Source organism: Pelodiscus sinensis, chromosome 4 (assembly GCF_049634645.1).
Source record: "Pelodiscus sinensis isolate JC-2024 chromosome 4, ASM4963464v1, whole genome shotgun sequence".
Classification (NCBI taxonomy): Eukaryota; Metazoa; Chordata; order Testudines; family Trionychidae; genus Pelodiscus; species Pelodiscus sinensis.
Window position 1 is genome coordinate 91,533,164 of NC_134714.1, and position 132,195 is coordinate 91,665,358.

General features: G+C 42.3%; 1 protein-coding gene across 6 annotated transcripts; it reads left to right on the plus strand.

The window, feature by feature from the left end:
* The first annotated feature begins 5,296 nt into the window (after positions 1-5,296).
* On the plus strand, positions 5,297-119,327 carry ANO5 (anoctamin 5). Of its 6 annotated transcripts, XM_075927744.1 has the most exons (23): positions 5,297-5,591; positions 33,469-33,510; positions 37,026-37,096; positions 44,561-44,608; positions 52,893-52,934; positions 54,330-54,443; positions 74,681-74,749; positions 76,032-76,316; positions 76,754-76,867; positions 82,854-82,969; positions 84,183-84,317; positions 86,067-86,172; positions 86,268-86,328; positions 89,077-89,228; positions 96,251-96,325; positions 97,094-97,316; positions 101,399-101,568; positions 107,260-107,357; positions 107,685-107,815; positions 109,889-110,094; positions 110,684-110,865; positions 113,126-113,231; positions 114,851-119,327. In XM_075927744.1, the coding sequence occupies exons 1-23, from the start codon at positions 5,531-5,533 to the stop codon at positions 115,073-115,075; spliced, it is 2,832 nt and encodes a 943-aa protein (XP_075783859.1). In that variant the 5' UTR covers positions 5,297-5,530; the 3' UTR covers positions 115,076-119,327. The 6 variants fall into 6 exon arrangements, with proteins under 6 accessions (XP_075783859.1, XP_075783861.1, XP_075783860.1 ...); XM_075927746.1 differs by lacking the exon at positions 52,893-52,934 and having other exon boundaries at positions 5,298-5,591; XM_075927745.1 differs by lacking the exon at positions 33,469-33,510 and having other exon boundaries at positions 5,298-5,591.
* Positions 119,328-132,195: the final 12,868 nt, after the last annotated feature.

Consider the following 132,195-nt stretch of genomic DNA (forward strand, 5'->3'; position numbering starts at 1 on the left):
GTCCAAAACAAAAGCCTGGTCTGCTGGGGGAGGGGGGGGAGCACACTAGCTGCGCCCCCCCCCCCCCCAGCAGACCAGGGACACGGGGAGCAGAGCCGCAGCGGCAGCGGGGTGCCGCGCCTCTGAGGCTTTGCTCTGGCAAAGCCTCAGAGGCGAGGGACCCCGCCGCGCTGCGGCTTCAGTCTGGGTGCCTGTGGTCTGCTGGGGACGGTCCCCAGCAGACCACAGGCTCCCGGACTGAAGCCGCAGCCGCAGGGGGGTCCCGCGCCTCTGAGGCTTTGCCAGAGCAAACCCGCCCGGTGCCCCTGGTCTGCTGGAGACGGTCTCCAGCAGACCAGGGGCACCGGAGCAGCTTACGAACGGGGCTTTCTCGCCCCGACCTCCGGGGCGAGAAAGCCCCGTTCGTAAGTGTGGATCCGACATAAGTCGGATCCGCGTAAGTCGAGGACTGCCTGTAGTTGTCAAAAGCGCCTAAGTTCCATTTTCATAAATGATTTAGCCTACATCTACATGACCACTTATATCAGTATAACTTAAGTTGCTCAGGGGTATGAATAAGCCATATGGGAGCATTGTAAATTACCCTGACCTAAATGTTAGGATAGACTGTACTACATAGCTACCACCACTCTTTGGGGAGTGATTAAGTCTACTGGAGAGCTCTCTCCCGATGGCTTACAGAAGTTTGTACTAAAGACCTTATCTTGATGCAGCTGTGCTGCTGTAAGCTCTCTAGTGTAGCCGTAGCCTTAGGCATTTAGGGCCAATTTTGAAAGGTATTTCGGTGCCTAAAGATGCAGATAGGAAAGTATCAGGTGTCACAGAGCGTGGACGAGTCACCAGGCCCTGCATCCCCATCCGCAGCCAGATGTGACTCTCAGCCAGCAAGAAGTGTTGCAATGCCCAGGAAAACTGAGGCATGCACACACACATATACAGAGTTACTACAGAACAGCACAGGGCAGTAGAATCACAGACAACACAACAAAGCAAACAGAGTGAACACAGGGACTATAAGAGTCAATATAGTCCCACTATGTCATACCAGGATTTCCAAAGCATCTAAGCTGATTAGGCACCTAACTCCCATTGACATCAATATAGGTCAAATTTTTGAAGGACTTAAAGAACAAGCAAGAAATTTTGAGCTCAACCCTGAAATGAACTGGGTGGTAGTGGATTCTGAGGATGGGGGTGGAAAAGGGAAATGGGATTTTACTTATTTATTTCTTCTTATTATTATATGTTATCCCCTAACTTAATACAGGAACTATCACAACTGACTCTAAAAAAGGATTAGTGCTGCAATCAAATAGAATGCATTCAATATTCTAACACATCCCACAATTCCCCTCCCCCCATTTACATTAATTATTCTTTGTGATGTTATTCAAACTGGTGTTAGAGCAGAGGTGAGGAAAATTTGCCCTTTGGCCTGGATCCAGTCCTCCAAACATTTGAATCTGGCCTCCCATAACCCTCTGGGTTGATAAATTCCTGCCACAGCCCCACTCACTGCTCAAAGCTGCCAGCTGATGGGTCATGTCTCTGCATGAGTGCCCCTTGGGAGGATGGAGCAGCAGGTCTCTGTGTGCTTCCCCCCATCCCCAGCATCATCCTCACAGCTCTCATTTGCTGGAAACTGTGGGGTGGATGCTTGTGGGTGCAGACAGTGAACAGAGACCTACTGCTCCCTCCCCCAAAGGGGGCACAAATATGCTTGGCCCAGCAGTCTGCAGCTTTGAGCAACATATGGGGCCATTGCAGGTAGCTAGCCTGCCTAGGTGACCCACTGGGTCATGGTTTGGAGCCACCTACAGTAAGAACCGTCACCTTGCACCCTCTCCCATGCCCCAACCCTCTCCTGCACACAAATTCCCTCCCAGATCCTGCATCTCCTCCTGCACCCCAATGTCCTGCTCAGAGCTCCCTCCTGCACCCCCATTAATAAAGTGGACAAGTATGCCATTACCACTTTCCAAATTCTTACAATACCCCTGCCCCTCCCCTTGCTTTAGAATGTTTAAATGAGTGGTCAAGTAAATGTGCATAAGAAGGACTGAATTGCTAGGGTAAAAAAACAACTTTGTGGTTACTTCAAATGCAGTAATATGGACAGTTTCATGTAATTTACTGAAGCACTAAAAATGGAATAATGGAACCATATTTTAGTCAAAATGTAAGCAAAACATTTTCACATTGTTTTCTTTCTTGAAGCAAAATAGAGCTGATGTTCATTAAGTCTTTTTTCTAAATAGACCTAATGTCTGTGTCTAGACTGGCCAGTTTTTCTGGAAAATCAGTAGCTTTTCCAGAAAAACTTGCCAGCTGTCTACACTGGCCGCTTGAATTTCCACAAAAACACTGACTTCCTACTGTAGGAAATCAGTGCTTTTTGCGGAAATACTATGCTGCTCCCGTTCGGGCAAAAGTCTTTTTCCGAAAGTCTTTTGCGCAAAAGGGCCAGTGTAGACAGCAGAGATTTCTTTTCCGCAAAAAAGCCCCAATCGCGAAAATGGTGATCGGGGCTTTTTTGTGGAAAGCACGTCTAGATTGGCCACGTAAGCTTTTCCGCAAAAAGTGCTTTTGCGGAAAAGCGTCCTGCCAATCTAGATGCTCTTTTCTGAAAATGCTTTTAACGGAAAACTTTTCCGTTAAAAGCATTTCTGGAAAATCATGCCAGTGTAGACGTAGCCAATCTGCTGTAGGCTTTGTTTGGAACTAGTACAGGTTGAACCTCTCTAATGCAGCACCCTCGGATCCTGACCAATGCCAAACCAGAGAATTTGCTGAATGGAAGGTCAATATTGTCTAGCAGAATTACCAACACTACCACTGCTCACTGATTCTTAGAAGACAGGGATAAATTAGAGCTAAAAACCAGCACAGAATACTGAGAGACGAGACTGGTGGAGTAAAACTTTATGGGACCGTGGGAAACTTGGCCACACCCATGATAAGTGGACATCTGGTTAAGGAAAATCATACGAGACCACAGATGTTGCTGGACCAGAGAGTTCCAGATTAGAAAGGTTCAACCTGTTTAATATTTTGACATTTATCTATGTACCAAATTGTTTTCTATGAGTCACCTAATAATTACATAGGTAAAACTTGGTGTGTATCTTATTAAATACCTCCCAGCTGCAACCACCGTTCACAGTTATGAGTTATAGATAAGCTTCTTGGTATCCCTGAGATGTCTACCCCCTTCAAAGAATTTTAATGGACCTCTCCATTCCAAACAGGTATCTCAGTTTATTTAATTAGTCCTTTTGTAACAGTCACAAGTAATTTCAGACTTTTCCTTCCAGACATCTTTCCATTCACATTTTCATAGCATTTGAGGCCAGAAGGGGCCATTAGGGGAACTAGTCTGACTTCGTGTATATCATAAGTAATTAAATTTTACCCGGTTACTCTTATATACCGAGCCCAATAATTTGGGTCAGACCAAAGTATTTCAGTCCTCAGGATTCTAAACTCAGCACAGGCAGAGAAGAGGAGAGACTAAGGAAACAGCCATGTCCAAGGCCCCTGCAACGGTAGGAAACTGATGAGGAAATATATGCTCTGATAATCCTACGAGAGGGCAAATACCAGCATGCAGGCTGGATCCTAGTTGGTCCTCATCACAATCCATGACCAATAGGGAGCTGCAATCGCTAGTAACTGTGGTGGCACAGGTAAATATAACAGTGGCCCACCTGGGGCTAACCCTGGTGAACCACCAGTATTTTATTGCCTGCTCCATCCAAGTATGTAGCAGGCCATTCACATTTCATGCAGAGGAAGGCAAAACCCCATCAAGGTCCTTGACAATCTGGCCATTGCTTTCCAACCCCAAATCTGTTTACCATTTAGATTCTGCATGTGAGCAATGCATGCCAGCCAACAATCCGCAAAGAGGATTCTTTGTTCTACCTCGGAGCACTAGTTCACCCTGTTCAGTGTTCCTGTCTCCAAGTGGGCCATCTCTGATGCCTCAAAAGATAAACCATCCTCTTCCCAGAATATATCTAGCTAATTGTGTATCAGAAAAAAAAATCTTTCCTAACATTGCACATGACTTACTGAAGCCCTAAAGCATGAGATTTATTGTAGGCATTGTCTTACTGCAGAGCTGAACGTTTTATGCACAGTTTTATGCAAGCCTGTTCTCTTCATGGTCCAAAGTAATATATGATGAGCTTTCATGGGCAAAACCCACTTCTTCAGATGAGATGATTTCCCTATGGTCCATGAAAGATGGGGATCATAGAGGCTCACTTATTCAGACTGTCAAGCCAGAAGACTCCAAGACCCCAATCATCCAGCCTGACCTTTTGTACACCCAAGATACAGAATTGGATAAGGATGAGGGCAGACACTTGCATGAAACAGGGCTTAGTTCATTAGCTGCCAGTCAAACTCCATGTTAATCCATTTGGAAGATCTCTTGGTACAGGAAAGATCATCTGGCATAAAACAAACAGCCCAAATATTATAAATAAATTACTCAGTGGCATGACAGGGTTGGGGGTTCTCTTTCTGGCTGGCTGCTCTTTCTTAATAGGTGCAGCCAATAACAATACCTGATTGACTCTAAACATATGCCACATGTGTAACCTACAATACTGTTCATTCTCCCTAAGGGGGAATTCAAGCAATGGTTTAAACTAAACTGTAACAGCTGGCATGATAGAAAAAATAGAGAAAAATCTGTATTTATATGCTCTGTTCTCTTATTGCATGGCCCGCAGGATCCCCTGCTCAGTCAAGGATGCAACCTTGCATATTTATTTTGTCTACTTCTCCTATACCTATTTCTGAATTTTCTTCCAGTGTGGGCTTTAGTTCAACCCAAACTGAAAAGGCTTTCCTTGGCTAAATCCATCTTCAAAAGTGGTGCCCCTGAGCAAGAAGGTCAGGCTGCATGTGACTCATGGGACCTGAGGATAGTTCCCTTCCTCTTTCATAGGAGAATCACCTGGCTACTTGTTTGTTTGTTTTTTTTCTGTTCACCCGCTGGATCTGGTGTCATGTTTAGCAGTGATTGGTTGTGAACACAGAGCGATTTCTGTAGCATCCCTCTAGGTGCTAACATTTCAGAGCCCGTTTTCTCTATTAAAATGAAGCCCGACCCAGAGATTAAGGCACAAGAAAAAAACAGCTAGCAGTTCCCCTGCTCTGCCGGCTTCTTGGCTGGGGCCTTGGGCGGAAACGGCATATATGATGCAGGGCTCGGGTGTGGGCGAGTAGGGGCATCCCAGCTGCATCACCCGCAGCGGCAGGGCTGGCACAGCCAGGCAAAGGGGCGGGGAGCGAAGACAGCCCGGGCGGGCCGCCACCTCCCGCCTTGTAACCCAAGCCCAGCCCGGCCTCGGCGCAGACCCGAGCTCAGCCTGTCCCCTCCCAGCTGGCCGGAGTAACCTGAGACCCGGGCGGGCGCGGAGCCGCGGGCGGGGGCGTGGAAGCGGGAGGGGGTGCTGCCGCCTGGCTCCAGCCCCGGGGGCTCAGTCGGGCGCGGGGCCCGAGGAGCGCAGCAGCCATGAACCGGCTGGGGAGGAAGGCGGACGCGACCCTCATAGAGATGTCGCTGGCCACGGAGGGTAGGTGCCCGCAGCCGCGGGGATGGGCGCGGCCGGGGGCTTTTCCGTGCGCCGGGCGCTGGCAGGGAGGAGCCCTCGGGCGGGGGAAGCCCTGCGCTCGCCCTCGCCGGGCTGCGGCCTGGCAGCCTCCCTCGGCTGGCGGAGCAACTGGCCCGGCACATAACGGTGCCGCCGGGCAGCGCGGGGCCGGGCGTGCGAGGAGGCGGCGTTGGGGCTCCCCGGGCTGCCCCGCCCTGCCGGCTCGGGCCTGACGCGCCCCCGCGCTGGGGACCCCCGGGCGGGGCGGCTCAGGCGTGGGGCGGCGGCAGGCTCGCTCGGCCTCGTCGTGCCGCGCGCTTCGGCGCCACAGATCCTGCGGGGGGGGGGGGCTCTGACACCTCTGACAGGGGCTGTGGTGTCGCCTCCCTCCCGCCCCCTTCAGGGCAGGGGCGGTGACAGGACAGTGCCTGTAAGAAATGTGAGTGTGGGGCTGGGGCAGTGGGTGGTGATGTGGGGGCAACAGGAGGCATGGCCAAGGGGACGGGAGGAGTGCGGTGGGTAGGGGGCTTGGGCCTGGGGTGGTTCCGGTTGGGTCCCTGCCTTTCTGATCGGCTGCTGTTCCCTGGCAAATGGGAGCTGTGGAGACACCTCCCATAGGTGCTGGAACCAGGGTTGCCCAGAGTACTGCAGCAATCCCAGGCTACCAGCCCAGCACCCCAGCTTTCCGGATGTGGGCCCTGTGCACCCTGAGTCGTGGCCCCAGCTTCAGTTCTGGAGAGGGATGGGAGAGAGGAGTGGACAGGGCAATAGGGCTGACTCAGAGCGCCATCCCAGCTGGTCACTTTCTTAAGGGGGCTCCGCACCAGGGCACGCCTGTTTACTTTTGGCCATTTCAGAGCTCTGCCTGGGGCAGCTGCTCCCCTCTCTCTCTGTGCTGTGCTCCACTTTCTGTGTTACAACTTGTCATGCCAATGAGTAGACTCCTCGAGATGGCATCAAGCATTTTTGGGACAGGTTAGCTTAGAACAGTGATTTTCAACCTCTTTTCATTTGCAGATCCCTAAAACATTTCAGATGGGGATGCAGACCCCTTGGGAGAGCTTAGCCATAGCTTGCAGACGTCCAGGGTCTATGGACCATAGATTGAAACCTACTGTCCTATGGCAACAACCACCTTTTGTGGTCCCTCTTAGATATAATCTACTGGTTGAAAACCACTCATCTCTAATGGCTTGTGATCACAAAGCTGATACTCTCAGGTGCCTGACGCACTTCTGTGTATTCTTCCCCTTTTTTTATTAAAACAAATTTCTGGAGGAATATCATCCAAACAAAACTCCTTTAATTTTTTTTGTAATACCCTCTGAAAAGCTTGAAAAAGGAGACTTTTGCCATATTACTTTGATCACAAATATTTTCTCTTTTTGAATGAAGTTGAAATTAACATGGATGCCATCATCTAACAGTAAAATGTTCTTACTGCTTAGAAAAGTAGTCTGCTTCTTCTCTCACTGAAAATAATACAAAATATCCACTGACTTCCCTAGCTGCAGGATGAGATCATTGTGCAGCAGTAGTCCAGAGTAATATGAGAGAAATGTTGAAACTAGAGTTTGTTAATTTCATTTTGCTTCATAGTGCATGAGCATTACCCAAAACAGTACCTGTCAGGATTAAAAAGAAGCAAACCAACAACACCAAAACACCTATTTACAATCCAGTGGACTTTTCCCCACCAGTTTCAAAGTTCTGAAATAAAATTAAATGTTGGCCCTCAAAGCAAGCATTTGACAGTGAGGTTTTTATGGAGTTTGATATCATATTGAAAAATTTACTGCCAGGAGCTATTTGCAGCAACAGCTTTTGTAGGTACACCGTTCAGATATCACTAGGTACATAGTGAGTTTGTGTGTTCTGAAGCAAACACCCACTGAATATTTGCCCACATTCACATTTGAGTACTGAAAGGGTTTGGGTATTTCAGGTGGAATATTTCAGCCTGCTAATCAGCTGTTTATTGTGAGAGCCATGTGAGGAATTCTGCCTGACTTGTCTTTCCCCCACTGAAACCTAAGCACTGAAATTCTTAAGATGTGTTTAAAACTGACCTACTGAAGAACTTCATAACCTGTTCCAATTTTCTATAGTAGTCTGAGATGTTTTCCTCACGATTGAAAGGAAAGATTCATATTTACAAAGTACTGGACACAGTAACTGTTTTAGTAATAATTCCATTGCATTTATTTACCTGTATTTCTCCCGTGTGGTTTTTTTATTAGTCATAAACAAGGAATGTAAGGAGAAGCATACTCATTTCCTGCTAGTTTTAAGTTTCCTTGATCATATAAAGAAAGACTGGATCCTTCCACATAGTAAATGTTATAAACTAGAAACTTTTATGTACATATTTTAGAAACTTGTTTGTTAAAATGAATATTAATTATGGTGAGGCCTTTCATGGCTTTAGTTTTTCCACATTTGCAAATAAATTTGTAGCCATTAGATTCCTAGACAGTTTTCTAGGGTTAAGCTTTAGAGTTTCTTTAAGTGTTAACATATAGATAATCCAAATTGTTTCTTACTTTTTTTTAAGTAAACATATGCTTAATCATCTAGCATTAGGTTATCAGAGCTGGTAATATTTAAGGCCATTTCATCCCCAAAAGGATTTTCTTTTCTAGGGAAAAGTACCGTTCTTACCTTAAGTATTAGCCTTGATACATTTTCTGTTGAGTTGAGGACATTTAATATGTACTTGTACAGTACTAAATATCAAGTTATTAATCAATAGCTACAGCTGCTCAGCAGTCAGGAAATTACATAGGGAGTTTGTGCTTTTATCATGGTTGTTAAGTGAGCGAATGCTGTGACATTAGAAATGCTGAAATATATATAGATGGGTTGCAGAACTTAAATCGCAAATGAAAGCCTGGAAGTTTTACCCATCCCCATTTGTCTGTAGATTAGAAACGTAGGTCTTGGATTCCCTGAGACTCTGAATAACTGGAAAGCTAGTAAGATTAACTGGAAAGCGAGTAACAGCATAAAGTAGGAAACTGAAAACTGAGGTCATGTCAATATTCAAAAGTTGCACCAATTCAACCTCAAAATGGGTTTTAAAACTGGTTGAGTTAAACAAGTGCAAAACATGATGGCTGTGTCTACACTGCACCCATTTTCCGGAAAAGGGATGCAGATTAGACACTTTGGAATAGGCAAATCCGCGGGGGATTTAAATATCCCCCGCGGTATTTGCATTAACATGGCTGCCGCTTTTTTCCAGCTTGGGGATAAGCTGGAGAAAAGCGCCAGTCTAGACGTGATTCTCCGGAAAATAAACCCTTTTCCGGAGGATCTTTTATTCCTACTATAGGATTAGTAATCCTATAGGATTTTATACTATAGGAATAAAAGATCCTCCGGAAAAGGGTTTATTTTCCGGAGAATCACGTCTAGACTGGCGCTTTTCTCCAGTTTATCCCCAAGCCAGAAAAAAGCGGCAGCCATGTTAAGGCAAATACCGCGGGGGATATTTAAATCCCCTGCGGATTTGCCTATTCCAAAGTGTCTAATCTGCATCCCTTTTCCGGAAAAGGGGTGCAGTGTAGACACAGCCGATTTGGCCACGCTTAATTCAATTAATACCTAGTTTGTATTACTTTATAAGTAATTGAGTTAAACCAAATTGCTATAAACTAGGTTTAAATTGAATCAAGAGGGTCCACATAGGGTTATGTACCAGTTCAACTACATTAAACCCTAATTGAACCACTGCATTTTTGAATATAGGCAAGGCCTGAGAGAGAAAAAGATTTTTTAGCCTCTTTCAGACTTTTTTTTTTTTTTTGGTTAATTTGTCTGAGAAACAGAAAAAGGCCTTCGTTAAAAAAATTAGTATACTCACCTCTCTGTTAAAAATTTACTAGAGGGCTGTCCCCCCTGCTCGCTCTGCTCGTCATCCCCCCTCACTGGCTGCTTTTGGCAGCCAGAGAGCCTGTTAATCTTGCACTGAGCCCAGCTGTGCTCTCCATGGCCCTAAGTCACTCACACCCTTCTCTGCTTCTGCCCCACCACACCCCTGGACCCTCTATCCAAATGCTCTTGGCCCATCCTTCCCACCCCTTCACTCGCCAACCATTCCACCGCCTTCCTCCGCACCCTTCCCCACCCACCAATAAAATAGTTAATTCACATGCAGAATTCAGAGCTTCTCTTGTGGTCTAGCACCAGTTTACGGAGAAGTGACCTGTCAGGAAGGGCTATTCTCTGCAGACTTGTGGGCCTTACATGTAAACGAAAACCAAACGCAATCGGTAAAACAGGATCCAACTCCAAATGAATCCCCTTCATTCTGGGTGCTCCTGGGCACCAAGCTTGGTAGCAAAGGGCAGGGGTTGGGTTATGTGTGAGTGGCCAGGTAGGGAGAGAATTCCCCGCTCTCCGCACCTGGTTACTGTCCATCTTTGCAGGGTGGCAGCGCTCCAGCTATACCCTTCCAGCTGGAAAACGAGCTCCTGCTGTGAGGCCAGGACATGCTTTGTGCAGACAGGGCACAATGGTGAGACATGGAACCACAGGGGAGCCACCAGCTTTATGCACCTGCGCCCTACTGAGAACTAGATTTGGGTCATGTGGGAAGAGAGCCTGGTGGGGCAATATGGGCCGCTAATCCATATCCAAGAGCTCCCTGGTCCACAGCCCACCCCTACCTCTACCTCCATCCTACACCCCCATCTCTCTGCCTCCTTTTCTATACCTACCATCCTCCCTAACCCCTCCCCCTCTCCACCCACACTGCCTATCCCTACCTCCTTCCTCCATTGCTACACCTCCATCCTTCCCTAACTCCTTCCCCTCCACACCCCCACACTACTCATCCCCCTGTCTCCATTCCTATATCCCTCTTACCCCCACCATCCCCCCTTACCACACCACCCATCTTCACATACACCCTGTCCCCCTTCTTCCTTCTCTACACACACCCTTCCCCTCCTGCGTGCCCCTCTCCACCAGGAGCACCACCAGGCTGGGCAGCACAGCCCCAGCCACTGCAGCAGGAACCAGAGCCCACCCCCAGCCCAGCCTTTCTGAACAGGCTGTTGGAGCAGCTTAGCTCCATAGCAAGTCCAATGAGCTCTGTGCGCAGCGAGGCCACTCCAGAGAGCTGGGGAAGTGGCCGGGGTGCAGTGTAACTGTGCTGTCCCCAAAGGGCCGGGTGTGTGGTAGGGCCAAGTCCTGCCCAACTGAGTCAGACACATGCTAGAGCCACTCGCCTGGGGGGGAAACCTGCAGCACAGCCCCCCAAGCGCTGTGGCCAGGCCTGGGCTGCACAGAGCAAAGCCGCACGGCTGGCATGTGTGCCAGGCAGACTGGGGGCGGGGCCCAGAGGCAGGCAGACGTTCCTCCAGGGAGCACATGGGGATGAAGCCGCTGCGCCCCCCTGCCCCCTGCCATTTCACAAAGTGGTCACTTGGTCAGGGCTGGGTCCACTGAGGAGGGGGGAAGCTAGATACAGAGTGACATGATGATGTCACTCTGTTGACCTGCAGGAATTTTTTTCATATAGAGAGAGATAAATGTTGACGAATTTAAGAGCTCCAGTGACTGTTCTTGGAAATTTAACCACACACTTAGTACTTAGGGAAAAGCTAATTAAAATCACTTGCCAGGCTCTAAAACAAATGAACAAACAAATTAGCAAACAAAAATAAACAGACAAACAGCCAACGAGCAAAATACACAGAGACCTTTTCAGGCAGTCTTCATAAAAAAGTCAATGGGGGATAAGGCCAGGGATTTTTGTTTCTCCCAGCAGAGCATGTAAATGTCCTTCCCCTTCAGAATATTGAACGATTAATGTTTTCCCTAGGTGTGCTGCAAAACAGATCTTGACTTATATGCACTAAGTCAGTATTAGAAGTGTGGGGGAACAGAAGCCATCCAATTTGAATTAGAGGCAATGGAAAGTGGGTATGGATTGATTGGGGCAATATATCTGCAAATTAATAGAAACTTTATATGTGTATATATCTGTACAATGCCTAGCACAAAGGGACCTTGATTGGATTCTGTAGGTGCTTTCCTAATGCTATTACTACTACTACTACTACATGGAGATATACCTATCTCATAGAGCTGGAAGGGACTTTGAGAGGTCATCAAGTCCAGTCCCTTGTCCTCACAGCAGGGCCAAGTACCATTCCTGACAGATTTGCCCCAGATCCCTAAATGGCCCCCCTCAAGGATTGAACTCTCAACCCTGGATTTACCAGGCCAATGTTCAAACCATTGAGCATGTAGTTTTTCCATGCTATGTGTATCCAAATACTACAGTTGTGAGTGGCAATATAAAACCCTTGAATTATACACCCTATATCAAAGGTCTAGAGCACGGTGGGTCAGCAGGGGCAAGACAAGATCAGCAACTGTAGTAGATTTTCTTCTGAATTTGATTCAGATTTGCATAGGAGTTAATGGGTCTTTGCACTTGCTATACAACTGTAATCCTTTCGGGAACTTTAGTCACAGTAGAACAATGATACAAGGGAGGAAAGTCACAGATCCAACTGCAGCTGCAGCTTTTTATCTCTGGATTCGGAAGTCCCCTCAAAGGAGAGAGTTTGGCATGTAGCTCTTTAAGGAAACTGAGTTTCCTAGATTTTCTTGCCTCCGGTGGTTTTACCACAAGAGTAGGGTAATGGTCCCCTGTCTTTATGTCTGGGACATGAAAATTTATACTGAAGAATAAATTTAATGGAACAGTAAAAATTAAAGCAGATCAGACATCAAACTTGGGAAATCTGAAACTAATAATAAAAGGCAGGAGACTGTGACTTTGGCTTGGAGTTTTTCTTTGGTATTGGCTGGCTTTCTGGATTGTTTTTTACATGAACAGTTAACGATAATGCATTGTTTTGGAGTATAGCCCAGTGCGCTGGATTATCAGATAGCTGGTATATACTTCAGTGCCATGTTGCAGAATCTATTGCTTTCTATCAGTAATTTGTATTTTGAAAAAAAGTTGCTTAATCCATAGATACAGTTTGAGCTAAGAACAATTAATGCAATACAACATTAAGGATGTCTTTACAGTATTTTCCTAAATTCCAGGACATTTATTTATATTTCTTATAATTATTTGCTATTTCTTATCAGAGAAAGAAAAGTAAGAAAATGCCATTAGGCTCTAATATTTTCTGAGTACATTTGTACTGTGTTATTGTAGTCTAACAACCAGTCATCATTCTGAACCATATTCTGATCTCATTTAATTCAGGATAAACTCTATTTATTTCAATTTAATTACCCGGGATTCCACTGGAATAATTGAGATTAGAATATTCTGTATTCTGTACTATAATTTCAATTACTGAAGTGACAGGTGTAGTAATTTCTTGTCCATGTATAGAACTAAACAGGATATCCTGTTCCAGTGGGATTTGAATTAGAATTGGAAGATTTATTAACCTGAACAATGTTTGAAAAGTTATCCTTACGTGTTGAAAAACAAGCCTGGAACAGTTTAGAGACCGTTCAGAAAATGTTTATGAGAGACAACATAGAAAAAACTCCTTAAAATCAGAAAACATGTAATTTGTAGATGGAATTTAGCTAATAGAAAAGCTGAAATGTAGCTGCATATGTTAAATGCATATGTTAAATGGACAACTGTATTTTAATAGAAAACTTCAGTTAAGTTTGAAAATACAGTAAACTTCTGATAATCCGGCACCTTTAGGACCTAGGGGGTGCAGGATTATCAGATATGCCGGAGTACCGGAAAGGGGGTTATGAGGAGTCTGGGATGGGGGGTGGGGTCGGCGGGGAACTGTGCAGCGTGAGAGAGGGTGGCGCTGCGGGACCAACCCGGCAGCACCCCAGCTGCTCTGCTCCCGGCTTCCCCAAGTCAGCCGCTGGTCAGTTTCAGCAGCAGCGGATTTGGGGAAGCCGGGGGCAGAGCAGCTGGGGTGCTCTGCCCCAGGGCTTCCCCAAGTCCACCGCTGCTGAAACTGACCAGCGGTGGACTTGGGGAAGCCGGGGGCAGAGCAGCTCCAGTTGTCCAGCTGGCCGGAGTACTTCCGGGTTCCAGTTGGTGCTGGACTATCAGGAGTGCCGGACCACTGGTTGCCGGACAATTAGAGTTTTACTGTATTACATTGCTTCCATCTAAATCCATGGCACACCCACATCGTGAATACACTGTACTGTGTGCAGATGTGGTCATCTAAAAAAGATATATTGGAAATAGAAAAGGTTCAGAATAGGGATGTAATAGTATAGTCGATTAACTGATTAACCAATAAGCAAAAGCTTATCGGTTAATGCTATAGACTACACTCGATCCCTTCCCCTCCCCTCTGTCTGTATCAGAGGCAGCAGCGCAGGGCGATAGTCAGCCAGTCTGCGAGGGAGCTGGATTTTAAACTTGCTCTCCTCACGGACCAACTCCTGCCTGGCACCGCACGCTGCTGCCTCTGATACAGAAGCAGCAGCGTAGAGTGGCAGGGGGCTCCTTGGGAGTGGGGCCGGAGTACACTGGCTGCTGGCTCCACCCCCTTGGACTATAGAATAGTCAAGTATCCAATAAGAATTCATGAGGTTAACTGATATTTAACATCCCTACTTCAGAAAAGGGCAACACAAATGATTAGGGGTATGGAATGGCTGCCAAATGAGGGGATATTAATAAGACTGGGATTTTCCAGCTTGGAAAAGAGACTGGGAGGATACGATAGAGGTCTATAAATCATGACTAATGTTGAAAAGTAAATAAAGGAGTGTTATTTGTTCCCTTGCAGAACATAAGAACTAGGGGATCACCAAATGAAATCAATAGGCAGCAGATTTAAAACAAACAAAGGGAAGTATTTTTTCACACAATACAGAGTCAGCCTGTGGAAATTCTTGCTGGAGAATGTTGTGAAGACTAAGACTATAACAAGTTTTAAAAAAGAACTAGAGAAGTTCATGGAGGATAGGTCCATCAATGGCTATTAGCCAGGATAGGCAGGGATGTCATTAGCCTCCATTTGCCAGAAGCTGGGAATAGATAAAGTGATAGATATTTTTATGATAACCTATTTTGTCCATTCCCTATGGGGCAGCTGACATTGGCCACTGTTGAAAGACAGGCTACTGGGTGACATTGACCTTTGATGTGACCCGATATGGGTATTCTTATAAGATGTGTTCATTTGGAAGGCAGCTGTTCTGCAATATTTTATTTTATGTTTCTATCTATTTGCTTGAGCTTAGATCAGCTCAGCTCTAGAGAATCCAATCTGACTGAAAAAGCAGCGAGGAGTCCTGTGGCACCTTATAGACCAGTGTTTCCCAAACTATGGTCCGTGGCTCGGTACCGGGCTGTGGAAAAAAAATGCCAGGCCTCAGCGTCGAATCGGGCCCCACGCTCCTGCACCCGGAAGTGCCGGCGAGTTAAGAGCCGCGGCCCTGCTCCACCGCTTTTGTAGTTAGCTAGCCATTCATTCACAGTCTTTGTTTAATCCTGAGTTGATTGTGTCAAACTTGAAGATGAACTGTAGCTCAGCAGTTTCTCATTGAAGTCTTGTCCTGAAGTTTTTTTGCTGCAGGATGGCTACTTTTAGATTTGCAATTGTGTGTCCAGGGAGATTGAAGTGTTCCCCTACAGGTTTTTGTATATTGCAATTCCTAATATCTGATTTGTGTCCATTTATTCTTTTACGTAGGGACTATCCAGTTTGGCTGATGTATATGGCAGAGGGGCAATGTTATCACAAGATGGCATATATTATATTAGTAGATGTGCAGGAGAATGAACCAGTGATGGTATGGCTGGGGCGGTCCTGTGATGGTGTTTCTGGTGTATATATGCGGGCAGAGTTGGCACTGAGGTTTGTTGCATGGATTGGTTCCTGAGTTAGAGTTATTATGGTGTGGTGTATAGTTGCTGGTGAGAATATGCTTCAGGTTGGCGGGTTGTCTTTGGGTGAGGACTGGCCTGCCTCCTAAGGCCTGTGAAAGTGAGGGATCATTGTCCAGGATGGGTTGTAGATCACTAATGATGTGTTGGAGAGATTTTAGCAGGCATTCTTAAAACTTAAATGCCCACCCAGGAAAAAACAGATTGACAGAGCCAGACGAGTATCCTTCAATAGAGGTCCAACAAACTAAATAACAGATCACCACTAGTCATCACCTATAGCCCCCAATTAAACCTCTCCAGCGCATCGTTAACAATTTACAACATATCCTGGAAAACGATGCCTCACTCTCATAGGCCTTGGGATACAGGCCAATCCTCACCTACAGACAACCCTCTAACCTGAAACAAATTCTTTCCAGCAGGCACACATCACACCTCAAACACACTCACCCAGGAACCCATCTCTGCAATCAACTCCAATCATAGAATCATAGAACTGGAAGAGACCTCAGAAGGTCATCAAGTCCAGTCCCCTGCTCTAGGCAGGACCAATGCCAACTCTGTCCACACATCTATACAAGTGCCTTCATACAGGACCTAACCACATAAGCCACCACATCAGAGGCTCATACAACTGCACATCCACTAATGTGATATATATCCAGTGCCAGCAATGCCCCATTGCCATGTATATTGGCCAAACTGGACAATCTCTATGACAAAGGATTAATGGACACAAATCAAATATTTGAAATGGTAACATGCAGAAACCTGTTGGGGGACATTTTAACTTGCCCAGAAACTCATTAATGCATTTAAAAGTGGCTATTCTCTTACAAAGTAATTTCAGGAATCGACTAGAGAGAGAATCTGCAGAACTGGCCTTCATATGCAAATTTAACATTATCTCTCATAGCTTGAACCAAAGACATGAACTGGATGGGCCATTACATTCAACAGCCAAATGACATCAAAAGCTAAGTGTCGGGCACTTGCAACCCACTCTATTAGCCTCATTTAGCATGGACACTTTAATTGACAGGGTGTTGCCCCCCCTTTTTTTGCTTTATAATTGAACCTCTGTGCCTTTTGCTCCATATTTGTCATCTGAAGAAGTGGTTGTGCCCACGAAAGCTCATGTTGCTATTTATACATTTTTGGTTAGTGTCCAAGGTGCTACAAGACCATTGTTTGAGGGTTTTTTTTTTTTAGTTACAGACTAACATAGCTACCCCTCTGAGACTCATATACATATAGTACATCCACTGTGCCTGTTGGTCAGGAGTGTTAAAAGCTACTCTTTAGTAGTGGATTTTTTTTAAAAAGAAGAAACTTAAGCCATTGCAAAAATGTAGGGCTGGATCTTACTTGGTGTAAATTGGCATAGTTACTCTAAAGTAAATCAGCGTAGTTGCATTGACTTCAATGGAACTATACCAGTCTACACCATTTGGAAATCTTTTCTTTAAGATTTGTAATGCAAGATATTATCAATTGCAGTTATCTTTTGCAATCTAGCTAAACATGTAGAGAACTGTAATAGAAATGGAGCAGTTAACTCACAATGCACTTTGAAGTTAGTAGAAACTAAAACTGTTGAAGCGATTTGTTTGCCTATATCATATAATATGGATATGGTTACAGCTATGTGGCATACAATGATTTATATATCTCACATGTAATGATTCTATTCTATAAATCCAAAGGAGCTAACAAGCATCTTTTGTACCCAACACTTTTGGGGTATGTCTACACTGTACGGGTATTTCGGGATACTGGAGGTCTCCCCTACCCCCCCCCCCCCCGGCTGCACAAGCCACCTGTTGTTTCAAAATATTTTTTGAAATAACGGATGTGCTGTTTTGGCATCCCAGTAACCTTCGTTCAATGAGGGTTAAGGGATGTCTCGAAATAGTGCATTATTTCAAAATTTGGCACTGTGTAGATGCACCAAATTTCAAAATAGATTTGAAATAAGATATGCAATGTGCATAGCGCAAATTGTGTATCTTATTTTGTGTTTAGGGTGATGCGCCCTTAAATTCTTATCTGGTTTAGCAAACAAGAGCATGCTTCAGTGGCGGAAAGCAGTGTAGTAAACATCTGTGTTAACCAAAAATGGCACAACTGACTGCTTACTACACAATGATGTACTTTTGTGTGAAGTATATGTTGCTATCACATCCACACAGTTCACTTCACTGGTTAATTCCCCGTCTTCTCCAAATGCAGTGCTATTGAGAGGGCCAAGATAAGACCATTGCACCAACTCTACCCCCTTGACTTCTCCTAAGAAGAGAATGGCACAGTGGCTGTGGCTTTTTGAATAGAGGTGAATTTCACCCACAATTGTAGAGGAGTGTTGAATTTCTTTGTGTGACTGCTGCTACTTAGTTCCCGTCTCACAGCGGAATTATGGCATTTTAATTTAAATTTGAGCCATCCGCAGCTACAGAGGTTCCAAACATGTTTCATCACATATCTGTTGAAAAAAATTGGCTTACTTGAGTGCAGCTGCTGCCAAATTACTGAGAGTAAAACTTTTCATATTGTTAAAATCAAATACTTCTAGATAATGTCTGAAAAACAGTGTAAATGCAGACTAGTTGGCTTTAGTCAACACCCTTTAACTATAGCAAGTTGGTTTGGCGTATGAGAGATTTGTTGCTTTTACCTATGGGGTACGTCTACACTGGCCCCTTTTCCGGAAGGGGCATGTAAATTTCATGAGTCGTCGTAGGGAAATCCGCGGGGGATTTAAATATCCCCCGCGGCATTTAAATAAAAATGTCCGCCGCTTTTTTCCGGCTTTTAAAAAAGCCGGAAAAGAGCGTCTACACTGGCCCCGATCCTCCGGAAAAAGCGCCCTTTTCCGGAGGCTCTTATTCCTACTTCAAAGGGCGCTTTTTCCGGAGGATCGGGGCCAGTGTAGACGCTCTTTTCCGGCTTTTTTAAAAGCCGGAAAAAAGCGGCGGACATTTTTATTTAAATGCCGCGGGGGATATTTAAATCCCCCGCGGATTTCCCTACGACGACTCATGAAATTTACATGCCCCTTCCGGAAAAGGGGCCAGTGTAGACGTAGCCATGAAGAAAAGACTAGAAAAGATTATTCCAGTTCTTGTTGTTGTTCTCTCTTGGCTGTTTTTGTTGTATAAAGTTTGCACTTCTTGCTGAAATATTAAACAGCTCCTTCATAAAATCGAAGGACATTTGCACATATGTGGATGAGCAGGCTTGCAATGTACTCTTGTTCAGTTGATAGGCTAATCCCATCCAAAAGAATGAGAATGTTACAGAAAATGCTTTTTAAAACATTATATTAAAATGTCGTGAGCAATATTTATTAAACAACCCAAGCTATTTACTATAACAAAAGTATTATTTTATTACAGCGATGAGCCTTCTGGGGAGCTGCAAGTGAGTCTAACCATTGTTAAATAAAGGTGTACATAACGGTAACATTTTCTCTGATAGTCAGCAGCCTTCTCTACAGTTTATATTGTTTGAGATAGATACCAATGTCATGAACATTGGTACTAACTGTTTTATTATCAAGAGGCTGCACTAAAGGAGTGATGTGGTTGCCTGGTAGGCTTCAATGCATAACACATTAATGCCCTAGTTAAAGCTGATTAGCACAGTCTCAGTTGTACCTGTGTATACATGTATGGAAGGAAGAAAAATAGACTATGGTTTGGATACTTGTTGCAATTATAGCAAGGTCTCACATTGGAATGTGGAATTTTTCCTTTAAGGCAATAATATACTAGGGATGTTAAAATTAGTTTGTTTATGCAATTGTGTAACTGCTGAAAAATTTAGCAGGGGAAGCTCCCACCTGTTCACCCTCCCCCTCCCCCCACATTGCTGCCTCTGATACAGAGGAAGCAGCATGTTGGGAGAGGCAGCTCCGTGGGTGCTGGTACATGCAGGGATCTGGGTTTTAAGTTGGCGTACCAGCTCCCGCCTTCCCCCCCTTCACACTGCTGCTTCTGATACAGAATCAGTAGCATGGTGGGACGGTGCAGGTCTCCCTGCTCGCATCGGCTCCTGCCTGCCTCCTCCCCACTGCTGCCTCTGATTTAGACAGTATACATCAGAGATAAAATCTGTAAAATGGATTACTGAGTTTTATACTCCAGTGATATGCATTTGTGATCTGTGAAAGTCTGCACCTGGTTAAACATTGGTCACAGAAAGAATTCTATTTTGTTTGTCAGATAGGCCAGTTCTACACCAGGAAAATTACCCGCTGCTGATAGCAATTGTCAGCATGGATGCAGCCAAACAGCTGCTGAATACAGGTTAACCGTAGTGATAGACCAAGACAAATTACGTATAGCACCACTTCAGAAAGCTATGAGGACATGTTTTAACAATAGTTTTCTGAACCAGAAGTGAGCAAGATATGTCTTGATCTTCAGTTGCAGTAAAACTGTTCAGGACCAATTCTTCTGCTCACATTATTGACCCTCTAACAGCAATAGGTACATTTATTAGCATCAACCAGTACTTGAATATTACTAGATGATTTTTACATTCTATAATAGAATTCAATTTTTGGCACTCTTGCACAGTGTCAGCTGTCTTCATTAATATCCTCAAATCTTTATTAAAATACAATAGGGGCTCGTCTACACTGGCCCCTTTTCCGGAAGGGGCATGTTAATTTCACCTATCGTAGTAGGGAAATCCGCGGGGGATTTAAATATCCCCCGCGGCATTTAAATAAAAATGTCCGCCGCTTTTTTCCGGCTTTTAAAAAAGCCGGAAAAGAGCGTCTACACTGGCCCCGATCCTCCGGAAAAAGCGCCCTTTTCCGGAGGCTCTTATACCTACTTCAAAGTAGGAATAAGAGCCTCTGGAAAAGGGCGCTTTTTCCAGAGGATCGGGGCCAGTGTAGACGCTCTTTTCCGGCTTTTTTAAAAGTCGGAAAAAAGCGGCGGACATTTTTATTTAAATGCCGCGGGGGATATTTAAATCCCCCGCGGATTTCCCTACTACGATAGGTGAAATTAACATGCCCCTTCCGGAAAAGGGGCCAGTGTAGACGTAGCCTAGGTGTTTAAAACACTAGTTTTAAAGTATTTAATGGAACAGTGTCTTATAATTGATATCTACATGCATTTGAACAAAGTTAAATATTAAGCTTAATGTTAACATTATATTGCTTGTATTAAGGTGATGGAGTAGTGACAGTATTGACCATAACACATTTGTAGTCTACACTTGCTTCCAAACAGCTTTGAAGTTTGTCCAAATTTACTACCCTTTTCTCTCCCCCTCATATTAAACCTTGATGCTTAAGATAGGTTGTCCCTTACCACTAGGGATGTAATAATGTAGTTGATTAACCAATAAGAAAAAGTTTATAGGTTAGTGCTATAGCCTATACGCATTTCCCCTGTGACCCTCACCAGTACATTTTTAGCAGGCTGGCCAGCAGCCTGTCTCAGGCCTTGCTTGTGCTGGGTCTGGAACCTACCTCTGCTGTAGCTCTGCATTTAAAGTGTATTGGTAAGTAGGTCTGGGTAGGGAGCCTGGCTCAGTTCCAGCTCACTCCCGGTCCAAGAGGTCAGACCCACCTCTGGACAGGGGCTACTGCCACCCACTATCTGAGGTGTTTGGGAGTTTGGGTCCAGGGAGCTTGGGGTGAAGGATGGTGTTCATGACTGAGGCAGAGGTTTGGAGCTGGCTCCAGCTGGACACTGCTTACGTCAGGTGGCTTCTGTGTGGTGGTACAGTGGGGCTAAGGCAGGCTTATACCTGCCTTGGCCCTGCACCACTCTCAAAAGCAGCCAATCTCCCTCCATTCCAAGCCCTGTTGTGCCTGTGGAGATAGGATACAGGGTGGAAGAGGAGGCACCCTGACACTGTTAAGACGCAGTTATTTTGATAGAAAAGCCTACTCTGGAAATAACCCTTATTCCTCATACAATGAGGTTTACCAGTTATTTCAAGAGAAGCGTTTTCTCTCGAAATAACTGCGTCTTAACAGTGTCCGTTATTTTGAAATAGCGCTATTTAGAAATAGCGCCATAACGTGATTATGCAAATGAAGCATGGGATATTTAAATCTCGGCTTCATGTGCAATTTCGAATGTCAAAAGAGGGTACAAGTATAGACATACCCTCCTTGGGTGTCTGGATTCTGAGTTCATTTTCATACTGTTATATTAGGGCTAGATTCTGTACCTGATTTCATCTCATCCCTCCTCAGTTCCTGTGTGGTTCCAGGTACTACTGTCAGCATTACAGTAGTGGAGTGCTTGTGCTTCCCACTGAATGTTGCTGGTCCCTATGCGGATAAGCAAGGAGGAAAGGTGTGCTGGAACTCTCTTCCCCAGCTGTAATTTGAATCTTACTGTGTAACCATTAACATGTTTGTTTTTACATTCATAATGCAAGAGTGACATACAGCTCTATAGATGAACAATAAACATAGAATAAGGAACTTACATTATAATATTTTTCCAGTCAAAACAGCTGTCACATTTGATCTTGCTAGTGTAAATGGTGATAATTTTCAGGCTTCAGTTTGAAAATAGACATTTTAAATGAGCATATGGGTTGTTCATGAACACAACCATGTAATAGCAAGACTTCATTAATTTTCTACACTGGTTGTTCTCCATAGAGTTCCTGATTATTGTCAGAACTTTTATGTATACCGTATTGGGTATCACTGACAGATTAAAAGCTTCCAGGCACATTCTGTTGAGAAGCAAGAATCTCTTTAGGTGTGGTGCAGTTTTATAATAAAATTCCAGGAGATGACATGGCCTTGTCAGCAAGATTATAGGGATAACTGCAAAATGTCGGCATTATCAGATAGTTGGCAAGAGAGCAGAACACCACGAAGCCATGAAAGCTGTAGGTGGGGCACCTATCTGCAGGCAGCATATCCAAATATATATAGTCAGGCCTTTAATTTTTCTACAGTCTGTCCTCAAAACTACAGAGTGCCCTGTGGTTTGCTATTCAAAGAGGTTTTCTTAACTACGAGTTAAGATTTTGGAGAGCTTGGAATTGTGAAATTTGTAGTGGTCTGTGCTGACAAGTAAAAATGGTAAGAAACACATGTACAGTAAACAGCCATTTTGAAGACTTAGTCTACACTATCATGGGCCATCAAACTTGTTACACAACTTCATGTAGCTTCATGTAGCTGAAGTTAACCTACTGAGATCTATTTACCACAGTGTCTTTTACCACAGAAAAGCAACAGCTGACGTTCTCCTGTTGATGCTCTCCCATTGACTCTGTCTGTGGGTACGTCTAGACTACGTGCCTCTGTCGCCAGAGGCATGTAGATTAGGCTACCAGACATAGGAAAATGAAGCGGCGATTTAAATAATCGCCGCTTCATTTAAATTTACATGGCTGCTGCGCTGAGCCAACAAACAGCTGATCAGCTGTTTGTCGGCTCAGCGCGATAGTCTGGACGCGCGGGTGTCGACATCAAAGGTATTTGTCGACCACCCAGGTATGCCTCCTGGGATGAGCTGTTTGTCGGCTCAGCGCGGCAGCCATGTAAATTTAAATGAAGCGGCGATTATTTAAATCGCCGCTTCATTTTCCTGTATCTGGTAGCCTAATCTACATGCCTCTGGCGACAGAGGCATGTAGTCTAGACATACCCTGAGCTTCTCATTCTGATGGAGCAGTGGAGTCGGCAGGAGACTGCTCGGTGTTTATTGACTCCCCCTATATCGATTGCTGCCCATCATTCCAACGGATAGCGTAGACATACCCTAATGCCTATATCAAATACTGTAAGTGCTGAGGGCCATTGTCCATTGCCCAACTCCTTTTATTGACTGATGGGAAGCATCTCTTTTGGAGATGATCTGGGTCTAGTACTGACTCTCAAGTCATCAGATCTCTGTTAAAGTAACTTGGGCACAAAATGTAAACTTTGCAAATTAGGAGTTCCAAATCCAAATAGAAATAGGAAAGTTTTAATGAGATTCTTTAAGAAATAATCCTGAACAAACAAAAATCAAAACAATAAAAACAGTTTTGTATTTCGTTATAAGCATATAAGATGACAACCTGGCCTATTGAAGTCAATGGCAAAACTGCCAGTGACTTCCATAGGTCATGGATTTATTTTACACACATGTCCTTTGAGATCAGGTAAAATAAATCGAACAGATCACTGAACTTGTTCCTAAGAACCAAAAGGTGAAGAAAATCACAAATATAATGTCAATGTCCAGATATCGAAATGGAATGAAATGGAAAAAAACTTTTCTAGCGAACACGAATCTAGGACCTGGTTCTATGTTTACTGCTTCTGAACAGTCATCTTATTATGCCTACAGATTGTGCACTCATCTAGTCTGTGTAAACCCTCTTGTTGTTCTTGTCCCATTCGCATCTGCTTGTTCATTATACCCAGCTTTTACAGTATCTAAGACTGTCAGCTCTTTGGGGCAGTAACTGTTATTTACTATATGTCTGTATAGGTTCACACCACTGTACACCAATATAACGCAAATAACAAATAATAATAAAATTAGCCACTGTGTTACTTCAATTTTACACCAGTATAACTCCAGTGATTTCAGAGGAATTTGGTGGATGACATCTTCTCTTGAATATAAAAACTGGTGTGGTCCATTTGTGCAAGTTGAGCAGATATCCAGAGCATTTTCATTGTCTTGTGAAGCTAAATAGTAATGAACACATTTGGCCCTGAGGAGATGTAAACAGTACACTATAGTGAAAATGTGTGCATAGTAGTAGTTGGTATAGCTGAAATGTGGAATTAGATTGGCTTTCAGGAATTCCACACTTTGTTATTTTGCCACTCCACCCTTCAGTGGCTTCTTCAGCATCTTGTTTCCCCTTTATTTAAAACACCACCTAAATGTCTAGCAGTTTAAAAATACCATAGATTCTCCCCCATGGCCAGCTATCACAATTTAGAATATTCCTTTTTGGAACTGTAATTGATACGATTGTCAGTGTAGATATGTATTACTTTACAGAATGATGAGCTGATGATACCTGTAACATATAAGAATATGTGCAGAGATGTTTTAGTATAGCCTACATTGGAGAGACCTTCCAGCACCACTATCTATTTAAATACTGTTTGCTGTTGAAAAAGAGTTGCCATCACCACATTAAAATACCATTTAAGTACCACTAGACTTTGTGGGTTTTTGATAAAAACAGAAATTTTTCAAAGTTGGTGCCTTTTATACCACAGGGAAGCTTTATAATCCTTTGAAAGAGAGACACAAAGGATCCCAAAAGTCTCTTCCAATATTCCCATTTGCCGCAATGGAAATTCTTCCTGAACAAAGACTGACTAAAAACTTAGTTAAGGATTTTAAGATTTGACCTGTACTGTGTAGATCAAAGACATTGCACAATGATCAACTTTTTCTTTCTGACATATTGTTCTGGATTGCATCTATTTTAACATGTTGGAAGCTGCCCTTGGCTTTCTCTCTTAATTGATAAATGAGATCTTGTTAGCACTGGGAATAGGGCCTCCCTCTCCTGTATATTGATGCCTTGATCATTCTAAGTTTTGTTTCTTCTCTCTGAGTAACACTTTGTTCTTTAGAACAATTCAGAGGGCTTGTTTAAAGCACTTTTTGTAAATGCAAATGTCAGTGCAGCAGAGAACACTTGTTACACCTTTGAAAGGAAGGCATGGCTCCTGCTCCTGTGTGTTCATCTACTTAAGGCCTCTTCCTGGATTCATCTGGGGTACCTGCTATTGCTAAAGGAGTTACTTCAGATTTACATTGGTGTGAGTGAGAGCAGAATTCATCCCTGCATTCACCATAGAGAGCGAGAATATTTAAAGTTAATTTGGACTTAGTATTGTACTTCATGTTTCATTCTAAAAACCAATATTGCATTACAAAATAATGCTACTGACGTAAATGTCCATAGTAGCATTTTATTCCTAGCTGCTCAGTAAAACAGATAACTTAATCTCTAGCTAAGAGAAGATTTGCATCAACTACCTTATAATGCAGTGGTTCCCAACCTTTTTTATACCACACACCAGCAAACCCATTCACAAACTTTTGGTGGCCTGGCAACATCTTATTTGCATACTCAGTATGCAAGTAATGAATATGCAAATAAGATGTTGCCAGGCCACCAAAATATGTACCCCAGACTCCTGAGCCACCACTAACAGCAGGCTCCAGCTCTGGTAGTTGGCAGCCACGTATCTGGTATATACCCCAACCCTGATCCTGGAACAGATGTCATGGGCATGGCCTGGCAGTGTGCCACGGCCCGGTAGCCAGTGGTTCACGGCCCAGCATCGGTCCGTGGACCAGCATTTGGGAACCACTGTTATAATGAATTCACATGAGGAACACAAGAGGTGTTTTCAGTTCTTTCCTTATACTTTGTTTATATTTTTGCTGTTTTAGAGACATACATTTTTCTTGTATCCTATTTATATACATACTAATGTATTGTCTGATAGAAATTCAGTTCTTTTGATACAAGGGTCCTTTATATGAGCAATGTTATTTTTAATTGCTGTGTGAATTGAACATTCCTGCAATCCTTAAAACAAGGGGGAGAAATATAGAAAAACCTGCTTTAGTATTTGCTGGGGATGATTATTTATTAATTATAGATTATTTATATGTGTTTGTGCAGATATTCTAGTTTTTTAACCATATATAGGGAGGTTATGCTACTTTCTCTGTGTTTTGTATTTGAAAATTGGGCTAACTGTTCAAGAATATAAGGATTGCAGACCGTGGATGTGCAGTAGCATTTCGTGCTGAACTGTATGATTTATATTATACAATAATTACTTAAGAAGAATAGCTTCAGTACCTCCTTTTCTCTGTGTTCATGTGTAATTCATTTTGAGGACATGTGCTTAAGTGAAAGGGATAAATTCATCCATAAGTCTATTGATTTCAGTGAAGCAGCACCAGTGTAAGCTTGGCTCTATGTGCAGTGAGATATACAAAATAAATCATGTTGGCATCACTAAGAACTCAAACAATGTTTCTTAAAACTACTAAGAAATAGATTGTGTGTTTAGGCACAGCTCTGAATGTGTGTAAACCTCCAGGTTAGGAGTAATACAGGGAGGCATTGTGCCTCAGAGACATGCTTCAGAGGCACAATTCACTCCCAGCTGCCCCCTTGCAGGGATTCAGATACTGATTTATTGCTTATGCAAGCAGTAAGTTGCAACAGTCCTCACATTGACTTAAGTGTGCTGGTAAACATGCTCAATAGAGGCAGAGACCCACTTTTCCCAACTGTCCTGTTCTAGAGGTCCAGGGTCATCTACCTGCTATACTCCTGGACCCAAGGTTCAAGTAGCCTGTGCAGGGGGGCCCAGGAGGTTTTTTTACAGCTAAATACAGTACCCAAAACTACAGTCTCTCTCTTTGGTATTTTAAAAGATATTTATAATAAAAGGATTCTGCATTTGACTGACCCTCTTTAAAGGAAGGAACATATTGAGACCCTAACTTACTGTCAGTGGTCTTTTGATTGTGGCCATTTGATTACATCTTTATCTTAGCCAGTATTTTTTTTTGTCTTAATACTCAGAATTGCTGAGACAGCTTTTCTTGAATATTCTTACTGCATCTGGAATTCCTATGCACATTTAGGTTAATGTTTTCCTAGTGACCTGAAATCTGAACAGTATTTGTTGGGGTATACATCTTTTTCTGAGGGTGTGTCTAGACTACATGGCTCCAGTGACGGAGCCATGTAGATGAGTTTACCAGACATAGTTTCACGAGGCATACCGGAGCGGTAGACAAAGGCTTCCCTTGTCAACCGTGGGGCATCCAGACTGCCCCGCTGTGCCGGATCAGCTGATCGTCGGCACAGCGCGGCAGCCATTTTGATGTAAATGAAGCGGCGATTATTTAAATCGCCACTTCATTTTACTATGTCTAGTAAACTCATCTACATAGCTCCATCGATGGAGCCAGGTAGTCTAGACACACCCTGAATGACAATGCTGAATCAGATGCCTGAGTCACAGATAGAAATCAGTCAGACCCATGACTCACTTGTAAGCATGGGACAGATTTCGCTGTGATCCGTAGCTCACACAAGACAAACTATTGATAAGTAATTCATTGGCTCAGTGGTAGATTATCATGATGTAATTTTGTGTGTGTGTGTCAGAACAGACCATGACAATGAGTGGGATTTTGTAAGGCTTTTTTCCTCAGAGACCTTCTAGCAGGGGTTCCCAAACTTTTTGACACGGGTACCAGTAAATCCATACACGAACTTTTGGAGGACCAGTAATGTTCATTTGCATATTTGCATATTCATTAATCAAATGATGAATATTCAAATAAGTTGTTTCTGGTCCTCCCAAAATCCCCAGTGCCAGCTTTAGCAAAGCTTTTGATATGGTCGCCCACAATATTCTTGCCAGCAAGTTAAGGAATATGGATTGGATAAGTGGACTGTAAGACAGACAGAAAGCTGGTTAGACCAGGTTTTCCCAAACTTTTTACTTTAGTTGGAACCCTTTTTTTCCCCCAATACTGCTTTTTGCAGCCCAAAAATATAAACACATACAAAACAAACTGAGAAAATACCAGACATATAACATGTCTGGTATTTTCTCATTAGGTAAGTTGTATTATTACTAGATGTATCAGTTTGTAGTTTCGAACTGCCTGGCTGGTAAATGTGCTCAGGCTGCATGAGTGTGTCTACCAGCCAGTCAGTTCGCAACTACTCGAGGGGGAGTGTGTGCGGGGGGACAATAGAATCCCCAGGCTGGACTAACTCATGCGGGGGGCAAGGGGGAAACAGGGGCAGCGTCCCAAGATCTACATATGGCCAGGTCAGTCCCACTCCCCGCAGGCCGATTCATTCCTCTCCCCTATTCCCCCCGCTGTGCCACTGGCCAGTCCCACTTCCCTCAACCCCCTCCCTGGCAGCCAGGTCCACTTCTCCTCCCAATCTCCCTTGGCCAGACCCACTGCCTGTATCCAGCCCTCCTTCCAGAGGCCATTTCTTCTCCCCGCCCCATCTTCCCCAGCCAGCTCCCTGCCCCCAACCTCGCACCCTCCGGCAGCCCTGCTTCCACCAGCCCGCCAATCTCCCCAGCCTGCCCCAATTCCCCCGTCCAGTGCTGCTTCCGGTAGCCAGCTCTCCCCTCCCCTCCTCCTCACCCCAGAATCCCCTGGCACCTGCACCTTCCCTTAGCCCTGCACTCTCCTCGTGCCTCCCCCTTCCCTTACTGCCCCTGCCCCCTTTGTCCTCTCTTTCCCTGATACCCACCCCCTCAGCGCTCTCTTCCCCATCCCCTCCTGCCCCTCTGTGCCCTCACACATCACTTGCTCCATCCCCACCTCTCTCATGCCCACCCCTTCTTTCAAGCCTTCTCCCAGCACCTCCCCCTCCAGCCCCCAATGCCCTTCCCCTCTCCTCTGCTCTCCCAGCATCACCCTGTCCCCCCTCCCACTGACACCTCCCCTCCTGCCCTTTCCCTCCTTGTCTGCACTTGGCCCCTGGCATTTGTCTCTCTCTCCTGCACCCTGTCCCTTGGTGCCTTCCCCTCCCAAGCCCCTTCTCCTTCCACTCCTCCCCCTCCGCGCAAGCCCACCCCCGCCCCCGTCGCCGCCTCCTCCTCACCTCCGCCCAAGCCCGTTCTCTACCTTCTGCCTTCCACATTGCGGGGCCGGAGGCCGCCAGAGCCAGTGTGGCCCCGCCACGTGCCTCCGAAGACTTTTAAAATCTCGGGCTGTGACGTCACGTCAAGCCCGGGCGTGCTCCCCGCCCACTTGCAACGCCACACATGGGCAGCAGCAGGCGGTGAGGAGGAGCCGCGCACGGCGGGGACGCTCTGGGGGTAGGGTGGGAGGACACGTGGTGGGGCCCGCGCCAGGCAGAACCGGGGGAGAGACCCAGCTGGCACTTCCGGGTTCAGGGGCGCAGGGCCCGAATTGGCCTGCGGCCGGCCCTGCTGGCAGTCACCAGGCATGCTGAGGCCCATAGTTTGGGAAACGCTGCCTTCTAGGATAACATTCTGTCTGGATAGTGGAGCATGATGATGCCTAGGGTGTGTAGTACAAAGCAGCTGTTTCATCTAGATGCATTGTTTCCCTTTCCACTGAAACATCAAATACTTATTTATATTTTCAGAGGCAAGATATTGTATTAGATGGTCCAGTAAATAGGAGGATCAGGAATGGTAGATAGATGTTGTATGCACATAGTCCTGTGTTTTGCCCCAAATGTTCAGCTTACACAAAACAACATGGCTAGAATAATGTTTTATCCAGCAGGTTTTTGTAATTGGAAGAGACAGTCAACTAACTGTTAAAGTTAATAAATATAAAAGGCACCCAGCTTAACAAAGCTTGTTTGCATTATTATTTCTGCCAGAGGGTGATGGCCCTGAGCACAGGACTGGGAATCAGTAGCTCTTGCATCTTAATCATGGTTTTGACCCTCTCTCTTTGTAGTTTTAGGGTAGTCATTTACCTCTCTGTTACAGTTTGCTCATCTGTAAATTGACAGTAACAACACAAATATAGTTCCCAGGAGAACTATGAGGATTAGTGTTATTAACATTGTTGGTATTAGCATTTCCATGTTATAGCATTAGGAAAATAAAATTATGGCTACTTGCGCTTGGTGTGTAAGAACTATTTGCTTACTTTTACTGTAACAGTAATTGATACCATCTACATGTTTTGTTAGTCTATAAAGTGCTACCAGACCATTCGTTATTTTTTTTCTGTATAGACTAACTCTGCTATCCCCTGAAGTAATTATCTTGTGTCTCTGAGACAGCGCCCTGTGTTGGGTAAAGTGGAGCTCTGGGGATGCGGTAGCTTAGATCCCTGGCTGTGCCACTACTAACTGGTGATGAGTGAGAGTGATAGGAGATGAAATAAAAGAGTCCTTTAAACCATCTATGCCTGGCCACAACAGCACTCAAAGGTCTTTACTGCAGCTGAAGACAGGTAGAGTCCTGCATCACTCTGGTCATATTTCTGCCTGTGAGTATTCCCTTGACACTAGGGCATGCACATGATGTTGCCTATGACAGGAGTTCCCAGGTAGCCAATTAAGGCAGAGTTAAGGCAGCACTATCAAAGCATGCTAATGAAGCTCATTTTTTCAGGAAGACCGGCTCTTGTGCAAGAGGGGGTTTTGTCTACACTGCTCCTTTTTGTGCAAAAGCCTCTTGCGGAAAAGTGGCTGTTCATTAATTATGCAATGATTCCACTCCATGCTTGATTTGCATAAGCTTTTATGGAAGAAGGCTACATTATAGACGTAGCCCTGGAGACCCAGCATACAGCTGTGGGAGGCTGGCAGGGCAGGTTGGGGGTGGCAGGGGTCCAGAAATGACCTCCCCTCGTCCATCAAAGTCCCTCATCTGGGACAGGTCAGGTTCCAAGGGTAGCGGACCAGGGAGGTCCGATGTGTATCATGAGCTTTTGTGGGCAAAACCCACTTCATGAGATGAAGTTCGCTCTATCTATCTATTAGTCTCTAGGCTCTGTCCAGACTCAAGGGTTTTTTCCAAAAAAGTAGCCTTTTTTAGAAAAAACTTCACCTGCGTTTGGACTACAACCGCGTTCTTTCGAAATTAAATCGAAAGAACGCGGCTTTTCTTTCGACGGCGGAAAACCTCATTTCACGAGGAAGAACGCCTTTTTTTGAAAGTGCTCTTTCGAAAAAAGGCGTTCTTGAATGCAAACATGGCTTTTTCGAAAGAAAGCATCCAGACTGCCTGGGTGCTTTCTTTCGAAAAAGCGGCTTGCAGTCTAGACGTAGCCTAAGGTGCTACAGGATTACTCATTGTTTCTTTATAAATGTAGTTAAACTACACATAGTAACTTAATTAATTGATTATATTTTATGATGCTTTTCCTTGGTTTTCTTTTCCTGCATTTGCTTTTTTAAAAATTTGCTAATTAAAAATATCCTGCAATCTGTGCTAGGTCTCCCAGCCAGAAGAGAGAATTTTCTTCATTTCACCATATTATCATATAAAGTGTAGTGCATTTATTAGTCTCTCACCCAAGTATCTGCTTTTTCAAATGTGACTACCAGCAACACTGCACTACTTTACCTTTTGCTCTTTGGAAGAGTATGGTATAGAAAATATGTGAGTATACTGCTATCTAAACCATTGAGGGTTTTGTCAGTGATCTTTCTAGAATGAGAGGACTCTTCAGGTAGATTTTAAAAGAGAGCCAGTGTTTGGATTCCTGATCCACTGAATTATCTGACAAATTAATTTCTTAGATGTAGCTGTGTGAAATTCAGTTGCTTTTATTTTGGGTTTTTGCTTCTCTCTCTCCCTCAGGTGAGATGAAACAAGATGAGCTGGGTTGCCAAATGGTTTAACAAAAAATATCATCCCCCTAAAAAAAAAAAAAGGGGGGGGGGAATTCTGTTGAGCAAAAAAATCCCAGCAAAAGTTGTTGGGGGGGGGGGGGAGGGGGGAAGGAACTGACTGAAATACAGTCGCGTCCCCTTTAATTCCCAGCCTGCTCCATCCTCCCCTCGCCCCAACCAGAGCAGCATTGCATGTTCCAACTGCCCTTCCGTTGGACGCCCGAGCCGGGAAAAACAGAAAATACCAGACATTTTACATGTCCGGTATTTTCTGAATTTTTTTACCAAACGGAAGGTGCAAATACCGGGCTGTCTGGTTCAATACCAGACACCTGGTAATCGTATCAGGAAGACATTTTGTGCCATTTGATAGAGATGTAGAATGCTATTTCAGATTTCTTGTAATTACTCAAGAAGCCTCATTTTTGTACATTTATAATAGAATATTACTTGATCTCACTAGGGAATAAATACCATATTTTTATGGACAGTAAATTGTCTAAAATCACAAGCAAAGTGTCAAGAAAGCTCTATCCCTCTACATTTCTGTTCCTACTTATTCCTACTGTTGACTTATTCAGTGAAAGTGTAAGTACTGCTGTGGTATTTTACATCAGTTTGATCATCCTAGGCTGTGACTGAAATGGATACCATTTGTAATTCAATGAGTGTGCATATTTACAGATAATAAAATATGCCCTGTGATTTGGTCGGCAGTACATTGCTACTATCACCTTCTGCAAGCAATGGCTGCTTGTACCACCAAAGTGAAAGCCTTTGACCATGGGAAGTCTATAGTGTTTCAGGAGTAAAGGGCTCAAAAGTGCCTAAGTCACGTCTTCATAAATGCTTTAGTCTCATTCACTTACAATGAAGTGTAGGCTCCTAAATCATGAGGTGCTTTTGAAAAGGTTATCATCTATGTATGCAATAAAAGAGATATCAGAGATGGTGGTTGCAGTAGGAAGGCATTTTTTGCAGAAACTGCATGTTGTTGACTATGGAGCATAAATAATGCTTACTCATATTCCATAAATGTGGAAGAGTGTCCTTATCTTTCTAGAGTGAATTTCTGTAGATATAGTTTATTCTGTGATTATTTCTTAATTGCTGAAACTATTGCAGAGGCGGACAGCAATTTATTTGATGGAATTCTGCATTAAAAGTTGAATCAGTCTATTTCCTTTCCAGTAGTTGTGTTCATTGAATACTCTTTTGAATCTGAAGTCATTTTAGATCTGTTCACCTTTATTAGGCCATCTAATGTTGAACATCAAAACAGGGACTTCTGTATGTGTGGGAAAAATTAATTCTCTTTTGTCATCTTTGGGAAGCCTGGGAAGTGTAAGTAATGTTTACTGCAGATGTGACTGTTCCCTCCCCCCCCCCTTTTTTTTGGCTGTTGTGGCTGACATGCTGTTTTAGGCTTTTGAATAAGATGCCTGTGTAAGACGGTGAAGGACAAAAATGTACAGTTGTTTGCCCAGTTGATAATGCTTTATCTCTGGTGGCTTGTGTATGTTCTGATTATGGCAGTTCTGTCCACTGAACCAGGAGAGGTCTGTACTAACACTATCATGATATAAAGTGGATGTGACTTTCAGGCTTTTGGTTCTTATTGTAATGTTTTTTCCCTTAAAGATATTGCAGTTCTCACCAAGTTCACGCCATCATGGTCAGCAGGTATTGTACTAACCAGTAATATGTCTTGTTCTCTTTTGTGCGTGTGTCATCTTTCACGTTCTCTTTGTTGACATTTAGAATTTAGATCAGTTATGGCATAGAAATTTCATAAAACCAGATCATAGCTCCAGTGAGATATATGGAACCATGTTACATTTATAGCATGTACCGCATGCATTCTAATGTAAATTCTTGATTGGAAATAGAGATTGTCTTAATTAACCCCAAAAGAAAAGACACCTCTGTTTAAATTCAAATTAGGGTGTTAAAAAGCATTGTTTTCATAAACATGTTTCAGCGGTTACACATTTACATGGGGTGGGGGAAGTAGCTGTGTGGGAGCTGGTCCAGGCAGGGAGCTGGCTTTTAAGCCACCGGTCTCCTCCCCCCCCCCCCCCCCCCCGCACTGCTGCCTCTGTATTAGGGATGTCAGTGGCTAACCATCTAACTGTTCAGCCAGTAAGCAATTGCTTATTGGTTAACAGTCTTGGTTAATTACAACAACCCCCCTCACTCCCAGTGTGCTCTGCATTTAAAATTCAGACCAGCAGGTTGGCTCAGTCCCAGCCCACAGGTTCGAGTTTTCAATGAAGAGCATACATGGGAGTAACCTGTCACTCCATGCTGCTGCCTCCGATACAGAGGCATCAATGCAGGATTGCAGGCAGGAGCCAGTCTATATGGGGAGCCCGCCTGCTGCCCCATGATGCTGCCTCTGCATGGGATGCTAGAGCAACCTCTGTCTCCAGGGAGCTCAGGCCTCTGTGGAAAGGGACTGCTGCTGCCCCATGCAGCTGCCTCTCTATCAGAGGCAGCAGCATGGGGTGGCAGATGGGAGCTGATGTGCACAGGAAGCTGGTTTTTAAACCAGCGCCCCTTGTGGACCAGCTTCTGCCTGCCACCCTGCACTGCTGCCTCTAATACAGAGGCAGCAGGATGGGGTTATAGGGTGCTCCCCGGAAGTGGAGCCAAGTATACACGGGCTGCCGGCCCCTTCCCCAAGGGGCATGAAGTCACTGTGTAACTGCTAAGAAATTTAGTGGTTACACAATTATTAAAATCTAATATTTTCTAATATTCCTACTCTGTCTCAAAAGCAGCAGTGCTGTGGGGCAGGTGGTTCCCCAAGAGCCTACTTAAAAGCTAGCAACCATTGGTTTCTGGCTGCTTCCTTAGGCTCATTGGTTAACTGTTTAAGCATTTGAACTATCACATCCCTAGTGCAAATACTGCCAAAAACCAGATAGAGCTCTTTTCACTCCCTGCATATCTAATCAGCTACATTACTGATAGATTAGTTCAATGTTAAAACTGAATTATAGTTTCTCTTGAATTAGCATTAAACTTTCCAACTCTACATTCATTATAATACAACACGATTAACAATTGTACAGCCTTCATCCCAGATTGTCATTGTCTAAAGTTCCAGCTTTCTCTTTGTGACATGAACAGTTTTATTTTTTTCAAATAAATGGGACGAAATATAAGAATACTAAGCCTATGTTGTCAACAGCTATGAAGCAATCAAATGCTCTTTGTGTGACGTGCGTCTCATATTAAGTGCAGGTCTGTTTTCTGTTGTGTGATGAGTATCTGTGCTGTGCTGAAGATGATGAATTAAAAGGTTAGCGCTGAAGCCTTTTCCCTTGCCTATACTTCTGAAAATCAAGTGTTATTGTTTTGAAACAAATATTCACCACAGGGACTATCTATTTTGGGAAAGCACAGTTCTGTGTGGTCATCAAAGTAATACCTAAAGAATAGGGGGATGGGAAAGGAAGAAAATAATCTTATTTCTCCTGAGCTAAATTTTCTCCAAACAGAACATGTATGTGCAAATTGTGCAGTGTGTACCAGATGGTACAGACATAGCTTGCATCAGCATTACGGAATACCACTTCCTTGAATCAAAGTAATGTGGTCAGCGGAAGCATTCTCTCATTGGCATAGCTGAAACTACACTAGGCACAGCTATGTAGCATAATTTTTGGAGAAAAGAAGATTGCTAGATGAGATTTTGCCATCAGGAATGGACACATTTGCAGGCACTGGAAGTGTAATAGTTTTGTAACTTAGTTTATACTAGTGAGGAAAAAATAAACAATATTGAGATTTGGAACAGTTTGTGGAAAGGAAAAAGGCTTATAATGCAGCACTTGATGTGTGTTGTTGTTCTGTCTTGTACGGGAATACGTTTGTGGTGTTTCTTCAGGTGCTTCTGATAAACTGCATAGGCTTGATGTTAGATGTGCTAAGCCCAAACAACTAAGCTAAATTCAACAGAATGAGAGCAACGGGTGTTCAGCACCTCTGAAAATCAGACTAAGTGCATATCTGTGTTAGAAATGGAGAAAAAGGATAGTGCCCTTCCCTCTCTATAAATGCTTCAGTGTGTGAATCAAATAATTATTTTGTTACTCTTAAAGGCATTTTTCCATGCACCACCAAAAACAAACCATCTTGTTAACCTTATGCATGAAAGTCTCTTTGTAAAAGTGAAAAGCTGAATTGACAACCCTTCACCCCATAGCGAAAACTTGTTTTACTATATGCTTGTACAGTTTCTTAGTGGTAGAATGTGGAACACAACATTTTCCCACAATTATTTTTTTCTTAATAAAAGGAAATTCTATAAAATGTATTTTATTTTTTTCTAGATTGAAAACTGAATACAATAAAAAGTTGACAAAAAATTAATAAAAGAACCCCCCCCCCTCAAATTATTAGAATTAGGGCCAGTGTCAGCTCTAGCACCACAGTGATACAGGATAGGTTATTAACTCTGCCTTTGCAGAACATCTAACAAGGAGAAGCAGTCATTCATTCTGATATTACAGTTCAAGCACAGGTCTGGGGGCGATAGGTTTAATATAGATATCAACACCAAGCACTAGTATAGTGGGCTGAATATTCGTGTGGTAGGTATATGTATGCTAGTGTTTGGTGCAGCTGTCAAAGTAACACCATGAAGTCCTTTTTAGTTTTTTTTAAACAAGTAGTTTGGTAATCTGAGCTGTGGTTACCCCTCCTTATTTCCTCACTCTATCTCCATTACGTAGGCATCTGTGATTCACAAAGACCTCTTATGAAGTTTCAGAGCTGTACTCCATTGATTCCTCAACAATGACAGGCCAATTTCAATTTCTAGCAAACACTCTCAGGGGAAATTGAACTTTCAGAATTTGGTCAGCAGAGTTCACAATGTGTGACCCTTATAGATATGATCCCATCTGACATTCCATGCAAGAATGGATGTTATCTTCTGAGATATTTACACTGAACTTGAGCACAACACTTGGAGTATTTTATCTCAAAGGCTACAGGAATCATTTGTGAGGGAAGCTTCTGCTAATTGTTGAGAATTATAGCTATTTTTCAGATGTTGCTTTTTATTGTTTAAATGTAAAATTAGTGTTTCTAGCTTGATGCATTTACTTTTTGCTTCACTTTCAGATATATAAAGGTTTTGAAATAAGAAATATAATTTGATGTGATTTTTTTTCTGCACTCTTTAGGGGAAGATAGCAATGGACCTCTGTGTGAAACTATTTCAAACACAGAATCAGAACTTCCAAGCAACTCTGAGGTAAGATTCAGGGTTCGTGCCATGCACTCTTCATGTTTGTGTACACTAGTTGTAGACAATAAGCGGAGCACTGCTTTGAGAGGTTAAGAATTAACCTTGATTAACAATACCTTCAGCTGTATAGACATTAATTTGTCTATCTTAATTTAAATATTTATATTATGAATGCAAACTCTTTTTTGTTCACTGATTTTGCAAGGAGCACATTCTACCTTAACATTGTCCCTGTACATAGCACGACTGTTGAATCTTGCAAAAGTTACAAGTTCAAGTTACAAGCTGTCAGCATTTAAAATATGACAAGCAATTTGGACTGAAAATGTTTCCAATATCAGTCTGAATGGAGAACTCTTATTTTGTGCCTTGACAATTGGGAAAACACAGTACTTCTGTATAAGCACAACATAGTATTATACAGCCCATTGCTTTATGTTATGATATTGGCTTGTTAAAGAGACAAAAGTATATTTGCATTCCTCCTCTCTAGCAATTATTTGGGAAACCACTTTTGATGAAAAGAATAAAGGAAATTGTCTAATATATAAGTCCATGTAATGAAATAACAAAAGGAAATAACAAAAGGTATAATTCATTTAACAAAGCTCACAGTATCTCATTTCTAGGTTTAGCCAGTACATTGTTTACTTAAAGAAAAGGAAGTGTACGTTCGCTACTTTTAAATTCAGGTTTTTAAAAAATCTAAAAAGACAATTTTGAAGATGACGTTCATTTTATTGCTTCAGGGGTAGCCGAGTTAGTCTGTACAGGATAAACTTAAAAAACAACAAATGGTCCGGGTAGCACTTTATAAACTAACAAAACATGTACATGGGAACAGACCATTTGTTGTTTTTTAAGTTTATTGGTTTTATTATAAAGGTTTAATGATTTTAGGGGATACTTGGGATGTCTAATCCTCAAGATTTTAGATGTCAGAGCAATAGAAATATTTGTCCCAGGAAAGTATTCGCTTACTTGCTATAAGCCATGTGAAACAATACCCTTCAAACTTTGAACATTGGTAGGCTTTTTGCTACTACTGCTGAATTTTTTAAATCATACCACTCCATTCCTATCACTAAAAGCCTTACATGGAGTTGCTTCTATTTTCTTTGTATCGGTCCCTGAAAAACTGTTAAAGTAGGAATGTATTAATGGTCCCACTTAAAGCCACAATGTAAGGGGATTTTGAGCCAGAAATTAAATTATAACATTAAAGGAGAACTTATAAAACATAAAGGTAAGACTCCTTACATTAGACTACCAGCTTTGATTTGGTTTAGTTTGCAAGCATATCTAAATTTATTTCCTTTGGGCTATCTACTTTGTTTGAAAAGAAACAGAGACTGGAACAGCATGACCAGCCATAATCACTATAGAAGAATGATTTATGGTTTTTTTTTATGGTTAGTCATCAAGATAAGATGTTAGGATTTTAGGTTTTATTAAGAAGGATAATCTAATTCATTTTTTTGTTTTGCGTGCAGTGATTTTTCCCTTGTAATTTATACAAGTACTTTTATTAAAGGATGATCTAAATAAAAACACAAAACTAAAATAAAAATGTATTTTTTCTAGTTGAATTGAAGCCTGTAATATATATGTATATAAAATACAAGTTCAACAAACACCATTCAGAAGTTCATCTGGCAACAGTGAAAAATCTACAATGTTTATTTATTCTTTCTTACCCACTCTGTTCTTATTTTTCCCAGTCTCTCTGCATTTATGGCCTACTCTGACATTTCTTCCTTTCTTATTTCGCTAAGTACTTTTTTTGGGGGGGAAAAAAAAGTCTTACCTGATTTGCTTCTTTTCTTAGTCTGCCTCAAGCAGAATGCAAGTCCAATTACATTTAAGTTGCACTTCCTAACCTACAGTGATTTTTTGTGCTTGGTATTGTGCAAAGTGCACCCTTTCTTAAATTCAGACTAGTACTTTTCAAATAACAATCCCATGAATTTCTCAGGATGCCTTCAGTGCAATGAGAAAAGATCTTAGCAGTTTCCAGAAAGGGGGAGGAAAAGAAAGGGATGTTTATAAATCGCTACAGCAATGAGAACACTGTTTCAAATTGCTTTCTATTTTGTCATCTGAGGCTGGACACAATCATAGCATGGATGAGAATATAACTCTGCCCACCGTCCAGCATTACTCTTTGTAAACAGATGGCTTGGCAAATGCTTGGATCTAACTGGATTATCCTTACCTCCCCAAGATGTACATAAATAACTCTGAAGTACTCAAACAAGTGAAAAACAGGGTTGATTTAAGTTACAATGAGCCTCCATGTATTTTATCCTATCTCATCACTTAGCCCTGGTCTAGGGAGTTATTTCAAAATAATAAGCGTATCAGAGTATCCATGCTTCCAAGCCCATTATTTTGAAATAACAGGCTGGTTATTTCAAAATTTGTACTCATGCTTTCCTCAGGGAATAATGCTCATTTCAAAATAGTTATTTCGAAATAGCATTAGTATGGACAATTCACTGCTGCTATTTTGAAATAACTACTCCCCAGAGTAATGTGAAGTAATTACTCCCCTGTGTTTCCTGGGGCTTTAAGTCAAAGTAGCACATCCACATCCATCTGAGCCTGCCTCAGACTAAATTTTGAAGCTCCCCTGTAGTGGGGACATGCTATTTCGATTTTGTTATTTTAGAAGTTATTATTTCAAATTTAGCTATTTCAAAATAATCTCTTAGTGTAGACGTGCCCTTAGATAAGAGCACAGTTGGTGGAAAGTAGATGTAAAAGGATACCCATTTCTATATGTTAGCATTTTACATCACTTTTCACAGGTGCACGTGATACAAATGAGGCAGCAAGGGCGGGGGGAATGCGTGTAAGTCAACAAGATTAACCGTTTAGCCTAGGCTTATCAATTAATCATGTAGTCATCTACATGCTGACATCCCTAAGCAGCACAGGGAATATCAAATCAACCACTGTTCTATATGCATATAATTGACTAGTTTACAGATCATGCTATGTCGGGGTGGGCAATCAATTTTGAGTGGGGGCCACTTCTTTAAAAAGGCTTGTGAAAACATAGAAACAGTTAAAAAGGCTCGTGACTCTGGTGCCACTAGTGCATTGCCTGGGAGCAGGAGACTCGCGAGAACTTTCAGCTGCTTCTATTTAAAGGGCTTGCGCAGCTCCAGCTCCCAGGGAATGCGCTGCGGGCGGGGCCTGAAACAGCCCCACGGGCTGGATCAAAGTCCTAGACCTGCCGGATCCGGTCTGCTGAGTGGCTTTTGCCCACCCCTGTGCTATATTCTAATCTTTGTTTCTCTGCTATTATAGATTCAGCTAAGGTGTTAACATTACTTGAACATAGAGGGGTTTTTTTTGCTTGTTTTGTTCAAGTTCCTTATTAGCATAGAAGCAATATCATTACGTATATAAAAAAGATGAATATAGTGTAAACTGTTAGAGCTGTTGAAGTGAAGAATTATTTTGCAAATTTGTGCTCCAAAATGTTCATCATTTTGGGTGATTTTGTGTCTAAGAATTTTGCTGTTTGTGTGAAATTAAGATTTCCATCAGGACTGGCGCTTAGCACCATCTTCGCTTATAAAACCATATTATCAGCTAGGGTTAACTGGCATAGTTCCATTGCACACACAATGGCACCACACAGTTTTCACCAGTTCAGTGCCCAACCCACCAACTTCATTGTGAGCTGCAGGTGCTCAGCACCTTTGGCATATGTCCCAAAATGAGTTGAATTTTATCTGAAAGAAATATCAAATTCCTATTAATTTCATGCTTGGGATTTTAGACCTATTTTCAAGTAGAAAAATGCAAAATATCACTTTTTGTGAATGTCAAATCAGACCAATTTCACAAATTTTTAAATTTTCAGATTTTTTAATTCTGTGCACAATTGTACCAAATGTTGCTATGAAACATTGCTAGAGGAATACTGTATATGAAAGAGAGGGAACAGAAAGCGTATATAAGGTCAGATTTCCAGAGCAGTCAGCATTGGGCTAAATCTAATGCCACTAAAGACAGTGGATATTTTATCTTTAACTTCAGTGTGAGCAGAATTAGGCCAGTTTCTTCCTGTTATTTGTATAGTGACAGTGCCAAGGCAACATACACAGACATGGATATGTAACAAGATATGCAAAAGAGCTTGCAAATTAAGTATAGCAGGAGAGGGTATTTCATCTCTCTTACCAGGTTGATTCTTCTGAATTCTAGTACGTCAGTGAAATTACTCATGATTTATACCAGCATACCATGAGAGCAGACTAAGGACCTCAGCCTGATGAAAAAGTTAAATATGTATGTTTCAAAGGATCTGACTAAATGGAGTATTTGGTTTCAGCCTACTATATCATCTTTATTCTTTTCTATTATGTTATCGGAGGGTTTTTTTTTCAATCAAGTTATTATTAAAACAAAGTAGCTTCAGAAGCAAAATAAAGTGTGTATTGGCTCTAAACCCATGTTTAAAGCTAACTGTGGAAGAGATGAAAAATGCTTGAGTGGGAATGCAGAAAGGAAACTCAAAAGGGAGAACAAGTGGAATTGTGCAAACGTGAAAAAAAGGCTTTCAAATGAAGAGGCTGAAATACTTATGGGAACAAAAGAAAAGGAAGAACAAGCATTTTTACTGTTCACAATCTTGCATAGTTCTTTAATTTTTATGACATATTAACTGTAATTAGGGGAAACTTTTCAATTGGACTAAACTACAAAGATTTAATGTGCTTCTCAGTCCTTAACCCATTGCTGCTAATAAAGGCATTAGCACAGGAGTAGGCAATAATTTTTAATTTGATAAGTTTTAGTTTGATAAGTGGTCAAGGGCCACACTTCTTGGTAGATGTGTGGGGTTTGGAATAGAGATTGGGTGTAGATGGGAGCTTGGGATAGGTACCTATGGTGCAGGGGAGGGTATGGGGTGTGAGAGGGAGTTTGGGTGAAGGAGGGGGTTGTGATCTGGGGTGGGGGCTTGGGCTGTAGGTTCCGGGAGAGTGTATGGGTGCAGGAGAGGATTCTGGACTGGTGCAGGGGTATAAGAGGATGTGGAGGTTCTGGAAGGGAGTTGTGACTTGGGAGAAGGGGGAAAGGGAGTTCAGAGGGTTTGTGTGGTGACCTGGGGCAAGTGAATGGGGTGCAGGGTCAGGGAGGGGGTTGTGACCTGGAGGAAGTGAGGTGAGGGGGCACAGTGGGTTGGCAGGTAGTTGGGGGGGGGGGGAAAGGCAGGCTCTGGCAGGGTGAAGGAGGGGGTTGCTCCCAGCCAGCAGCCCTGCAGGACCTTGAGGCAGGATATCTGCATGTCTGCTACAGTCCCAGGCTACTCCAAATCTCTGTCTGCTCCATGTGGCTCTAACCTGGCATAGGAGGGAGGAGACTTTGCACACCGTCCCTGTCCCCAGCAAAATTTATCAGCTCTTTTTGGCTGGAAACTGGCCAGAGAGAGTTCTGAGAGATTTTATTAAGGGTGGGGGTTTGGGGACGGAAGAGGGTCAGCATGCAAAGCCTCCCACCTCTATCCAGAGCAGAGAGAAGCCAGCCATTTTTAAAGCAGTGGAAGCTGCTTTGTGCTTAAGGATCCTGGTGAGACGGCTGTGAGCCAGATCCAGTGGCTTGGCAGGCTGGATCCAGCTCCTGGGCTACATCTTTCCCACCCCTGTATTAGCAGCACCAGGCTCTGTCCTTATTACAGAATTGAGACTAGGTTAGAGTATCAATATATGGTATTTGCTCATATGCTCTTTTCCCTTGAGGAGTCACTTGAAGCAAACAAACAGATTGATGTACATACCGTAGTCTAGGTAGGACTTTGATATAAGGATTTCTTTTTTGATATTTGAACAAAATATCCAGAATTGGGTTCACTGGCAAAGTAAAGAAAGACAAGTATTTGCTTTTTGACTTTTTAAATAAATTATATTGATAATTCTGTAGCTTTCCCCAAGTAGAACATTCTAGTAAATGAAAAAGAGAAAAGTATTAATAAAAACATTGTTTCATTTCATTTCAGTTTTCAAAATTCTATTGATTAATTCCAAATGGCTGGCAAGAAGGCGTTTGTTTGGGTTTTTTTTTTTTACTTTATTTTAATGCACATTATTCAAGATGAATTATTGGAATTTCATTATCACAATACCCTAACTGCACAGTTCCAATACCCAAAGATGTTATGTAAAATAAGTAGGCTACTCTGTCCAGCATCAATTCTAACTGGTGGACAGCTGCCATATTTTCACAATTGTGTCATCCTCTGGAATTGCTGCAGCACTTTATGTCCTACCACATCCCATTGCTTAACTCCATCTTTATGTTGTGATTTAGCTTTGGAAACAGATTTTTAAAATGTCAGCATAAAAGGTTATCAGATATTAGAGCAGCATTTTCTATAGATGCTTTGCAAACCATTCATTATCTTTTCCATTTTTACAGGTTTGACCACCCCATAAACTGTCATTTGTGCAAGCAGTATTTATTCACATTGGTGGGATCAGAGCATGTGGTTACCCTCACAGTCATTATTTACCTTGCCTTATTCACTCCAAAAACCAAATCATTTCTCTCATCATACTGGTTTTCATTGTGAGGTGCATGCAGTACTTCTAGTTTACATGGGAAAAATAACTCTAGATGGAAGACCTTAAAAAAAAAAAGCCCTTTCCAAAATCAAGTAGGAAATAGTCTGATTATCTAAGGTTTTCCTTTACCACATGGTAGATTATCATTAGTTCCAAAGCATTTACTGATTGATTAAGCATTCCCATTGTATAAATGATAGAGAGATTGGATTGGCACCTTAAAAGCACTCCTCCTCTTAACTATGCATTTCTATGTTCTACTAAACCATGTTGAACAGTGGTGGGTTCTATACGCGGCCCATAAGATATTTTGTTTATCATTGCCCACATGCAGGGTTGCCAAATTCTACTGGTTTCCAGCTGCGTGATTTTTCCTTTAGGGATTACTAAAGTGACATGGGCATAAAGTAAGGGCATGTGAAGTAAGGTGCATGCTGATTGCACACAACATTGACTGTAAGAGCTCTTCACTCCCTCGGCATCCAGTCAAAGTCCTGCTATGGTTCAAGTGGCACAATCAGCAAATTCTAGGTATGCAAGCGCAGTCAGCAAACCTACCCTGTCCCTGGAGACTGTTTTGGATACAACAATCTTGCAGCCCACTGAGAGGAAGGAGGGCCACTCACGTGGCCCAATCAATAGCCTAGGTTGCCCATCGCTGATGTAAAACTTTAGTGGTTACAATCCAAACAATCTGGTTTGAAGAAGTAAAGATGATGAAATGATCCAGCTAATCTATGTCTCCAGGGGTTGGCACCCAGCAATCACTCTGCACAACTTTTGACTAAAACAAACCCAAAGCTTCATTGTTTTGGTTGAAATAATTTTTTAAACATCCTGCTGCCTTTGCATCATCACTAACATTATGTCTTTCCCATGACGGCACTGGCAGGGCCTAAGCAGCACTGAGACCACTTTACTCATCCCTGATCATCAAGTGGTAAGCAGCAAGCAGTATTCATGCTTCCTTGCATGAATTTTTGGTGTCTCCTGTTATTGTGTGCCAAAATACAGCCCTATGAAAATTTTCCAGTTCTTCAAACATATTATCCTTCTAAAGCTAATCATGTAATATGGATTTCAGGTAGTCTCATAATAGATTCACCTATGAGCACTTGTATTTGGTTGTAATCCATAAACCAAACAATTTGAAAATTATTATATAACTTAATATAGACAAAGTTAAAATGTTAAATAAAAGAACTGGAAAGTTTTTTTTTCTGTTTTTACTCATTGTTATGTTTGATGAAATAATCTATATGAGGTGTGTTCCAATTTTGGTGTTACTTCTTTATGTGAGTTTGTTTCCTCCTACCTATGAGTGGTTGGTAATGTAGGCAAGGAAAGGCACAGCTTTCCCACAACTGCCTACATGACCAACTGCCTAACGTTGGGGCTGCCGCCCGGGGAACGCTGGCATCGTGGCATGGCAACCAAGCTCTCCCTAGCCTTCGGGGAAAGCTGGAACCACAGTGTGGCAGCCTATCTCTCTGCAGCCCCGGGGAAGGCTGGAAACATGATGTGGAACCCAGCTTCCCCCATCCACCAGGGGAGGCAGTCCAGCTCAGCAGCCTGACCAGGGATGGTGGTGGTGGTGGTGGTGGTGGTGGTGGAAGGGGCCATGGTGGGGCAGAATGGCTTTCCCCTGCTGCTGGGGAAGGCCAGGCTGGGGGCATCACGGTAGCCCTGACTCTCCATGTGGCCAGGCAAGATCAGACCTTGAGGGGATGGGTGGGGAGGGGCGGAGCCTTGGGTGGAAGGGATGAGGTTGGGTCTTGCCTTCCCCAGCTGGGCTTTTACCCGATGGTCATGCTCCTCCCTTAATGATTCATAATTCTGAGTCAGAGTCAGCATGACACTTTAAAATATATTAAAGATCCAGAAACTATCACTAAAATAATTTGAGGTATTTAATTTGTTTGTTTCTTATTGCAATAAGTTGTAAATAATAAGTATAGGCTACAAATGCCAACTCATTGAGAATTTTTCAATATTAAACGTATTCCTTGATTGCCTCACTAAATATACTACAGGATCTGAAATACATACTGTATTCCCTTCATAAAACAAGTTTAAATATAAATGGAGAATTACATGCTGAGATGCACTGAAACTGTATGTTTACACTTGGCTCTGGGGTCTTATATTAACACACATTTTCTCTTTTAGCATGTTTTTTCTCTGTTTTTGTTTAAACAGTTTTTCTGTGTATTTTAACTTCAGACCAAAAACATTAAAATATTTACAAAGTGCCATGAACTGTACCTTCACACTCCTTGGGTGCATTTAGACTGGCAAGATTTTGCGCAAAAGTACTTGCTTTTGCGCAAAAACTTGCCAGCTGTGTACACTGGCCGCTTGAATTTGCGCAAGAGCACTGACTTTGTAATGTACAAAATCAGTGCTTCTTGCGCAAATACTTTCCCGCTCCCGCTCGGGAAAAAGCCCTCTTGCGCAAGAATACTTGCGCAAGAGGGCCAGCGTAGACAGGGAAGAACTGTTTTGCGCAAATGGCAATCAGGGCTTTCTTGTGCAAAATCGCGTGTAGACTGGCCACAGATGCTTTTGCGCAAAAGCATCTGTGCCAATCTAGACGCGCTTTTGCAGAAATACTTTTAACGGAAAAACTTTTCCGTTAAAAGTATTTCCGCAAAATCATGCCAATCTAGATGCAGCCCTTCAGTATCTAAGCAGTTCAGAATTATGAGAACTGTGGTGAAAGTGCCGAAAAGAAGATTTTTTTTTAAATTGAAAACTCTATTGCAACTTTATGCTGCTTCTATTAAGCAAAACTTGAAATTGGGACATCCATTGACTTAACAGGATTCATATTACACTTTTCTGGTAAACTGATCACAGCCAATTAAATTACATTAGTTCCTTAGAGCAAGAACATGCTATGGAACCTTATACTAATGATTCCCTGGTGTAATACTTCCATTGGAGTTACTGGAGAACCCTACCTGGATGAACTGAATTGATTTTTGGTGGAGCACATATATATTATTATGTTCCATGTAAGTGCAATTACAGAATCTTTTTGCTCTTTAGGAATGATGTTCATTTTAAAGGATTTTTTTTTTAGCATGGAAAAACTTTAATCAGCATTTTAATCGCTTAATTTTAAGAAAATGTTTAGCTAATTTTTTTAAAAAGGTGTTTTTTTCATTAACATCAGATTCAAAATTTAAACCTGACTAGTTCACAGTGCAAAGATTTTTTTCTCTTTGTTAGAGATCCGATTCCTGTAATGCAGCTTTCATATCTTTCTAATTTTCAAGCATTCTAGTACCTGCATGGAATAGTTTGGAGTAGATCGTTAAAATTTATACAATTATATATTTATTTATAGTGAAGTTGTTTCAAATTGCTCATCTCAGAGGTATAAACCTAAGAAACAGGTTAGAAGTCAGGCAATCATAACTGTGGAATAACTCCCCCTAATTCTTCAGTTTGTAAACATTATCCTTCCAAATCTGCAAAATGTGCAAAAATTGAATTTATTTTAGGATAGGTGCAATAAAGAGTTTAGTTCTGATGGATGTGGGACATTAGGTATTGCCTTCTCTGGCAATAGTGGTCAGTGAGCATACAACTCCTAGGGTGTGTCTAGACTACAGGGTTTTTCCGAAAAAAGTGGCCTTTTTTCAAAAAAAACTTCTCCTGCATCTAGACTGCTGCCGCATTCTTTTGAAATTAAATTGAAAGACTGCGGCAGTTTTTTGACTGTGGAAAACATCATTTTATGAGGAATAATGCCTTTTTTCGAAAGTGCTCTTTCGAAAAAAGGTGTTATTAAACACTAACAGTGCTTTTTCGAAAGAGAGCATCCAGACTGCTTGGGTGCTCTCTTTTGAAAAAGCGGCTCTCTCTTTCGAAAAAAGAGGCTGCTGTCTAGACGCTCTCTTTTGAAAGAGGTTTGTAGTCTAGACATACCCCTAGAGTCAAATTTGGGGATAATGTTATAGATGTAATTATCTAGTTAACTTATCAGTTATTCTAACATGCTATAGTTCTTCAGTATAACTCTGATTAAAGCTAATTGATAAGGCATCCATCCTAACTATTTGAAAACGACTGACGTACTTAAATTATAGTTGATTTAGTGCCCAAAGAACCCTACTGTGACAATAAAGTGGGACATTAGAAACTGTAGACTGGAGGAGTGGAGTTTTAGCCATCCGGACCCTGTGAGCTTTTAGGGCCTGTGCTAAGGTTGGAAGGGAATTAAGGCTGGAAAGTACTACATTTCAAAACATGCTCCCCTCAGGGCTGCACAAATTTCTGATGGAAATAAATGTGGAAATAGATGCTTAAAGCAGAATTTCCTTTGTGGGCTTTACTGTGTAGACTGTTTAATGTGAAGATGAATTCAGAGGAAACTATGTTGCTGTTGGAAAGAGTGGTGTGCACAGCAGCATAGAAAGGTAGGCCTTCCATGCTAATGTCTTGGAATGCAGGATGCTAGGGTCTGCCTGAAATCATACAGGATTCAGTCATAAGTGTAAGTTATAGTCACAAGTATTTGTATGTTAGTAGGTACTTAATGTTAAGTAAACTTTTACAACAGTCTCTGTCACTTAGTATGAATCCCAGGTAAGAGCTGTGTCATTTTTCAAAAGGACCTTCTGTTATGTTTTTGCAGTGGTTGATTCCACATCCATCAGTTTGCTTTCCCCTCTTGTTTCAGTGGTGGCTGGCTTGTTTGCTTTGGATCTGGGGCAGCACATATGAACCACCCCAGAGAGTGAGGTGGTCAGGACATGTACATAAGCTATTTAGTTGCATGACAGGATTTAAAAGGTTGGGATTATAGATTGCAATTAGTGGGGACGGTAAGCTGTTACTCATTTTATGGAAATGCTTCAGGGCAAAACAGAATGTGAAATTTGTTTACAGTTGTCCTTAGCTTCAGGGCAGGCTTTATTTAATTCCAGACCCATATTTTATAGCAATTTATAACCTTCTTTCTTTTGGATATGAAAGAAGTCTCTGGTTTGGGGCTTTAATTCATACCTCTATGAACACAGCATTAAACTGCTAAAAGGGTCATTCTTTGAATTAGCTGTTAAGACAGTCCCTTCTGTCACTTCTGATGCACGGTTAGGTGGAGGATAAAGAGTTAGGGTTCAATTATGAACTCAGTTAAAGCAGTGTAACTCTAATATGCTTGCATTTGTGTTACTACATGAAAGGGAACTTTTGCCCTTAATAATAGGATAGTGATAATTAGCTGATTGGCCAAACTTCATAAAAATCACAATTCTCAGATAGGTTATTGGCCTATGTCATGAAGAGTTATTGTTGGTGAAGATTAGAAAGTCAAATAATTTCACTTTTTTTAAGAATAGTTTCTATTAATCTATTTTATGACTGTGGGATTTATCAGATTTCTTTTGGAACTAGTGAAGTATGCACATTCTAGGAGACCCCATTTCTTAAGCCTCTGAGTCATTTGTAACACTTGTGAGGTACCTTATTATTCAGTTATAGATTCCTCCAGGAGCCATATAAATCACATAATATAATAGTGGCTAAATTGAATCAGGATATTACTGAATGTAATATATAGTTTGTCTCACATCAGTATATATCTGCCATAATTCTTAACGGAACTGTTAAGAAAGAGAAAATATTAATCTGTCCAACTGCTATTTTTCACATGTACAATTGATGCGAACTACTCTGTAGTGGTTTTATTTGTGAGCATAAGAATGGCCATACTGGGTCAGACAAACAGTCCATGTAGCCTGCTAGCGGGTCTTCCAACAGTGGCCAATGCCAGGTGCCCCAAAGGGAATGAACAAAACTGATAATTTTTAAAGTTATATATCCCCAACTGCCCATTCCCAGCATCTGGCAAACAGAGGCTAGGGTCAGCATCAGTCACTGATGGACATATCCTTCATTAACTTATCTAGTTCTTTTTTTAACCCTATTATAGTCTTGATCTTCACAACATTCTCTGACATGGAGTTTCACAGTTTGATTGTGTGTTGTGTGAATAAATACTTCCCCTTGTTCTAAATCTGTTGCCTATTAATTTCATTTGGTGACCTCCTAGTTCTGAGAGAGAGTAAATGACACTTCGTTACCTACTTTCCCCACACCAATCATGATTTGATAGTTTGCAGTTATATCCTCCTTCCTTACTTCTCTCTTTTCAAAGCTGAAAATTCCCTGTCTTATTAGTCTCTTCTCATATGGCAGCCATTCCGTACCTCTAACCATTTTTGTTGCCCTTTTCCAAATCTTTTCTGATTCCAGTAGTAGGGATATAAAATTAACCAATTAGCGTTAACCAATTAAATGTAGTGTTTAACCGGTAAACTGATTAAATGGAGGTGGATGGGCCACTTCAGCCTGGACCCACCCCCTATTGGAACAGTTCTAGCCTGCGGCAGGGCTGGAGCAGCCCTCCAGCTGCAGTGGGCCACAAGCAGGGGCTGCACCCAGGTACCTGTTAACTGTTGCCCACAAGCATCACCAAGTTAACCAGTTAGCCATTTACATTGCTATCCAGTATATCTTTTTTGAGATAAGGTGACCACATCTGCATGTAGTAGTCAACATGTAGGCATAGCATGGATTTATATAGAGGCAATACAATATTTTCTTAGTTTTTATATATATCCCTTTCCTAATGAGTCCCTACATTGTTTGCATTTTAGGCTGTTGCAGCACATTGAATGGATGTTTTTAAATACTTATCCACAGTGACCCCAAGATTTCTTTCTTGAGTAGTAACAGCTAATTTATATCCTATCATTTTATATATATAGCTGGGATTATGTTTTCCAGTATGAATTACTTTGCATTTATCAGCATTGAATTTCTGTACATGCACACAGCAAGCAAGATTCATATGAGTGTTTTTCCCATCCTAGATTAGATTCAGACAGAAATTGTAATATTTTTACAGATCTAAACTGGCAGTCTTTTATGGTCAAGAACAAATTTAATGATGTTCAGGACCATGAACCAAATTCTAACCACAGTTAGAAACCTTGCCTTTGAAACCTTGTGGATTTCATTATAGTTGAAGACTAAATAAAGTCCTGGGTGTATTGTAATACCTGAATATTTCTGATCTCAGTGGAAGTTTTGCCTGATTAAAGAATGCAGAATTTGATCATTTTCTTTATGTGGTTTTTAATCAGATTATTTGAGCCAAAAGTTGTTCGGTGTACTCAGCTCCCACCGTCTTTTCACACAGGTAATTAAGGGCAAAATTTAATCCATAGACCCTGATTTTTAGAAGGGACTTCTTCCCATTCTGAGTAGGCATGTAAAATCCTGATTCATCAGTGAAATGGTTAAACGTTAGGTTAACCCAATGTTTAACCAGTTAACTGACTAACTGAGATCCGGCCCCGGGGCTGTGGGGCAGCAGCAGGCTCCTGGTCCCAGGGTCGGAGGGCTGCTGTGAACACTGCTGGTGGCAGAATGCTTCTAGCCCTGGGGCTGCTGCCGCCATCAATGGTAGGAGGCTTCTGGTCCTGGATACTAGTTAACTGGTATCCGGTAAGCATCATCTGGTAAGGGTGTTGTTTACCTGTTAACTGGTTACCTGTTCACATCCCTAATTATGAGTGCATAAAATATTATTGGTGCATATTTTTCAACCAAAATACATATGTGTGCCGTTGATACACTCAGAGATCCACCTAAATGGTATCCACAAATAACATATTATTATATGTGTAAATAACAATAATTGCATCTGTAATTATTCATCCTCGTATATTTGTACCTTTTAATATTATAATTGCAAAAGCACGTGCTTATCATAAAACTCAGACGAGGGTCTTTTCTTCTCTTGCTTAGAGTGCATGTTTTCTTGGATCTTCTCTTTCTCCAGGAGTACTTGGCAGTAAAATCATTCTCCAAGACTCCCTATATTTCTTCTCTAACTAGGTTAGTTTCTCTGGTGTAATTTTTATACATGAAAGCAAGTATTGCTAGTTAATGAACAAGAGGACCAGAAGGGGATTAAACAATAGCTCTGAAAAAGGGTATGTCTACACTACCCCGCTAGTTCGAACTAGCGGGGTAATGTAGGCACACCGCACTTGCTAATGAAGCCCGGGATTTGAATTTCCCGGGCTTCATTAGCATAAGCGGGGAGCCGCCATTTTTAAATCCCCGCTGCTTCGAACCCCGTGTAGCGCGGCTACACGGGGCTCGAACTAGGTAGTTCGGACTAGGGTGCCTATTCCGAACTACCGTGAAACGAGGAGTAACGGTAGTTCGGAATAGGCACCCTAGTCCGAACTACCTAGTTCGAGCCCCGTGTAGCCGCGCTACACGGGGTTCGAAGCAGCGGGGATTTAAAAATGGCGGCTCCCCGCTTATGCTAATGAAGCCCGGGAAATTCAAATCCCGGGCTTCATTAGCAAGTGCGGTATGCCTACATTACCCTTCTAGTTCGAACTAGGAGGGTAGTGTAGACATACCCAAAGATATTATCTATGTTTCTTTAATTTGAAATATATGGTCAATAATTACCTGAAAGATTGGCGTATTCTAATGAAACATAAAAATTGATACATCGGAACAAATGAATGGTAGCTGATCAATTATCTTGTCTCTGACCATTGTGAGTGCCACAAGTAAAAAAAAATGTCATTAACAGTCCTTCCATTCACATTTTCTGTGCTGTGGAACACAAAGGGGAAAATCTCTTTCTTGATTCTATTTAAGGAAGAGTTTATGCTTTGAAGCATAATTTTACCAAGTATGTCATTCTAGAGCTACCCATTAGCTTTTTGTGTGCTGCATGAGTTCAGAATAAGGTAAGCTGGAAAAAAAAGTTGATTGGTTTTTTTATGAGCTACTGCTTGATTTTGTTGTTACATTTGTGTGCTGGTGACCTTTTCTTGGCTTATTGTTTTGATCTGCATGATTTTTTAAGCAACCTCATAGTTAGCAACAAGTAGTATTTTTTTTTAAAATACTGTAAAATTAAGAATTTGGAAGCTCTTTGTTTTTACTTGATGAATGTCAGTTGCTGCATTAGCTTTGTTTCAATTCAGTATTGTATATTATAGCCACATAGGGCTTGTTTTTATCTTTCCACCCCATGCTTAAAGCTTATCTTGCCTTTAATTTAGGCACAGAATTCTCTCTAAATTAACTGTGAGTTCTGTGCTTGGAACATTCTCAAGATTGGGTCCTTGAAGTAGAAGGCATGCCTGATAACTCCTTATTGGTTGCTCCAACAGACCGGAAGGAGATTCAATATGTTCCTGAAGCGACGTCTCAGGGTAAAATTGTTATGAATTATATTGCTAGTGGCCTGGATGGCTCTGTCATAACATGTTTCACTGTGCCATGTCTTGTTTATTGGGAACAAAGTTCACACTCAGATAAATACTTGCAAGTTTTTAGAGAACTTTGTATGTACTTGAGCATGTAACTAGGACAGAATTTGATCTATAGTGAACAAATAACATATCCCAAAGTGTTGACCTGTGTAGATTGCTTTATTTTGGAGGGGTCTTTCAACACATAGCAGGTCTTCTGGAATAGGGTAATCAGAAAAATCTTGTGTTAGTAAAGTTGTTTTTTCTAGATAAAATAGTATGTTGGATTATCCAGGCCTAATCAGCAACAGACATAATGAGGTAGTGATCTTTAGTACCTTGAAAGTACAACTTAGGTAGTTCAGTTACTCTGATAGAAATTCATGCCATTCTAGTATCTTGGAAATGAAAATATGAAATGAATTACACTTACTCCTCTGTACTCCTGGTGTCCCTAATCCATTGTGGTGGCAGAGAGTGTGGAGCCACATGTGCTATGGGAGTGCAGTGGCAAGTAAGCCCTTAACCCCTCACACCCAGACCCCTCCAGTGCCCTTCCTGGCCCAGCAAAATTCTTTAATCCAGCATTCCCTGTTTGTGAGGGTTGCCAGATTAAAGAGTTTCAAGTGTATTAGTTTTGGGTTTTTTTAAGTACAATTTCCCTGTTCTCCTGGTTCATTGCTCTAGGAATGTTTTTTTAAAGGAAGCAAGTACAAATGATGTAGCCTGTTATATATAACTCATATGTTCTTTGTGTTCTCATTATATATACTGTCATCTAAGTATTATTGCTCAGCAATGTTTCAGAACAACTGCTGCTTTAATGAGTCTTGTTTTGAAATAGGAAGCGCATGGACTTTCTTTACTTTCAGAGTTGCTGTGGTGGCACTAGCTTCAGGTTTTTAAACTGTGTCCTTGTTTGCCTTTGTTTAAAGGGACACTCTAATTATTTTTTTTACAGCAAGCATGATATTCTCAGACACTGAAACACTTACCATGATCATTTTTACCGCAAAGTGTTAATTAAAGAGGAGGAATGTCAGAAGATGGTGAGAGCGCCCTTTAACTTGCAGTATTGCCAGGCATTGCTATACTAATGTATGTCACTGTATGTAATGTTTGTGACTCATAAGGCATGTGGATGGACCATTCGTATGTACTGCCAGTTTTGAGATCATTTCATAACTCCCATATAACAGATGGAGCTGTTGTTGAAATTCTACTTGAGCACAAATCATTTCATATTTGAAAACACTGAAGAACTGAACTAAACTGAGAAAAGAACCCTCTTCTCTACCTGGTTTTGGAGCAATAACAAGATTTGATTTTTAATTGTTTTCCTTATGTTCTCCACAGATTAGCAAGAGACACCAAAGCAAAGATTCTGTTTTCTTCAGGGATGGTGTCCGGCGAATTGACTTTGTACTCTCTTATGTGGATGAGCCAAATAAAGAAGAGGAAAAGAAGGTGGTAAGTTCCTTTTGTGGTACCTTCTGAATGAGGACATAGCATAGACTTGAGTTTCCTTCATAAGTCCTTGGAATCGTAAACATGAATTGGACTATCTAAAATCTCACCTATTTCTCTATATAAAAAACTTTTCCTGTGGGATGACAGAGTGACATCAACAAGTCACTACGACCCGCCATCCCTCTCCCCTCAGCTGCCCAGCCTTCTCCCTCTCTCACTCTCCCTAGTGCTGGGGGGAAAGGGGTGGGAGTCATGCACCCTCCCCCATTCCCCCCAGTGCGAGGTGGGAGTCACGTGACCTTCTCCCCTCCCCGGTGCTCTGGGGGACTGGGAACCGCATGGCCTCCCCAGTCTCCTCAGTTCTCGGGGGGGGGAGGGGGGCATGGATGGAGTCATGTGGCCTTCCCCCTCTCCGGTGCTCTGGAGGGAGTAGCTGGAGCTGCACTGCTTCCCCCTACCCCGGTGCTGGGGATGGGTGGGAACTGTGTGGTCTTCTTCCTCCCCAGTGCTTGTGGGGTGGAAGCAGCGCAGCCTCCCCCCTCCCTTGTGCTCTGGGGGGGGACAGAGCCGCTTGGCATCCCTTCTTGCCAGTGCTCGGGGAGGGGTCGGCTGGTGCCACGCAGCCTCCTCCCTTCCCCGGTGTTCAAAGGGTTGACTCCCATGGCCTCCTCCTTCCCCCGCTCCCTGGTGCTCGGGGTAGAGAGAGCTCTGTGGGTCCCCCTCTCCGGTGCTTGGTGTATGTGGAGAGGAGCTGCATGGCCTTCCTCCAGTGCTCCAGGGAGGTGGGCTGCAACTATCACGCGGCCTCTTCCCAGACATTGTTTGGGGAGGAGAGGAGGATGGAACCGCGTGATCTCCCACCTCTCCGGTTCTCGGGGGAAGGGGCGGAGGGCAGGAGCCATGCAGCCTCCCTCTTCCCCCCTCTCCCAGTGCTCTTGGGAGCAAGGTGGGAGCCACACAGCCTTCTCCTTCCTCCCTCCCTGATGTGCTTGGGTGAGGCGAGAGCTTTGTGGCCTCCTCCCTCCACGGTGCTTCGGTGGGAGCGGGGGGCAGCCTCCTCTCTCCCCAGTGCTCTGAAGAGGCTGAAGGGGATTTGGTGAGCCTAGCGAAAAGGAGAGCAGCCCCCTAGTAGTTTGAAAAGTTCCTGCAATGTACTAAAAATTTTGATTTGGAATTGTGTTGTGAATTAGGACTGATCCCGCCAATTGCTGATTACTATCAGTTTCTGAGTATGTTCAGCACCTTGCATGATTGGGTCCTATTGCCTAACTGATATTATTTTCTTCATTTAATGATATTGCCCTGTAATTAATATATTCATGGTAAAAACTATCTAAGTAGTTATTATGAAGCCTTTTTTTTTCCCCAAGAAGCATGAACTGTGCTCAGACAGATGTACAGGAGCAGCTGAAATTCTTTTATACAGAAGACTCGAGCCTGATTCTTCTTCCATTAATCATAGTAGAATTTTGACTTCGCTTAGAGCAAGACTGGACACATAGATGCTGCAGTGAACTAGTTAGATTGCCCATTTAATACAAATAATGGAACATCAGTGTCAGCCGACGGTCAGGGCTCCCTATATCTGTCCCTTTATGACCGGCTGAAGTTCTTTTAAATTGTGCTTGGTTCTATTACAGCAACTGAAGGAGTCAGGTTAAAACTTAAACAGTTACAGGTTTATTTGAGGAAGCTTATAAATCATATGGTTGCAATGGCTATTGTTCTATTTCTTAACTACTAGCAAAATATAGATCTTAAAAATGGTTACAAAGAAGATAAAGATAGAAAAATAGAAATAATGGTACCAAATAACAGCTTACTCTTTCTGTGTGTACACTTAAGACAGAGGACCACATTCAGGTACAATTTTTACCCCCTTCTGTGCCTCTCGACTCCAGCATGTCAGGCCAGGGCCGGTACCTCAATTCCTAGGAAAGACGAAAATACGAGGTGGGCGTCCCCATAGAACCTCGGGAGGTCAAACACCTAACCCGACCAGCAGGTAGAGGGTAGAATGACACTCAAAGTGAGTGTGTTGCTGGACCTATTTTTATACTCATGGGGTCACGTATTTCTCTTTCTTGTCTGTCATGCCAAATGGGGCTGGTCTGTCCTTTGTGAGACCAGTTCTTACAAGGGAGTTGTGAACTTAATTTACACTTGTAAGAGCGATAACTAAATTGGAATTACTGGGGATTCTTTTCTCAGTGGGAAATTCCTCTCCCAGGGACTGTGTGTGTGTTCGAATCAACATGGGTGCCAGCCGGGGGCAGTTCTCGCAGCCTCGAGGCCAGCTTACTGATTTAATCGCTCTCTCTCCACATATCTGTGTTTTTTTCAGCTTCTCAGGATCAGATGAGCCAGCATAGACTATGCTGATTTTATTGCTCCTTCTCTGCCCTGTATGCTTCAGAGAGGCAAATAAGATGGATGATATGGGGGGTTAGTCTGTCTGGCTACAATCAGTCGGTGTGGAAACTTCAGAAGCTAAGTTAAAACTAAGGATGTACTTTGCAAACTCATTTTGCAACACGTGAGAGTTCCTGGAGGTTTGATTATAGTATACTTACATGAATGTCAGATTTCTCTAGATTGCTTTCTTCAGCTACCTTCAGAGCTCTAGGTATTCTATCTTCATAATAGGGCCCTTTTTTAAACACTTGGTCTGAAATAATAAAGTCTAGCTTCTTGAACTAGGTGGTAAATATCATCTGTCTACCCCGAGCTGCATTTCTTTTTATGTTTTGCCCTGGCCATTGTGATCTACTGATGCTCAACCTTACTGTGGCGGGTCCTTGAATTTGGAATTAATTCCTGCTCATTGATTTATTAGCCTTTGGTGCTGCAAAACCAGTCTTATTTAAGACTTTTGTAGTTTGAATGGGGGTGAGTGGGACTATGGCAGGCCTGGGCAAAATATAGCCAATGGGCTCGATCCAGCCCACCAAGCCACCAGATCCAGCCCGTGGACAATGCTGTGAGCCCCAGACAGGCTTCCTGCTTGCCTTACACTACCCGTGTACTGCTCAGAAACATGGCTGCGGGGTGGTTTTTCTTTAAAAACACTTGAGACTGAAAGGCTTCAAGTGCTGCTCCTTCCCCCAGCACAATCCCATTGGCCAGTAACTGGCTAATTGGAGCAGTCTGTTTGAATAATAGGCAGCCACGAAGCACAGTTCAGGGCTCGTAGCTATTCACACAGCACATGGCTGCTGCCTGGGGGGGCGGAGAGGCTCCTTGCTTGCCTGAGAAAGTGCTGGGCTGCTGGCTGGTAAGCAGGGCCGGCCTTAGGCCGATTCTCCCGATTCCTGCACCCTGAACCCGGAAGTGTGCCGGGCGCCATGGGCGGCGAGTTAATATTCAGAGCCGGGGGCCCTGCTCCAGCAATATTTTGGAGCTGGGTCTCTCTCCGACTCTGCCTGGAGCGGTCCCCAGACTCCACCTGCCGGCCCCCCCGTGCATCCTCCCACCCTGGCCCCAGAGTGTCCCCCTCGGCCCCGGACTGTCCCCGCTGTGAGCAGCTCTCAGTGTGGCTCCCCTTTGCTGGCTGCTGCCATGCGCAGCATTCCCAGATGAGCGGGGAGGACACCCGGACGTGACATGACATCACGGCCTGGGACTTTAAAACTGCTCCACGCGGTGTTGCACCACTCGGCCTAGCTCCGGGGCCCATGCGCAGACACGGGCCCCACAAAGTGGAAGGCAGAAGGTAGGGGAGGGGGAAAACTAGGGGGAAAGGGTGGGAGAGGAAGGGGCTTGTGCGGAAGGGAGAAGGGATGGAAGAGGAAGAGGTTTGTGCTGAGGGGGGGGGAGAAGGGGCGAGAGAGGAAGGGGCTTGTGCAGAGGGAGAGGGGGAAGAAAGGAGAAGGCACCAAGGGACAGCGTGGAGGAGAGACAAATGCCAGAGGGCCAAGTGCAGATAATGAGGAAAAGGGCAGGAAGGGAGGTGTCAGTGGGAATGGGGGGAGGGGTGATGCTGGGAGAGGAGAGGAGAGGGGAAGGGCATTGGGAGCTAGAAGGGAAAGGTGGAGGTGCTTGGAGAAGGCTTGGGCATGAGAAAGGTGGGGATGGAGCAAGTCATGTGTGAGGGCACGGAGGGGCAGGAGGGGAACGGGGGCAGAGAGTGGTGAGGGGGTGGGCATCAGGGAAAAAGGGGGCAGGAGTAGTGAGGAAAGGGGGAAGCACCAGAAAGGTGCAGGGGTAAAGGGAAGGTGCAGGTTCCACGGGATTCTGGGGTGAAGCAGAAGGGCAGACACCTGCAGGGGATGGAAGGGCCAGCACCAGAGGAGAGAGGCAGGGCAGGTGTATAGAGGGAGGTGTTAGAAGAGAGGATGAGGAGGAGTAGCTCACATGATCAGAGTGAGGCTACTGGAAGAGTGGGCACAGGGGAGAGAGAAGGGCTGGTGGAGAGGTGCAGGTCGCAGGAGGGCTGGGGGCAGTGAGAAGGGCAGGAGTCAGGACAGCAGAGGAGGGTGAGGAGTTGGGGTGCAGCAGCCACCATGGGAGCTGATGGAGCAAGGGGAGGAGACATGGCAGCAGAGAGAAAAGGTAAAGGTTTATAAAATATTTATTAATAATACTTGGGTGCCACAGTGGCACATCCAAAAAAGCCACATGAACTCAGTACAGGTGCACAACAAAAAATCCATTCTGCTCATCTGAGGAAACTCTTAGGCTATGTCTGCACTGGCGGCTTCTTGCACAAGAACATCTTGCACAAGGGTTCTTGTGCAAGAAGTCTTGTGCAAGAACACATCCACACTGCCATGTGCAAGCTGTGCTTTTGTGCAAAAGCATCCATGGCAATGTGGACGCTCTTGCGCGCAAGAAAGCTCCAATGGTCATTTTAGCCATAGGGGTTTCTTGCACAAGAAATCCCTGCCGAGCATCCACACTGCCCTCTTGCGCAAGAGAGCTTACACCTGTTAGAAAAGAGCATAGCTCTTGCGCAAGACACCCTCTCTTACCACGCCGTACTGTAAATTTCCTTGCACGAGAGCAGGCGGGCAGTGTGGCTGCTCTGTGGGTTCTTGCGCAAGAACGACTGTACTTGCGTAATAAGCCATGAGTGTAGACATAGTCTTACAGGGAACACTTCCCCCAGCCTCTCTGCCCCCAAGTTAATGTCACACACATTGGGTAAATGCAATTGCAGGATAGTTGCATAAGGGGGATTTGGTGGGGGCCAAACTAATCCCTGTTGGTAGGAGGATGGTAGGAAAAGTCCTTTGAGAGAAGTGACATGACACCTTTTACTTCTGGTCATGTGTCCATCTTTCCCTGAGCGTGTTACCTCCAGAAGCCTGGTTAACGGGGGTCAGGGAGTGTGGCTAATGGGGGTCGGGGCATGGTTTAATGGAGGTCAGGGGGTGTGGCTAATGGGGCACCACAAAAATTACACAAATCTGCTGCCCCTGCCGGCTCCGGAGGAGGAGTGTGCCGGCCGCCTGCACTGCAGGAGGTGTGAATTTAGTACAGGGTTTACTGTGCCACGTGCGCGCGCGTGTTTTGTGCCCTTTTTTTTTCCTCAATCAAAACAATTCCTGGCCCACCTGCTTGTGTGTGCCTTTTTTTTGCTCAACCAAAAAAATTCTGAGGGGCCCCATCGAAATTGTTCGAATTGAACCCCGCACTTCCTAAAGCTGGCCCTACTGGTAAGTCTCCTGGCCAGAGCCTGCCTCTGACACTGCAGCTCCTCCCTTCCCCAACCCCCTGCCACCCATTCTTCCCTGCTCCTACATCCCAATACCCTGCCTCAGATCACAGTCCCCTCCTGCCCTCACTCACAGCCCAAACCCCTGCACCCCGATACTCTACATCCCCTGCTGTACCCCAATTCCCTGCCCTAGGTCACAATCCAACCCCCTGCACTCCACTCCAGTGCCCCAGGTCTCAATTGCCTCCTTCACCCAGACTCCCTTCCAGACCCCACACTGTCTCCTGAACCCCAATCCCTTACCCTAAGCTCTCTTCTGCACCTAACCTTTATGGAAGAGTGCAGTGCTCAACCACTTTCCAAATTCTTGGAGTGGCCCTCCTTCAGAAATTATTTCCCACCTCTGGACAATTGCAAAGGGGTATGGTTTTGTTCAGGGAGAAGGATGGTGGATTTGACCATTAGTTCAATTCAAAGTCTCTTGTATGTGCTTTTAAATCATAATGTACTTGAACCCAGAGACATGGATTAGTCCATTCAGTAAACCTTAAACCAATTACATTAATTGCATAAATAAATGTAGGTATCTTTTCCCTTGGGAAACCAGACTGAACTTCTTCATTTTAATAAGTATTTGCCTCTAGTCCAAGTAAGTTTTGGTCTGGATTTTCTCATTTAGAAGCATAATGTAAAAATAATCCTATTTAATAAGATTTTATGAAGCTGAAGATGGCTGAGTCCTTGGAATTTGAAACTTAAAGTAGCAAGAGGTTCTGTTAAATATTTTAGTTTAGCAGTGGAAATAATCACCCTGAATTTATGAGTTAATCCCTCCCCCCACTTTGTAACATCTCTGGATGACAACACTGAAAATGCTTGGCTCCGAGGCAGATAGTATACTCAGACTAGAGCTGACTATGGCTGTGTCCAGACTCCATGCCTCCGTCGACGGAGGCATGTAGATTAGCCAGATCGGAAGAGGGAAATGAAGCCGCGATTAAAATAATCGCGGCTTCATTTAAATTTAAATGGCTGCCCCGATCTGCCGATCAGCTGTTTGTCGGCAGATCGGGAGAGTCTGGACGCGATGCCCCGACAAAGAAGCCTTTCTTCATCGACACAGGTAAACCTGGTTTCACGAGGCTTACCTGTGTCGATGAAGAAAGGCTTCTTTGTCGGGGCATCGCGTCCAGACTCTCCCGATCTGCCGACAAACAGCTGATCGGCAGATCGGGGCAGCCATTTAAATTTAAATGAAGCCGCGATTATTTTAATCGCGGCTTCATTTCCCTCTTCCGATCTGGCTAATCTACATGCCTCCGTCGACGGAGGCATGGAGTCTGGACACAGCCTTAGTGTTTTGGTAGTAACTGGAAAGGAAAGGAAAGGAATCTTGATTCGTATTTTCCACTGTTTAAAGAGTCAATTACTAGTAGTTTAATGGGAAAAAAAATTCAGTTTTGGAAAAATTAATGGGTTTGCCAAATACTTTTATGTGAGTAGGTGTGACATCTTAGGACACCATTTTTTCCTGGCACTAGCATTTTTATAAGAAACTTAGTAAGTTCATTGATAGTATGCTCGCTTCTTAAAAACATTGATGTTTACCCTTTTAAAATAGAATGTTTTAGTTTACTGGTTAATAGGAACCATCATTTTATGACGATGCTTGGGGACAGATGAAATAAAGCAGGTACCAAGAGAAAAAAGTTACACTTGATGATACAGTGTCCAAGTTTGATACTGTTTTCCATGCTTCTGTGAGTAAGAGCTACATGACTGGGTTCTGTCTTTTTTACAGCTGTTTGGATACACCAATATTTATGTAACAGTTAGGCTATGTCTACACTCGCAGCTTCTTGCGTGAGTAATATGCAAATGAGGCTAAGCGTGGAATATCACCGAGCCTCATTTGCATATCTAATGAGCCACCTTTTTTTTTCAGAAGAGGCTGTTGTGCAAGAAGGAGCCTCTACACTGCCCCTTCTTGGGCAAGAAAAACCCTCTTTTTACACCTATTACTTTTGAGGAAGAACGGCATTGCGCAAGAGGGTTTTTCTTGCGCAAGAAGGGGCAGTGTTACATTATATGCTCGTTACATTATATGTCCCAGAATAACCAACCTTAGTCATTTAAAAAAGAAATCACAAGCTTGGCCTAAAAAAATGCTAATGTTTTTGAAGTAAGTAAATTGGGAGTTATTTTTGCTTTTTAAATATGCTTTCACTTTCTTGAGCCTAAGGTTGCCAGGTGTCCGGTATTGATGCAGACGATCTGTCCAGTAAAAAAAGAGTCTGGTATTTTCTGATTTTTTTTTTCTGGCCAGGAGGCGAAAATACCAGGTGTTTACCTGGTTCCACAGGCGAGCTATGTGGCCTGGAGGGTTGCCAGATGGTTTAACCAAAAATATCCTTCCCCTCCCCAAAAAAAACCCACCAGGGAAAAAATTCTGTTGGGAGGGGGGGGAAAGGGGAGACCAAAGTTGTTGAGCAAAAAATTTTAAAATAAAATAAAACTGGATGGCCCCTTGAAGAATGCTTTTGAAGCTTTTTGGCCCTAACAGACTGCCGGCGGCCATCTGCCATCTCCCCTGCAGAACCAGGTAAGCACCCAGTATTTTTGTCTCCTGGCGTGGAAAAAAAAAATCAGAAAATACTGGATATTTTAGGTATCCGGTATTTTCTGAATTTTTTTTAGCCGGACTGTCTGGTTTAATACCAGATACCTGGCGACCCTACCAGCCTGGAGCAGGAAGATGACGGATGGCCACCGGCAGCCTGGTCGGTCCAAAAAGCCTCAAAAGCATTTCTTAAAGGGGCCATGCTGTTTTAAAAAATATATATATAATTTTTTTTTTTTTGCTTAATAACTCTCAGGGTCCTTCCCCCCACCCTCCCTCCGCAACAGAATTTTTTCCTTGGTGGTTTTTTTTGGGGGGAGAGGGGCGGGCAGATGTTCAATATTTTTGGTTAAATCATCTGTCAACCCTACTTGAGCCATTAGAGATTTAATGAACAATAGTATTTTTTCTAAGTAAGGAACTTTTACTTCACACCCCCAAGAAATCATGAACTCAAGTACAGATGTGCACTATAGATGCATAAACTCACTCAAAGTTTCAAGTAAATGTTCCCTTGACTCTCACGTTTTTGCCTCTGGGGATGTGTACTGCTGCTTCATGTCAATTTAGGCACCTAAGTCACCTGACTCCAAGAGAAGGTTCCTCCCCGCAGTCTCAATTTATGTGCCTGTCTCTGTGAAAGTGATGAGACTTAGACCCCTTCTTCCCCCCGTCCCTTCCACTGACTAGTTTAGGTAGCTCCTTGCCTACTGTGCTGGCTTTTGTGGATCACATTCTTAGATACTTGTCTCTCCTGATACATTGTATGGGAGATCCAGGCACCTAACTCAGGTTTTGTGGATTGAATTATGGTTCCTATGATTTTCTAGGCACCTACGTCCCTTTGTGGATCCAGGCCCATATCCAGAGTAGAAGTTAATACTGTTTAAGCCCAGACCCAAAGGGAACCTGCTGTACTAAAGGCCACTACAGCCACAGTCCTGCCACTCCCAGCAAACAATTTTCTGAATCACAAACTCCATTGAATTGCAGGTGTTTACACTGAGAGTTAGAAATGCATGCACTGAAGCTATTACTTTTCCATTTCATGTCCTCATCGCATTTACTCGTGCTTCCTCTCCATCAAACTGAATCAGATCTTGAATCTGGGGCAGATCAAGCCTGTTTTCCTCCACTGAGTCTCCCAGTGGGGAAAATAGGACTAAAGCCAAAAAAGAAGAGTAGTGCTTTCACATTTAAATGACTGGATTTTCATCCTATTCTTATTGGAGCTTCCTTCTTTTCCACTCGTAAAATTAGGATTGTGGGCACAGTTTCATAGCTGCAGTGTTTGTAGACATGAAATCACTATCTGTGGTTTTATAGATGAGGTACACACTCAGGCACTGGATTTTGTTCGAAAGGTTACAGAAATCCAGTGAAGTTTGTAGTTATATAGGTCTCATGCTGTTCTGCAAGCCTGCTCTGGGAAAGCTGCTAGTGGGCCTGCACCACTTTGTTTACCTAAGGCTCCATAGCCACGGAGTCTCATGACTCTCATTGGTTAGAAGCGACGAACCAGCATCATTGGGAACCATGAGGCTCTGTAGCGACAGAACCTTTATGTAAACAAAGCAGTGTGGGCCCATTAGTGGCTTTCCCAAAGGTGGCCCGCAGAACAGTTTGAGAACCACTACTGTACAGTAATCTCTGGGCAGAGATGTGAATTCCTCTTACTGCAGTACAGTGACTTGGCAAATTGTACAGGCTAAGAATAGAAATGTGCTTAGGAAAAGAATATATTTGTGGTTTCTAATGCTCACGTTTGCTTCAGGGAAACTATTTTGCATAAACAAGAGTGGGATTAACTTCTTCATGGCATTTCAACATTGTTATTCAGACAAAGGCACTTCAGACTATAAAGGATATGTGCATGTTCTGTCTTAGTTTTATGCAAAACAAATCCCGATACACAGATTTAGTGTATTGCTGATCTCCAAGAGCCCTTTAGCTCACACTAGGGAATCTGCCAACTGATATAATCAGCTTGTTTAATTCAGAGATGATAGGGTGATGTCTTGAGATAACTCCTTGAAGCTGCCTTTTGAAATAGATTTGTAAATATTACATCCATAAAAAGCTTTCTTATTAGTTGAGCATCCCTTATAATTCATACAAATGAAAAGAATTGACTTATTCAATAGCAGTGTTTGGATATGTACCTGATTAAAACCCAGTCAGGAGGTGTTTGTATCTGGGATTTTGACTCAGCTCGTCTTTTTTTCCCTCCTATTTGATCTCCTCTGCTAGTTGATTCCGATGAGCTCTACTCTTGGTTTTGTAATGGCTGTTGTGGAATGCTATGGTCTATGTAAACAGACAAAACAGTATTAGAAATAAATATCTAACTTCCAAGACAGCTCAGGCTAACACTTCTCAGAGTTGGCCTGAATCCAGAGATTAAAAAGCACTAAGTAATTTTTCAGCATGTACCCATCTGGTTGGCTATTTTAATTTTTCAAACCAAATTATGTGATGAAGCAGGAAGGTATTGTGACCTTAAAAGGTGTTGAGTATCCTTAGCATTCACTGAAGGCAAAGCTAGATAAAGCCCTAAGATATTGAAATTTGGAGGGAAATGGCAGTTTTAGTCAATTTTAATCAAACAGCCTTATTGTAACCATTACAGATTCCTACTGATCTAGCACCTGTGAAAGGAGAAATTTAAAAAAATACTTCTTATATCTTAGCAAAGGACAATCCATTAAGTTTACAATTAACTTTTTCACTTGGAAATGCCATTTAATAAACTCATTTGCATTAATGTATTTACCTTATGTGTAAAACATAAACCCATTATCTTGTACATAGCTATATACATAATTTTTATTTACAGGGAATAGAAACATTTACATAAAAACATTAAAATCAAAATAATGTCCACAGTAAACCATTTTTTTCCTGTAGATTATACTTGTCTGTTTATAACCATATGACTGAATCCTAGCTATAAAGGTTTCTGATAACAGATCTAACTTATATTATATGGACGGCATTTTACTTTATATTTCTATTCAATACCTCTCACAAATAGTGTTCTGACTGATACCATTGAGGCTTTATTTTATACACGTTTACTGATTTTATTGATCAAAAAAGATTTTAAAAAAAATTCTGACAAACCTATTTATTGAGACTATAGCAATGGTTTTCAAGCTTTTTTAAAAATTTGTGGACATCTACAATTTTTTGAATGGAGGTGAGCAATCTTAGACCATCTGTCAACCCCCCAGGAATCTGCATTCCACAGGTCAAAACCCATTGGACCACTAGAGAATGCTCTTTTCTATCCCATGGAGAGCATCCCAAACTTTTGCCTCTGGGAACTCTCACATGGGGGATAAATTATGACACCATTTAATTGGGTGTGGAATTGCCTGTCCCTAAGGCTTAAGCTAGTGCCTGGAGAAACAGAACCATTGTTTTACCCACTGCTGGCCAGTTTTTACGCATTTGCTGTAAGAAAGAGGCACTCATGTCCTGCTCCTTCATTCTCCTAAAAATCCCGAGAGATATCCTGGGTGGCCTTACTACACGTTGTGCAAAATGTGGGGCAAGGAGAGACCTTTACTCTGTCCTACTCCCCAGTGCATGAGTATAGTACAGCTAAGCACAATCTGGCCCTTGGTATTTTGTGCTTCTCTGACTTTTCACTGGGAGAAACTATTAACTAATGTTTTATTGCTTTTTAAACTAGAAAAAGAAAATACATTTCCAAATATAGGTCTTGAACTTGTATTCTTTTCACACTCCAAATTCAAATATCCCCAGTGGAAGTTTCAGAGTATAATATGTAGAACATTGACCTTTTGTCTTTCTGGGTCTGATACTGCCAAGTGCTGAGCTCATTCAGCCAAGTGTTGAGCACCCGATTGGGAACTAAAGGGGTTCAGCATTTAAGAATTTAGGGGCTTTGTCTTACAAACTGAGGGCCAAATTCAATATTGACTTTTGCCCTATGCAACTCCACTGAAGTGAATGGGGTTGCATGAGGCCTAAGTTAACACAGAATTTGGTCACATATTTAATTTTTTTTGTAGATAAGAATGTTCATAATTTTTCTTAGGGCCCAAAATTGCACAGATAGACTGATAGGAGCAGATGCTCTGTTACGTACAAGTTGGACCTACCTGGTCCAGCAACATTGGAGCCTGATTGTTGTGAATGAGTCAAGTTTCCAAACTAGTGGAGGTATCATCTGCTACTAGCCCTGAGCCAGCTAGTCCCCTGCCTCTTGTCCTCTACACCTTCTCCCCAGCTGGGCTGTCTGCCCTGCTGCCATCTGCTTCCTGGTCCTGATCCAGGCTTCCATGGGTAGTCATGGTTCTCTGAGCTCCGGACCCGCATTGCCACAATTCTCTGGCCCTGCACTGCCATGTGCGGACAATTTTTCCCAACTCTGCGCTGCTGTGGGGTGGCCAAGCTTCTCCAGCCCTGTGCTGCTGCATGCTGTTGTGGTTCTTCATCCCCAGGTTCCACGCTGCCACAGGTGGCCAGGGCACTTCAGCCCCCCACCCTGTGCTGCCACGGGGAGCCAGGGTTTCCCCGCCCCACACTATTGTAGGCTGCCGGGGTTTTCTGGCCCAGCCCATCCCTGTCCTGCTCTAGCTCTGCTGTGGGGTTCCAGTCCTGCTATCCCTGGCTCTGCCCACTCTGCTGCCCTTAGGCTCTCTGATACAAGAGCATCTGTGGTCCTGTCATGGATGTTGCCGGACCCGAGAGAGATGATTTGCAGAGGTGCAACCTGTACCTGACTACTCCAGCATGACAATCTGTTGCTAAAGAGGAGCTTTCTAAAATGTATCTGAAGGGATAATATCCTGTAAAGTTTAAAAAATTAATTTTATTCTATTATCCTTTCCTCTTTTATTTACTGATTATTGTTATTAGAAAACAAGCATTGTTATCAAGAGATGGGTTTATCTTTATAATCTGTGTTTATCTGTCTTAGATAACTGATATTAAACCTGCATTAGTCTCTTTGGGTATGTCTACACTACAAAGTTAGTTTGAACTAACGGACGTTAGTTCGAACTAACTTTCATAGGTGCTACACTAGCGCTCCGTTAGTTCGAATTTAATTCAAACTAACGGAGCACTTAGTTCGAACTAGGTAATCCTCATTCAACGAGGATTAAGCCTAGTTCGAACTAGCTAGTTCGAATTAAGGGGTGTGTAGCCCCTTAATTCGAACTAGTGGGAGGTTTTCCTGGTGGCCACTCTGGCCAACATCAGGGAAACTCTACTGCCCCCCTCCCGGCCCCGGACCCCTTAAAGGGGCACGGGCTGGCTACGGTGCCCGTGCCAGGTGCAAGCCTGCCAGCACCCAGCCAGCAGACCCTGCACCTGGCACGGATTGAGCCACCCACCCGATGCCTCCCAGCCCTCCCCCTCTTCCCGGGACCAGGCTGGCGGCTCCCGGGAGCTTGCCCGGGACTGCAAGAGGTGGGCACCCGCCTGGGCTAGTGCGGACATCGTGGACCTCGTCCACGATCTCCGCACTAGGCACAGGAAAGTGGCCGGTTTGGGCAGGAGAGCTGCCAGCCTGGCCACCCAGGAGCAGGTGTGCAAGAGAATCAAGGTGGTCCACTGAGACCCCCGACCCTGAGCCCTGAGCTTACAATGGCCGTCCTGGGTCAGACCAAAGGTCCATCTAGCCCAGTAGCCTGTCTGCTGACAGCGGCCAACCCTAGGGACCATGGAGGGGATGGACCGAAAACAGTGACCAAGCCATTTGTCTCGTGCCATCCCTCTCCAGCCTTCCACAAACCTTGGGCAGGGACACCACTCCTACCCCCTGGCTAATACCACTCCATGGACCCAACCTCCATGACTTGATCTCACTTCCCTTTAAACTCTGTTCCAGTTCTAGCCTTCACAGCCTCCTGCAGCAAGGAGTTCCACAGGTTGACTCTTTGCTTTGTGAAGAACAACTTTCTGTTACTAGTTTGAAGCCTGCTACCCATTCCTTTCCTTTGGTGTCCTCTAGTCCTTCTTTATGGGAACTAATGAAGAACTTTTCTGTATGCACCCTCTCCACCCAACTCCTGCTTTTAGAGACCTCTATCCTGTCCCCCCTCTGTCTCCTCTTTTCTAAGCTGAAAAGTCCCAGTTTCTTTAGCCTCTCTTCATATGGGACCTGTTCCCAACCCCTGATCATTGTAGTTGCCCTCCCCTCTCCCAGCCTCTCTCTTCCTCTCCCACCTCCTTTTCGCAGTCTCCCCCAGTTTTGTTCAATAAAGACAGGTTCCATTTTTGAACACAATTGTCCTTTATTTTGTACATCAAGAAGAGGGGCTAGGGAAGGGTAAGTGGAAGGAGGTGAGGGAGGAATGGGGTACGCGCCCCTGATGGGGAGGACTGGGCTGGCTCTGTGGGCTTCTGGGGGTGGAAGCTGTCCTGCAGCCCCCCAATTGTCCCCTCTCCCCAGATGGCAGCCTGCGGCAAGTGCAGCCGGTCTGATGGCCGAGTGTTGTGATGTGCCCAGTGTGGGTACTCCGGGCAATCCAAGCCAGGACTGCTTTGCAAGCGGGGCACCCCTGAGAACTGTCTGTCCGGGGTGGGGGTCGGGACCCTTTAAGCACAGCCCTCGGCTAGCCTGAGACAGCATCTCCACGCTCTAAGTCCTCCTCTGATGCCCTGCCGGCACTGCTTCCGGCCATCCTTAACCCCGGTTCAGGGTCCACTTAATGTGGACGCGCTAGTTCGAATTAGCAAAACGCTAATTCGAACTAGTTTTTAGTTCTAGATGCGTTAGTTCGAATTAGCTTAGTTCGACTTAACTAATTCGAACTAAGTTAGTTCGAATTAGCGCTGTAGTGTAGACATACCCTTAGTTCCTATTGGACTTTGGGTCTAACATTGTTAATCTTGTCAAATATGTTTTCAGATCTAAGTCTACTTTAGGTAGTAAATTCATACTAGATTACTTTGGTATTTATAGTAAATATACAGTGTAGTTTGAAATGAAAGTCATATTAACGTGCGTGTGGGATGGGCACATTGATCATAAGAGGCAAAGCTGGTAGTGAGTTTTGTAATCCATCCCGGGAGTGCTTAGTTTATTCCGCTTCCACATTATCATGTATCCTGTATATACTACAGTGAACCCTCGCTACTTCGCGGTTCGACTATCGCGGATTCACGACTTCGCGGACTTTTTTCATTACATTATGAATCCGCGATGGTCGAACCGCGAAGTAGCGGTTACCAAAACTTTAAAAAGCCTCCGGGGAAGCCGGCGGGGGGGCATCCCAGGCGCGCCTGGGCTGCTCCCCCGCCGGAGCCCCTCCGCGGCTTTCAAAGCCTCCGGGGAAGCCGGCGGGGGGGGCATCCCAGGCGCGCCTGGGCTGCTCCCCCGCCGGAGCCCCTCCGCGGCTTTCAAAGCCTCCGGGGAAGCCGGCGGGGGGGCATCCCAGGCGCGCCTGGGCTGCTCCCCCGCCGGAGCCCCTCCGCGGCTTTCAAAGCCTCCGGGGAAGCCGGCGGGGGGGCATCCCAGGCGCGCCTGGGCTGCTCCCCCGCCGGAGCCCCTCCGCGGCTTTCAAAGCCTCGGGGGAAGCCGGCGGGGGGGCATCCCAGGCGCGCCTGGGCTGCTCCCCCGCCGGAGCCCCTCCGCGGCTTTCAAAGCCTCCGGGGAAGCCGGCGGGGGGGCATCCCAGGCGCGCCTGGGCTGCTCCCCCGCCGGAGCCCCTCCGCGGCTTTCAAAGCCTCGGGGGAAGCCGGCAGGGGGGGCATCCCAGGCGCGCCTGGGCTGCTCCCCCGCCGGAGCCCCTCCGCGGCTTTCAAAGCCTCGGGGAAGCCGGCGGGGGGGCATCCCAGGCGCGCCTGGGCTGCTCCCCCGCCGGAGCCCCTCCGCGGCTTTCAAAGCCTCCGGGGAAGCCGGCGGGGGGGCATCCCAGGCGCGCCTGGGATGCCCCCCCCGCCGGCTTCCCCCGAGGCTTTGAAAGCCGCGGAGGGGCTCCGGCGGGGGAGCAGCCCAGGCGCGCCTGGGATGCCCCCCCCGCCGGCTTCCCCGAGGCTTTGAAAGCCGCGGAGGGGCTCCGGCGGGGGAGCAGCCCAGGCGCGCCTGGGATGCCCCCCCCGCCGGCTTCCCCCGAGGCTTTGAAAGCCGCGGAGGAGCTCCGGCGGGGGAGCAGCCCAGGCGCGCCTGGGATGCCCCCCCCCCCCCGCCGGCTTCCCCCGAGGCTTTGAGGATCCTACTTCTACTTCGCGGATTTTCATCTATCGCGGTAGGGTTTGGAACCTATCTACCGCGATAAACGAGGGTTCACTGTACATAGATTCCAGAAGACATTTTAAAATAGTTAAGAGCATTCTAAGTTCCTTTTTAACTATGTCCGTCAATCCTGGGGATGCCGTAAGGGTGGTGTAACTGTATAAACCAGTTTTACTATTCCTATATAGTTCTGGAATGACACAAATATCTGTAGTAGAGTCAATAATATAAGTCCCCATTTATAGACCTGAAGGATTATGAGATAATGAATTTTTAAATTGTGACGTATTTACATCTAGAACAAATGTTACTTTTCTGAAGCCTAGGACAGGAGACATTTTGGGGAAATTCCAAACTTGGCAAGAGGAAGAAAATTTTCCCTGGCAAATTGACTTGAAAAAAGAAGTTAAGAGGTTTATTTGAAACCTTGGAGGAGTACAAAATGCTAAAATAAGTTTCAGAGAAAGTGAAATAGTGGATAGAAGAGTGGTAGGTGATCAATGGAGATAATAATTGCATTTTTCCTGTGATTCTATAGTTTATCTCATGGGATATTTTATATAAAATAAATACACATGTAATATAGGTCTGGACTCGCCAGTCTTCTGTATACTGGCACCTCGAGCACCACAAAAGAAGAAGACACTGTCTTGTAACCCTCCCATTGATGATTCTGATGATATGTTTGAGTCTCCATTGGGCATAGAAACAGCAGAGCTGGCACCTAATTCCCCTCTTCCCCACAGATCTATAATGCAGGGGCTGAGGAGAGTGAGGGGTGGTTGTTGGCTGATGCAAAATTAAAGCAGACTCCAGCCTGCTTTAAATGACATGTAGGACTGAGAGTCAGGGATCCTCCCATGTGTTCTATTTAGCTGAGTACCTGCCCCATAACATGGCATCATTTTTAGATAAGCCATGTGAAAGTAATAGCAGTCATGCAATATCACCTTTTCAGTTGTGTAGATCTGATGAACTCCGTGAACTACAGATGTGTGTGTGTATGTGTATTCATGCTTGTGTGGGAGAGAAAGAAAATCTAAAGGTCAAAATTATTCCAGGTGAATACATAAGAAATGTAATTAACCAAAACATTGAAATTAAACAGGGAGGATACAATTTGTCTCAATAGAAAATCAGGACATCGGACTTGCCATACTGGATTGGCTCCATCTGGCACAGTTCTAGATGTTTCAGAGAAGCATGTAAGGCTACTGTGATAAATGAACATGCATACTAGCAGATTTGCCCAGCGCTGCTTGGGTCAGTAACTCAATTAAGGTTTTATTATATTTTGGAAAATAAGAGGAAAATGTACATGCTTTATTTAAATAAATATTTTTCAAAAATACAGTGTTATTTTTATGAAGCTAATTTTTATTTTGGATTTCTTAAAAAGGGATTGCTAAAATGTTTATTTTTTTCTGTAATTTTTTAAATGGGAATTCCATCAAGTGTGTGTTTTTCCCCCCCTTCATTCCTATAAACTTTTATCATTTGGTATGTTTTAACAAAAAAGAGCGATAGTCAGTTTGGTTTCCAATAACATTGTCTTCAAGTTTTCAAACCCTAAGCATTAATTTAGCTGTGCCAAAACAGAGTACTACTCCCAATTTCTCGATTTTATCTCCTTTCTGTAAGGGTTATTGACAAGCAATTCTATTCCAGGTCCATCCTGTTTTTCTGACTCCTCTTGGTTCAGTCATGTCAATTTTTAGGACTGTATTTGCTTTGGTGATTCTGTCTCTCTTCTGTTTGGTTTTATGAGAAGCAATCCCATTTAGGCACATCCTGTTTTCCTGGCACAACCAACCCCTCACATTGCTTTAAGTTATGTTCAAAGGAAGCTATATACTGAATGTGGTGGTCCTAGCTTTCACCATTTAGGAGGACTTCTTGGTCAAAGAGACAAACAAACTCTCTAAAATATATAGTTGATAGTACTATAAGACATAGAATCACCATTTGACACATGGTCAGATTCAATAGGAATATCCTGCATTTCCTTGTGTGCTGTGGCATTCTTGGTTTTTATAAATTTCCTTCATATAGAAACAGCTATACATACATACAGGAAATGTGGTTAAAAATTACATTTTTGTAGAAATACCTGATTAATAAAAAAATGCATCTAATTGTAGGCCTGATCTAGAAATCAATGAGATTTGCCAGTGCCTTCTAAAGGAAACAAGATTGGTATTTCTTATTTCATTTAAAGGATAAATCCAGTATGAAAAACTAAGTAGCTTAAATTATAAATCCAGCATAATAGTACTATGGTAACTGTCACCAGGGCCATGCTTCTTCTCAGCCATGATCAGTTTTTTTAAAAAAAATTATTTGCTTAACAAGGATTTACAAATAAATCGAAAAACTGTCTTAACTCATCCCTTAGCCTCAGGGCCACCCCTCTCTGGTTCTCCTGCTCATAGCAGTTTACAAGTCTCAGTCAGCTGTTAGGGCATGTCTTCATTACTCACTGAATTGATGGGCAGCGATTGATCCAGAGGGATTGATTTATCACATCTAGTATAGACACGATAAATCGACTGCTGAGCACTCTTCCCTCGACTCCAGTACTCCACCAAAATGAGAAGAGTAAGCAGATTTGATGGGAAAGCATCAGCTGCTGACTTACCACAGTGAAGAAGATACTGCAGTAAACAGACCTAACGATGTGGACTTCAACTACATTATTCATGTTGCTGAAGTTGCATAGCTTAGGTTAACAGCTTAGTGTAGACAAGGCCTTAGAGCTGTGGTGTCCACCTAGTTCTGAAACAGTAGCCACTATAGTAGCTACTGCTATAGCAAGCTAGCCACACTCAACCGGCCAAATAGCCACATTGTTCAAGCCAACAACCAGCGAAATAGTCACACATGGCTAGTGGCTGGCACGTTGGATGCCACAGACTTAGAGTAACAGCCCTAAGGCTGCTTCCCTGATCGCTTTGCTCCAGGGACCCACCAATCCAGTTTGGCTGTCACAATCCATCTCTCCTAGTTGTGCACTAACAGTGCATTTGCAGGCCCATCTGTCTTTAATTGGCTAGATTGGGCTCACTTACGCTGGTCTGGGGAGTTGGGCGTTAATCAATACACAGAGACCAGCTACTTTGTGACAGCAACTTTGAGAGAGATTGGTGATTAAAAGGCAGTAAGTAGAATTTTGGTTACTTTTTGGCATCCAGACTGGCTTCTGCTTAAGCAACGACAAAACTTTTAGGGTGTGTCTACACAGCAAACTTATTTCAGAATAACAGCCATTATTCTGAAATAAAAGTGTGAGTCTCTAAACAGCATTTTCATTATTTCAAAATAATTTCATAATAACAGATGGCTTATTCCAACTTCTGTAAATCTCATTCTATGAAGAATAACGTCTATTCCACAATAGCTATTTCAAAATGAGGCATGTGTAGATGCTCCACTTCTGCTATTTTGAAATAGCCTGTCACCAGGGCCATTCTAAGTTATTTCTCCTGCATGTCTACTTTAGGGAAGCCTGCCTCAGGCTAATTTTGAGGCTTTCCTGCAGTGTAGACATGCTATTTCGGAATAAGCTGTTCTGAAATAGCTTATTCCGAAATAACTATGCAGTGTAGATGTAGCCTTATTGATTTTGATGGGTGCCAGATCAGACCCTATATACAGGGAGGATAAATTTCTTGATGGATGAAGTAAAACTGCCTCAACTTAAAAAAAAAAAAAAAAAAAAGTAAAGTCTCTTTATTTATCCTCAGGAAAGAAGGCGAGAATTTGAGAAAAATCTACAAAAGTCTGGTCTGGAACTAGAAACAGAAGACAAAAAGGTAAAAAACAAAAACAAAACCAAAAAACCCCCAGTATCCTCTTCATGCAGTGCAAACTAGGAGCAAAGAAGTGAATTTTCAGATTGCTATGTCATTAATTTGTAGGTCTGTTCTTATAAGATTTTATCCACCATTGTATCAGTGGTTCTTAGGGGTTTCAGTACTTCAAACCATGTGAGTAGATGAAGTTAAACAGGCTAACCATACTAACACAGGAGCAGTTTCGCTTCATAAGTAGTTAAGCATTGTGAGAAAAGAACTGTTACGTTTCAGGAGGAAGTGCTTGTGTTTTACTCAGTAATGAAAAGGAAATGGTCCCAAAATAGCTGAACGGGCAGTTTAATTACACAGAGCAACCAGCGCAAAAAGGAACATCTACTTGGGCCAGATTCTTCCTTCACGTTAGCACCTCCACAGAGCATACCAGTAACACCTGTTAAAAATCAATGGAAATTATTGATACCTTGTGCAGATGTAGGATTTTGGTGGGGAAAAGTCTGGTGTGGTAGTTGTAGTCCATTTATTTAGTGTTACTTTTCTGCCTCATTTGATTGGGATTGAGGAAGGAGTGCTTCCTTGGAGCAAAATAACATTTGACAAAATCAAAGGACTTCATGAGATCATAATTGAGCTCCAGTAAGCCATAGTTTAAATATTATTGTTTTAGAGTTAGACCTTTACCTATACTATGTGCAGAGAAATTCTTAGGGATATGTATTGGCAAAGTCATTTCTCAGCAACTGCAGCAAGTATAACAGGGTTGTGTGCTTCCATGACTGCTGATTTACAAGGTGTTTTACAGGGAAATCTGGATACTCTTGAATTCCATGGTCTGTGCACAATTTCAGCAAACCAATCTAAAATTGCTGTCTGCTTTACAGATGGCACAGCACCATTGCATGAAGGGAGTTTTAACTGCTGTGTGGGTTTTCTATACCCTGCATGTCCTGCCCAGGAGAATCACACCATTTCCAGTGCATTCAGTGCCTTCTGTGGCTATTAAGTAGGCTTGAGGATCTGATCTGAAATGCACAAGCATGATGCAGTTTGAAATTTCCTTAAGTCTCTAATTAGTGCAAGAATACAGATGTCCTAATTCCCATCAATCATACACACTTTTTGTTGGAGGGAAGTATTTCCTCCTGATTTTCAAGAATTAGTATAAGTCTTAAGACAATAAAAGAATAGAGAGAGAAAAGCGTTGGGAGCCATCTAGCTTGATTTTAATCCAAAAAACCTCTCAGCCCTCAGTCTGACCTCAGGTTTAACTTTTCTTGTGCAGGAATCTGAAGATGGCAAAACGTATTTTGTGAAGATTCATGCCCCATGGGAGATTCTGATCACGTATGCTGAAGTGCTGAACATCAAAGTGCCCATCAGAGAAAATGATATTCCCTCTAGTGTAGAGAACCCATTGGACTGTATGCTTGGACCATTTAGGCTACCCGAGAAGGTGATGCACCCTGAACCAGACTACTTCACAGCACCGTTCAGCAAAAGTAGGCAGGAGCTCTACCTCATTCATGATGAGAATACCTTCTTCTCACCCTCCATAAGAAACAGAATAGTACGTATCTTACCCTATCCATTGCAGAATGTAACAGAGGCTTATGGGTGGGAAGGTGGCTGGGCGGGGATGTCTGTGATCACCTATCAGAGGCAGCTATTTGAGTTCTGAATTTACAAACGGTCAATTACATTGCTGCTACATGATATGGGATTTCTGGAGGCCGTGTAATGAAATCTGATGTCTGTGTATCTTTCTAGGTACTGATGGCTTTTGACAAAACAGTTCCTTTTCTTTCTCATCTAGGCTGAGGCATCCTCCTGCAGATGGAGCCTTGAGGATCCTCTGATTTCTTCTATATTACAGTTTCTGCAGTGCATTACTTTTGAGGGAGCTTGGACAGTGGCATCAGCAGTGCTCCTTCCACCCATCCATGGGGTGAGGTATTAACCATATTACAAAAGAAGAGGATTAAACTTTCTTTGTTTGCATTTTAGGTATACTATATTTTAACACGATGCCCCTATGGAACAGAAGAAGGGAAGAAAAAATTTGGGATTAAAAGGTTGTTAAGTAATGGCACCTACACAGCTGCTTACCCTCTCCATGATGTAAGTATTTTAGCTTTGCATTCTCATAGGAATATCCTAATCCTGCTTTTGTCCCTCATTTGCTTTGCTGGCTGTGTTTGGTCTCAAACCCTTCAGGTTTTACTATCCTCTGCGATCTCCTGCCCTGTAATGCACGTGGAATATCTGCCAGCCCTATTATGCAGTCATTGTATGCACTACAGTGCTTTTCCATATACTCAAGCGTTGGGTTTACCTAAGTATTTCAGGCACTGAGTGCCTGACTTAGTACATTGTAGTGACTTACATTGGGAGATAAATTATAGTAGTTAACACATGAGAGACACAGATAAAAACAAGGAAATGCATAACATCTTTAGCTGAGCCCTGTGAAGCAGTTACACCAGGGATAAATTTGTCCCTACAGTTTTGTGCAATCATTTCTTCACATCAGCATGCCCTCGGGTGGCATCCAGCCAGAATTGTAAAGTCTGTAAGGTAGTTTTCTCTGTTTTTTACTTTAGGGCAGTGGTTCTCAATCTGTTTACCATTGTGGGGTGCATATGCAATTGTGTGTGTGTTGTGGGCCTTATCCACATTGTAAAATATACTACCTTTGTGGCCCTAGGAATGTTGAGAGTCACTGGTTGAGAGGGACTTCTTTAGAGCATGCTTTAAACACAGAATACATAGCCCTATAGCTCCTATTAGTGTAAACAGGAGAGAGCTGTGCTACTAAATACTAGTTTATTACACTGGAAGTTTACCCCCAATAGCATTTTAATGTATTGTTTTTATGAGGTTCTAATTTATTTCCTTATTTGTTTTTTAAATAATCGTTTGAGGATAATGATGATGCCTAGTAGCATTTTAAATTACTTGTTTATATTTTTAATTCCTTGTTTGCTTTTGACAAGTTTGTGTCACAAGATAAATCTGAAAGAGAAAAATCTCTGAAAACCAGAAACTTCTATTGAAAGGAATGATGCCAGCTACTTGTGTGAATGGGAATTCTGATTTTTCAGAGTTTAAGCTTGACAGGGTAGGGCCTGTGCCATTTTTATGCTTAGCAAGCAGCAATTACGTTGTGGGAAACAGGACCAGTAATAATAAATAACATCAGTGTTGCCAAGATATGATCTTATGCCTTTTCACACAATACCAGTATTTTCAACTAGGGATGTGAATGACTAGTCGACTTTACCTCGACTTTAGTAAGGCATTTGATACAGTACCACATGGGGAATTACTGGTTAAATTGGAAAAGATAGGGATTAATAGGAAAGTTGAGAGGTGGATAAGCAACTGGTTAAAGGGAAGACTACAGCGGGTCATATTGAAAGGTGAACTGTCAGGTTGGAAGAAGGTTGGAGGAAGGTTACTAGTGGAGTTCCTCAGGGATCAGTTTTGGGGCCAATTTCATTTAATCTTTTTATTGCTGACCTTGGCACCAAAAGTGGAAGTGTCCTGATAAAATTTGCAGATGACACAAAGTTGGGAGCTATTGCCAATTCAGAAAAGGATCGGGATATCATACAGGAAGATCTGGATGACCTTGTAAATTGGAGTGATAGCAATAGGATGAAGTTTAATAATGAGAAGTGTAAGGTTATGCATTTAGGGATTAATAACAAGAATTATAGTTATAAGCTGGGGACACATCAGTTGGAAGTAACGGAGGAGGAGAAGGAATTTGGAGTCCTGGTTGATTATAGGATGACTATGAGCCGCCATTCTGACATGGCTGTGAAAAAGGCTAATACGGTCTTGGGATGTATTAGGCGAGGTATTTCCAGTAGGGATAAGGAGGTGTTAGTGCCATTATACAAGGCATTGGTAAGACCCCATTTGGAATACTGTGTGCAGTTCTGGTCTCCCATGTTTAAGAAGGATGAATTCAAACTGGAACAGGTACAAAGAAGGGCCACTAGGGTGATCCGAGGAATGGAAAACCTGTCTTATGAAAGGAGACTCAAGGAGCTTGGCTTGTTTACCTTAACCAAAAGAAGGCTGAGGGGGGACATGATTGCACTCTTTAAGTATATTAGAGGGATAAATACCGGGGGGGGGGGGGAGAGGAATTATTTAAGCTTAATACCAATGTGGACCCAAGAACAAATGGATATAAGCTGGTTAGTAGGAAGTTTAGACTTGAGATTAGATGAAGGTTTCTAACCATTAGAGGAGTGAGGTTCTGGAACGGCCTTTCAAGGGAAGTAGTGGGGGGCAAAAGATCTATCTGGCTTCAAGATTAAACTAGATGGGTTTATGAAGGGGATGGTTTGATGAGATAACATGATCTTGGTAACTAATTGACCATTCATTATCATCAGTGGTAAATAGGTCAATGGAGGGATGATAGGAGTTACTATAGAGAACTTTCTGGGTGTCTGGCTGGTGAGTCTTGCCCACATGCTCAGGGTTTAGCTGATTGCCATATTTGGGGTTGGGAAGGAATTTTCCTCCAGGGTCGATTGGCAGAGGCCCTGGAGGTTTTTCGCCTTCCTCTGTAGCATGGGGTACAGATCACAGCTAGAGGATTCTCTGCATCTTGGGGTCTTCAAAGTATTTGAAGGCTTCAATATCTGAGATATAGGTGAGAGGATTATTCTAGGAGGTGGGTGAGATTCTGTGGCCTGCACTGTGCAGGGGGTCAGACAAGATGATCATAATGGTCCCTTCTGACCTTAAAGTCTATGTGTCTATCTGATATGCAAAAGCTTATCAACTAGTCGACATTCCAGTTGACTAGTCGCTTATTCTTCCCCTTGCTGCCTCTATCAGAAAGAGGCCCGGGGGTTTGGGGGTGGGGAGAAAGAAGAGGGAGTGCTTCAAAGTGGCAGTGCCGCATGGAGCCCAGGGTCAGCTAGGGACTCCTCTGCTGACCCCGGGCTCCATACGGCACTGCTGCTTTGAAACACCATGTGGAACCTGATGCCGGGCTCCCCATGGCATTTGAAATTGGCAGCACCACATGGAGCCCAGGGTCTGCTGGGGACACTGAGTCCCCAGATGACCCCGGGCTCCATGTGGTGCTGCCGCTTTCAAACGCCATGGGGAGCCCGGGGCCAGCTTGTGTCCCCTGCTGGCCCCATGCTGCCCACAGCACTTTCACCTTTGAAGGGTAGCAACAGCCTTGGGACTGTTGCTACACTTCAAAGGTGAAGGTGCCCTTATCGACTAATAAAATTAGCCAGTTAATCTAAATTTAACATCCCTATTTTCAACCTCAAGAGTGTGAAAACTGAGTGAAGCTCCCAGAATTATGCTATTGATTTAAAAATCATAGCTATTTAAAATACAGTATTTGGGGTTCTTTGGGGTTCTTTTTAATATTCTTTCTGATTTTTTAAAACCTGTAATGTGCTTCATGCTTTTCTAAACAATGAGAGCTTTAAAAAAATGAAAGCAGAGATTCTCAATAGTGAATGTCCTATACTTAGGTCTAGGGGTGAGATTCCCCACTGAAGGAGACATTGCTACTAGCTGTGACTAAACTAGCGCACAGGGGTCTGGCTGTGGAGCCACAACAGTGACTAGCTGCCCCAAGTGTGTACCTAGAGCAGGACTACTCAACACGTGGCTCGTGGGCCACATGCAGCCCGCGGCATGTTTGTGGCCCACGGTGCAGTTTGGATTTACGTGGGGCTCCACACTTGGCCCGCGGTGGGAGCCAAAACAAAGAAGTAGCCAATATAATGGTCTTCTGTTGATATGCATTTTAGTAGTTTAATTCCTGGATTGTCATTGCTCATTAACAGTGCTGTCAAGTGGGTGGAAAGCGGGTAAATCTTGCATTTTGTTAATATCATTTGTTAATATCAGCAGAACTGACTTAAATGTGGCCTGTGTGTTGTTTAGTCTTGCCTTGGTCTTTGAATTCATGCCTGTCAGTCTGAAGGAAGCTAATTGCATATATATTTGCATGTACAGGCAGTCCCCGGGTTACGTACAAGATAGGGACTGGAGGTTTGTTCTTAAGTTGAAACTGTATGTAAGTCGGAACTGGCGTTAGCCGCTGCTGAAACTGATCAGCGGCTGATTCCAGGAAGCCCGGGGCAGAGCAACTCTGCCTCGGGCTTCCTGTAGTCAGCCCCTGGTCAGTTTCAGCAGCAGCTGACTTGGGGACGCCTGGGGCAGAGCAGCTCGGGTGCTGATGGGTTGCTCCAGTAGCGCGGCTCCTCGGCACTACTGGAGCAACCCAGCAGCACCCCAGCTGCTCTGCCTCAGGCGTCCTGATTCAGCCACTGCTGAAACTGACCAGCAGCGGCTGAATCAGGACGCCTGGGGCAGAGCAGCTGGGGTGCTGCCCGGTTGGTACAGTAGCGCCGAGGAGTGGCGCTGCGGGACCAAGCCGGCAGCGCCCCAGCTGCTCTACCCCAGGGGTAGGCAAGAAAAGCCTGGTCTGCTGGGGGGGGGGGGGGGGAGGGAGGCACTAGCTGCACCCCCCCCCCCCCCAGCAGAACAGGGAGACGCGGGTGGCAGGACCGCCCGCATCCTCCACGGCTTTGCTCCGTCTCCCTGGTCTGCTGACCAGGGAGACGGGGAGCAAAGCCTTGGAGCACGCCGGCAGCGGGACAGCCCAGGCGCACTCCGCGGCTTTGCTCTGCGTCTCCCTGGTCTGCAGGGAGACGGGGAGCAAAGCCTTGGAGCACGCCGGCAGCGGGACAGCCCAGGCGCGCTCCGCGGCTTTGCTCTGCGTCTCCCTGGTCTTTGTTCTGCGTCTTCCTGGTCTTCAGGGAGACGGGGAGCAAAGCCTTGGAGCACGCCCGCAGCGGGCGTGCTCCAAGGCTTTGCTCCGCGTCTCTCTGGTCTGCTGGGGGGGGGGGCTTCCCCCCCCAGCAGACCAGGGAGACGTGGAGCAGCTTTTCTCACCTCCCCGGCTTTGCTCCAGGTGTCCCTGGTCTGCTGGAGACGGTCCCCAGCAGACCAGAGGCACCGGGAGCAAACCGGCAGTGGCGGCGGGGTGCCGCGCCTCCCCGGCTTTGCCACGGCAAAGCCTCAGAGGCGCGGGACCCCTCCGCCTCCCCGGCTTTGCTCCGGGTGTCCCTGGTCTGCTGGAGACGGTCCCCAGCAGACCAGGGGCATCCGGAGCAGCTTTTCTCGCCCCGGAGGTCGAGGTGGCGGGACCGCTGCGCTCTGGGCGGTCCCGCTGCCTGCGAACTCCGGGGCGAGAAAGCCCCGTTCGTAAGTGCGGATCCGACATAAGTCGGATCCGCGTAACTCGGGGACTGCCTTTACTTCCATCGTATTTGTTTCATAAGAAGCTGAAATTATCAGAAAACTTATTCTTTGTATTCTGTCATACAGTAGGAACATCTGTGAAAGTATGATCTACCATTGAAATGAATTAGTAAGGTAATCTTACTTCAGTGGATGTTTGAATTATAGCTGCAGAAACTGTTATGCCTAGCATAACAGTCTCTGAAAAAAACAGAAATTAGCTTTACATTGTGTTATGTTTATATCTTTGAATCTCCCAGTGGAAGGACCTTGACTACAGTAGTCACAAGAACCTGATTCTGACCTACAAGGGATTTGGACTTGAGTTTGTTTCATGAAGCGGGAACTGTTTGGGGCTCATCCACATCAGGGAATTTTGCACAGATGTGGCTTCACTGCTGCAAGTTCCTAATGTAGACAGGCTAAACCAGTGTAAAACATGGCTTGCACCAGAACAACTTACTCCAGTAACTTCCTAGAACAAATCAGAAGTGCAAGATCCATTTTCCAAGAGTGCAGCATCCCTACATTAAGAGGTTACACTAATTAGCTTTATCAGTACCACTTTCCTTAACTTCTAATGGTTGCAAACCTTTAATAATGACAAGTGCTTTATGGATATGTATATTTTAAAATATTGTGTGTTGAAAGGGATGAGTTATCATATTGAGCACCAAGTAATGTTAGCAGCTCTAAAACTCAACCCAGGATGTGGTGGTGGTAAGATTTGCCTATTTTACTGTAACATGTTAAGTCTACTGATGAACTCCTTTGTCTCTCCTCTGATTTGTGTGTATCTACACAGTGCCAATACTGGAAGAAGGCAAATGATCCTAACTGTGACAATGAGAGATACACATTGTACATGGAGTGGGCTAGATTTTTACGGTTTTACAAGGAGCAGCCTTTGGATCTCATTAGGTAAGATATAGACTGTGAAGTGTGTGTTGCACTTGGCCACATTTCATTGGTTTTCACTGCATTCATTTGTGATTTGTTCCTCCTGGGGATTTTTTTTTTCTAATGTTTGAGGAAAAACAGATAACAAAACAGGCATACACTCTGACTGTACACAGTATGGCTATGTCTACACTGGCGCGATCTTGTGCCAGAAATATGCAAATGAGGCTAAGCGTGGAATATCGCCAAGCCTCATTTGCATATCTAATGAGTCGCCATTTTGCACAAGAGGCTCTTGCGCACTGCCGTTTTTCCTGAAAATAATCAGCGTAACAGCATTGTGCAAGAGGGTTTTTCTTGCGCAAGAAGGGGCAGTATAGACGCTCCTTCTTGTGCAAGAGCCTCTTCCGGAAAAATGGCAGCTCATTAGATATGCAAATGAGGCTCAGCAATATTCCACGCTTAGCCTCATTTGCATATTTCAGGCGCAAGATCGCGCCAGCGTAGACATAGCTTATATGTTTTATTAGAGATAGGAAAATCCCTGTCTTTAATCTAAAGTCATTCAATCAGCCAAACATACAAAGGGCCAATTTTCCAGACCTGCTTTGGATGAAAAAAAAAAAAAAAAAAAAAAAAACTGTATAAGGAGCATCAGGTATTTTGTAAAATCTGTTGATCTCCTTTCACTGCTTAATGTAGAAATGTTTCAAGAGCAGTGAGATGTGGTACACTGAATCTGAACCTAAACAACTCTAAGCCTAAAAACCAACATAAGATCTGAGATCTAATCAATGTTTCCTTAGTCCCTTTGTTTAGTAACACATCTTCTTGCCTTTATGATAAATATCCAGGCCTTTTAAAAATTATATATTTGGAGCCACTGTGAATTTATCAATTGTAGCCACTGTGAATTTATCAATTTTATTCTGCCCTTTTGGTACATAACACAGGTAAATTTGCATTTTCATAATTTTGCGGGGAAGGAAGTGTTTCTTAAGTTATTCTGGGTGGGGGAAAGAAAAGAGTGCTTCATACATCTGTTGTATATGCTCAACATTTTTAATTATCTTTTATGGGCTATCATTTATACAGAATAAATCATTGGATTTACTATTCGGTGAGGTCAAAAGTTGGCCCATTGTCTTTATTTTTGCCTGAGTCTTGCCAGTTTGTTTTTTTGTGATTTGTATTCTTCTTGTATTTCCTTACCAATTGTGTTCTTTGTGTGCAGGAAATACTATGGAGAGAAGATTGGAATCTATTTTGCCTGGCTGGGTTTCTATACAGAAATGCTATTCCTTGCAGCAGTGGTTGGCTTAATCTGTTTTCTGTATGGTTGGTTTACAATGGCTGAAAACATGAGCAGGTGAGTGTCACTGCCAATATTACACTGAAAGAGATATCTTTACCTTGTTGTAAAAAAGCAGAATTATAGTTTTAAAATGTCTAGTTGTATGCTGTGTGTTTAGAGTATCATATTTGCATAATAGCCTATATGTTCAGAGGTCGTTGCATAGAAAAGAGGTCATAATTTGTATTTAACCTTAGTGCAAAAAGCCACAAATAAGAATTATTCTGCAAATACAAAGCAACTAAAGAATGTAGTTCTGCTCCTTACAGAAAACCAATGAGCAAAAAATGTTTTAAGCAGAGAGGAAAATTTTGCTGTTACGCAGACAACCACAGTTGGACTAACTGTGGGACTGCACAAATGGAGCATCAATGTCCACTTTACAGTAAAAATCTAACCTATAGTTGGAAGTTTAAATTTTTGTTTTAATTTGGCAAAGGGTTTTCTCTTTGTGCTTGTATCAGGGCAATGGTAGTTCCTAAGGATACTATTGCTTCCCCCAGTAGAAACTTCTCTTCCATTAAGGTTGATTATGTATCACTTGTTCAATTTTGCCATTTTGATTAATTTTGTAGTGAAAGCCATTTGCTGCTTCACAGGGCCAACAATAGTGAATAATTACTAAAATTATCCAGGAGCAATACAGACAGCCCCCCCCCCCCCCCACCAAAAAAGAGCCAGGCTTCACATGTAGTCGACATTCCAAGTTTGCTTTGGTCTCTGACATGTAGCTAAAAATACATTCAGGAATTTGCATCTCTGTGTCATGTTTTGCTGAATTATGCCAGTATGAGACTTGTTATATTCCTGATATCCTAGAGTCTTCCTAAAAGATCCCTATGCACATTCAGACTTAAATGGTCATTAGAAATTATACACGAGTCACTTAACTTACCACTGTAGTACAATTGCTTATGTCTTATAAAGTGGAAGCTGCTTAACATCATATACCAACATTGCACAATATAGAACAGAAAGTTAAAAAAAAGATCTGAATCAGGTTAAAATTGCAGGAAAATGTTTAAAAGCAGAATGTAAATAACAAAGTTGCAATTTTTGCAAGGTACTTGGATTCACGTTTCTGATGTTACAAAATAGATTATGAGGGTATGGTTAGACTGCGGGACGGGAAAGGGGGGGTTTTGGGATATCAGGGGTATCCTAAAAAACTCTTTACACATTTGCTCTTCTGCCCTTTTTTTTTTTTTTTTTTGCGGAAGAGCAAACATGCTCTTTCGGAAGCCCCTGTATTCCTTGTTCTATGAGGAAGAAGGGAGCTTCTGAAAGAGGGTTAGAGGGTTTTTTTCCCGACATTTGGCCCAGTGTAGATGGGCCAAATGTCGGAAGAGCCTCTTCCAACAAAAGAAACGGAAAAAGGTTTGCAAAATGCGGAGTACATTTTGCATACCTTTTTCCGACAAAAATTTGTAGTCTAGCTGTACCCTCTGTTCCTTAGAGACCAGATTAGAAAAAAACCTTTGTTTGCATCTGATCTGAAAGACTGTACATCCAGCACCATGCTTCTGCTGAATTTCTGATTCAGTACTGACTCAGAGCAAAGCATGGCACTGAGTGAATCACTAACTCCATTTCCAGGAGCAATTGGGTTTCTCTGACCCCTGTTATAGTTGTATCAGTGGATGTAACCTTGACATGTTGTCAGCAAAGCTAAAAACACATTTGAACAAGTAAAGCTTTGACCTACTTTCGAAAGAAATGTCATGTAGACACTCTGAAGAAAATGTAAAACAATCTTCTTCTCAGCGAAGAAATATGTGACCCTGAGATTGGAGGAAAGATTATCATGTGCCCTCTGTGTGACAAGAAGTGTGAGTACTGGAAGCTGAATACCACATGTGAATCCTCAAAGGTCTGTATCCAACTCTGTAATTATTTGTCATGGTCTGCTTTATTTAAAACTGTTCTATCACTGAATTGTCCTGTCCCTGTGTGTTTCTGTTTCAGTACTCCCATTTGTTTGATAACGTGGCAACACTTTTTTTTGCAATTTTCATGGGCATATGGGGTGAGTACATTTGATAAAGTTTAAATAAAGCAATGGGGAGATCTTGACTAAACATTTCAGAAACATTGAGAAAGCTGTTTTGTTTTAAATTTAGAAGTACTGACCTGACTAAAGAATGAAAATATTTTAAAAGTTGTAAAGGAATTGCTCCCTACCAAAAAAAAAAAAAAAATCTGCTAACTTGTGCAACCTACACATGTGGTGCAATACAATTAAAAGATTGTGTTTTTGCAGAATTGTTTATCTGCATGTCACTCCTAATAAACCATTTTTATTTTCATTTAATAACCTAATTTGTAGTGAACACAACTCTGATTACGTACATGACAACCGGTCATACAGAGTTTTAAGCAACTCAGACTGTATTCTCTTTTCTGTCCTGATCCTTGTAATAAAGTTTCTCTTTCTAACTTCGTGAAGCAAAAGTCTTCCACTTCTGATTCATGGCTGTCACAAAGATGCATTATTATAAATAACCTTAAGACCAGGACCATCACATAGTTCCACTTTTGCACCAGGGAAACTCAGGCAACGTGCATATATTTTGATACTGTCAAGGCAGATGTATTTAACTGAGTTCCCTTCTCTCTGATAAGACTTCCTGTAAGAATCTATTTGTCACTGTTCTATTCATTCCATTTAACATGTACGTTAGGGACAAAATTCTATTGACTTTCATGCTTGCGAGTACAGGATCTTTTGAAATGGGGCATTTCTCTCGAAAATGCCCCATCTAAACTGCCTTTTTTTTTTCTCGAAAAGCCCCATTTCGAAAAAAAAGTGGCAGCTTCCATTATGCAAATGAAGTGCGGGAAATTCAAATCCTGGCTTCATTTGCACTTTCAATACGTTTAATTTACATCCCTTTATGGAAAAAGGGATGTAGTTTGGACATACCCTAAGTCGGGGGTGGGGAACCTTTTTTGGGTTAGGAGCCTCTGACCCATAAAAAAAATTAGTCAGGGACTGTGCACAAGTGAGAGAGAACCTCCCCCCTCCCCCAACCCTCCCTGACGTGGCCCTGACTGAGAAGCAGAAAGACACTCCCCACATTTCCCTCATAACCTAGAGAACGGGGTTGGGGGGGGAAGAGAAACAAGTTAGTAGATTTTGTGTATTCCGGCCCCATGGTGGGGCAGCGGGGGACTGGAGCAACAGCACAGGCTCCCCAGTGCTGGGGAGGGGAGGGGGGAATTCCTATGCCTCGGGCTGGATCCAGGCAAGCAGCCTCCGGGCCTTAGTTTCCCCACCTCTGCCTCAAATAATGAAATACCTTCTTTCCTATTTGGGTGAATAATAAAAGAATGTTTCAAATATCTTAGCCTTCTAAAACTAACCATATTCCAGAGTTTCTATTTTTCCACAAAGGAAAATATGTATATTTATCATCCGCACATCTAGACATTCTCTTGCACTGGAATCTTTCAGGAAACTTCAGAACTAGATTTTATAAGCTTATGTTCCTCAAGATCTTTCTTACTTTTAAGCACAGTCCTTTGAATAGGTAGATCATTCTGGGAATGCAGAGGGTTATATCGCACCACAACATAAATTTTTTTCTGTGTGTGTGTGTTCAACCCACACATTCTTATCAATTCAGACATAGACATGTCAGATTACCAGAGGTTAACAGCATTTTAAATCAGTTTGTAAAGGCCTTTTTTGACTATTTTTTAATGTGTCTCATCTGCTTTTATAAATATACGCATAAGCCTGTACACCCTGCTATTTCAGAAAGAAAGTTCTTAAGCCAAGCTCTTTCTTGACTTTGAGATGCATCTAACGCTTAGTATCTTCAAAACACCATCTTATCAAAATAACCCTCCTAAGAGCAGCTGATGCTTTATAGAAAACTTTGGGAAGCATTCTACTGAAAAATAGCTTGGCTTATCTATAATAAAGAGCTGTATCTAGACTGCATCCCTTTTCCGTAAAAGGGATGCAAATTAGACATATTGCAATTGTAAATGAAGCGGGGATTTAAATCTCCCCCGCTTTATTAGCATAAAAATGGCTGCCGCTTTTTTCCCGGCTCGGAGCGTTGCCGGAAAACAGCGCCAGTCTAGATGCGGATCTTTTGGAAAATAAAGCCTTTTCTGAAAGATCCCTTATCCCTCTTAAAATAATGGATAAGGGATCTTTCAGAAAAGGCTTTATTTTCCGAAAGATCCGCATCTAGACTGGCTTTTTTTTTCGGCAAAGCTCCGAGCCGGAAAAAAGCGGCAGCCATTTTTATGCTAATGAAGTGGGGGGATTTAAATCCCCGCTTCATTTGCAATATGTCTAATTTGCATCCCTTTTACGGAAAAGGGATGCAGTCTAGACACAGCCAAGATGTTTCCATAATAGGTTCTTGTATGCAACAGGTTGATCTGAAATATCCCAGTCCTTTTGTTAATTCTGTGTAGCTGTTTGTGTTTTAACTAATTACTGTAATAAAATTTGTATCTTATCTAGTGCAGTAATTGGGGGTTGCTACTTTTTCATCCTACTCTTTGTCCATATTTACATTACAGTATATTAATAAAATATATTTAACCCTTATTATAGCTCTTACCAGTGAAGTTTATTTTGGGTGGTTTATGTACTGAATGAACATGAGACAAATCGCATTGAAAGAAGTAATAGAACAGGGACTGAGAGACAGGAGAGAGGGGTTGTTTAATTTGGATGGTATCTAGCACCCAGCAGTAGATTCATCTTTTCTAACTTGCTTTAGTCTCATTTTATGACATTTGTCACTTACAGTTACACTTTTCTTGGAGTTTTGGAAGCGGCGACAAGCTAGACTCAAATATGAATGGGATTTAGTTGATTTTGAAGAGGAACAACAGCAGCTCCAGCTGAGGCCAGAATATGAAGCCAAATGTACACATAAGAAAAAGAATCCAGTGACTCAGGTAATTTTTAAAAAATAGTGTGTGAAGATGTCTGTTGAGTGAACACACAAATGAATAATCAAATGTATGTTAAAACTCCAGGCTAACACTTTTATAATGTGATAGTTTGTCTTTATCTAATTGCTGAGTAAAGATCAGTGACACTGTGGTGGCAGTGAAACACTCGTATGAGAGCAAAGCAGAATTTTGGGTACTAATTCATGCTCCACAAAGCAACGAGACACATTCTGCTGACACTTTTACCAGAAGTGATCTGAAGTAAATACATTCAAATCAGTGACGTTTTTTCATATTTACAGTGGGATCTGAGCGCTGGTTGAAAAATAGATAATTACTCAGATATTAGGGTGGTGAGGATTATAGAAGGACCAAGATATATAGAGAGCATCAAAAATGTTGCAAATACTTAGTGAAATCATTTTCCTTGTTTTTCATCAAAATGGTTATAGTGTTGTTGTTTTTTCAAGCAGCCCTCTGTCTGAGAATAGAGGGTTTGGAATATAGAATATTATAAGACTAAATTCAGTCAGCCCACACCACTGTTCCCTGTAAGATTTTCCATCCTTGGGTGGGTTGAATTTTCTTTTGGGCACAGAAATTTCTTTCAACTCCAGTATTGAGGTGGTGTGTGGATTTGCACACACCAGTACAAACAAAAACCCTAGATATAAATATATATTTTAACTAGTCCATGGGTGTGTGTCACAGGGCAGACACTCACTGCCACAGTGCCCAGGAGCACTGGGAATTAGCTTGGAAGCAGGGCATCTCCCTCTGGCAGGTATTCCTCCATGTCCTCACTTTACACTCCAGCTCCAGCCCCACCTCACAGACTGTGGTGCGCTCTTCAGTACACTGCCCTCCAGCAATCCCCACTACAACTTCTCTCAGCCCCCTTCTGAGGGGGTGTTTATCAGTCTCTGCACTCTGGGGTCTTTCCCTCCCAGGGAAGCCCTAATTCCCCTACACCCACCTTGCCTCAGTGACCCACTGACAGTCTTCATCTAGCTCCTGCCACAGGAGCAAACTGCAGTCTGAAATGGCCAGGGCATGTGGACCTGCTGCCTCTTTCTAGCCTGGCTGTCTCCCTGCAGCCCAGTTCACTCAGGCCCTGCAGGGAGTGAGGCCAGGGCTCCCCAGCACTGCTCTGTCTCAGGAAACCCCTGGCTTCCTTGGCAACCAGATCCCTGCGGCTCCCCAGCTAGAGCAAGAATCTATCTCTCTCTCTCTCTCCTTTCCCTCCCAGAGCCCTTATTTATACAGCCCCCAGCTGGGCCCTAATTGGCAATACCTGCCTCAGTGGCAGGTGTTGCTCTCAGCTCTCTCCTAGGGCTGGGTCTTACCCTTAAAGGGGCAGTGCAGGCATATGCCCCATCACAGTGTGGAAGAATATATTAAAACAAGGGCTAATTGACAAGGAACAGTGCTTATGATTATTTAATATGAAATCAAATAAAAATAAAATTAACACTACTCTTGGCTGAAGAAGTGAGTTGTTCCCACAAAAGCTCATGATACTATTTTTATGTTTGTTATTCTAAGGTGCTACAGGCCCTTTGTTGGTTTTTAAGTTTTTTGTTACAAACTAACACAGTTACCCCGAGTCCTTGGAGTACATGTGACATCATCCTTTCCAACAGACACAGATGCATGTTTCATAGATCTTGCAAATAAGGTTTCATCCTACAAAACAGCCATTATTAACATGTAGTACCTGCTACTTCTGACTCAGAGCCAGAACTCTACCACATAGCAAAGATCTGGCCTTAATGCAATAGTAATTAATACATGGTAAATTGTAACACAGGATTTTTAAAAAATCATTTAGATCAGAATTTTAGATATGTACAACACTCAAAAAATTCAATTAAAAGAATCTATGTAAACTTTTTTTGAAATGTAATAATGCAAATGTCCTGGCACACACCCACTCCATCCAGCCTGCTTCCCCTCAGGTACTTTCCAAAGGAATTATTATGGTACAAAAAAATGAAGTCCCTCCTCTCCCCATTCCCTTAACTGCCTAAGATATCTACAGAACAGATTTACCGGAGGCTCCAGCTTCTACTGTTCCCAAGGAAATACATAGCTTCACAATCATACTACTCTTTTATCTGAAGTCCTGCATTTCATCTCAAAATATCTCTTCACAACATGGAGTTCTTTCTCTCCCCCGCCAAAATTCTTACCAAATATTTTCATTCAACCAATTCCCCAACAAGGGGCTAGTTGGGAAGCAGGAAGGTGGGCGGGGTAGGGAGAGGGAAAGGAAGGCTACTCTCCTGTTAGCACTTCACAAGTCAGGGGAGGATTTGGGAGCAAAGCAGAGAAAATGACCCAATCTGGAGCACCTGTAACTTATCCAGCTTTTTCCACATGGCTGGTGGCAGGCAATGAAGCACAGAAGTTCAATGGTGGCAGGCAATGAAGCACTGCTTCAGCTGGCAGTTCATCCGGCTCCACCACAATCTGTGTAACATGCTCCTCCAAGTATTTCTTGCATTCCTAATTGGAGAACTCACTCACTCACTCACTCACTCACACTCAGTGAGTACAGACCCTCCATAAGAGTGGGGTACTGGGGCATGCCCATAGTAAAGGCTGGAGTCAGCTTCTCCATTTATAGCAGGCAGCAGCAACAGCTGCTGCTGCTTCTGCTCCTCCTCAATGAGAGGGCAAGTGCCCCTTCCCCAGGCAATCAGCTGAGCCCCCTGCCCTGCACAGGGAGCTCTGAACCTTTGTGAAGGGCTCAAAAGGGCTGGGCAGCTGTGCAGGTGCACAGCTTACAGGGAGCCTTGGCCTGAAGCCCATGAAACCTCACTGAACACAATAGAAATACACTGGCTATGTCTAGATTGCACATTCTTGTGCAAGAAGATATGCAAATGAGGTGCAATGATGAATATTGCTGTGCCTCATTTGCATACCTAATGAGCCACCATTTTGTGCAAAGGGATTTTGCATGAGAAGGAGCAGTGTAGATACAGGGGAAAACAGGGGATCCCTGCCCTGAAAATAAGCGGCAGAATGGCTCTTGCGCAAGAGGGGGGTTTTGCACAAGAAGGAGAAGTGTAGACTGTTCCTTCTCACGCAAAAGCCCTTTGCGCAAAAATGGCAGCTCATTGGGTATACAGATTTGCATATCTTCTTGCGCAAGAATGCTCAATCTAGACGTAGCCACCAGGTTTAAGGTAGTGCTGAATCTAACTCTGAAACTTGTGGTGTTTATTATTTTCTTGTAACTACATAGTGAGTATTGAAATTTTTACTCTTCTCATAAATGTAATATCTCATATGTATGTACACACACATGCTATATAGCTAAAGAGAAATGACCAGTCAACAGATGTTTGCCATCTTTGTGATAAGGAAAACTGCAAAGCAATGGTAAAGCCCTAAGCATAGATGAGGAAAAGTCTGCGGCACAGAGATAGCAAAAGTCATACTCGTTTTGGGATTTATGTGCAGCAATGTTTTTGTTTTCTTAAGGGAATGCTGAGTACAAAAGTGATGATATAGCAGAAACTGAAGCATCCCTCCTGTCTGTTTCCAATTAAAGCACAACTTTAATTTTTCTATATTCAAGAACACGTTTGTTGTCTTCTTTGCAGAAAAACCCCCACCAGCCCTGTGCAAGACAAATAACACAAGTTTAGCTATCAACTAGCCATGTTTTCTGCATCTTGTTTGTGAGAGGAGTTAAGTACTGGGAAGGTAAACATTGTAGAGACCCATGATCTTAGTCTGAAGTTTAATTTGGGATGCAGACTAATTTGGGATGTGCTTATTAGTGTTTCATTCTCAAATTTTTAAAGCAGGAGTAAATTTGCAGGCCTTTGGGATAGATCATAGATCCTTCATGTATTCTGAAATAGCTTCCATCATTCTTGTCCCAGGAACTATGTTTTACATAATTTCTTTTAACTAGTCATGCAAGTAGACACATGAAAGTAGCACGTTTTTGGAGGAAAAACTTCAATTTAGCCATTCCTGTTAAAATAGCATACCATTATGTGAATAACACAGCCCTTCCCTTCATGCCTCCTTATTTTTAGGAGAAATATACATTGATCTTTTTCTCACAGAGTTTTTCTACTTATGCAATGGCACCATTATTACTTTTATGCCTCGATGCAATGTGCATTCCAATAGTGAAATAAATATCTGAACATCAAGCAACATGACTGCTTGATCACAGGCCATTTCTGTAGCTCTCTGGAGGTCTTGGTTTTAGATTGATCAAGAGAACACATTTCAGGCAAGTAACTAGTTTGATCCAGTAATTAAAAACAATTAGAGAGGAACAGCTGAGGCTAAATGCTTTTCCTTCTTGCACAGCTTCACAGTAGCCATAAAGCATTGGAACCACTGTGGTTCTACTATGTAAGGGGGAAAGGCCATTGGAAAAATCACATAACTCTTTGTGCTGCTGCTTCCCTATCCATTACAGAGAGCAGTGGGTTTTGAACAGGGAAGTAAGGGCATGACTCATGGGCACTGATTATGTACTTCCACCAGTCTAAAATCCAAGTGTTGGGTCATGGAGGGTGAAGCAATCACAAATGCTTATATGGTTAAATTTGGGCAGGTTTACAGTTGCAGCATATCTGAGGCATACTTGTTGGTACCACTGGGCTAAGAAAAAGGATTCCATTGACCCCAAAAGCAATTTTCCCTGTGAAAAATTATTTATTCTGTCTTCGTACAGGAGATCAGGAGTTGGCCATCAATGTGTTTTCTTATCTGACATGTGAAAATCCAGTACAACATTTACAAGATAGAACAAGAAGTCAATCCACAGCTGTTATTTTTTCTTTGGGCTCATATCACAGTTGCCATTAAAAGCTCAATTACCTTGTGATCCTTTTCTTTATGACAGAGCATTTGTTATCTTTGCAGGTTTTCAAAGGCTTTTGTGCTGCAGGCTTTTGTAGCAATCACTGTCAGTGATCAGCCTTAGAAAACAATACTAGTTGGGAACACTGCAGCTTCATTTTCTTTCATTATGTAATGTGTGATACTGAACATGTGAAGGGACATAGGTTTCAAACAGATTAATTCTGCAAACTGAAAAGGCAATGTATATATAGTTCACTGAATTTGCAGAGCTAGCTTTGCTTCAGTTGTAAAATCAATTTCTCATCACTACTTGCAGTAATTCAAGACCTTTGACCTTTGGATATGGATATACTAACGCAGAATGTACCCATTGTGAGAATGTAATCTTCACATTGTTTGCTATTTCTGCAGTTATCATTAATATTTGATGGTGAAAATACTGAACTAGTTCACAGCAAGTCAAATTCTTCTTCCACTGATGTTAGTGTATGTGCAAATAAAGGAAAATTTGGCCCAGAAATTTTAAAGCTCGATCACTACATAGCATCGGTATCTCAAATTAGTTTAAGTAGGAAACTGTTTCAGATAGCCTAATATTGTCATTCCTGAAACAAAATTATGTCTCCTTTGTCAGAAATACTTGCTTGAAATGCACATTAGGGTCTTATATAAATCCTTGAATATCTGTGTATATTTCACATTAACTTTAGTTGTATTTATAATTCTGTTAAGGAGGAAGCCGCCTATTGTATATAATCACTGAATATAACTTATGCCAGTCAAGCTGCAAGAGTGCTCAGAATTATTCATTCATTGATAAAAGTATATTGTAAGTACATTTGAGCCAGTCAGATCTCTCACCCATAAAAGTACAGCACTGTATACTTCAAATACAAATTGTATCTTTGTGGGCGATTTGGTCTTCAGCTGGGCTAAATAATGTTGTTTGTCTCAATTATGAACACTTCAGTTAAAATAACAGATACTATATAATTGACACAAAAGAAAATGCTTTTTCCAGTTATACTAGGATAAGTTCACGGAATCAATAAAATTACTCTGTTACACCAGTGTAACAGAGAGCAGTATTAGGGCTAACATTTGTGATTTTATGTAACAGAAATAAAGTAGTCTGAAAAAATGTTTAAGTCCAATATCACCTTATATCAAAACAAGAATCTACTTTGTCTCAGTGATTAAACGTAAGACTACATTTTAGTTACAGGTATTTTTAATAAAAGTCATGGACAGGCCACAGGCAGTAAACAAAAATTCACAGCCCATGGCCTTACCATGATTTGTACTATATACCCCATTATAAATCTTGAAAGGAGGGGGGCATCCCAGAGGGTGCCATAGGTGCTTGTGAGAGGGCAGCCCAGAGTAAAAATGTTAAAATGTGGTTATCAAGCTAATTGTCTGCTGTGGGTCCGAGTTCTGGCAATGTTAATTTTTCAGTGCAGACCAGGCCTAAATACCCATCATTATCAGATTATACATGCTATATAAATTTCTCTGCCCTTAGAATTAGTCTTTGTTAATCTATCTGATCTGATATTTTAGGAATTAGAAATGATTGCTAAAAAGAGGACTTTACATGAAAATGGGAAACTGTTCTTGTGCTATATGGGAATAATCTTTTGGGTAAGAGATAGCTGCATGATAGAGCAGTTAGATTGCCCACTAATAAATGTATCCATTTCTTCATTGGAAATAAAGCCTTGAAGGAGTGGAGTAAAATGCTTTGTGGCTGTGTGGAACAACTTTGTACATCCAAGTAAACATTTATTGTAAGAATCCTTGACATGAAAAATACTGAAAACAGACATGAAATTTTATAGCCAGAGCTGCATTACAACTGAGCTAGCACTATAGTAGTAATTCTCGTGCTCAAAATCAAATACTGATAATTGGAGATACCAAACACAATCGTCCTTCAGGCATGGTGACTGATTTTGTATAAAGTATTCTTCCTAGTTATTGGCTTTATAATTGATACTTCACTTCTGACTTTTCTTACCATGTACAGACTATGGAGTGTACGTTCGTCAGCACGAAGGGGATTAAAAATGGCTTTCCTAGGATGTTTGCTTTCACACAGCTGTTCTAGGCATTGTGTGCTGCTTGGAGTAGAAATATGTATGTGGATTGTGAACTGTGCTGTGCTTGCTTGACTGTTGCAGGAGGTGGAGCCTTATTTGCCTCTAACTAGACAGACTGTACGGTTCTGCATCTCAGGAACTACAGTGTTGTTCTGGGTGAGCATCTTTTTTAATCATCCCTTTAACATGTATTACAATCACTGATAGTCACTATCCCATTAACATTTATTACAGAGTTGTTTAGATCTCCCTATTAATATTATCCTGCATGTTTCCTGCTGTCATTCAGAGTACATTATAATTTAATGGATAAGGTAAGGATCTTGAGCTTCTATCAATAATGATTTGGTGTGTTTTGCTAGATTAGGGCAAAATGCCACCCATGCTTACACTTTAGTATAACCCATATATCTTTGAAAATAATCTGTTTGAATGCGGACAACTGCATGGATTATTATGTGTAAAAATAATAAGGGATTTTTTTGCTAAAATCAAATGCAATGTTAAATAGATAGATGGATGCTTTTCAGGGAGATGGACTACAGATTACTGTTATAATTATAACTTATTTGTATTACCATGCACCTAGTAGCTCTGATCCTGGAGTAGCCAGTTGCAATAGATGCTATAAAGACACAGAACATTGGACCATCTCTGAGTGTATGGTCCAATGTCTTCCCACACATGTATTTTGAATAGAAATATTAGATTGTCAAATATCTATGCTGATAAAACATATTTGGTGGTTTATATAACTAATAAACACTGATATTTCATCTCTATACTTTGCATAGCAGTGCTCCTGGACTCAGAGCCAAAAGAAAAAAAAGTTAACGCATGATCCAATGAATTTCTGCTCTTAAAGTGCATGCCTGTAATTGTGTTGTAATGTAAATTTACTTTAAATCTCTCTCCTCTCTTTAGATTTCTCTGATCATAGCTAGTATGACAGCTGTGATAGCATACCGTCTTGCAGTCTATGCTTCCTTTGCCCAAATCATGGAGACTACACAAACTCTGCAACCCATCCGTGGATTACTGACCCCTCAGTTGGCAACCTCAGTCACCGCATCATGCCTGAACTTTGTCATCATCATGATACTGAATTTCTTATATGAGAAAATAGCGGTCTGGATCACTGATATGGGTAGGCAACTTGCAAGAGGTCCTAATTGCCAGGGAGATATTCTGTTCCATAATGGAGTTGGTAAAACTAGAATCTGTCTATAAGGGTCTGATATTGCTTTCTTTGCTCTCACACAATTCCCGTTGTGCCCAAGTGCTATAGGTTTATGGTGAGTCTTGTAACTATCCCTATGCTGCACAAAGTTTTGCTATTTCACTTGTATCTGAATTGCTATTGTCATAATGGCTGTGTCTTGTTGTGTGTCTTTTTTATAGTGTCTGCACGTGCTGAAATTATCCTGACATTAAGTCAGTCATTGTGTTCTGAAGCAGGAATGTTTACGGGTAACTGTTTAAGTGGTTACCTGGTAAGCATCAACCTTAATTGGTGATGCTTACCGGGTAATGGTTACCCCGTACCTGGAAACAGTCCCCCTCCCACGGCTCATCTGCAGGTGGGAGGGCTGCTGCAGCCCTATTGGGCCCCCCACATCAGTCCCCTCATGGGGGGCTGGGAGCCATGGGGGCCAGAATCAGCCGGCCTGGAGCACTCCCTGCCTACGGTGGGGCTGTTTTAGCCCGATACTAGTAGGCGGTAGAATGGCCCTTCCACCCCTCCCTCCCCCCACTTTTAATCAATTAAGCATGATTTTACATCCCTATTCTGAAGTCTAATTTTAAAAAATAGAATTGTATATAACATTGAACTCTTCAAAGCAAGATCAAGCCAGCTTGATTGAGCAGAATTTCCTTTAGAAATCCTGAATATGAATTAACTGTGATTGTAAAAATGGAGCTCTGTTTTCTACATCAAGTAGGACAATTATACAGTTAAACATGCATGCTCCTTAACTTAATTTTGTTACGTGCAATTGCTTCAGACAGATTTTTACAACTGGATCTCCCTCATGAAAAGGGATAGTATGTGGAAAGCTGCCACAGTCAGGGGCGGATATAGGGCAGGGCGAACGGGGCGGCCGCCCCGGGCCCCGCGCTTCAGAAAGCCCCGCGTATGCGCTGTGGCGCCGCTGCGCATGCGCATGGCGTTACTGCGCATGCGCCGTGGCAAAGGGGGGGCCCCGCAGAATTATGCTGCCCGGGGCCCCGCAAAACGGTCATCTGCCCCTGGCCACAGTACTGCAACCTGTGGATCCTGTGTGCATGCCGGGGAGGGAGCAGAGATTAGACAGACTGAGGGCGGAAGCAGGTGGGGGGTAAGGGAGTGGTCCCTGATAGTGTATCTCCAGTACAGCCACACTGCCCAGGAACTGAAGGATGTTGCTGGAGGCCCATTGCCAACATGGTAGTGTATGTGGTTATTTGCATAATGAGGCCTTGTAGAAATTTCCTCTCCCAGAGCCTTCTATGTGTATTTTTCCTAAGAGGGAGCAACCTGGCTTATTATTCCGTTTCTGGAGTTTCTTTGAATTATACAAAGAATACATATGTTGTAGAATGTTCCATTTTAACAAACTAACTGAAAAATTACTGTCCGCTCACATGTTAGTTGGTGAAATGAATAGTAAAGTATTCAGAGGGTCTTTATCCTGGCATTGCATTCCTGTATTTAAGGATAGGAAGGGTTCTCTCTTGAAAAGTGTCAGTATCACACTGTGGACTGGACTGTGCACTATGAGAGCTCAGCTCACTTTCCTGCTGCCTGGGTTTTCATACTTGGAGCTTACCTACTCGCTATTTATAATGAAATGAAATCACAATGCAAATTTTGCACTTTGCTTCAATGTGAGCAAAACTGGGCCATGAAAACCTCATCTAGAACTGTAGCCCTGTGTTGCTTATGTCTCTGGGCTAAATTTGATTGGCTCTTAACTTTTATAACTACTAAAATAATCATATGCCTATAAGAGAAAATGATTCCTATTTAATTTGTTTTTTCATCTTCAGATTGAGTCCTGCCAAACCCCACTAATATGTGCATGAAAGCTCAATCTTTTTTTTATGTTTGCACATTTTGTGTCTACACATTAATGTTAAGGACTAATTCCATGTTTGTAATATACCGTTGACCTCTGTAAATTAGCTCACACTTTTGTGATGATCAGCTAAAATCAAAAAAGATTATCAACTTCTTCACTTTTGTGTGGCTGCTGCCATCTAATGTTATGAAGAGAATCTGCACTCGGCTGCATTGAAGCTATAGTGAAAGACAGGAGTATAAAACATTGACTATATCTAGAATGTCTTTTACCACCTCCATTCCTAAATTATATTAAATAGGCCAAATTTTACTCTAAAATGCACAGATTTAATTATCATTGGAGTCAAAGTTTGAGAGCAAAATTTGAACCCAAATGCAAAATATGTCATTTCAGTAGCTCTAAGACAGGCATTTCCAAATTTGTCCCTATTGTGACTCGCCTGTTTTTAACTGTCCAATTACTTGCAAGCTGTTCATGAACTCCAGAAATTGTCAGGCCAATCTAATCTCAGCAACATTCATGCAGGGAGGAGCAAAGTACCTCTTTGCTGAAGCAAGCTTAGTCCAGTGTGTCTGCAGGGAGATTCTGCCCACTGCTAGCCAATCTGAGTTCTTGTGGATTAGTTTTCTCTCTCCTTCTGCTCAGAATGGTCATTTATCCAATGATATTTTACAGTTCATTTTTACCAATGGTGAGATTAGTGATTTCCACTATTGGGAAAAGTAAATATGATGGAAAACATGATTATGAGAGGAACAGAGTCCTCAGTAGCATCCTTTTAGTGTTTACACCAGCATATTATCTGTTTGGTTCATCTATCTTCCTAACAAGTGGGAATCCTCCTTGCTCTCTCACCCACTGTCAGCCTTGCTTTAAGAGGTGCTGAGCACCTAAAACTACCACTGAAAAGTTATGAGAGCCCAGTACTTATGAAGATTCGGCCCTATAAAACGGCAACACGTGGGTCTCTTTCAGACCACAAGAGATAGTCTCTATGGGTATGTCTACACTTGCACCCTAGTTTGAACTAGGAATGCAAATGTAGGCATTTGAAATAGTCAATGAAGCAGGGATTTAAATATCCTGCGCTTCATTAGCATGATCTCGCCGGCGCGTTACTCCGATCACCAGCTATTTCAAAAGTGAAAGTGCGCGCTGGGACGCGTTAGTTCGAACCTAACCCCTTGGAGGAGTAACGTTAGTTCCTGAGGAGTAATGTTAGTTCGAACTAAGGGGTTTGGTTTGAATTTGATTGTTGATCAGCTGTTGATCAGAGTAACATGCCGGCGAGATCATGCTAATGAAGCGCGGGATATTTAAATCCCCGCTTCATTGACTATTTCGAATGCCTACATTTGCATCCCTAGATCGCACTAGGGTGCAAGTGTAGACATATCCTATGTGACATTTCTATTTTACTGCCAAGATGGAAACTCTCTTACCCTGTGAGGGCACAACCAAAAGTTTGGGAAATGCTGCTCTAAGGAATGAAGGTGGAGCTCATGACAATAGTCAGTATGGGTATGTCTAGACTACATGGCTCCATCGACGGAGCCGTGTAAACTAGTTTACCCGGCATAGGCAAAGAAGCGGGGATTTAAATAATCCCCGCTTCATTAAAATAAACATGGCCGCCACGCTGTGCTGGCGATCAGCTGATCCGGCACAGTGCTGTAGTCTAGATGTGGATCGGTCGGCAAAGGCTTCCCCAGCTGACTGATCCGCGTCTAGACTACCGCGCAGTGCCGGATCAACTGATTGTTGGCACAGTGCGGCGGCCATGTTTATTTTAATGAAGTGGGGATTATTTAAATCCCTGCTTCTTTGCCTATGAAGGGTAAACTAGTTTACATGGCTCCGTCGACGGAGCCATGTAGTTTAGACATATGCTATGTAAAGAGGGAGAAGTCTGATTTGATTAGCATTTCTAGAGTGAGTCCCATTTCCCTCTCTACTCAAGGAACTGGGCTGTGGAAAGAAGATATACTGCCTAACAGGAATGCCAACTCTTTTCTCTTGAGATTTTCGATTGCTGAGGATGACAGACATTTATGAAGCTGCATGTCTGGAATTTTAAAATGTTTACTGTAAAAAAACATTTTAAAATGTACAGGAAATGTTAAACGTAAAGGAAATTTTAAAATATTTATTTTTGGTTTCACAGAAATCCCAAGAACTCACCTGGAGTATGAGAACAGACTCACTATGAAGATGTTCCTGTTCCAGTTTGTCAACTACTACTCGTCCTGCTTCTATGTGGCTTTCTTCAAAGGGAAATTTGTGGGAAACCCTAGCAATTACACATACATGTTTGGCAGCTTGAGAAATGAAGAGGTATGGATTCCTCTGAACTTTAGGAGCAGGCTGTATAATAAATATAGTTAGCCAGAACTTCACAACCACCTCAATCTCATTGATGCCAGAAGTTTTCTAGATGTGAGAAGGTGCTTGTAATTAGTGTCCAGTTGCTGCTCTAAACTGACATTAGGAACTGAACCATTCCTTTACTGTTCCCAGAATCAGAGAGGTGATAGCAGAAAGCTACTTAGGGACCCCACCACTTCTGCTTCCGTACACCAAATCTAGCTCAGGTACAAGTGAGGAGTTAGAGCTAATTCCTTTTAGGGTCAGTGTGGCAACACAGCATTTAGGCACTCTGCCACTTAGTGGAATCCATGGTCCTAAATTAGCTGCTGAGGCTTCCTATACAGTGGAAGGGGAGAGTTAGGTAGTTAAGAATGGGTTCATAGAAGCCAGCAAGCTGAGAGGGGAGATGCCTAAGTTACCCAATAGGAAATAGAGTGGGGAAGTGTGGCCTGTTCCTCAAAGGGAGCTAGGTGTTAGGGGAAAATGCTTATCTCTGCTTGGGGTTCACAGCTCTGAACCCTCTCCTGGAGTTAGGTTCCTAAGCCAGCTCAACACTTGCTTGCCAGAAAGTGATGGCGATGGTGGCAGCCCCTTTATGCCCAGTAGCCCAATACCCAGTGGCTAGAACATCCGACACACTGGACCAGAGAGAGAGTCAGAATAACTCTGTAGCTTAGTAATTAGCACATTCTTCCAACCCCTGCCCTGATGACTATTTACATTTTTATACAATGTGAAATCGTTTCAACAGGAGAGATTGAGCGAGCCCTGGCCCAAACTACCATATAGATTATTGTGCGCCACTCACTGGGAGATGGGAGACCTGGGTTCAGGACCTTACTCTCAGTTGGGTAAGATTGGGATTTTAACCAGGTCTCTCATATCCAGCCTGAGTTCCCTAAGCATTGGATTAGAGAGGTAAGGTATAATGCTAACGATGGCACCATGACCACCTTCTTGGCTGTTGTCACAGTTAGGGACAGCTGCACCTGTACTTTAACTCAGTGGTCCAGCCACGGTTCCTGTTTTTGGTCTTCCTAGTCATTGCTGTTCTTGGGGAGAGATGTGTCTCTTTCTCCCTCCCAACTAGGGTATTTCCAGGGTGAAGAGATCAAAAGGCAGTCTGCCTAAGCAGATATCATGTTCATTCTCTTCTCAGAGACTGTACACAATATAATTACCACAGTTGTAAGTTACCACACAGGCTTTCTTTTTCCTCTAAGCAAGCACATATTCTTAAGGGTAAAAGCAGAATAAAGAAAACATATTAAAGACAGCATAAACCTACATCCATGCTAATGGCTTACCAGAGATCACCCCAACTGTAACCTGGACTCTGGCAGGAGCAGTCCTTCAACCTGGGGCTTTCCTGTGATTTCAAGTTCATCATACCCTTTGAATAAGAGCCCTCAAGACTAAGAGCATTTGATTTATCCAGTATGGCTCTTTGAAGAGATCATGACTAAGTAACTAGCCACTGAATCTCTTCTCAAAGTGCAGTTTCAAAAGGATGGATTTGAGATGGGGGTGAGAGGAATGCAAATAACATAAGAACGGCCGTACTGGGTCAGACCAAAGGTCCATCTAGCCCAGTATCCTGTCTACCGACAGTGGCCAGCACCACGTGCCCCAGAGAGGGTGGACTGAAGACAACGATCAAGCGATTTGTCTCCTGCCATCCCTCTCCAGCCTCTGACAGACAGAGGCCAAGGACACCATTTTATCCCGTGGCTAATAGCCTTTTATGGACCTAACCTCCATGAAATTATCTAGCTTCTGTTTAAACTCTATTATAGTACTAGCCTTCACAGCCTCCTCTGGCAAGGAGTTCCACAGGTTGACTACACGCTGTGTGAAAAATAACTTTCTTTTATTAGTTTTAAACCTGCTACCCATTAATTTCATTTGGTGTCCTCTAGTTCTTTTATTTAGGGAACTAATAAATAGCTTTTCTTTATCGGCCCTCTCCACACCACTCATGATTTTATAGACCTCTATCATATCCCCCCTCAGTCTCCTCTTTTCTAAACTGAAAAGTCCCAGTCACTTTAACCTCTCCTTATATGGGACCCGTTCCAAACCCGTTCCAAAATCATTTTAGTTGCCCTTTCTGAACCCTTTCCAAGGCCAAAATATCTTTTTTGAGGTGAGGAGACCACATCTGTACACAGTATTCAAGATGTGGGCATACCATAGTTTTATACAGGGGCAGTAAGATATTCTGGGTCTTATTTTCTATCCCTTTCCTAATAATTCCTAGCATCCTATTTGCCTTTTTGACCGCCGCTGCACACTGTGTGGAAGTTTTCAGAGAACTGTCCACGATAACTCCAAGATCTCTTTCCTGATTTGTCGTAGCCAAATTAGCCCCCATCATACTGTACGTATAGTTGGGGTTATTTTTCCCGATGTGCATTACTTTACACTTATCCACATTAAATTTCATTTGCCATTTTGTTGCCCAGTCACTCAGTTTGGTGTGATCTTTTTGGAGTCCCTCACAGTCTGCTTCTGTCTTGACTATCCTAAACAGTTTGGTATCATCCGCAAACTTTACTACCTCACTGCTTACTCCTTTCTCCAGATCATTTATGAATAAGTTGAAAAGGATTGGTCCCAGGACTGACCCTTGGGGTACACCACAAGTTACCCCTCTCCAATCTGAAAATTTACCATTTATTCCTACCCTTTGTTTCCTGTCTTTTAACCAGTTCTCAATCCAAGAAAGGGCCTTCCCTCTTATCCCATGGCCATGTAATTTACACAAGAGCCTTTGGTGAGGGACTTTGTCAAAGGCTTTCTGAAAATCTAAGTATACTATATCTACTGGATCCCCCTTGTCCGCATGTTTGTTAACCCCTTCAAAGAACTCTAACAGATTAGTAAGACAGGATTTCCCTTTACAGAAACCATGTTAACTTTTGTCCAACAAATTATATTCTTCTACATGCTTCACAATTTTATTCTTTACTATTGTTTTGACTAATTTGCCCGGTACTGAAGTTAGACTTACTGGTCTGTAATTGCTAGGATCGCCTCTAGAGCCCTTTTTAAATATTGGTGTCACGTTGGCTACCTTCCAGTCATTAGGTACGGAAGCCGATTTAAAGGATAGGTTACAAACTACAGATAATAGCTCAGCAATTTCCCATCTGAGCTCTTTTAGAACCCTTGGATGAATGCCATCCGGTCCCGGAGATTTGTTAACATTAAGTTTTTCTATTTGTTCTAAAACCTCTTCTAATGAAGCTGACACTTCAATCCGGGACAGCTCCTCAGATTCATACCTAAGTATTTCTTAGAAAATCCACTTCACGCTGTCCCAAAAAGTCCTTGCATGTTCCTAGTATCTTCCAGAGATTTCATTAATTGTGCTTTCCTCTAAAAGAAGTTCTATACAATAATATGCAGATTGCATTTTCAGTATAAAGCAGGGTGCGGAACCTAAGGCTTAGGGTCTGGATCCAGTCCCCAAGGCTCATGGCTCCCTCCCCAGCATTGGGAAGCTAGTACTGGTGCTCTAGCTTCCCCAGCAAGGGGCTGGAGCACACAAAATCTGCTAGCCTGGGCCCCCTAGGTTCTGGTGCATGAGGGGAGTGCGGGGAGTGTCTTTGTCCTTCTCCGTCAGGGGCCCTGTCAGTGATGGATTTTGTTTTATCACTTGTGGGCAGCCCCGACTGCTTTTTCTGTGGGTCAGCGGACCCTGACCCAAAAAAGGTTCCCGAAGGATCCAAAAGGAATTAAACGTAATTCCATAAGGTATGCCCATATCTATTACAGCTGTATTTTGTACAGGGCCTCATATGACAGGTGTGGACTATAGTGACCTTTAAGCCTGCCTACCAGAGCAGGCCAGGCAGGTGAAATATTTGGGGGAAATGGCTAATTTCAAGAGGCTGTAGGAGTTTAGCCATGAGCTGGGCTCTGAACAGCTTGGCAAAGTCAGGAGTTGAACAGTATTGCCCATGTCCACCAGAAAAAGTTTGCTAGCCACTGAGACATTACATGTGAAAATGTAGTTACCAAGGGAGTTTAGCTGTCTACAGGATTAGGAGGCATCTGAGTGAGGCATTGGAAGATCCAGTTGTTAGATTTATATACCTAAAGCAGCAGTTAGGTGCCTAAATTTCTTTCTGGCTCTGGTTGTATTTAGCAACTCTCAGGATTTGGCCCCTGCTGTTTGCCAAGGATATAGTCTTTAAAATTTCTTCTTTTTATCAGGGCTACCATGAGAATTGTCTGTCCTTAAACATCTGAGGACCTGGGGACTTCCTTTCCCTAGGCACAAGGTTCTTTTTATAAATCATTGATGGGCATCTTCCTTATCTCAGTGATGTACTGGTTATGTTTAGTGGGACCTCTAGCTCTAAGACTACTGTATGTGGATGAGAACGATGCTCCTCTGGGCACACTAAAATCAGGGTAAACAGAAATGCTCATTGACATGAAGGTATTTCCACCAGCATTTTGAACACTGAGGTTAGCATCAAAGAAGACTGATCTTCTGCTGGATGTAAGATACTTCTAAAAGTTCTGCATATTTATGCATGACTCCCTGAGAAGCTATGTGAAGGCAATAAGTGTTGTCTAGAGGGCAAGGAGAAAAAAGCTGGAGGCAACAAAGGGCAGCTATGTTAAAGCCAAGTTAAGAGACTGAAATCTTCTAGATGTTTTCTGGACAAGTAAAATTCTCATGGTCAGACTGATGAAGAGCAGAAATTTTAGAGTCACAAGCAGTGTTCCTTCTCATCTTTTCCATTTATGTGTGAATTTTTTCTATCCATGTGCAAAATACATTTTTATATTCACCATTGCATGTGCAGATATGCACCACCAACAGAAACACATGCAGCTGGCTGTGGGTGCTGTGCTAATCAGCTGGGTGGTATTTGAATGGCTTCACAAGGGCATGGCTTACAGGGAGCACACCTCACAAGGGCCAAAATCTAAGTGCTAAATACATCCAGCACTTTCTGGTGTGAATGGGAGATGCAAGAGTTCAGTGCTTTTGAAATAGTAGCATGTTGGCATCTCACTGGTCTCCATGGGCAGACAGGGACAGTCACTGGAGGAAATTGGAAGACTGCTTGTGCTCCATCCACATCTACCCATATGGAGTATGTCTGTATTAGGTCTGTCCAATCTAACATTCTCAAAATAATAGTGTGGACATTGCTGTATGGGCAATGGCTCAGGCAAGCTGCCCATACTTGACCCCCTAGGTCCAATCTCAGTGTGCTAGCCCAAGCCAGTGCCCATGCAGCTACATCAACACTGCTATTTTAGGTTTGCTAGTTTGAGCAGAGCCAGCGGTAATCTGTCTCCCTAGACTGGAAAGCACACTCCCAACTGCAGTGTGGACATACCCACAGAGGCCAGTATAAACTCTGTTGAGTAACTTTGTCTTTAACATGATCTATTTCAATTTTCAAATGTTTTATGTGGCACGTTTCCTTTTTGGACACACATACAACACAGTGTAGACTTTTCAGACTGTTTCCCTGAAGGTGAATTTTTATCTGGGAGCTGAAGTGCAAATTATTTTTTCTTGAGCACTTTAAGAACTGTCTTATATTAAATTGCATTTTATTCAGGTGAAGGCCAACTTAGTAACTTGCATTATTGTCCCTTCCCCTCCCTCCACTTCTTTCTGCTCAGTGTGATCCTGCAGGCTGCCTGATTGAATTGACGACTCAGCTCACCATAGTTATGGCCGGGAAACAGATTTGGGGAAATATACAAGAGGCCATTGTACCGTAAGTGATGCCTTATATTGAGCTACTCTAGTTGTAGATAGCTAAAATTAAGGTGAGGAGTAGCATCATTTCACTGGCCAAACTGAGAGAAGTGCTGAAAGTAAATTAACTGCATAAGAGCTGAAAAGTAAATCAAATTTTTAGAAGTTTTTTGGCTTTTGTATGAGATGTTTGTAAAAGCTGTTCAATATGGGAGTGAAGAGTTGGTTTACTTTGGTTAAAGAAGTGCTTATGAATCAATCTATACAGTATAATGTAGTCTCTAATCATGATTTGTATTCCCCCTTCTTTTGGTGTTCCCATTCCCTCCATCCCCCCAACCCACAGCTGGATTTGGAATTGGTGGGGACGCAGGAAAGCCAGATGTAATCCAGAAAATTTATATAGTCGCTGGGAGCAGGATCGTGATCTGCAGAGCTTTGGAGTCTTGGGGCTATTCTATGAATATCTAGAAATGGGTGAGCTGAAAGCACAACTTTGAAATGAGGATAAGAAATGTTACAATGGCTGTTAGAACAGAGCTTTCCAGTTGGGTTGGAGGTTGGCTTTTTCTGATAAGTATTGTAAACAGCATAAAATTCACTGATACAAGGAATTAAATAGGTCATCCTAATAAATGGAGCTGCCTTTATATTATTTATTATTATTATTATTATTCATAATAATAATGTATTGTGCAGAGTTCTTGTTCATAATATTATATATCCAAGAATTGTTTCTCTCTGTTGGATGGTGGATCTTATCCACACTGCAGCTTTCTAGTGCATATTATGCTATTCTTCCAAGGTGTAACTTGAACTGATGTCAGTGGAATCTCTGCCTATGGGAAGAGTGCCAAGTATGCTGTAAAAATCTGCACTGCAGATATGAGATCTTCAATATGGATCAGAGTATCCACTGTGTTTTGTGTCAGCACTGATTTGTATTCTGACATTACTCCACTGACCAGCAGAGGGAGCATGAGCTAACCAACTGCCACTATTTCTAAAGTCATGTCAAGGTGACTGCCGAAACAGATTGTAAACAGCTAAGTAACTAAAGAAACAGAAATTAAACCCAGGCAAAATCCAGAAAAAAATGAGAAAAGTCAATATTTGTCAAATAGAAAGGACAGAATTTGTTGAAAGGGTTGCCTGGTGGCATAGCTCTTAATGTTACTTCTAAACTGTGCATATAAATCTTGTTTAGAGTACTTATCTACATTCATGTCATGTACCCATTTCACCTTGGGCTGTGATCTTGTCAAATTTCACATGCCAGCCATGGTCAGACTACATCAGTACTTGGATGGGAGTCTTGCAAGGTAAAAATAGCTGTTGTTGTAGCTGCTGCTGGTGGTGAAGATGTACAGATGTCTTTCTTTGTTCCAGCATGGTTCATTGATCAGTAGTGACTGGAGATTCTGGTTTTTGGCTGTGGTGGGAAATTAAAGTCCTGGCCACATGTGGTTGTTAGTGATCTTATGGCAAATCTTTTGGAACAGTTACTGTCAGTGCCTTGGACAAATTTTATGTTGTTTTACATTCTCCTGTGGCTTTAAGTAGATAGCAGGGATGTAAAAAGTAGTAAAAAGTGTAATAGCATAACCGCTAAAAATCCTAGCGATTACATGGTTACATGCGCTGCAGGCTCTGTGGTATAAAACTTATATATAAGAGCCTGTAGCAAAACCTCCCTGGGAGTGGAAAGCTGGCCTGCACCAGATAAAGGGGCTGATCTGGCCAGCCAGAGCAACACTTGCCAGTGGTGGGCCCCGCATGGCTGGAGCAGCCCCCTGTCCAGGGTGGGCAGGAGTCTGCTCCAGCCCTTACCAGTTAACTGGAACTTTCAGGGTGAGGCTTACCGGTTAGCCAGTAGATAGGAAGTACTCCCAATAGTATTCCTTTCATTTCCTATACCTAAATTATTGTGAGGTTGTTTTGGCACAACTGAAAGAACTGCAACATGCCACACCAGAGGTGGTTTCATTTTGGTGATAGCAAAAGTGATTATTTATGTATAGAGTTAGTTATTTTTTAATTTATACTAAGATTTACCAGCGCCACTAAATATATATGTATTGAACTTTCAATAAACCCATGAAGAACAGATCACAAGGGGAGAACCTAAGAATTTGTTTCAGAATACATTTAAAATTAATTAAAAGTTAAGAGGTTGGTCTCTAAAATAATTGCCTAAATTAGAGAGCCAGCAAGTTCAAGAGCCAGCAAGTAAAGTCTTGCATCAGTCAAAGTCTGGTCAATCAAACTTTACTGCTTTGTGTAGTCAATCTCTTCTCCAAACTGCAGAGTCTTTCAGTTATAAACACACAAATGCTTTTCTTTCGTGTAAGTACTTGGATACTGAACTTTTATTAGCACTGTGTAATAATTCAGAAAATTGATTATATGAATACATTCCACTGGAGTTGATTTTCACTTGGTAGGGTTATCTCGAATGCTCTGGTATTTCAATAGCATGAACTGTGAACTTAAAGGTAATTTCCCTTGAGTTCCAAATAACTGTTGTTCATTTCCCTTCTTCCCATGCAGTCATTCAGTTTGGATTTATTACTCTGTTTGTGGCCTCTTTTCCACTGGCTCCCCTTCTTGCTCTGATGAATAATATCTTGGAGATTCGAGTAGATTCCTGGAAGCTTACCACTCAATTCAGGAGGCCTGTTGCTGCCAAAGCCCACAGCATAGGAGTTTGGCAAGAAATTCTAAATGGAATGGCCATCTTGTCTGTTGTCACTAATGTAAGTAAACTCTGCTAAGTCAATTTTCTTATGATTCTTTATATTTCCAGGATTTGTAGAATGAGACACAGCTTCTACATTCTGTATGGAACCTGCTCATTATGGATAAAACACCACCATTTTAGTTGCAATGCTACAAGGGTGTTGGTGACATGCAGCTCTCTATTTCTATTTAACTGGAGTCAGGTTGTTTTTTCACTTGGCTTTCCCAGTGTCTGGCTAGATTGGGGTGGGATGTGGGTTGGTTTACTGAACTCAGTCCCAATAAGGCATTGGCTGTACTAATTGTCTATGGGAATCCACAGGAGTTGGCTAAAGGGATTTCATACCTTCAGTTGAATGGTTAATAAGATTTGCAATCTATATGTTCAGTTAGATGCTCAACTGCTTCTGGATGTCCAGATAGCAGCAGTGGCTAAATATTCTTTTAATAAACTGGAAACAAATAAGCTGCCACATCTAGTGTTCCAACTTCACATTGGACTGCCAAACAGAATCTGATATTTCATTTTAAAGGAAAATATTTAAGCAAGACACTTAAGTCACAGCTGATGCAGCTTATCTCAAGTTCTGTTTCTTTTTTTTCCAGGCCTTTATTGTAGCCTTCACATCCGATATGATCCCTCGTTTAGTTTACTACTATGCCTATTCTACAAATGGAGATTCACCCATGTCTGGATACATTAACAACAGTCTATCCGTGTTCCAAATCTCTGATTTTCCAGCAAACAAAACACCTGAAAATAATCCAGAGAACTTTCTCACATGCAGGTTTGTGGTGATTAAAAATATAATTCTCTATGTTTTATAGGTAGTTTTCCAAGTAGATAGTTGAGATTTAATGAATTAGAAGATAAGGATGCAAGATTGTAGCCATTTAACTGGGTAATCGATAAGCATGAGTCTATCGATTACCCAAATGGCTACACACAGCTCCTTGTCTGGCTCCCGGGGAGCTGTCTGCTGCCCCATGCTGCTATCTTTGAGGCAGCAGCACAGGCTGGCTCTTGGTGCACATCAGCTCAGGCTGCCGACCCACATATAACCTCTGAAAGTTTTCAGCTGTTACTTGGTTATCATTACATGCATTTTAACATCCCTATTAGAAAATAGATGAGCCTACTTCTTTAATGTCAGACTACTACAGGATCTAGCTTCCTTAGGAAAATGATTTAGGTGACCCCATTAGCCACCAAAAATAACAATATGTTTTCATTTGAGTCAAAGGGAGTTCATCTTGGTGTAACTAACAAATGCAAGGGCATGAAAAAGAGTGTAGCATAGAAAGCAAGTAATAGGAGAGGCTAAGGATATATCTAGACTGGTGGGGTTTTCCGGGATACCTCCAGTATCCTGGAAAAACTCCGCCGCATCCAGGGCCAAATGGTGGAAAAGCCTGTCCCGGAAAAAGCTATGCAAACTGTGGAGTGCAATTTGCATAGCTTTTTCCGAAAAACAGCAATACAGTGTAGACCTAGCCTAAGAGTGTATGATTTAAAGCCACTTTGGTAGTTTCTGGAAATAGATCTGAAGGTATCTGACAATCTAAGGAACCCATTTTTTAGGCACAGCCAAACCCTGATCTTGCTTTAAGTTAGGGTAAGAGGAAGCTGCATACTAAATCTGGTGTCCTAGCTCTTACTGTTTAGGAGTTCTTGAACAGACTCACAGACTGATAGACAGGCAGACAGCTACACATTTCTAAAATATATAGATAGATATATGTTAGTAGGTAGGCCTGGAGCTCTTGTCTGATTTCTCCTGTGCAGTTTTGCACAGCCAGGGGTCTTATCCTTTTTGACTTCTTGCTTAATGTTGTGTAATTCATGAAAGAATCAGTCACCCATGTACATGGTGTGTCAGATCCCTTTGTGGATTAGCTCTTTGATGGTTTAGGTCAGCAGTTGATTTTAGAGTTCTCCTTTAACCATACAATTTGAGACTGAAGGATCCTGCCTTAGTTTTCCTGGGCTTTGTATCGAATGATCATTTTATACAGTATAAGAAGTCCCATGCACAGCTCTTCTGATGGGATAAGGGTGTCCCCCAAGCCATAGCAAAAAAATATCCAAAGAATGAAGACCTGACACACCACAAGTTTCTTGAGTGCAGTATTGTCATGATGGTGTCCCGTGTTTTTTAAATGACTGGTATTCTCTTCTTCTGGCTGTCTTTGCCAAGTTGTTCGACAATTTATACAGAAGGGCCAATATCCGTATGCATTTATTGAGACATATTTTTAGTTGTGTTCATTAGCATAGACCAGTGGTTCTCAATTGGTTTACCATAGTGGGTTGCATATGCAGCCCACAATGTGTAATGTGGGACGTATCTAATATTAACTTCAGGATGTCACATATGGCCCTGAGGATGTCACATAGGCCACAGCTCTATTCTGATTGGATCTTAGGTTGAGAATCACGGGCATAATCTTTACCTTAATGCAGAGGAATTTTTTGTTCACAAGAGTTCAGTGTATTGGTGAAAAAGCATGAATTTGTTCATAGTGAAGGAACTGTGCATTGGAGAAGAAATTTGAGACATCCATGACAAAGGGGAAACATATTATGTGGTGCAAAACAAATCTATTACAGATAGATCATAACTCAGAGTAAAGCTCCAGTTTTTTTATTTTGCAATACGTATTAATCCCAGCCACACATATACATCTGCTCACCTATTGAGCACTTGATCTATTCGATATATCTATCTACAATGATACGATTTAATTAGTTTCAATTGTGCTTTTTGGCATTCACTATCTGAATGTAGTAGTAATCCACATAAACATTTCATTTCTCACACATCTTCAGTCATCGTATGCTGTTGTGAATGAGGGTTCTGAGCAAACTGGAGATAGATGCAAGTTATGAGAGCCAACTTCTTCCAGAAAAAGAAAACAGAACATTTTAGAACAAGATCAAAAGGTTTCTTAAATGACAGCTGTATTTGCATGTAAATGTCACTGAGCTTGTAGTCAGTCTCTTATTGAAGGTGATATTTCACCTTTACATTTGTTTATATCTAACAGGTACAGAGACTATCGAAATCCACCAGGCCACGAGAAGCAATATTTACACACTATGCAGTTTTGGCATATTCTTGCTGCCAAAATGGCTTTCATAATTATAATGGAGGTATGTACCCCTCAGTCTTCTGAACTCAATACATTATAGATTCTGTATATAGTAACTATTTTTAATAAAAGTCAAATTAACTGCTGAGCATATTCTGTATTCTCTTGCATAAGAAGAACAAAGAAAATGTCAGTTGTACAAAATAAAGACCAAACTTTCAATTTTCACTCAATTGTTTCTCAGGCAAGACTCTTTCAAGTAAAAAGATATCTCCCCCAGAAAAGAGCAGAGTTAAACTCTTAATGCAAATAAGAAAATAACTAAACCAGCAGGTTTCCCATATATACAATTCCCATTGGTTTATATAGCATTGCTATTGTATTGATGCTCATGGGGGACTGCAGTACTACCTTCTAAAAGTGTTATACAGTGATAGCAAGTAGATAAAATTGCTCAAATTAATGATTTTGCATAGTAAGCCAGCCTTTTGCAGGCTATCGAAGGAGTTGGGTTATGCTGTTTGAGCCCCACTGAGGCACGGATTGGGAGTCGGCATCCTTGGAGGTGGGGAGAGGGGGGACAGAAGCAGTGGGGGCTCTGATGGCTCCCAGTCCCAAGAACACAGCCTTGCATGGGGCAGAGGCAGCTGGGGAAATATGGTGGGTGAAGGGTTGGCTGGCAGCCCTCCCACCACTGCTTTTGACCCCATGTGAGGCTTCAAACTCCCAGCCCGCTGCTCAGTGTGAGGACAGAAGCAGCCAAGCTAGAGCACCCCTGTATGTGGCAGGGCATAACACCTGACAAATGGGTGCTACAATCAATTCATATGGGATATATACCATCCCCTTTAGCTCCATCCCTCCCCCCGCACCCATCTCTTCACAATTAACTGTAAGAGTGATGCTTACTGGGTAACTGATACATATCTCTAAGGAAACACCTAGATGCAGCAGAAAGATGCTGGAGGTACAGAATATGAACTGTTCTTCCTCGGCTGTTACAAAGCACTTTGGAATAAAAAATAGTTTAAGGGTGACTTATAGTGTTTTATTAGTACAGTTCTCAAAGACAAAATTTGAGAATTTTTGTAACACGAGGTGTATTTTTCCAGGACAGTCATATTAAAATATACTCTATTTGTAAATGAAAATTTAAAATTAATTTTAATAATAAAAATAATAGTAATAATAATAATATTTTATGCAGTTCTTTATTATCTGGAGATCTAATTACAGATTGAACCTCCCTTGTCCACTGCTACTAGGCTCCAGCCTGCAGGGCTTGGACTTGGGCTTGGGCTCTGGCCCTCTGGGGCTTCCAAGGGACGGAGCTCCCCGTCCGCCTCGGCCCCACTTCTCCTCCGCCTGCCCAAGAATCCCTGGGGACAGAGCTTGCCGGCTGCCCTGCTGCTGCCGGGGATCCTAGGGGATGAGGCTTGCCAGGTGCCCTGCTGCGCTCTGCCAGGGATCCTCGGCAACAGGGCTTTCTGGTCCCACTGCTGCCCCACCCACCTGGAGCTCCCCAGGGATGGAGTTCGCGCTTCCGTGCGCCAAAGCTATCTGCTGGACCATAGATGTTGCCCGACCAGAGTGTCCCGGATTTCAGAAGTTCGTCCTATATTTCTTCGTTTTCTAGTACATAATCATACTTAAACTTGCTTTTTTTTTTTTGTTTGGCAGCATATTGTGTTTATTGTTAAATTCTTCGTGGCATGGATGATTCCAGACGTTCCAGCGGATGTGAAAGCCAGAATAAAACGTGAAAAGTTCTTAACACAAAACATTCTGCATGAATATGAACTTGAGAAGCTGAAGCAGAAGCTGTGTGAATGCAAGACGCATGAAAACATGGAAAAGGAAGTAATTGCCACAGAAGGAAAAATGGAGTTATCCCAAGCAATGTAGCTGGAGGAATTATCTGGTACATTTTAGTCCCTGAAACTCTGATCTTTATTTATCTGAGATCTGCTCAGTATGCAGTATGTTGAAAACTATATGATAATTTTAACCCTTTGCTTTCAGTCCAAAGATTTTAAACCTCTTTTCTAAAAAAAAACAGCAACCACCTGTTAACTGAACCCTGTGGGCTTGGTAAATGCCATTTCTCAATTTTCCTGCTCTATTAGAAGGTGCTGTTTTCTAACTACCCATCAGTCTGAACAATGGTTAAATCCAATGGGTGTGAAAATCAAAATATTATTTGGAAGTCTTGTCACATTGGTTCTCGGGGGGGGGGACCCTAAAAGAGGTTGTGATTCGATGTATGAGGGGCAGTGCCAACTAGCTCCCAGCTAGATGGCAAGGTATGCGCTGGGTAGCTCCTGGTACGGAGAAGATTGAGAATGAGTGTCTATATAATCACAACTTCATTAGCTAACATTGGAAGCAGAACAACTGTTTTTTGTCTCCACTACATATCATACATATATTTGTTCATGGGCTTGAAACCTTTAAAAAAAATGTACCTCAAAACACAGATAAAGATATAGTGCCTTAATTCTACTTCAGACTTTTAAGGCACAGAATTGAAGTAGGCTAGGGAAGAAAAAGAATAGTTGAATTTATTTTCAATTTTTTATTTCTAATAATCTTAATCTGTGAGTTTCCTCACAATAAAGTTTTAAACCTTGAAAGCTTTGTCAGGATTTGATAGTATAGACTACAACATTTAAGAAATTGCTTAGTTTTCTTAACAGATAACTTAGCCTAATTTTGCAAATGATAATGGGGGCCTATAATTTCTGATTGTGCAATTGTTATTTCTGAGAGTGACAGCAAAGGGATAATATGGTTTGAGCTGCCTAGTCAGAAATGCTTCAGGAATTAACCACAGGTCTATGAATTTTGAACAGCCCCCAGGATGGGGAAGTTGAACTGTAATCCGATTGATCTATGGTATGCCATTGTGTTTATATGTGAATGTGATTATAACGTGATAAAGTTAAATATTCTTTATATAGTTAAAATGCCAAGTAATGTACATTTATGTAGCCATTGTCTTATACTAGGAACCCTTGAGGGTTTTTATGTTGTTTTTAATTTTGCCAAGAAGAATTTTTTGTTGTTGTTTGGTCATGGGGCAGTTCTTCAAATGTATGACGTATATTTGTTGTCCGTTATTTGTACAGGTTAGCCACAAACTGGTTGTGAGTGGTACCATTCATGCTAATTTTAATTACAAATATGTTAATGGTTTTACTACGTTTTAAAGACATATCAACTTTACAATGCTTAGTGCCTTATTTATATGCATTTGATACACAACATGAAAATGCTAGCTGTATAATTAAATGGTAGCATATCTTAAAAGTGAGCTTGCAGGCATCATGAAACTCTGAACCTGCATAAGGCAAGTTCATAGTGTTGGCTTAGAAATGGCTGCATTTGCACACTTCAGTTTGTCAGTGCTATGCAGAAGTGTGGGAAGCACTGTAAAGTGGACTCCGAGTTGAAGAAGCAATGGACTTGCTGTGTTCTCCCAAAATTAAGAATGGTAAATAGTGATATTTGGAATTTTGGTGTATCTGCACTTTTAAAGTTATATTTAACTCACATGTTCCAGACCAAAAGTCCATCATCTGTTTTGCCTTTCAGCTAAGGAATTCATTATTTTCTAAATCCACAAGTTTTAGATTCCAAGCTTGGTTTCAGCAGAGCAAACTTGTGAATCAGAAAAAAAATCTGACTAGTAACCTGATTATAACAAGAGTATTAAATCTGTGTGTTGGGCAGAACTAATATTGCTGGTAGAATTTCTGATGCTAAAATGTTTACCTAAAGGCTATGTCTACACTATAGCCTTTTCTGCAAAAACATATGGAGGTGAAGCGTGGAATATCACCGCACTTCATTTGCATAATTAATTAGGCTTCGTTTTTGCACAAGAGGCTATTGCGCAAAAAGAAGCCATCTACACAGCTCCTTTTTGTGCAAAATCCCCCTCTTTCACAAGAGCCGTTCTTCCACATTAATTATGCAAATGAGGCATGGAGATATTCCACGCTTCACCTCATTTGAATATGTTTTTGCAGAACAGGCTATAGAGTAGACATAGCCCTAATGAACATCATTTGATTCTCTTCCCTGCAGGAAGGGTAAACAAATGTATATCTCTTTCCATTGTAATTCCTCAAGTGTGCTTTAAGAGCATAGTGGCCACTGAGCATATCTGATGAGCAAATACTCCTTTGGCTTACTTCCCAGAATCTTTCTTGACTTCGTTAAATCTGTAACTGGTTATTAGTATATGTGATGAACTGATATTGCTGTCTACCATTCATGTAAAGCTCTGGTTTATTGTAGAATAGCATGTATAATATAACTAAGAGAAATTTGCTGCTTAAGAACATATCTTGTAGTGTGAAGTGCAATAAGCCAAAGATTCATTACACTTACTGTAATTCTGTAATGCAAATGCTGTATGCCACCAAAACATAGTAAATGATTATTTACAAGCACTTTGCTGCTTTTTACAAATATACTGTAAATTAAATGGAGAATGTTCAGTATTTCTGTTATTTTTAATATTTAAATTATTTTCATAATTTTGTTAGTTAGCAAATGGCAAAACCTGTGAAGTAGTAAGGGGAAAACAGGGCTGGCCGTACCATGAGGCAAACTGAGGCAGCCACCTCAGGTGCCAGACTGTGGGGGGCCACCACTAGAACCCAGAGTGTAGAAAATTGTGTCTGCTGCTGGTGCATATGTATTCTCTCTGCTCTAGAGAGGGGGCATCAGTTGAGCTCCCTGCCTCAGGTGCCCAAATGTTGTGGTCCGGCTCTGGGAGGAAAGATGCAACGTGGTAAGGTAACCTCTGTACAAGATGCACAAAAGGTCTGCTTTGAAGTTAAAAATCAGTAAATACATTGTCAGATGATGTATTCCTGCAGATTTAATATAATGTCAATTACTTCAAGTCTTTGTACTTAAAAAAAAGTTCTGAGTTTGCACAGTTGGAAAGTTGCCAGCAGTGTAGTTGTATTGGCAATGTATAATGCATCTTAAAAATTAAGGAGCATAACAGAGAAATAACTTAAAGATAAGGATGCAGCACTAATATGCAGATGCACCAGATAGTGAAACTGCTAAGTTGTTTTAGCACTTCTAGTCCATTTTCTAAGCACACATATAACGTAATCTTATACTTAAGGAACATTGGATTGTTTTCTTCAGATACTGTAGTATATATTTTTTAAAAATTAAGAACTTTGAGATCAGCTTATTTAAATAATCACCTATTTTACACTTTAAAGCATCACTTTTTGGTATATACAAAACTATTTAAAAGACAGTAAATTATCATTTAATTAACAGCTCAAGTTACATAAGGATGGGTCAGTCTAATCTGTTTCCGAATTTAACTGCTTCCCTTGTTTGTTTGTGTCTAAGCACCATTTCAGCAAACTTTTATTAGTATAACTAGAGTTATAACCGTTTACAAATATTTTTCCTGAAATGTGTCACAAAGTGGCAAAAATAAAAGCCATACCGAGAATATGAAAATATTAAGTATTGTGTGGTGGATTTTTGCACATTTGAATACCTGTGTTTGATGTTGAAAATTAGTACTGAACGTACACACACACATGCACACAGAGTATATGTATGTCTCTAAAAATGTCCTTTAAACAAAGTGAAATGAGTTTGGTATTGTAGCTACTGTAATTTTTAGGCAAGATTGGATTACTTCAATAGAATTAGTACATGAGGCAGATTATTGGTTTTTAAATATAAAGAATAACCCAATCAGGATTTTTTTCAATATATGGGTTATATTTGTGCTATAGAAAGATGTAACTTGCAATGATACAAGGCCATGACCATGAAATAAGAATGCAACACAAAACACTATACTGTTTTTCTAGCAAATTCTATTACTGTGCTTTTTTTCCCTTTTTTACATAAATTGTTTAATAATGTTGACAGTGTCAAACTGCATAAAAGGTGGGGAAGATTTGCTTACTAAGCAGTTTGCCTGTTTTGTGCTCAATTGGTATTGTCATGTAAATGGACTGGTGTTTTTGATTAAGTATCATACTGATGTATATGATGCACTAATCCTGGGATGATTGTTTTAAACATTACGTTACATTAAGTTAACCTATCTGAAAATGAGGTTTAAAATGTGTTGGTGAATAAAGCAATGTTTATATTTTAACTGTACTGTCAACTTTTTTGGTTAAATGTTTCTTGTTTTGTATAATTCAGCATGTCTCTGGAGATGAAGGGCTGAGTTTGTAGTAAGGATGTAAGATCCTGTTTAATTGGTTAACCACTTGAATGTAAGGTTTAACTGGTTAACTTATTAAAGGGGAGTGGCTTGGAGGGGCGAGGGGGAGGGAAACTCTGCCAGCTGGGGAGTTGGAAGGCAGGAAGCTACTTCAGTCCTCTCCTGGAACCAGTAAGCATCACCCTTAACAGGTGATGCTTATCAGTTAATGGGTTAACTGGTTAACCTTTTGTATTCCTAGTCTGTAGCTCTTAGTGGTTCAAAGAAAAGCGATATTTCTATTATAGTTTACTAGTCTTAGATCATCAATTTAACACTACAATATATTCAGATTCAACAAAAGTGCATACCACTGAATTCCTTTTAACTACTATGTGTTATAATTATTTTGGGGAAGAGAGTGTGTAAAGAGAGAAGGTACAGTGGACTTTTATCTTGCTTCAAAAAGCTAATGCCAAAGGTAGAATTATTTCTGCCTCAGGTGCTTACTTATGTCAATTCTAAGTAGGCTTGCATGTGCACACTTGCTGGAATGTTTTGTGCAGAGGTATCCCTTCAGATTGGTTTAGTCCCTCCCTTTATGGTATTGTATATAGGGCCCTGCTCACCCACCCCCTCTTCAGTTCCTTCTTACTACCTGTGATGGGTGGCTGGAATGCTCACTCTCCCTTGCTTCAGCAAGTCCTTTCCCTAGTAGTCCTGACTGTTACCTTCACTCAGCAGGCCAAGGATAATGCTGCATTCAGGAGAGCGGTTGTTCAATCAGCAAATCCATGAACTCCAATCCTGCCTTCAAATTCCAATTGTGTATGACCCCTTGTGGGTTTGAGAAATTGTGTATGCAGTTCGCTAACTTACGGCATGAGCATAGAAAAGAAGTGCTAAAAAAGACCAAGTTCCTTATGTAGAATTTGTACAGTGTTTTACTCATTGATGTATAAACACAAACCTATTTTATTCTCTTTGTTCAAACTCAGTTGGGACAACAAGCGTCCATTGTAGATGGTGTATGGCATGCCCACTGTTGAATCTGGAGTCTGGCCCATCATTTGCCAGATAATTCACTTTGTTTAATTATAGTGGCAGCATCTGCTGAATGTTGAAAATAAAGACAACAGGACATCAGATCCTCCATGGGGAAAACCTGAGAGGAGTCACAAAAAAGCACTTGAACTGGACTCCATCCAGACTTCAAAGTGTTTATCTCTATAAGAAGGAAATATAGGACAGGTGCAAAATGCAATATTTTAATGTAAACATAAAATGATACAAGCCTGGGAAAGAATGCCATGCAAAAGAGAAAATAGACAACGTGATTTCAGTCTGTAACTTTGGTGGGTTCCTTAAATATGTACCCAAAGGTAAAGAGCAGAATAGGAAAGTTGAGTGGGGCTATCAGTGGAGAGAGGAAAAAAAAACAGAAAAAATGGAGAGAAGGTGAGCAAGGTGTAAAGCAGATGACGTGTACGGGGCTTCTGTTTAGTGATAGGGTATCTTTCACAAGCTCCCAGAAGAAAAATTCAAGCTCATTTGATGCTCTCAAGACACAATAGCCTGGCCTTGAAGGCCAGCAGTACAGACAAAAAGATCAAATCAAAAACACTGATTGGGTCCAGGCTTTCACCCAAAGAGGGGCAAATGGCAATGGGAAAAAATAATAAAAACTTCAGACCCATTGTTTAATCACACAAACCATGCCACAAATAGAACTCTAGTCTACTTTTGTGACAAGTATGGCTATTTCCTGCAATATCCCTGAAAAACATTATTGAATTACATCTAGGTCTCATTGGAATCCATGATATTAAATGCAAAGATTAGGTACTGTGGGCTTGGATAATCAAAGGACTGTATTGAACAATGTGAATGGTCTTTTGGGACACTATATTATGAAGTGGATTTCCTGGGAAATATCTAGGGGGTGGTGAATGCCCCTTTCCCCAAATTATACAAAATCCCAGCCTTTGGATGCTGCATCTTGTGAAGAAGGCCTTTGTCTGATGATTACTTGTTACCTGAACCCAAGATCAAAGGCCCAAAGTGTGTAAAGGAAAGACTGAACTATTCTTTGGTGCATACATTTTGACTTAAGGCTGTTATGAACTTTTAACCACAGAAGAATCCTCTGTGGAGGTTAAGGAATTGACTCCCAGCAGAGCCCTTGTTAAAGTTGGGGATTTTTGGTATGTATGTGCATGGAGGTTCTTTTAATCTTTTAATATCTTCTCTTTATAATTCTCTCACCTTAAGAATAAATGTGCTTACTAAGGGTACGTCTGCACTTCACGGATATTTCAGGATACTGGAGGTATTCCAAAATAGCTACTCTCCCTCTGCACAAGCTGCCTGTTATTTCAAAATATTTTTCAAAGTAACAAACGTGCTATTTCACCATCCCGGTAAACCTCATTGCACGAGGAATAAGGGATGGCTAGAAATAGCACATTATTTTGAAATTCAGCACCGTGTAGCTGCGTAAAATTTGAAAATGAGCTATTTCTAAATAGTTCCAAAAAAAGATATACCATATGTGCAGCACAAATTGCATATCTTATTTCGAGTTTAGGGTGCTGTGTAGATGCATCCTTAGATAGTGCTGCATGATAACTTATAACTGGTGGTAATTAGAGCTGGTCATAGTGTCTGGAAAGAAAATAAAGCATTTACATTGCTTATTTAGGCAGTCTGGCTGGCTGGGGGTTGTCACAGTCCAGGGCTGCTGTACTTGTATTTCCCCTCAATAATCCAGCTGCACATTTCCCTTGCTTACACTGTCCCACCAGAAGGAGGTTGCCCAAGGACCCCTGCTTGCTTTCTCTTTAGAGATATTTAATTACTAGTTATAAGGTACCACATAGAACTTCCCATACAAGCTGACTTTATTAGTAAGATGAAAAGCACTCCGAAAACATTAAAAGCAAAAAACCAGCCCAATCCCATGCCAATAAATTCTCTGGAGTTAACTGCAGGGTTAATCTGGATTCTGGCAGGAGCAGCCCTCTTAACCTCCACTCAAGGGAGATTTCCTGGGGATTACAAGTTCATTGCATCATTGCTCAAGTTCAGCTCAGTACAAGCACTCAGTCTTTGGAGGCCTTGGTAGATGCCAGTGTTTCCAACCTCAATTTAACCTCCATGGGGACTTGACTTGGACCAGGATGTTACCCAGGAACTCAGTAACGATTATATTTAAAACTAAGATCTGGTTGGATTTTGTTCCTGACACCATAAGATCAGGTCCCCCGACACTGCATCTATCACCAGTGGATAATAGCCCAATGAAAACACAACTCAGGTGTAAATTTAACCAATCTATTAAAAGAATTTGGAACAATACACAGCATATAACCACAGTACACCAGTTAGAAATCTAACCCTACACCCTCAAAATAGAAGAAAAGATAGGAAAGTTCCCCTAACAAACAGGTAAGTTGAATATTATGGTATCGGATGGAAGAAAAGCTGTGACCTAGGACCTGTGACTGGTTAGCAGGGACTCTGCTGCCCAGAAGGAACACTAGGTGATCCCTCGATGTCACTCTGGGCTAATCATGGACTCCTTTGGATCGCAGAGGGCTTTCACCACAAGGATCTGAATCTGGGATGAGTGGGAGGAACCAACGGACCTTGTTGGGTGTGCCCCAAACACAAAACCGCACTCTTCAGTAGGGGATATGCAGGGAAGCACCCATGATGATTCAGTGATTCCAATCACTCTGGTGGCTTCTTTACTGCGGTTGGATTTAAGAACCCTGCTCCAGGCCTTTGCCATGGAGAGAGAGAACCACATGCTTGTTGTCCAGCTGTAGAATGAAGAATCAGCACACTGACTCCCAAGGGACAGTCCTTTTATCACTTCAGGGGCAGGAAAATGCAATAAGGGTGCTGAATGCACTGTTGCCATGATGTGTGCAAAAGGTGTCGTTTGCAGTGCAGTGCACATCTGAGGTAAATGATGTTTTTGGCGGGAAAAGCCAATTGGAACTAGTTCTTAGTTACCTCCATTGAGGTGCACAGTCCAAAATGGAGTTTAGGAGACTTAAAATGGAGTCCAGCACATTAAAATGGTGTCCAACATATGGATGATTCATTACAAGGAGTCTGGCCATTTGCTGGAAGAGGAAAAAAGCCATGAGCCTGTTTAAAACCAGGCTCTTTATCTAAAAACGTTTTCTTATCTATTTGTCCCTAGAGAATCCAGTCTGTACTAGTATATGTTCACCTCACCATGGAGGTGGCATCCCAGAATTCATAATTCAATATACCTTCCCTGTCTCTGTTAGAGAAGGTACGCTGCCATGCACAATAATTGCATTTGTAATGCCATGCACCCTAAACATATTAACCCTAATTCAGTAAGGTTTAACTTTGTTCCCTAAAATTTATCTTAATTCCATAAGGTATGTTCAGAATATTGACAATGGCATGGCAGGGGGATAGCGCACTGCAAGCAAAGACTGCACAGGCTGGAAAAACCCCAGTCAGGTGAGAGAGAGCTATGGATCTCCACTCAAGACAAGTGACAGCTGAGAAGCCAGGAATCTACAGTGGATGACTTTGGCAGACCACAAAGGGGGAAATTCAGGTGAAATAGCCCTGAACTGTGACACCCATCCCATAGTCCTCCCATTCATGTAAGTGGCACATTCGCAATAGGGGAAAAGATCAGAGCTTTTATTTACCTTGCATGATCACCTAATACCCATGATTGTACTCAGAATACACTCGATCTGTTTTTAGACAGGATGCAAGAGGAGAAATAGAGATAGTGCTAGTTTTGTCCTGTGGATAATGTTCTTCTTTTAGGTGTCTTATTTGTTCTATGCAAAGATATTCTCTAGTGTGAAATGTATTAGCCTGCCCAGTGATACTGATGATCAAACTGTAATGAACTTAACGGGTACTACAGATAGGGTCTCAAAAGTAGCATGCTATATCATCAGAATCTGCACATTTCAAATCTGTCTCAAAATGGAGCTCAGTCGCACACAGACACCATTTACTTGGAAATTGCCTTGTGCAAAATTAAAGAGAAACTGCATCCATAAAAACAGAGGCTTTGGAACCTGACATCCTGGAGGGGCTGGAAATCAATGGTGACACTGAAAGTTAGATTTTTTATTTGATTTAAAATAGTTAATTGCCTATTCTCGATTATGCCCAAACATAAAATGCTTATGATTTGCACTGCAGTGGTGTAAGGCTGTATTTTGAGAATTCAACTAGGAGATGAGTGGGAACTAGGCATTTTTCAAAATAAGGATCTCTTTGGCAAATTTCCTAACACTTCTCTGCCACAATATTTTTTTCTTAATGAGAAATGATAGTCTACAATGTGCATTAAGCAAGTTTGATTTCTTTCACTGTTGGTAAACGCAGTGTTGCAATAGTTAACCAGGAAATAACACCTTTATCTCAGTGATAACTAATTGACCTTGATTTGTCAGTTTGTAGTCAAACAGTCCCAGCTGTTGTTGAAGAGTATTATGCATTAACTGAACTGCCATTGTCAGGAAAGGAACAGAAATCTAATTTTGTTTTTTAAATGCTGAAAATCTATGGAGCATACATATGAACATAAAAAGTTTGTTATTCGGTGGATTTCTGATATACTTTGTGATTTGTATTTGACCATTGCTGGCAACAGGATGCCAGACTAGAAAGGCCAATGATCCAATCTGGTATGGTAATTCCTATGTTCCTGTGTACAAGAGCTCTTTGTGTATGTTCTTTCCACTCACAGGGGCCAGATGCTGATCTAGTGCATGGTCAAATCTGGAGTAATCTCACTGATGTCCATGGAGTTACTTCAGATTGATGTGCCTGAAATCTAACCCAGCCCAGGAACCTTGAGGGGATGGCAGGGTGTGGGGGTCCATCTGCTACATTGTAAAAGCTATTAAATCATTAACAGGGTTTTCAAAGTAATGGCTGGTTACTTTAGGTGGAAAATAGCTATGTAGTTAATGACACTAACATTTTACACTGCAAACAGTGCTGCAAATGTGCACTTTACAGGGTCTGATTCTATTCTTATTAACATTCGTGTTAGGAGTAACTCCAATGCAGTCACTGGCACAAAACAGTTGTGAGAGAGGAATAAGCTCCCTCCAAATTGAGCTAAAACGTAGCGCTAGTTTTGCTGGTAAACATACTGCAATCTTTGCCCATGAGCACTCTTTCCTCGCCTCTTAATTTAAATACAATCACTGGATCAAATGCTGAGCTTAGTGGTGGAAATCTGAAATAACCTAAAGGAAATGTAATAGTTACTTTGGTTGTTACCATCTTAACTAGGAGCAAAATCTTCCCCCATTGAATCCTTTCTCCTTGTTAACCTTATTTCTACAAGCCCATGTGGCCATCTGGCATAATTGCTGAATTCTTCCTCCAAAAACATTCCTGCAGGACTGGAACTAATGGTGCCAGCTACCTATTTTAGCCTAATCCACCCCAATATGCTGTCCTCGCCCAGACAAGACAGGATTGGCATTTTCCTCACCTTTACACACAACCTGCTTAACAGTCTTCAGTGCCCTCCCATTTTCCAACCATCCCAACAACATGGGAGATGGCATTGAAATATATTGGGGCAGGAACTTCATAGTGTCTACTGAGATAATGTGCATTAAATAGCTGGAGATTTTATTACAGAATCATAGAATACTAGAACTTGAAAGGACCTTGAGAGATCATCGAGTCCAGTCCTCTGCCCTCCCAGCATGACCACGCATTATCTAGATCATCCCTGATAGATGTCTGTTCAACCTGCTCTGAAATATCTCCAGTGATGGAGATTCTACTAAACTTCCCTAGGCAATTTATTCCAGGGTTTAACCACCCTAAGAGTTAGGAACTTTTTCCTAACGTCCAACCTAAACCTCCCTTGTTGCAATTTAAGCCCATTGCTCTATCATCACAGGCCAAGGAGAACAATTTTTCTCCCTCCTCCTTGTAACACTTTTTTAGATATGTGAAAACTGCTATCATGTTCCCTCTCGGTCTTCTCTTTTCTAAACTAAACAAGCCCAATTCTTTCAGTCTTCCCCCTTAGGTCGTGTTTTCATTTAATCATTTTTGTTGCTATTCTCTGGACCTTCTCCAATTTCTCCACATCTTTCTCGAAATGTGGCACCCAGAACTGGACACAATACACCAACTGAGGTGTAATCAGTGCAGAGCAGAGTGGAAGAATTACTTCTCGTGTCTAGCTCACAACATTCCTGTTAATGCATCCCAGAATCATGTTTGCTTTTTTTGCAACAGTGGGTCACTGTTGACTCATATTTAGCTTGTGGTCCACTATGACTCCTAGATCTTTTTCTGGAGTACTCCTTCCTAGACAGTCGCTTCTTAGAAAATGACTTAGAAAAGTTAGATGTCTGCAAGTCACCACAGCCTGATGAAATGCATCCTAGAATACTCAATAAGCTGATAGAGAAGGTATCTGAGCCTTTAGCTATCATCTTTGAAAAATTATGGAAGACAGGAGATATTCCAGAAGACTGGAAAAGGGCAAATATAGGGCCCATCTGTAAAAAATAGAAGTAAGAACAACACAGGAAACTACAGACCACTCATTTTAACTTCTGTGCCAGGAAAGAATGGAGCAAGTAATTAAGGAATTCCTCTGCAAACACTTGGAAGATAAGGTGATAGGTAACAGCCAGCATGGATTTGTAAAGAATAAATCATGTCAAACCAATCTAATAGCTTTCTTTGATAGGATAACAAGTCTTATGGATAAGGGAGAAGCGGTGGACGTGGTATACCTAGACTTTAGTGAGACATTTGATACAGTCTCGCTTGATGTTCGCATCAATAAACTAGGCAAATACAACTTAGACAGGGCTACTATAAGGTGGGTGCGTAACTGGCTGGATAACTGTTCCCAGAGAGTAGTTATTAATAGTTCACAATCCTGCTGGAAGTGGGGTTCCTCAGGGGTCTGTTTTGGGACTGGTTCCATTCAATATCTTCATCAACAGTGTAGATATTGGCATAGAGAGTATGCTTATTAAGTTTGCAGATGATACCAAGCTGGGAGGGGTTACAAGTGATTTAGAAGATAAGGTCAAAATTCAAAATGATCTGGACAAACTGGAGAAATGGTCTGAGGTAAACAGGATGAAGTTTAATAATGAAAAATGCAAAGCACTCCACTTAGGAAGGAACAATCAATCTCACACTTACAGAAAGGGAAGCGACTGTCTAGGAAGGAGTACTGCAGAAAGTGATGTAGGGGTCATAGTGGATCACAAGCTAAATAGGAGTCAACAGTATGACACTGTTTCAAAAAAAGCAAACATGATTCTGGGATGCATTAACAGATGTGTTGTGAGCAAGACACAAGAAGTCATTCTTCTTCCTATGCTGATTAGTCCTCAGTTGGAGTATTGTAAACAGTTCTGGGCACCACATTTCAAGAAAGATATGGAGAAATCGGAGAAGGTCCAGAGAAGAGCAACAAGAATGATTAAAGGTCTAGAGAAGATGACCTATTAAGGAAGAATGAAAGAATTGTGCTTGTTTAGTTTGGAAAGGAGAAGACTGAGAGGGGACATGATAGCAGTTTTCACATATCTCAAGGAGGAGGGAGAAAAATTGTTCTCCTTAGCCTCTGAGGATAGGACAAGAAGCAATGGGCTTAAATTGTAGCAAGAGAGGTTTAGGTTGGATATTGGGAAAAACTTCCTAAATGTCAGAGTGGTTTAAACTGGAATAAGTTGCCTAGGGAGGTTGTAGAATCTCCATCTCTGGAGATATTTAAAAGCAGGTTAGATAGAGATCTGCCAGGGATGGTCTAGACCAGGGGTCTCCAAACTTTTCAGCCCGAGGGCCGCATTAACTATCAAACAGCAATTCGGGGGCCGACTACACACTTGAGGGCCAAATAAAAAACAATCAAAACATGGATGTTGTTTTTAATTATTTAATATTATTTTATTCAGTTATTATTTAATAACACATTGATACACTACACATGAACACCTGTATTAGTGTGAATGGTGAAATTGTTTCCTGGATGCCAAAATAGCAGACATTTCTGGCTTTAGATTTGTTGTCCCTAACATCAACAGTGACCTGAGATTATCATCGGACAAGTTTGTTCTCAAATTGTTCTTCACGTATTTCATCTTGAAAATGTTTGTTCACACAGGTATGTTGTTCCAAAGATTGAAAGGTACCTTGATGCAAAAGTTTTGACATTAGGAAAGTCTTCCTTGGGCAAAAACTGGTAAAAACCCACCAGTCCTATTTTGAACTTGTCCCTAAGGAGGTCATTTGCTTGCAACTCAATGACTTCCAGCTGCAGTTCATCTGGGCAACTGGCCACATCTGCTTCAAATGGGTTTTGAAACAATCTCACTTCTTCTGCCTTTGAATCCAAAAAGGTCTCCACGGGCCGGATGAGAGGGCCTCGCGGGCCGCATCCGGCCCCCGGGCCGTAGTTTGGAGACCCCTGGTCTAGACAGTACTGGGTCCTGCCATAAGGGCAGGGGACTGGACTCGATGACCTCTCGAGGTCCCTTCTAGTTCTACTGTTCCTTGATTCCCATTCTGTAAGTGTGAAATGGATTGTTCTTTCTTAAGTGAAGTACTTTGCATTTGTCCTTATTAAATGTCATCCTATTTACCTCAGACCATTTCTCTAGTTTGTCCAGATCATTTTGAATTATCACCCTATCTTCCAAATCACTTGCAACTCCTCCCAGCTTGGTATCATCTGCAAACTTAATAAGCATACTCTCTCTGACAATATTTAAATCCTTGGTAAAGATATTGATCAGAACTGGTCCCAAAACAGACCCGTGCAGAGCCCCACTTGTTATGCCTTTCCACAGGATTGTGAACAATTAATAACTACTCTCTGAGAATGGTTATCCATACAGTTATGCACCCACCTTATAGTAGCCCCATCTAGATTGTATTTGCCTAGTTTATTGATGAGAAGGTTATCCAAGACCATATCAAATGCTTTACTAAAGTCTAGGTATACCATGTCTACCACTTCTCTCTTATCCACAGAGGGATAGCTTGTTATCCTATCAAAGAAAACTATCAGATTGGTTTGCCATGATTTGTTCTTTACAAATCCATGCTGGCTGTTACCTATCATCTTATCTCCCAGATGTTTGAGGCTGAATTCCTTAACTACTTGCTCCATTATCTTCTGTGGCATAAAAGTTAATCTGACTGGCCCTATATTTGCCCTTTTCCAATCTGCTCCAGAATTTGCTTGCTGTAGCCCTTGACCGGGGTGGGGAACCTTTTTTGGGCTGGGGGCTGCTGACCGATAGAAAAATCAGTTGGGTGGAGGGTAGTGGGGGTTGGCGTGCCAATATGGGCTCCCCAACGCTGGGGGGAGGAGCTGTGAGCCCTGGAGGTCGCATCCAGGCAAGCCAGGGACTAAATCTGGTGCCTGGGCCTTAGGTTCCTCACCTATGCCCTAGACTCTGGCTTCTCACCCTGCTTTGTCTTTGACTCTGCTATTTGTTTGTTACTTGCAACTTGTCACCTGAACCTGACTCCTCCACAGTCTGGGCCAGCTCACTCCCACCTGCTACTCATTTGCTCATCACAATTTAGCAGCTGACAGGTGCACACAGCCTGCCCACTTCCCATTCCTGACTCCATCAAAATACAGCTGTGTGACTAAGTGCTTTTTCAGTTCAGTGCTCATACCAAAACATCTAACTTTAGAAACAGACATTGTTTCAGATTGAACAAAATTTACTTGATTTTGGAGATTTTAAAACTTTTAAAAATAAATTGAAGTAAATTTTGAATAGAAAAGTCTTTTGAATATTTTCTAAATAGAGTATTTTAATTTTTTATTTAAAACTTTTTTTATGTGGGATGTTAGAGGAGAGAGAGGTTTCAACCAAAACAATTCTGCAAATTCTACACACAGTTGTGTTGACTCTTTCAGAGAAAGTGAGTAAGAGGGAAGAAAATCTGAACAAGAAAATATTTCCTTACACAGTGCACAGCATTCACTGGTCTTGAAGGTCAGTTAAGTCTTGTGGGTGATTTTTTTTTTAAAGGAAGACAGGATTTTGCAACTAATGAGAGCCATTACATTTTTTGCATGATAAATGAAGCCTCACATGGCTAGATTCAAACTGCTGGAATACAGAATTCTGGCAGGCTTTTTTTCCTGTTTTTTGCATAGCATTGCACTGCAGGCTACGTGCATCAGGAAGGATTTGAGGCTTTCTTTGAAGCAATATAAAACAAACAATGCTATGATCTAGTTTGCAAATCTTATAGGCCAGGTGACACCTTTATTCTCTACTAGTAGAAGAGTTGTCCAGGTAAGAGTCAGGTGTCTTTTTGACATTGTCTTCTTGCCCTCTTTTCTAGGACACTACAGAGGGCTTTCTATTACTGAGGCTGTAGAAACAGTAGTAGCTCCTTGGAACAATCAGGTGAATGAAAGGTACCATGGCAGGCTTTAATGAAGATGCATCATTGATTTAAAAAAAAAAAAAAGGTATAGCTGTTATTTGATCTCACTCATGGTTTCTTCTTAAAATTGTTCACAAGTCCAAATAACCAGAATTAGCCAAACATATTAGCTTAAACCAAAGCAGTAGACTATGAAAAGGAGATACTGTATTTTCTCTTTGGAAGCAATTCTTCTCTCGCAGCATGATTTACCTACACAGAAGATGTTCATCAGTGATATGCAGCATTTCAGCTAGTAGTATTTATAGTATGATTTGTACAAGTTACAAAACTCCTCACATTTTACTAAAATCTATGCCATCTGTTTTTGAATGTGTTTTGTTCTGGGATTTTTCTTATGTAGTTCCACAAAATTGACTCCCAGTCAGCTGGGTGTAGAGGTACATCCCAACCTGTGCTAGGATACACCAGTCACATAACTTGACTTTGACAGACTTCCTATTTTCTAATGCCAAAACTGACTTCAGCTTTGCATATTTTGTGGTAAACTTGATTATATCAACAGTCTTGCTTGCTTTTCACCAGAGGTTAATCCCAGTCTCTGGCCACTCTGTCTTGTGACAAACCAAAAGGCCAGATTTCATACTAGATTATGTATGAAAAGCCATAGGAGGGGACTTTTTGTTTAAAAATCTTAATGAAGAATCCCAATGGAAGTTATTCCAACTTGTCCCACTAAAGGAGAGGTAGGAACGGGTGGGATGTACTCCCCCACTCATATAGGGCAGCCACTCTTAAACCTGATAGAGGCCAAGGAACCTACACAAAAACACTATACCTTCATAGTGTCTGCAATCCCATTGGTGCTGAGGAGGGAAGCGTGTTCTGGAGGCCAATGTCTTAAAATCCTCTAGCTTCATCAACCATGTTTCCCCTGTATGGGCATGAGGAAGCTGCTGAAAGTCACATAGAGCTTATGGCGGTGTGGAAAACAATGTGTGTCACACCCAGCCACACCTTCTGACAGTCTCTGATTCTTCCCTCATATTAGGCAAGGCTGACCCTTGCTAACATTGAGTTTTAGTCACTAGACAGCTTGTTTTCTTTTGGAACCAAACCCTTTTCTTTTTCTCATGCTTTGTATCATTTCAATTCTCTGTTCTTTATACTAAACTTAAACTTAGTGTTTCTGTATGTCTTAGTGGTGTTATATTGAGTTAAAGCATGAGTCTTCAGTTAACAGGACTAGATATGTGTACTATCTCTTTGGAGGCAGCAAACTTAATAATTTCTATGAATGTAAGAGGGACTGGATGTAAGAGGGACTGGAGACTGCAGAGAGATCTTTCCAGGGATACCGGTTCACTGATTGTTACCTGAAATG

Excerpts from the sequence above, each read along its gene's own strand:
- ANO5 (XM_075927744.1), top strand. The coding sequence starts at position 5,531 with ATGAACCGGCTGGGGAGGAAGGCGGACGCGACCCTCATAGAGATGTCG. Across the intron at positions 44,609-52,892 it reads TCATCCCTGATCATCAAGTG|ACCGGAAGGAGATTCAATAT; the intron begins GTAAGCAGCAAG and ends TTGCTCCAACAG. Across the intron at positions 84,318-86,066 it reads ATGGCTGAAAACATGAGCAG|CGAAGAAATATGTGACCCTG; the intron begins GTGAGTGTCACT and ends TCTTCTTCTCAG.